The sequence below is a fragment of the Tiliqua scincoides genome, chromosome 8 (assembly GCF_035046505.1).
Source record: "Tiliqua scincoides isolate rTilSci1 chromosome 8, rTilSci1.hap2, whole genome shotgun sequence".
NCBI classification, from domain to species: domain Eukaryota; kingdom Metazoa; phylum Chordata; class Lepidosauria; order Squamata; family Scincidae; genus Tiliqua; species Tiliqua scincoides.
This window is the reverse complement of record NC_089828.1, coordinates 31,787,225-31,927,236: the sequence shown is the minus strand read 5'-3', so window position 1 is coordinate 31,927,236 and position 140,012 is coordinate 31,787,225. Positions and strand designations below refer to the sequence as shown.

At 45.1% G+C, this 140,012-nt stretch overlaps 6 protein-coding genes across 11 annotated transcripts in view; 3 read left to right on the top strand and 3 right to left on the bottom strand.

The window, feature by feature from the left end:
- Positions 1-6,159: 6,159 nt before the first annotated feature.
- ARMC6 (armadillo repeat containing 6) lies at positions 6,160-24,932 on the bottom strand. 2 transcript variants are annotated; one of them, XM_066636550.1, is made up of 8 exons: positions 24,760-24,932; positions 18,880-19,030; positions 17,266-17,348; positions 13,168-13,738; positions 12,422-12,567; positions 11,394-11,525; positions 9,882-10,019; positions 6,160-9,677 (listed from the first exon to the last, which is right to left on the bottom strand). In XM_066636550.1, the coding sequence occupies exons 2-8, from the start codon at positions 18,998-19,000 to the stop codon at positions 9,465-9,467; spliced, it is 1,404 nt and encodes a 467-aa protein (XP_066492647.1). In that variant the 5' UTR covers positions 19,001-19,030; positions 24,760-24,932; the 3' UTR covers positions 6,160-9,464. The 2 variants fall into 2 exon arrangements, with proteins under 2 accessions (XP_066492647.1, XP_066492648.1); XM_066636551.1 differs by having other exon boundaries at positions 24,765-24,932.
- Positions 24,933-25,013: 81 nt separating this feature from the next.
- On the top strand, positions 25,014-46,496 carry SUGP2 (SURP and G-patch domain containing 2). 4 transcript variants are annotated; one of them, XM_066635738.1, is made up of 12 exons: positions 25,014-25,067; positions 25,453-25,553; positions 27,979-28,106; positions 31,577-33,052; positions 34,817-34,934; positions 36,283-36,683; positions 38,231-38,342; positions 38,611-39,077; positions 39,455-39,519; positions 40,236-40,372; positions 43,567-43,687; positions 46,211-46,496. In XM_066635738.1, exons 3-11 carry the CDS (start codon positions 27,986-27,988, stop codon positions 43,685-43,687), a joined length of 3,018 nt encoding a protein of 1,005 aa, XP_066491835.1. In that variant the 5' UTR covers positions 25,014-25,067; positions 25,453-25,553; positions 27,979-27,985; the 3' UTR covers positions 46,211-46,496. The 4 variants fall into 4 exon arrangements, with proteins under 4 accessions (XP_066491835.1, XP_066491834.1, XP_066491832.1 ...); XM_066635737.1 differs by lacking the exon at positions 25,014-25,067 and adding an exon at positions 25,104-25,184; XM_066635735.1 differs by lacking the exon at positions 25,014-25,067 and adding an exon at positions 25,184-25,267.
- A 10,054-nt stretch (positions 46,497-56,550) lies between these two features.
- Positions 56,551-77,409, top strand: LOC136658721 (semaphorin-4D-like). Its single transcript, XM_066635551.1, has 8 exons — positions 56,551-56,589; positions 58,462-58,561; positions 60,955-61,065; positions 64,295-64,440; positions 65,179-65,354; positions 66,768-66,924; positions 67,454-67,676; positions 76,625-77,409. Exons 1-8 carry the CDS (start codon positions 56,551-56,553, stop codon positions 77,407-77,409), a joined length of 1,737 nt encoding a protein of 578 aa, XP_066491648.1.
- Positions 77,410-82,012: 4,603 nt separating this feature from the next.
- On the top strand, positions 82,013-113,283 carry HOMER3 (homer scaffold protein 3). 2 transcript variants are annotated; one of them, XM_066635219.1, is made up of 10 exons: positions 82,025-82,110; positions 82,479-82,656; positions 95,257-95,413; positions 95,642-95,773; positions 96,535-96,642; positions 99,731-99,852; positions 101,441-101,597; positions 105,456-105,563; positions 109,018-109,098; positions 110,493-113,283. In XM_066635219.1, exons 2-10 carry the CDS (start codon positions 82,652-82,654, stop codon positions 110,679-110,681), a joined length of 1,059 nt encoding a protein of 352 aa, XP_066491316.1. In that variant the 5' UTR covers positions 82,025-82,110; positions 82,479-82,651; the 3' UTR covers positions 110,682-113,283. The 2 variants fall into 2 exon arrangements, with proteins under 2 accessions (XP_066491314.1, XP_066491316.1); XM_066635217.1 differs by lacking the exon at positions 82,479-82,656 and having other exon boundaries at positions 82,013-82,110.
- An 18,126-nt stretch (positions 113,284-131,409) lies between these two features.
- UPF1 (UPF1 RNA helicase and ATPase) overlaps positions 131,410-140,012 on the bottom strand; it is a 106,968-nt gene continuing 98,365 nt past the window's right edge. The window contains exon 24 of the mRNA XM_066634752.1: positions 131,410-131,419. The gene's annotated coding sequence lies outside the window, so the exon portion shown is untranslated. The remainder of the gene's footprint in view (positions 131,420-140,012) is intronic.
- Positions 131,426-140,012, bottom strand: part of DDX49 (DEAD-box helicase 49) — a 13,427-nt gene continuing 4,840 nt past the window's right edge. The window contains exons 6-13 of the mRNA XM_066634754.1: positions 138,671-138,811; positions 138,454-138,529; positions 137,590-137,666; positions 135,593-135,690; positions 134,451-134,525; positions 133,345-133,433; positions 133,032-133,103; positions 131,426-131,713 (exon numbers count right to left, since the gene is read on the bottom strand). Coding sequence (XP_066490851.1) covers positions 131,540-131,713; positions 133,032-133,103; positions 133,345-133,433; positions 134,451-134,525; positions 135,593-135,690; positions 137,590-137,666; positions 138,454-138,529; positions 138,671-138,811 — 802 coding nt within the window. The 3' untranslated portion in view covers positions 131,426-131,539. The remainder of the gene's footprint in view (positions 131,714-133,031; positions 133,104-133,344; positions 133,434-134,450; positions 134,526-135,592; positions 135,691-137,589; positions 137,667-138,453; positions 138,530-138,670; positions 138,812-140,012) is intronic.

Sequence of the window (140,012 nt, the reverse complement as noted above, 5' to 3'; positions counted from 1 at the left end):
GTGTATTACTTCAAATGGTAAATCTTCAGTGTCTTCACATTTGGGAACTAGCTTCAGCTAGTGAAAGGACCATTGTGTCCTGGACAAATGAACTAGACATTGCATCCCTTCTTTTGGTATCTTGGACATTTGTGTCCCAATATATGCATATTGATACTAAATGTACTTTTTATTTTTCAAGTGCAATGGTAGAGTTAAGGCTGGAATAAGAGGCTTAGCATAACAACTAGAGTCTTGTACCACCTTGCACCATGGGGTTTGTTGCCCAGTTATGGTTTGTTGTCAAGTTATAGCTGGATTCAAAAACAAAAACAAGCAGGTATAAATTTTCAGGAACAGAGTTACCTGGGATCTTTCATCTGCAAGTATTTGCTCTGCCAACTAGTTTATGGCCCCCCTAGGTGAGATCCAACCAGCACAGCCAGTATCTTGTACAAAATGATTGTGGAATGTCTCCCAGAATCCTCTGCAATATTTTGGGACTATGCTAAGGAGAACGTTCCGAACAAACCTGTTCTTATGGTTGCTTTGGTTTGATTTTCTTGGCTTTTTGTTTTGTTTTTCTCTCTTGTTTTCTTTGACATGTGTGCTTTTTATACCAGCAATTGGTTTTAGAAGATGACAGTCACCAAGATGGAGCAGTTGATCGCAGCAAAAAAGAAGAGACCAAACAGGCACAAAGTGGCTCCCAGAAGGAGGAGGATGAAGCAAACCAGCACCATCAGAAACCACAGCACAGGAACTTACTTGATTTTGGATGGGTAGGTGACAGCATTTCACATGGCTTAGTTTCAGCATAGTGGCTGTGTTGTGTGAGCTCAGCCCATGCTCTGAGACCCTATTACCTGGCTATTCAGAGGTACTTCCTCTGAATATGGAGGTTCCATTTAATTATAGTTAATAATAGCTCTCCCTCCTCCATGACCATATCTTCTAGAATGCCCACAAGCAGAGCATGAAGACAATAGCACTTCCCCATTGTTTTTTCCTCATTGCTACTTGGGAGGTACACTGCCTCTGAACATGGAAGTTCCATTTAGATATCTTGGCTAATAGTCATTCTATTTCTTCCCATGCATTATACTACTCCTCTTTTATAGTCATTTAAAGCAGTGGCCATCACCACATCTTGTGATGTGTAGTTCCACAAGTCAGTTATGCACCATGTGAAGAAGTAAACAGTGACAACCTCAAATTCATGCCACTTTTTGAATTCTCTACATGCTTTGTCCCACAGCTACAGAAGAAGGAAGAGGAGGAGGAAGCACACCAAGATGACCTGGTCAGCATGACAGAAGATGCTAGCGGCCAAGAAGTGGTCACCAAGAATTCAGTTTGTGATTCTCAAGAGGGCATTTGGCCTCCACCTGGGGACAATACTGAAGAACATCTGGAGCCCAGAGTGAATGAGGTATTCAGGGAAGCCAGAAAAAGGACAGAGGCAGTGTTTGGTTTGGAGCGCATAAATACTCTGCCGCACAGGGCAGGATTTTGTCTGTGATGGCACTGGAGCTGTGAAACTCCCTTTCTAGGGAAGTTCACCTCATTCCTCATTGGCTTCTAGCAGACCAAACAGCTCACTTCTAGTGGACTTCTAGATAGGCCTGATGACCATATTTTTCTCATTTCTGCTGCTCTGATGATTGGCATAGACTCTAGTTAGTTGTTTTTAAACTCTTCTGTGTTTCTATATGATATATTGTTTGAAATATGCTTGGTGAGCTTTCATGGAGAGTTTTAAGTGAAAGTCAGGTTATGCAAACTTCAATACATATCTAGCTTTGTCTCTGTGGAACTATTGTACTAAGATATATTTTAATAAATGCTTCTCATGGTGATCTGATTGGATCCAATAGGTCACAAAAAAATTCACTGCTCCACAGGGAAGAAAAGCTCTGAGCCACTCGCTACAATAACCAAGCACGTTGGGGCATGAATTGCACATAATGGGCAGCCACCTAGAATGCTGGGATACAAATATATTGACTCACAAATGATGATGATGATGATAACAACAGTATCTATATACCGCTTTTCAACTAAAGTTCACAAAGCGGTTTACAGAGAAAAAAATCAAAAAACAAATAACGATAGTAGCACTAGTGGCCCAGTAGCATATAAGTCAGCATATCAATGATCTCTCAGTGTGACCTACCACACAAGGCCATTGTGAGGATAAAACAAGGGTGAAGGTTGTGGGTTTTAATGTTACCCTTCCTTCCCCCCCCCCCAGCACACAATATTATTACACTTTTTTATTTGAATCCTGCCCTTCTGAGGAACTCAGAGCAGTGTAGATGGTCTCTTCTGCACTTTTGCCTGACAACAGGCATGCGAGGTTAGTTAAGGCTGAGAGTGACTAACCCAAAGTCATGCTGTGATCTTCATGGCTGAGCAGAAATTGAGCTCAGGGTTCCCCCAGGTTAGACTGCAATCCTATTAGTGCTTACCTGAGAGTAAGTCCCATTTAATTCAGTGGGACTCACTTCTTAGTAGACGTACATAAGATTGTGCTGTTAACCTGACACTGCTACAGCACACTGGCTGTCTCTGATGGCTTACTCTACCATATTGTTGTAAGGGCTCCTGAGCGAACAGATGCAAATCCTCAGTTCTTAGTTGCTGTACCTGTTTAGGCAGTCTGATTTTTAAAACACAAACTCTTTCTGCAGGTAGCTTTGATAGATAGCTTTGAATCTGATGGAAAATTCATGCTAAGTGCCAGCACTTCTGGGGTTGAGGACCTGAACAGCAGCCCTGTGGACCACGAGGGCTACCAACTGTGTGATGAGGAAGACCAGCTGAAAGATTCAAGTGCATCCACAGGTTATTTTCCCTGTTACCGAACATACGTGGAGTTTCCCCGATACCAGCCTCCGAGCGGAGAAGATTCTCCCCCAGAGAAATCGGAGAGGCAACTGGGAAACTGCCGGGATGCTGGTGTCCAGTGTGATGGCTGTGCTGAGGAGGGCATGATTGGCAATGAGAAGAGAGGAGCAGAAGCGAACAATAACTCAAAAGAAGCTAAGCCATTGGTAGCCCCCCATGACGTGACCCGGGCACTGTCGGGTGGGGGGGCCAAACGAGTATCCAGTGGGAGAAAGTTGGAAGGATTGGGAGGAAAACATACAAGGCATCTGGGAGACAGTGGTCAAGAGGCTGGTAACAACAGGAAGGACCATGAAGGGGAGGCCATAAAGCCCTGCAACCCAGGCAGCTCTCCCACCAGAACATGCACTAAGATTGGCATTGCCAAAGACCCACAAGGATCAGGGCCTCGAACCAACCAGCTGCCCGTAGGCTCTGGGGCCAGGAAGTCCTTGCAGAAGAGGAAACACAGAACTAGCCGGCCAGATGAGAAAGAACTGGCCCGCTTGGCAGAGCTCAAACCCCTGCTGCATGACCAGCGGTCATTGCCCCCTGGCCCAGAAGAGACCACCGCAATTCTGAATGTGTGTTATGGTACAGAAGATGCAGGAGAAAACAGTGAGGTAGGTGGGTAGATCACCTGCTTTGCATTTGAAGGGCCCACCCTAGCAGCTGGTAGCAAGTGCAGAATAGATGACCCAAGGAGGCATGGAATGAGCTGGGAGTGGGATGAGCGTGCAGTGGGATCCAAAACTATGCTGTGGCCTTGACTTGATTGTCGCCCCAACCTGCGGAAGAGAAAATGTGGAGAAGGGGAGAGTGGCAGGCACCAACATCTCTGCCTAAGAGGATACCCCCAGTTAATTGACAAGCATTTTTTAATACTAGTTTAAAAACTACATATGGCTACCACTGTCTTACCAGAGGCATTCCCTTCCATGAGTTAGAAAAGGGAAATGCCCTCCTATCAGTGAGTGCAGCCCAATGCTTCATCTCAAAAGAGGCATTCTATCATGTCTGAGACAGAAGGTTAGAAAGACCATACCAGGACCATTCCCTCCTACATGAAAAGGAAGAATCCTTCTTTCAAAGAGGCATTCCCTCCCATGTGTGAGAGAAGGGGAAATACCCCTTCTCGTATGACTGTTATGACACATGTATGCATCACTTAAAAATGAAACCCTTTTAACTTATGAAGTTGGTTTTTGAGAACTGCTGTTACATAGTGGCTGAGAATCAGAACTGTGAATCAGGAATTCTCTGGTTTCAATCTTACCTTTGCCATTAACTCAATAGGTGACTTTAGGCAAGCCAGCCCCATCTCAGCCTGACCTCCTCAGCTGTGATATGGGGATAATACTACTTCCTTCATTGTATTACATGAATACATGTAAAGGATTCTGCCCTTAGAAAATTCTGTACAAATGTTAAAAGTATTTTTCCCCTCTTGTGCAAATTTGTGCAGACTAAAACACCTCCAATTAATCAATTAATATTTTCCCCCCTTTTTTAATATCACGACCATTGCAAAGTATATATAAAATTGGGCTATCAGCCCATCCTGGACTCTGAGCCTTGGTCACACAAGTTCTGTGGAACTGGCTTTCAGTGATAGCTGCTATGTAGAAAGTCTACCCATTGTAACCATTAGTAATCTAAGACCCAAAAGAAAGAGAGCAGGCAGCCTGTTGGAACAGAAGACAGTTTTGGTTTGTTTTATCTTACAGTCACTAAACCCCTCAAGTTGAGAAAAATGACAATCCAAACAGATCTGGAAAGTCTGTCCCATTCTTGATTCCTTGCAGGTCCGACTGGTGAAGGCAAGAGTGAAGAACACCCCCCGGAGGAACTTGTCTGCCCACAGTTGCCCCTCAACCACAGAGACCTCCACCACTCCAGAGCCCCGCCCCATCACATCCCGTCTCAGCCTGCATTCTATCGTTTCCTGGGTGCGGAAGATATTCGGGAAGCCGCCGTCAAGCCAACCCCAACCCAGCACCAGCCGAGGGATAGAAACAAGCAGGCGGGCAGTTGCCAGTCGGCTACGACAGTGGCTCACGCAGCACAGCAGTCGCATTCACCCACATCCGCCTTGAGGGGTCATGGTGTATTTTTCAGAAATTGATTGTTTCCATTAAAACGTCCGCTTTCCTCGTTGACCAAAAAGAACTGTGATCTAAGGTTTGTACCAAGATTCCAAAATGAGGTGCTATAAGACAAGTGAAATCTCAGACTTAGGAAGTCTGTGCACAGCCCTATCCATTTCACTTTTAGACGTTTGCTGTACGTCACAGTCCTGCAATCCAATTAGAATTCCTAAAGTTACTGCCCAATATTTATTTACTAAATTTCTACCCCACTTTATCGCCCCAAAGGGCATTCCAAGTGACTATAAAGTTATATGCCCAAATTGGAACAGGCATAGTTTGCTGCAGTATCCAGCCTTATCTTCCCTCCCTTATCAATGTACATGTGTGCATTAACACTATGAAAAATGTCTTGAGGCAACAGGACATACGTATTACTTGGATTCTTTTCGTGTAGTGTTTTATCAATGCACTGGAAATACCTTGGCAAAATGACGCAAAAAGAACCTTGACGCAGTCATGTACAATTGCATCACAATGTCTTTTTTGCAATCCTTTATCAATGCATAATAAGACACAAAAACTAATTGCATGCCCTTCTGTACCACAGTTGGAAGTTAAAAAAATGAAGTTATGGGGGAAATTCCTAATGCACTGGGTCCAGTTGGGAAACAAGACCAGGTAATTCACTACTCTAAAATCGTGGGAGTAAATTCCAAAGAGAATTTCAGAAGTCTCCTTAATTCTATACATGTGAGCACGCATTGAGATCCACTAAAGAAAAGGGGAAACCAAAATCAGCCAGCAGTTGGGCCAATTCCACCACCACCCTGCAAGAGTTTCACCATTCTATGAATCATCCACAAAGATCAGAGGAAGTAAAAAAAGATCAGAGGAAGTAAAAAAAAACCATTGGCAGTTGGTCTCAGTTGGTAGACTCTACCTCTTCTTGGTTAAGGAGGCCCTCATTGCTTCACCAAAGCTAGAGAAGGATTTGGGTTTTTCAGTGACCTGGGCTGAGAGGTGGTAAGAAGATAAACCAGTTTATCACACACACCAGTTTTCCAAAGGAAGCATCTAGCCAGTATCTTGACTTCTATCAGGTGTGGGTGGTGGTAGACACCAGTCAAGTACCCATTCCAGATGGGCATTATCCCAGGGACACTTGAATCTAAAACAATGAGTGGACTAGTGAACAAGCAACTTTGTATAATTATTTATTTAAACATTTCTATCCCACCTTTCTTCCATGATGGTACTCAAAATAGTGTATGTAAGAGTCCCAGGTTGACTGAAGACCCAGACTTGCTTAGCTTCAGCAAGATGCATACAGCCCTTACCTTAGGGCAGCAGTTCCTAATTGTGCACAGCGATGCCCCTGAATGCTGTAGCAAACTCACAGGGGTGCTGCAGGCCTTGTCCAGATGTGTGCTATGTTCCAGCAATGGAACTGTAGGAGCACTGCAAAAGAATTATTGTGATGCTAAGGGCACCATGACCAGGGTAAGCATGGCAACTGCTACCTTAGGGCACCAGACAGGGGTCTACCCAGAAATACCAGAGAGTGACTGTGAAACAATCTATAAGCAAAGCACGTGCTCAGTCATTGGGATACTGTTCCTTCCATACACTTCTGGTTTGACATGAGTCGAGGTGCTTCTACCAGGTCAGGGAATTTGCTGAAGCAGAGCAATTTTACTCTGAGTGTTTGGAATCTGAAAGTAGGTCAATTAAACAACATATGGGGAAGCTAAGACCCAGGATATGCTAAGCCAGCTTTTGTTCATATGGTATAAGGAGAAGGGTACAGCAGCATCTGTAATGGGCAAAGCACAGTGGAATCTGTAGCCAGTGAGAACTATGGGCAAGATTAACTCAGAAGTCCAGCATTTACACAAGTCCAGCAGCACCAGCCAGTTGACTATGGTTAAGGCTGCATTTACCTTTTCTGAAAGACATTTAGAATTACTTGACTAAACAATCTAAATTCTTAACTAAATTCTATAGGGAAATTATAGACGGGTCAGCCTAACATCTATACCGGGTAAGATGGTGGAATGTCTCATCAAAGATAGAATCTCAAAACACATAGACGAACAGGCCTTGCTGAGGGAGAATCAGCATGGCTTCTGTAAGAGTAAGTCTTGTCTCACGAACCATATAAAATTCTTTGAAAAGGTCAACAGGCATTTGGATGTGGGAGAACCCGTGGACATTATATATCTGGACTTTCAGAAGGCTTTCAACACGGTCCCTCACCACAGGCTACTAAAAAAACTCCACAGTCAGGGAATTAGAGGGCAGGTCCTCTCCTGGATTGAGACTTGGTTGAAGACCAGGAAACAGAGAGTGGGTGTCAATGGGCAATTTTCACAATGGAGAGAGGTGAAAAACGGTGTGACCCAAGGATCTGTCCTGGGTCCAGTGCTTTTCAACCTCTTCATAAATGACCTGGAGACAGGGGTGAGCAGTGAGGTGGCAAAGTTTGGAGACAACACCAAACTTTTCCGAGCAGTGAAGACCAGAAGTGATTGTGAGGAGCTCCAGAAGGATCCCTCCAAACTGGCAGAATAGGCAGCAAAATGGCAGATGCATTTCAATGTAAGTAAGTGTAAAGTCATGCACATTGGGGCAAAAAATCAAAACTTCACATATAGGCTGATGGGTTCTGAGCTGTCTGTGACAGATCAGGAGAGAGATCTTGGGGTGGTGGTGGACAGCTCGATGAAAGTGTCAACCCAATGTGCGGCAGCAGTAAAGAAGGCCAATTCTATACTTGGGATCATTAGAAAAGGTATTGAGAAAAACGGCTAATATTTTAATGCCGTTGTACAAATCGATGGTAAGGCCACACCTGGAGTACTGTGTCCAATTCTGGTCACCACATCTCAAAAAGGACATAATGGAAATGGAAAAGGTGCAAAAGAGAGCGACTAAGATGATTACGGGGCTGGGGCACCTTCCTTAGAAGGAAAGGCTACGGCATTTGGGCCTCTTCAGCCTAGAAAAGAGATGCCTGAGGGGGGACATGATTGAGACATAAAAAATTATGCATTGGAAGGATAAAGTGGATAGAGAGATGCTCTTTACACTCTCACATAACACCAGAACCAGGGGACATCCACTACAATTGAGTGTTGGGAGGGTTAAGACAGACAAAAGAAAATATTTCTTTACTCAACATGTGGTCAGTCTGTGGAACTCCTTGCCGCAGGATGTGGTAACGGCATCTGGCCTGGACGCCTTTAAAAGGGGATTGGACAAGTTGCAGGAGGAAAAATCTATTATGGGTTACAAGCCATGATGTGTATGTGCAACCTCCTGATTTTAGAAATGGGTAAGTCAGAATGCCAGATCAAGGGAGGGCACCAGGATGCAAGTCTCTTGTTATCTGGTGTGCTCCCTGGGGCATTTGGTGGGCCGATGTGAGATAGATGGGCCTATGGCCTGATCCAGTGGGGCTGTTCTTAGGTTGAATCCTGCAACTTCTATAAATTATGCTAATTTATATACATAATCCCTCTTATTCTGCAAAACTTATTCTGTCCATTAAGAGTGGGGCAGAGGAGTCAAGGGACTGAAATTCTAGCTCCCACACTTGAGAAGTTTGCTTCCTCTCTAGTTTCTGAACTTCCAGCAAGCTTCTCTTGGCAAACGTTAAGGACTAGAACCTTGCTTTTTTAAAATATAAAAGATGAAAGCCAAGGTTTTCCAGGTGGGTGAACTTTGCCAGTTTTCTGGGTTCCTGGAAAACTATCTACATCCCTACTTGACTCAAGTCTTAAATCAAGCTTAGACACCAGCCCAGGTGCAACTGCTGCAAACGGAACTAAAAATATATTCTGGAAAACAAAAGATACTGAGACACACACATATTTTGTTTTTACACAACCATGATGACACAAGAAATCAGGAGGGGAGAGTCAAGGGAGAGAAGTGGGGATAAGGTAGCACGTTCAGAGAGCAAATTTGGGGTAGCATTTACAGTAGAAGTTACAGTATGGAGAGAGCAAGCAAAACCAGTTACCATGGTAACACAGGCCTAGTGGCATCACAGAGCTTGCTACACAGCAGAAAAAAGCAGGCACCAGCTTGCAGCCATGAAGTGAAACACGGGGTACTCCAACCAATCCCCTCCCTTTTCCGCTGTAGTACTGGAGTAATTATTTAAAAACATAGCTCTGCGGAATTAGCAACAACGTAAGTGGCAGGTTCTTTCCACTTCAGGTTGGAAGGGCGACATGATGGCTTGAGATATTGCAGGTCCTCCAGAAGCGAGTACGGCCTACAAATGGAAGGGAAGAGGGAGGCCAGAAGCAGCATATGGGAGACCACTGAAGCTGTCATCACTTTAGCAATTCACTCATTTTTCCACAATTTGGAGGAGCATGTGTGGCACTCTCTCACTCTTCAACAGCTCGGCCCTGGTTTATTTTGATCTGCATTTCCTCCATGCCAACTCCCCCCCCCCCCGCCAAGAACTCTGCTCATGTTGTCAGCTCTGGAGTTTCAATGGGCTAGGCCTCCCTTCTGGCCTGTCCAGAGTTCCCGCAACTCTACCTTGCAGCCCAGATCCCTCAAGGCTGCTTTAGCAACATCATCGCAGTCTCGATGAGCAGCCCGGGCTTCCACTATCAAGTTCTCGGCACCCATCTCCAAGATGGGCTGGGAGAAGTCGCGGGTGCGGGCAACAAGGTTCCGGATGAGCATGCAAGCTTGTTTCTGAGCGCGGGGGGGGGGGGGGAGAGAAAGAAGATAATTGGTTAGAAAACAAATATATACAAAAATCAGACCTAACCATCAAAACAAGCTACCTGAGCCTTCCCTAAAAAATAAATAACAGCAGCTATTAGGCCTCTGGCAATCTATCCAGAAGACTCTCTTACCCATAAATGGGTTGGGGGGAACCCAGGGGGTTCCTAATACCTGTACAGTCGCTTCCCTAGGGTGTGTCTTCATAGCCTGTAGCGCTGCCAAGGCCCCACCACCTTCCATGATGACTCTGCAGTTTTCTGGTTTGCGCAAAGCCAGCATACACAATGCCGCACAACTCTGCTCGCACACCTGGCAGCAGGGAGGGAAAGCAGTTAGCAAACCTCAGCCCCAACAACTATTTCACACCCAGAGAAGACTGCTTTTCTAAAATTTCAGGCATTCAGATGAGTGGCTATTGGACCCCTGTGCTCTTACCCAGCTGAAATCCAAAAATTTCAACTGGATCAGACCCAAAGGTTTATCCATTTTTTTCCCCTGAACAAGGCAACAATTCAGACTACAGGCACATAATGCTATGGGGAAAAAATCAGGTAGTCAAATCATTCAATATTTGAGTTCAGTTACCATTCAGACACTTTCAACCAATTTAGCTAAATTTCATGCATAACATCATCAAACTCACTTGCCTGCAACGTAAACTCTGCTAAAGTGAACACAGTGATAAAATACATCTCCAGTTAAGTAGCTTTGTTTTAACTGTTTTTTAATTTTTAAAAGATTTTTACGATCGAAACAGATAAAAGAACAGAAAAATAAAACAACCATACCATTGCAAGCCAAGTGCTTGATTTCCTGAAGCTTTTTTTTTTTAACTGGTTACCACTTTTCGTATTGACAGGGCTTGTCCTGACTCAAGGCAAGCAAAAGATTTTAGATTCTGATTCTCCTTCAGTTCATTGAAAACATGGGGGTCTGTACTCAGGTTTCAGCTTGATTTCTTGGAAAATACAAAACTTAATGCTTCCTGCTTTAGCCCAAAGGTTACAGAAGTGTGTGGTGCTATCACTATAGTCTAGAAAAGGAGAGTTACTTTCCTCTAGCTCAACTCAACTAGAGCTGGTGGAACACATTACAGACTGACAACCAGCATACTCTGAACCTCCCGGCGGGTAGGAGGGAAGAGAAAAAAAACACTGCATGGACATCAATAGAGAAAATGTTTTAGACAGGCGTGGTCTACTGAGACCAGCAGTTTTGAAACTCTTGTGTAGAGTTTGAGCTGCTCTAAAGGTTTGCGGGAGCAATCAGAAAGATGGTACTGCCAGTGGGGACTTAGGGGCTTGGTTTTTACTTACCCTGTCTGCTGTGCTATCTGGAGGTGCGAGGAGCCTCACAAAGCCCTGAGCAAGGCTCCCCGCACCTCAGAACATTGAAGAAATGCAATCGCAAAGAAGTGGGCTGCAATAGCATTTCTTCAACATTCTGAGGTCCAGGGAGCCCTGCAGAGGGCTCCACAGGGTTCACCACACTCCCTGGATGCCACAGCAAACAGGATAAGTAAAACCCTGGGTCCCTGCTGGCAGCGCCATCATTCTGATCCCTGCCGCTGCCCCTTAAAGGGGCAAAGGCAGAACTTCTCAGGCTGGGGTGTCACGATGCCCCTGTTTAAGAACCTCTGACCTAGACCAAAAGACCACCACCACCATCCCCACTCTCACTTACTTGAGGACTGCCAAGATGGCGGCTCATAGCCAATACAATCAGATCAGTTCCTCCAACATTGACAATGGCATCCTTCACATCATCATTGCCTGCAACAGCCCGAATGGCATTTAGAACCTGCTTCACCAGCTCCTACAATTGACAAAGAGAAACCATCAGACAGACACAGGATATCAGACAAAGAACATGCATGGCAACATTTCATTAGTTTTAAAGAAGTTAGAGAATTTTGAAAGATATGTTGAGAGAGAACTTTTTTCTTCCATTCAGTTATAGGCAGAGATGGTAAGTTGCCTTCTACGGATTCAGATTCTTGGTCTGTCTTGTTCAGTACATCAGGGATTCCCAACCTTGTGGAGTCTGTGGACACCACAGAGTTTTGAGAAGGGGTGGCAGGCACCCCCATAAAATGGGGGGGGGGGAGGCCAGCTAAAGAAGAGATCTCACACATGTACATACCCATTCACATGCATGCATCTTCCACCCACTCACCCTCCTCCCATCCTGCTATCCTCTGTGGCCTGTACTGCTGCTGCTGCTTCCTCCCCCATCACCATCTGCCTGCCTCCACTACCATCTCATCACCTGCTTGTGAGAGGGAGGTGCTCTGTTTTCCATTCTCTGCAGCTCTCTCTGCTTCCTCTGTTAGAATACAAAACTGTGGAACTTGGCTTTTACGGCAGAGGATAGGTGATGGCCATGGATGCAGCAGATGGGTGTCATCAGAAACCTCCAAAAGTGCAAATACACCTACAAGGAACCATATGAGGAACCCTGATATACACCCATTGCAGCAGTTCTCCAGGGTTCCAAGGCAAGAGACTTTCCCAGCCCTGCCAGGAGATGCTGGGGACTGAAACTGAGAAGTTCTGCATGCAGGGTAGGTGCTAGTACCTTTCCATCACAGCTACTTTTAAAATATATTATTCTGCTTTAATTTTCCTTCCTTGCCACCTGCTGCAGAGAAAAGCATTAACATACTTTAAATAAGTCAATAAAATCACATGGGGTGCAAAATAGTGATATACCTGGTGGTCAATGCAATCGGCTAACAAAGCCACCATGAAATTCAAGCCTCCAAGGTTCACAATGTCCTGGCAGAACTCATTTCGGACAGCCAGGCGTGCCAGAGTGGCGCAGATTTCACTCAGAACACTGCAGTCATCTGTGAAGGCTGAGGCAGGAGAGAAGCCACCAGAGTAAGAAACCATCGCCAACAAATCACAGGGCAGCACATACAGTGCAAATTTGAGGGACAGTAGGAAAAAGTACAGGATGTTGTATTGGCTGCAGAATCCTAATCCCTGAGAATATCAGCCTTCATTAAGAATAAAATAAGGTAGCAACCTTTAATCAACAGGATTAGTTGCTTTAAAAATAGCTTTAAAAGCATCCCTGATTAATTAGGTGACTCCTTAAATAATGAATTTTTAAAACATTTTCTCCTAAAAGCTGCTGATCTTCGAAAAGCCATTCTTCCTTCACACAGGAGGGAAGCTTCTTCTAAGCTGGAACCTGAAACACACACTTATACCATCTAAAACCAGATAAAATATGCTTTTTCCTTCGAATCATTTCAGTTATATGCAAAATATGCACATTTAGTCTATTAAAAAATCACTTGATTAAGTTCCTCCACCCAACTGAGCAACAATCCTAATTTAATAATTCTGATTAATCAATATTTAATATTAAGCAGCCAAGTCTAATGCCCAGCTTGTAAGAAACTTTTGTGGCTTCTCTGGCCATCTCTTGGGAGGGAAAGCAATTCTACCTTTGGCAGCCTCTATCAGGATCTTCAATCCATCATGTTCCACCACAATCATCTTGGCATGATCATGAGCATGACCAAAGGGCACCCGGATGTCATCATCAAATGTCATGATGCGGAGCCCAGAGCAGGCCTCCCGGACCACATCAGCACGGTCACCATGCTGAACTATGGCCCCAGCCAGTATTGGAAGGATGCCGCCTTTGACAAGGTCCTGCCGGTTCTGCTCGTGCTTCATGCAAGCATGCCGCACACAGTGGATCCCCGCAAGAGTCAGGTCAGCGTCGTCTCGGCTCTCCCGCAGTACCCGCAGCAGCAGCTCCTGTCCAGAGTTATCAAGAAGATCGGGCTGGCCATCTATGAGTGCAGACAGGGCATTCAGGGCTTTCAAAAGTGAACAGTTGTCCTCCGATGCCAGCCGGCAAGCAGCCAACACTGCCGGGTACGCGCCTTTTTGCCCCGCTAGGTAACGGATTGCCAGCTCCTGCTTGCACTGGTCGGCAAAACTCACTAGAAGTTCATCCACCTCGCACAAATCAGAGTCAACAACAGCTTTCTGGAGCAAGTCCAATGTCTATGGAAGGAAAAAGCACGGGGATGAGCCAATTTTCCCTGTTCCACTCCTCTAATTTACTGCATCATAATCTGAATTCCACTCCTCCAGTTTAACTAGGATAATTTCCAACATTAATTCTGCAATTAGAGCATGCAGTTTACTGCAGCTTTCAGTTCTCTGGCATTTTCCCCCCATTTAGAGGACCAATGTACACATGTGCATTGATAAAGTACTGCCAAAAAAGCTGTCTTTATGCAATGGCTATGCATGTGGTTACACCACAATATTCTAGTGTGATGTTTTTCTGATGTTCATATCTACTCTTGTGCATCAGTACAATTCTATATAAGAAAGGATCTTGACACAGGCATACATACAACTGCATCCCAACAACTTTGTAGCAGTTTTTTTTCCATTAACACCTCTATGTGCCTCAGTAATGAGGAGGGGGGAAACAAATGTACAGAAGGAATTGAACTCTAGCGACAAATTGCACACACACAGTGTTCTGTATTAAATTCAAGAACAATGTGGAGGGGAGAGTTGAAGGAATTCCTAATGCACTGATTCTACTTGGGGGGGGGGCAAGCACAGGAAATTAAAATTCCAAAGTGCAGGGAGAAACTGTGGTTCCAAAGCTATGATTTGAATGATGCAGTGAATTCATGGATGCTAAGCAGGACTGGATCTAGACAGTGCCAAGACACGACTACCTGGGAACCTCATGCATATCATCTTGAGTTCCATCAAGAAAGAATGGCAGGATACAAGGGAAACTTGAGACATTTTACTTCTCCAATAACACTAGAGGGAACAAACAAAAAACGGTGCAGCGTAACATATCCAAATTTATCAGAGTGCTGTGCAGGAAGGAGCAAAGTAAGTAAGTGGTCACATTTCTGTTCATTCGTTTCAGGTTTTTTTGTGGGGAGACAGGAGCACCAGGTCAGGGGGCAGCATCAGGAGGTGGTTCTGGTTGGGCTGTCCCTGCTTATCTTCAATAGTGGCCAATTAGATATCTTTGTTTGGCATTTCTGCAAGAAACCATATTCAGGGCAAAGCATGCCCTCCAGCACTAAGAAGTATTTTCTAAATTTTGCATAATGCAATGCAATTTCAAAATCTCAGCCAAGGCAAATGATTGACAAAGGAAGGAACCTGAACTACAATCTAATCTCTGTGAAAGTTAACTCAAACCTCAATGTTCAGAGGAAGCTATGGGGCCCAAACTGGGGAATGTTGGTAGTTACACCTGAATCTAAACCTGAATGGTGTGTTTTCCAGTCATATCTCTGAGGTCATTTGTTAAAGATAGAAGTAGGGTTTAGGCTCTGGTGAACTATGAAGCATAAGAACATAAGAACAGCCCCACTGGATCAGACCATAGGCCCATCTAGTCCACCTTCCTGTATCTCACAGCGGCCCACTAAATGTCCCAGGGAGCACACCAGATAACAAGAGACCTCATCCTGGTGCCCTCCCTTCCATTGGCATTCTGAAATAGCTCATTTCTAAAATCAGGAGGTTTCACATACACATCATGGCTTGTAACCCATAATGGATTTTTCCTCCTGAAACTTGTCCAATCCCCTTTTAAAGGCATCTAGGCCAGGTGCCATCACCACATCCTGCGGCAAGGAGTTCCACAGACTGACCACACGCTGAGTAAAGAAATATTTTCTTTCATCTGTTCTTACTCTCCCAACACTCAATTTTAGTGGATGTCCCCTGGTTCTGGTGTTATGTGAGAGTGTAAAGAGCATCTCTCTATCCACTCTGTCCATCCCCTGCATAATTTTTTATGTCTCAATCATGTCCCCCCTCAGGCATCTCTTTTCTAGGCTGAAGAGGCCCAAACGCCGTAGCCTTTCCTCATAAGGAAGGTGCCCCAACCCAGTAGTCATCTTAGTCGCTCTCTTTTGCACCTTTTCCATTTCCACTATGTCCTTTCTGAGATGTGGCAACCAGAACTGGACACAGTACTCCAGGTGTGGCCTTACTATCTATTTGTATAATGGCATTATAATATTAGCTGTTTTGTTCTCAATACCTTTTCTAATGATCCCAAGCATAAAATTGGCCTTCTTTACTGCCGCTGCACATTGGTCAACACTTTCATCGAGCTGTCCACCACCACCCCAAGATCTCTCTCCTGATCTGTCACAGACAGTTCAGAACCCATCAGCATATATGTGAAGTTTTGATTTTTTGCCCCAACATGCATGACATTAGCATGCGAGCTATAGCAGGTGAGCTATATGGAATCTCCATGGGAATCTTCAATTGGAATTTGCATAGAATCTCTGCATCCTAAATGCTGGGGACATATAACATGGGAAGAACGTTTACTTCATATATTATTGCTTGCGAGCAGCTCAGAAGGATCCGACTGACCTCTGCTGGAAAAAGAATGCTGGGTTAGATGGACTGTTGGTCAAATGAAGATAAGGCCATGTTTTTATATTCTTAGATGTGTTTACTAACATGTATTAGTCAAGATAATGGAGCCTCTATACAGCATGCTAAAGACAAAGTGTATGATTATTGCTTTTGGGCCATGTTAAGGGTTTTCTCAAGATATCTGTTTGGCCACTGTTAAAAACAGACAGGGACAGCCCAACCAAATCCACCTCCTGATGCTGCCCCAACCCACCACTCTCATTTCCCCACAAAAAATCCAGAAACTAATGAACAAAAATACAGCCATGTACCTCGCTCCTTCCTGCGCAATCCTCTTTGACAGAACAGGAAGTGCAAGTCATGCTGGAAACTCCCAGCATGCCCCACACTTCTTGATTTATTTAAGGGGACTGCAAGGAAGGAGAGAGGTAAGCATCTTCTTCTTTATCTCCTTGCCCTACCCCTTCTTCACACAGCCCGTTTAGGTTTAGAGGAATCACGTGAGGAAGGAGCAAGGCAAGTGAAGCATATCGCTGCTGCCCATACAGCTCAGTTGGGTGCAGCCAGCAGTGATCAGATTCCCTACCCACTCACTTGTCCCTTCCTCATGTGGCCCCATTAACATTTTAGTAAGTAGATCAGCACAGCTCTATCTGTGGTGGGCTGCAGGTGGCAGACTCAGTTCTGCCACCTGAATCTGCCACCTGAATCTGCCACCCCCCTGCCTCCCACTGTTCAACATGATCCACATCATTCGTGTCATGGATGGGCTAGTCCTGGAAATAGGATGCTGGACTAGGTAGACCTTTGGTCTGATCCAGCAGGGCTCTTATGTTCTTACAATCATCGATCTGATCCAGTGAGCCAGTTATGTTACTTCTATCCGTAGCTCATATCTATGGAGTAACTCACAGCTATCACACAATGGAACCTCTATAGTCAGAGGCTATCACTAAGTCACAATTGTTAGGGGTGAGCTACACTACAATGGAGAGCTGTTGATTTGTTGCCCTGCTTGTGGGCTTCCTGGAGGTATCTGCGTCACTGCTATAGATGCTAGACTAGATAACCTTTGTACAAACTCAGCAAACTCAAATCTTATTTATTAAATCCATTCCTATATAGCAATAGGCGCTTTCCCTTACCTGTAATATAGCATGGTTCAGCTCATGACCATTTTCAGATGCAAGATTAGGTGCCATCTTAACTATGTTGCTGAGATCTACACCTGGAGAGAGAGTCAATAAGGATCTTCTTAGGTTTTTTTGTGTGTGTGTGTGTGTGTGAGAAAAATAAAAACATTGTCTACCACTGGCTTTCAGCTGTGAAGGCTGTACAGAGCAACCATGTTCAGAGGCAGTCTACCAGTGAATACCAGATGCTGGGAACAGGACGAGCACATGCGCACCAGATTCAGTAACTCCATGAAAACTCTTCTCCCTGTACTCCATCCCCTAAATCAGGTCTGTGCCTTGGGGACAGCAACTGTGGCAGCCACCCTGGGCCCCACACTTGAAGGGGTCCCACAGAGTCTTGTCTCCCCGTGGCACTGCCACAAGCAAATGCTGTGGCAGGAACCATTTCAGAAGCAGCACTACTCAGAAGTACAGGGAAAGGCTGGGGTTGGTCTGCACCCACTTCTGCAGCAAAGTACTGGGGGATGAGGGCCAAATCCTATCCAACTTTCCAGTCCTGATATAGCTGTGCCAATGGGGTGTGTGCTGCATCCTCTGGTAGGGGGGTAGTTATGGAGGTCTCCACAAGATAAGGGAATGTTTGTTCCCTTGCCTCAGGGCTGCATTGTAGCTGCACTGGCACTGGAAAGTTGGACAGGATTGGGCCCTGAGTAAGAGAGAAGGAGGGACAACCCTATGCATGTCTTCTCAGAAGTAGAATGGAACTTATTTCAATGGGACTTACTCCCAGGTAAGTGTGCATAGGATTGAGCCTTTAGGCAAGAAAGGTAGCAGATGGAGTTTTGCCCTATGTTAGGAATAAAGATCTCGTAATCTGCCACTACTTATGCTCTTTGCATATCAGTACACATCAAGCCACAGCCTGAAGTCCTGTTACATGCAACCTCCTCTGATACTGTATTTACCAAAAGAGAGAAATCTCCTAAGAAAATAAGCACAGAGTAGTGCATTGGCGTGTGCACAAAGTATTTCAATTTCCTGGCTGTTGCATGGATGAAAATTGCTGCTTTAAAACAGTACTTTACATATATCATAAGATACGGAAGCTTCAGGAAACTTCCCAAAAGGCTTCTCCCCCTCCCCCATTTTTCCCTGCTTTGTTTCCTAGTTGGTGTTTTGTTCCTTCTTTTTTCTTCCTTACCCCTTTCTTTCCTTGAGGTGTGTGCTACAAACCCTTCATAGAGGCAATACGTGGTCTATATATATTTTTAAAAGAATGAGGAATCCTCCCTTTTTTGGGAGTAAGTCAAGTTTAATTTATAGTGCTTTAATTGGTATTTTATACAATTTGTAGTATTTTGTTTTATTAGCTAGTTACTTGAATTTATAAAATTTCAGTAAATTTTGCCATAATTTTGCCAAAATGTGTCATAAATTTATTACTAGGGAATGAGCTCAAATTTATTGTTATTTTGAATTTTGGTATACAGTATATCTTAATTTAAGCACTTATCTTTTATACCTTATTTTACACACACACACACACACTTTAAAAAACACAGAGCACCATTCTACACATATTCTCTGTATGGTTACAATCTTTGTTCAGCAAACAAGTCTTACCTTGAGACTCAAATTGCTGGATGGCTTCATTAAGTGACTCCTCCGGATCCATCTCAAATTCACTGATATTCTCCCGCACCACTTCATCGAATGTCTCCTGTGTAATCCGTTTGGCTGCCATTTTGGTCCAATGTCCAACTGGCTTCTCAGCCTGTAAACAGGAAAGTGGTTTATGTACACGTGTTCTTTTTAAATGCAGGCAATCATAATGCAGGCAAATATAATTGCTTATGACATAGTAGAGAGAGATGGAAGTTATCTTCTGTCTCCTATAAAACCAGAATTCAGAGGTCACCCAATGACATTGATGGGCAGTCTGTTCAGGATACGTAAAAGAAAGGACTTCATGACCAGTTGTAAAGACCAGTGTTTCTCAACCTGGTGTACAGGTACCACCAGTGGTACTTGAGGTGCTATCTGGTGGTACTCATGGGACCCCTGGACACCTGCTGCCTGGCAGCAAGACCAGGAACATGACACAAACAGTGGTAGGGGGCTCCAAATCATGTTTTTCCACACTAGAAAAAGCCCTCCCGTCCACCCTGAGCCTCTTACTGGTGTTTGTCACATCGCATCCGGCCTCCCAACCCAGAAATATCTGGCAATGGTGTTATCGCCAGTTACTTCCTGTGGTACTTTGAATAGGTGGACCATGTGAAATGGTACAGCGAAGGACAAACATTGAGAAACACTGGCATAGACAAATTCATAGAAACTCTATTGGTTTGTGGGGGAAGGGGCCTTCAAGTCCCTCTTGTGATTTTCCAGAGGCATCTAGCTGGCCACTGGTTCTCTAGTAAGACTTTTTTGGAGCATTTTTCTAGAAAGTTTTTGGCACAACACCTTAGAGCCCAATCCTATGCATGTCTACTCAGAAGAACGTCCCATTATAGTCAATGAGGCTTACTCCCAGGAAAGTGTGGATAGGACTGTAGCCTCAGTCCCTATGCTTAAGAACATGAAACTAAAAGAATCACATGTCAATGTGATTTTCTCCATTAACCATTTCCATCTTGTGTCAATTTCTAGATTGTAAGTCTCTTGGGAAAAAAACCTTTTTTTAAAAAAAAATTGGTATGTACAGTGTCAAGTACATTGACAACACTATATAAATACAACAAATATACATTGTGGGGCAATGGGATGATTGACTAGAGGGAACTTTGGTCTGATACAGGCAGGCAGTTCTTGTGTAGGGTATTTGGAACTTCCAGGTTCAGAAGCAGTGTGCCTCTGAATACCAAGTACTGTTACTGGGGACAAACAACAGAAGAAGCCCATTGTCTTCATGCTCTCTTTACAAGCTTCCAGCTGGGGCTGTGGAACTCCTTGCCACAGGATGTGGTGCTGGCGTCTAGCCTAGACGCCTTTAAAAGGGAATTGGACAAGTTTCTGGAGGAAAAATCCATTATGGGGTACAAGCCATGATGTGTATGCGCAACCTCCTGATTTTAGAAATGGGTTATGTCAGAATGCCAGATGCAGGGAGGGCACCAGGATGAGGTCTCTTGTTATCTGGTGTGCTCCCTGGGGCATTTGGTGGGCCGCTGTGAGATACAGGAAGCTGGACTAGATGGGCCTATGGCCTGATCCAGTGGGGCTGTTCTTATGTTCTTATGGGGCATATGGTCAGACACTGTTGGAAAGGGGATGCTGGCCTAGATGGGGTAGACTAGGCTCTGGCCCCACCCCATTACCTGAGCTGCATGGTGGTTACTCGGGTGGTCACTGACTGTGGAAATAAGTCCATTTATATCAGCTTCATGTGCTCTGAATATTTTATGTCTTCTCATAAGAACAGCCCCACTGGATCAGGCCATAGGCCCATCTAGTCCAGCTTCCTGTATCTCACAGCGGCCCACTAAATGTCCCAGGGAGCACACCAGATAACAAGAGACCTCATCCTGGTGCCCTCCCTTCCATTGGCATTCTGACATAGCCCATTTCTAAAATCAGAAGGTTGCACATACACATCATGGCTTGTAACCCATAATGGATTTTTCCACCAGAAACTTGTCCAATCCCCTTTTAAAGGCATCTAGGCCAGGTGCCATCACCACATCCTGCAGCAAGGAGTTCCACAGACCAACCACACACACTGAGTAAAGAAATATTTTCTTTTGTCTGTCCTAACCCTCCCAACACTCAATTGTATTGGATGTCCCCTGGTTCTAGTGTTATGTGAGAATGTAAAGAGCATCTCTCTATCCACTCTGTCCATCCCCTGCATGATTTTGTATGTCTCAATCATGTCCCTCCTCAGGCATCTCTTTTCTAGGCTGAAGAGGCCCAAACGCCGTAGCCTTTCCTCATAAGGAAGGTACCCCAGCCCAGTAATAATCTTAGTCGCTCTCTTTTGCACCTTTTCCATTTCCACTATGTCCTTTTTGAGATGTGGCTGCAGAAAAGTTCAGCTCTCTGTTTCTGCAGACATGATCAATGCTGAGCCACATTCAGAGGAGACATTTCTGGGACACTGTCCTCCTACAACAGCAACCTCTCTGAGTGTATCCTGCCAAAACCTCCTTTGGTGTAGCTCAGCACATTCCCATCCCCCCAGGAGCTGAGCTTATGCAAGTGAAAACCCAGGCTGTTTTGGTGCACCGGCCTTGAAAATAATAATGCAGGAAGGTGAACCTATTATATATACACAATCTGCTGCATTCAGCTCTCAGACTATTTGTCCATCAAGCGAACTATTGTCTCCTCTAGAATGGCAGCTGCTATCGAGGGTCTCAGGAACAGAGATGCAGCTACTGTTGAAATCTCTCCTACCCTACTATCAAGATCCTTTTAAACTGCAGATGGCAGAGATTAAACCTTCCACATGCCTAGCACTTCCTTTAAAGCTGAGCTACAGGACCCTGGAGAGCTGCTAGAAATAGAAGATGTACAGGATGTAAAACAGCATCCAACTCAGAATAAGGCACTGAAACACCCAGAATTTTAGCCACTTTATGAAGCTTAAAAACAAAGGCATTCCATTTCTGCAAATCTGTATACTAACTCTGTTCTTGTTAGTGCAGGACAGACTGATTTGAATCACTGCCCCCCTCCAAAAAAAAAAAAAAAGGCTTAATGCACAGATTTAAAATAAAGTTTCCTGTTTACCAATGTATTTATTTCCAGAACAAGCATGCATGCTTATTGGATGTTCCAATGATGAAAATAAACCAGTTTACAACTCAATGGAGTATTTATGCTTCCCAGAGGCATAATCCAAAACCTTCTGGTGCAACATATATGCCTTTTGCACTATAGATTTCAACTCATTTGGAGGCAGGAGACTAAACAGAAATCCATAATTTTACAAATTGGATTTCTCCATTTACAAAGTCCCTCAGTAAGAGCACATTCATGGAAAGACTAACAATACAGTTATCTGGGAGTTAAGGCTGCAATCCTATCCACAGTTTCCTGGGAATAAACCCTACTGAATGCAGTGCAACATACTTCTGAGTAGACAGGCATAGGACTGTAAAGGTTCCCTACTTCAAGGGGTTCTGCTTTTGAGTAGACACTCTTACAAATGGTACCCAGAACTTTCCAGAAGCAAGGAACAGTTTGGGCAGTTACCAAGCGGAACTATGCTTCTCTGCAATATGGAAAGTCTACATCCATGCTTTTCACTGACAAATCTGAATGTGTATACTTTGCACAAAAAGAATTGAATGTATGACTTGTATCTCTCAAATGTATAATACTTGACTTCAAAAGTCACATATTTTTGCCCTTTGCATTTTGCCCAATTCCTTTTTTTTCTGCAGAAAGGCAGACTTTAACTCGAACATAACTGACAGAGGTTCATGAACTGAATTTCAAGAGCCTTTTATGTGCATTGTTGTGTTCTTATTTGTATTAAATTTATAGTTTGTTTAAGCCAAGCTCCTTTTAAGGAATGTTTAACTGTAAATCCAGTTTAAATTGATTAAGATAACTGATTTTTGCTCACCTCAATATTTTACAAGTTTCATAAGCAAGGTATGCAGGTCTTTACTTACAGGGACATTACAAAACCAAAATTACATATTCTAAATGGAAGGCTTTACATTTCACATCAAAATCAAACCCCTTCCCTTAGGGTTCAAGTCAGAAGTGAGGGAAATGAAGACTTTCAAGGTCAGAGAGAGATTTGAACCCCAGTACCTCTTATTAAGAAATGAAACATGGCCTCTCTCCCTTCTCTTTATATACTGATCCCTCTATAGATACATAGTTTTTATAAAATTGGAGAGATTGCCCCAAAATTAGGATAGGAGACTGGGGGTAAAATGAAAGTGATATTCTCAAAGAGACAGCACTCAGTTTCAAGGTCAGGGCTCTATCTTTGCAGTGAGATGATGGGGAAGGGGCAACACGCAAAGCACTATCAGTTTAGGAGAATAGCTTGGTGCATGCAAAAAGAAAATCCTCCCTTCTCCTCCCCCCCCCCAACACAGTATAAAATCCATGGCATGGCTTCTAACACTATGGAGGAGGGAGAAGAAACATACATGGCAACAGTAGAGACTATGAGAATGAAGATAAGAAGAGCCCTGCTGGATCAGGCCAATAGCCCTTCTAGCCTAACTTTCTGCATCTCACAGTGGCCCACAGAGATGCCTCAGGGAGCACACAACAAGAGACCTGCATCCTGGCATCCTCCCTTGCACCTGGCATGTCATAACAGCCCCGCTGGATCAGGCCAAAGTCCCATCTAGGCCAGCCTCCCGTATCTCAGTGGCCCACCAGATGCCTCAGGGAGTACACAAGACAACAAGAGAGCTGCATCCTGTTGCCCTCCCTCGCAGCTGGCATTCTGAGGTACCCTACTTCTAAAACCAGGAGATTGCACATACCCATCATGGCTTGTCATTTTCCTCCAGAAATTTGTCCAATTCCCTTTTAAGGGCATCCAGGCCAGATGCCATCACTGCATCCTGTGGCAAGGAGTTCCACAGACTAATCATATTCAGGATAAAGTATATTGGCAACCTTCAGTCTCGAAAGACTATGGTATCGCGCTCTGAAAGGTGGTTCTGGCACAGCGTCTAGTGTGGCTGAAAAGGCCAATCCGGGAGTGACAATCCCTTCCACACCGGGAGCAAGTGCAGTCTGTCCCTGGTCTGTCTCCCTGGCTATGGGCCTTCCTTCTTTGCCTCTTAGCCTAAGACTGTTGGCAAAGTGTCTCTTCAAACTGGGAAAGGCCATGCTGCACAGCCTGCCTCCAAGCGGGCCGCTCAGAGGCCAGGGTTTCCCACTTGTTGAGGATAAAGTACTGTTTTCTTTTTGTCTGCCCTAACTCTCCCAACACTTAGAGGATGTCCCCTGGTTCTGGTGCTGAGTGAGAGGGAAAAGAACATCCCTCTATCCATCCCCTACATAATTTGGGCAAACGAATGCATACATTCGAATGGGCAAATGAGTGCATATGAGCACATCCAGAGTGCATCATGTTATCTTCTTGGCCTCACTGTGCAGTGCCTAACACCAGGCTTCTGCCCCACTGCTACAGAAGAAAAAAAGCAACTCCAGGAACAAGAGAGCCTCTGGACCAAGCTATGCTTATTTGCCTATCTCTTTCCATCACTGACTTCTTTCCTTAAGTCAGGGAAGAGGAAAAACTGAAAAAGCAATACCTGGTGCAAGAGGTATTACCTGAGCATGTGCAAAATGCATTATCCTACTTTCCCAATCACAGGTTAGGGAGGGTCAGCTTAGCTAAGGTAAGGGGGGGAAGAGAAACATACAGACCAGCAGAAAAAAAGAGGGCCTCTGAGAACGTGCAGAGCACAGCCTCTGTCCTTCCCTGTCTTCATCACGGGCATCCACCTCTCTAAGGCTTCCACTACCTCTAAGATAGTCTGAGGCTACCATAAAAGCCTCCACCCCTTTGCACACCTTACGTGGTATATCCCTCGATGCCTGCCGTAGCCGCCCCTTCAACGCTGACTGCGAAACACCGCTCACCACCAAACTATCCACTGCTCAGGCGGGACCCGGAAAGGATCCTCATCAAAACAGCTGCTTCCGTGAGGGTAATTTTGGACCACTGAGGCCGCCATAACCCTCCGGGTGACGTCATTCGCGGCGCAGCCATCACCAATCGCAACACCGCTCGCGCCAGCCACAACAGAGGGTGAAGCGCGCGTGCGCCTAACGGCACTCCGCGGGGCATGCTGTGCTACGGCGCATGCGTCGATCGAGAGGTGAGGAACCGGTTGAGACCAGACTCCCCCTTGCGCTGTGCGACTCCCCCGTGTACTGCATGCGCAAGTGCTGAAGGGCGGGAGGCTTTCTTCTTAGGACCCGCAGGCGCTGGGGAGGTAGATGTTCAGGCGCATGCGCAAAGGGGGGGATTTTTGGTAAATGGAGGAGCTTTGTTATTACACAGAGGCTGCCCGGTTTGGTAGGTACTCAGCGTGGAGGAGAGGGCTTTGTTGTTACTCATAGTGCTCAATGCTGCTGAAAGTGAGGGGTCCTGCATGGGGGGGGGATCATTCCTGGGAAGAGAGGCAGGGTTGCCAGATGACCATGAAACCCCCCATGGCCTGCTCCTCTGCCTTTTAACAGCCCCCCCTTTTTAACCTACAGGAGTCAGAAAGTGAACCTCTTCAAGGTGTGGAGAGTAAGCAGCGGCTTACCTGTTCCTGTCTGTGTACGAAGCTGAGGATAAAGGAGCAAAAAAGAAACTGGTAAGTTGGCAACTCGGGGAGGACATGGGCTAACCCAGCGTTTTTCAGTGTTTGACCCCCACTGTACCACTTAGCATGATCCGCCAGTTTGAAGTACTACCAGAGGTAACTGGTGATGATATCATCACCAGTTACATTTGGGTTGGGAGGCCAGTTGCGACACAACCGATACCAGTAAGAGGCTGGGGGGGGGGAATGGGAGGGCTTTTTCAAGCATGCGAAAAGCATGCTTTGAAGCTCTGCCTGCTAAGCCAAGCCTCATACTGCTGTTTGTTGTGTCACGTCACTGGTCTTGCTGCAAGGAGGCAGGAGTCCTTGGATCCCACAAATACCACCAGACACCACCTCAAGTACCACCAGTGGTACCCGCTCCACTCATTGAGAAACACTGATCTAGTTCTTTTTTTTTTTCTCTCCTGGAAAAGAGATCACTGGGCAGATGGTCTAGGAAAGTCATTTTCAACCCTGTGTTGTGGGCACATTGGTGTGCCACGAGTGGTCCATGGGTGTACCACAGGAATTTGGGGGAAGGTCATTTATTAGTAGGGCCAATGGGGGATGTGAGCCTCCCACTGGCAGCATGGTGTGGTTTGTCAATTGTCAAAAACCCGATGGTGTGCCTTGACGATTTTAGTGCCTTGTCAACGTGCCGTGAGATGAAAAAGGTTGACAGTCACTGGTTTCGAAGACTTGACTGGCAGGGGGTCTCTCTAGTAGCTTTGGGGGGGAGGGGGTTCCAACTTGTTTAAGAAACCATTAGTAATGACACAGAGGGGTTGTATTCAGACTTTGCATGCAAACAGTAGCATATCTAGAGGGGGTGCAGAACACTAAGCCTTTCAGGGAGCTTCCCCTTGGAGGGTAAGGGCCCCCGCTCCCCCTCTTCACCACAGAAAGAAAAGTCCTACCCCTATTACCTGGGATTTGTATCCAAAGAGCATAGCCTGCAAGGCTGATTGTAAAGTCCTGATAAACTCAAATGGGCAGAGGCAGTACTTAAAGTATCCTGTTTCCCCAACCATGGAGGACATGAAACTTGACATTCCAACCAGAAGAAACCCTTATCACTGAAGGCAGTTTCTAGGTAGTCTCCCATCTAGCTTGCAGAGCCAGCAGGACTGTCACGTATATCAGAGGTCAAAAGTCAATTAAGAGAAGGGCTTTCTCCTATTCTGTCAGGGAGGCCTCAAGTCAATTTTTGGCTTCTTGAAGAGGAACCTCCCTGCAGGGTGCAAGAAGCCCCTCCCCTTCAGAGCCATGTTGGGCGGAGGGAGCAAAACAGAGGTGTACACAGGGAAGGGCTGCTTGCACTCTGCAGGAAAGCTCCCTGAAAGACAATTCTTTGCACGCACACCCCTCTAGCTACACTGCTGTTTGCATGCAAAGGTCCTAGATTCAATCTCTGGCAGCATCTCCAGATAGAGCTGGGACAGACCTCTCTCCCTGAAACTTCAGAAAGACTTTTCCAGTTAGTATAGGCCAGTGGTTCCCAAACTTTTTTGAATGGCAGCTTCCTTGACCTACTGGGCCATTAGCCACAACTCCCCATTAGAGCTACATTGTATAGGGTGGAGGGTTTTTTGTGAAGATTCTGCAGTTCCCCTGGCTGGTTTTTGCAGCTCCCCAAGGAGCCACAGCTCACAGTTTGGGAACTACTGTGTAGGCAATATGGAGCTAGCTGGATTGGTGGTCTGACAAGTTTATGTGGCATAAATCTTCAAGAAGCCATAAATGAACTTGAGGCTCACAGAACAGGAGAAAGCCTATCTCTGAGGCTACAATCCTATGCACATTTACATGGGAGTAAATCCCATTGAACATAGTGGGACTTACTTCTGATAAAACATGAACAGATTGCACTGTCAGTTGACTTTTGGCCTTTGGTATATGTGACAGTCCTACTAGTTTTGAAAGCTAGATGGGAGAGCACTTAGGAACTGCTTTCAGTAATAAGGGTCTCTTCTGGCTTCTGGGTAGACATGTCAAATTTCAAGTCCTCCATGGCTGGGGGATGGGCTACTTTAAGTACTGCCTCTGCCCATTAATGTTATCAGGACTTTACAGTCAGCCTTGCAAGCTATGCTCTTTGGATACACATTCCAGGTAATTGGGCTCTGACTTTTTTCTGTGGTGGCTGTACACATATGGAACTCCCTGCCCAGAGGTGCTTGGCAGATGCCCCTAGCTGCTTTCAGGCAAGCAACCAATATATTTTTTATTTCTCAAGGTTCTTTAACTGAACTGATTTTTAATCTGTTTTTCTGTACCTTTAATGTGCGATACCATAGTCTTTTGAGACTGAAGGTTGCCAACTGTATGTGTTTAACTACTGCGTGTTCTGCCTTGTAAGATTTTGGTCTAAGAGGTGGAACTGAAATCTTTTCAATTTGTCCCACTCTTGAGCTGCCTTCCTTTCCTGTTCCAGAGTCAAAATGGCCTCCCGTCGGAGGATCCTGCAGGAGTCTTTTGATGCCCTCATGGAAGCCAAAGCAAAACGTTATCGTAATCTGGACCAAAGTGACCCCATTGATGAGGCACTCCATCAACTTAGAGGTAGTGTTGTTCTAGCCAAACTTTCTTTTTCTGTAGACTCAGCTTCTTAAAGGAGAATCCTTTTCAGTTTTGTTAAGTGATAAATCTTGATGCTTCTGTATAACATGAATAGCTATTAGAGCAGTAGCCCACTTTTGAGAATGACAATCTGTCAGGACCCACCAGAAGTGATGTCATTAATCTGGAAGTGATATCATGGCCAGAAGTGACATCATAAATTTAGACTTCAAACCTAAGCCATGATCAGTCATAGGTCCCATTACGTAGTGTGCTTGTTTTGTTATTTTGCATAGCTTGAAATTGAAACATTCCAGCTTGTAAATCAAAGCAGAATGCAGACAATTATCCTTCTCCAACCACACAGCACTCTCCCTCCTTTCCAACATCCTGTCTTCCCACCTATTCAGGGCAAAGCACCATGCCTTTCTCCCACTGGGAGCCTGCCCTGCCCAGCAGCTCTGTACCCTGTATTTTCAGCTCTGTATTTTCAGTGGCAGCTGAGCTAAGTGCTATACAATCCACCTGAAATTGGCTCGCAACCCACATAGTGAGTTCCGAACCACAGTTTGAGAAATGCTGTTTTAGAGTATTCAAAAACCTTTTCATATCCTTTTTTTTTTTTAATGGAATACTTAAAAGACTTGGCACTATTATCCTCATGTTCGGAGTGAGGAAGACTGAAGCTGGAGAGAGAGAGTGCATGTAGCGTATCTAAGACCACCTAAGGAGTTCATCACAAAGATGATGAATGTCCCAGTTTATTTATTTTAAAACATTTTAACTCTGCTTTTTCTACCAGTATTATCCCAGACAGCTTACTTGTAGAAAACATAAAGCAAGATATCAGAAAAATGAAACAACCAATCCTCAAATGAAAGACATAGCAGCAATTAGAACATAAGAACAGCCCTGCTAGATCAGGCCATAGACCCATCTAGTCTAGCTTCCTGAATCTCACAGTTGTCCACCAAATGTTGCAGGGAGTACACAACACGAGACCTGCATCCTGGTGTCCTCCCCTGCATCTGGCATTCTGACATAGCCCATTTCTAAAATCAGGAGGCTTCATGATCCAAGAGCAGCTGCCAGCAATGATTCTGTGCTGTCACTGCAGCCAGTGCCAAAGCAGGCTCTGGCATTTTGGTGCCACCTTCCCTGAGGGTGATACCCAGTGCAGGCTGCACCCCCCTAGTGACGCTCCTGGGCCTGTAGCTCCTCAAAGGCTTATTTCTCTAGTATCAAACTGTGATGCATCACCAAATCAGGATCTGGGGATGAGTTGTATAAAGCAGGGATATGTTGAGGTTACTGCGCCCGAGTTACCAACCTGACTCTTGAGTCATAATGGCCATTTGTCGCAACTCAACCTGAGCTGCTGCTTATAGTCATTTTTAATTGAGTTGTGTTACGATAAATGAGTTGAAGCATAAGTCGGGTGTGACTCCACAGACAAAACAGGTGCTGGGGTGTGTGTGTGTGTGTATTTCGGAGTTCTCATTTAACACTCCTCTGATGTTCCCATCCCATCTGCAGTCAGTGATTTGTTAAAGTCCTTCACTTCAACCACTATTTTGCATTTTCATTTTATTTACGTAAACTAGAGATTCTCAAACTGGGGCGTTGTGACACCCCAGCCTGAGGACCTCTGCCTGTATCCCTTTAAGGGGCAGGGGGGAAGGCAGCAATGTGATCCCCAGGGTCATGCCGCTTTCGTGGGCCAGGGGCTTTCTTGTACTCGTAGAAGGCAGCAGCAGGCAACTGGGGGTGTGGGGAGCCCCACGGAAGCCTCTGCAGGGCTCCGCAAGCTGCTGCGACTGTCAAAAGAATGATCATGACCCACTTCTGGTTTATGTCCCAGGTGCCTGCTGCTGCCTTCTGTAAGGTCAAGAAAGCCCCTGCCCCCCAAAAGTGGTGTGATCCTGGGGATTGTGTTGCTGAATTCCCCCCTCCCCTTTGGTGTATTGCCCCTCCCCTGCCAAGGCTGGGGAGTTTGAAAACCCTAATGTAAACAAAACCTGTGCTGTTATTCAAGTGAGTGTAGCAGTGCAGAAAAATGATTGGTTGCATACGAACCCCAGCAACGACCCCCACCCATTCACATCACAACTCCCAGTTCCGCCTTCAAAAGGAACAAGCAGTATGCCACACACCAACAGGGGGGCATCCAAGCTTGGTAAGGTGGGAGGGGTCAGACAGCGGAGGGGACAGAAGCGGCACGTGGGAGGGTCTTCTCTGGTTTGCCTGCCTCCTCCCTGAACTTGTATCCAGCCATTTGTTCCTATCACAAGAACCCCCTCCCTCATCCATTGGGCACCTCCTTTTCCCCTCCCTCATTCTGAAGAAAAATCATTCATCCAATTGTCTGTTCCTAGATCACCAAGAGAGTCTCCACCCCCATGTCCTGGCTGCCCCACCTTCTTCTGGTTTCCCCAGCTCCATGCAGCAGCCCCCCAAATCTTAAGCCTTCCTCCATCCCCCCAGCCCCCACTTCCTGGAACCAACCTATTCTCTTCCCACTGTGTCTGCTGCTGCCGCCATCCTCCTGAATACTGGCTTCTGGATCCCCCACAAGGTCTTTGGCACAACACAGAAGTGGCAAAAAAAGGAAGCAGGCACGCGCACACACACAAAGCTAGTTGTTACTCGAATCAGTTCAAGTCATGACTCATTTATGAGTCACTGACCAAGAGTTGGGTCTGAGGCAGTGACGCCCAATGACTCGAGATGACACAAGTCGTGAAAAATTAGAATTTTCATAACTCGAGTGCCCACCCCTGGTATAAAGGGCTTACCTAAAAGGGATGTGGGAGAGCTGGTATAGCTCAGTGGTTATGAGACTAAGGGCTCAATTGTATCCGACTTTCCAGCACTGATACAGCTGTGCCAATGGGGCATATGGTGCAGGGTCAGTCACATAGGCCTTCTCAAGGTAAGGGAATGTTTGTTGCCTTACCTCAGGGCTGCATTGCTGTTGTACCAGTGCTGGAAAGTTGGCTAGGATTGGGCCCTAACACTGCAATCCTATGTGTGTGTATTCAGAAGTAAGCTCCTTTTGAGTTTAGTGGAACCTACTCCTTTGTGAGCTTGTGTAGGATTGCAGGCTGAGCTATGAATATGAAAGTCTCTGGTTCATATCTCACCTCTGCTGTGAACTTAGAAGGTGGCTGTAGGCAAATCCCGCCCGTTTACCCCCAGTTTTCCCCATCTGCACTCACGAGGATGATAGTGCCCACAACTTGCACTGCTGTTTTAAGGATTGCAAGAAGACCATACATCTGAAGTATTTTGAATGCTCAGAGGTGCTGTACACACACTATGTGATACTGGTGTTTTTATTATGATAAAAACTTATTTGAATGTCAGACTGTGGGACCTATGACCTAATTCTATCTGTCAAGATACTTGTCAAAAAAAATTTAAAATTGGATACTTCAGTGGCCAATGCCTGTCCTGTCCATTTTTCTCCTCAGTTAATGCACGTCCAGCTGCACAAGTCCAATATAATGATGATAATTTTCATGACGATGGGAAGTTCCGACGGAGGGACTGGAGAGTAGACCCCAAGGATGACTATTCATTGCCTTCATATAGATCCAGCAGCCCAACTGAAGGGGATGATGATTACTACACCAAAAACTATACCCGGGCATCATCACGGAACCGAGACTATGGCCCTCCACCAGCACATGAACGAGACTATGGCCATTCATCATCTGTGGAACGAGATTATAGTGGCCCATCTTCCAGAGAGGGGGAGTATGGCCACCCAGCCTCTCGGGATCGCGACTACAACTACATTCCTTCTCGAGAACCTTCTAGAATCCATGACACCGACTACAGTTCTTCAGAGATGTTAAGTGACTTCAGATCACCAGGGCTCTTAGAAGAGGATTATGGCTGCAAACGCAGTGAGGATTATGATTTGGAATATAGCCTGAAGACGGGAAGAGAGTTCAGCCCTCCTGTATATGTTGGGAGAGGAAGGAGCCCCCGGGGAAAGGGTGGAATGGCATATAGGGGAATGGTGAAAAAGGGAGTGGCTGGTCCAATTAAGAAATGGAACACAAAGCGGTTTTCTCCACCAGATAATGCAGCTTCCCATCAACCCAATTTCAGCAGAGACCAACCCTGGCCCCCCAAAGAGGTCCCCTGGAACTTGCGGGAGCAAGACTTGGAGCATATCGACCCATCTGACATCTTTTCTACCTTTGGGGCTGAAATCATCAAGTGGGCTGGGTTCCACGAAGCCAAGAGAGATCCAGAATATTTGGAGCTCTACCGGGTGCTCTTCATGCTGGAGACAGAGACATGTGCAAAAATGCTGGCATCCTTCAAGTGCTCATTGAAACCTGAGCACCAAGAGTTCTGCTTTTCCATCATCAAGCCATTGCGACACACTGCGCTCAAGGCACCCAAGGTGGACAACATGTTCTTGAATCTGCTGTTGGAAAAAGGGGTGGTGGCAACCAAGAACTGCTTCTTTGAGGTTATCAAAGCTTTCGATCAGTCCATGATGCGGCTCCAGGGCCGCCTCCTGAAGAGCACCACACCACTCTTGATGGCCTGCAATGGCTATGAGCTCAGCTCCAAGGCCAACAGTTTCAGTGACCCCGCACAGATGGCTGCTGCCTTTGAGAGCACCATTTCTCTCTGCCGCAAATCCTTGGTCCTTCTGGGGCAGACCTTTGCCATGGCGTCGGCTTTAAGGCAGGAGAAAATCCTGGAAGCTGTTGGCCTCGAAAAGTTGGCGCCCCCGCCTACCTTGTTCCCCAACCTGGACACCTGCACCCTGTTTGGAAGAGAGTACATTGAGAACTTGCAGAGTTGGCTTGAAAAGAGTGGCTGCCAGATGAAGCTGAAGGGAGCAGCACCGGCGCCAGCCCCAGCAGCACCTGTTGAGCCTGAGAGCCAACAGAAGGTTCCAGAAACCAGGCCCAAGATTAAGAGTAAGAAGGTTCTTTACACACACGCCCCCTACCCAAATCCAACAAAGCAGAGTTCTTTAAATTTAGCTTGTAGTTAACTAAGGATAAAGCTTAGTCAGTTAAATTGAGTCAGATATGAGTTTTGGTTGATTGGTTTTATCAATTTGACATGAGTTGGTATGGGAGGGCAACAGTGGTTTAAAAAAAAAGTGCTTTATTTTAAATGATGTGTGTGTCCCCCATTAAGTTTCTTCTAAGATGGTGCTTGCGTTCCTCTTCCTCTCATGCAGGGAAGTGCCTCTTCTAAAACCATGCTTGCTATCATCGGTTTTCATAAGTATTCAGAAAAATTTTCAACCTATTTTAAAGTCTCTGCTGACCAACTAATTAAGGGCACTTCTCAGGTTGTCAATTCATTTTGATAGATTCTAAATTGATTCTATTTACTTATTAAATTTTACTATCCCTCCTTTCCTCCAAGGAACTTGGGGTGGTATAGGTGGTTCTCCCCTTCCCCTTTTCATCCTCACAACCACTTGTGATGAGGTGGGTTAGGCCAAGAGATAGTGGCCTGAGAAGTTTAGTAGCTCAATGGGAATTTGAACACAGATATAGCTAGTCAAACACTCTAATGATCACTACGCCATACTGACTCTAATGTAGTATTGCAGCTTTGCTTAAACTTTTTTTTTTTAATTAAGTTTTAATGCCACTACAGGTCTTGATTCTAATATGGTTTCATTTTTCCCACCTTCCTAAATCTGTAATCTTGCATCCCGATAGTTAACAAGGTAAATTACATGGACAATCACTTACTGGGGTGTAGGGATAAATCGAATATATCTACAAGGAAGAGAAAGCTAGTCTGATAGAAATTGGAGTGAAGGAAGGAAAGAGGGGTTGGGAGAAGGGGAAGAGCAGTAGGTATGATGGGAATGGAATCCGGCCATATGGGAAGTGGAATCCGGCCACTAGATGTCAGGGGAAAAAGACCTCCAATTATTTCCAGAAAACGAATTCCAAATGCAGGTTTGTGATGTCATTTCCTGTTCATCCTGTACTCCTCTTTCCATAGCAGCATAGGAAGTGACCTTCTGCTGAGCCGGACCACAGCTTCTCTAGCTCAGTGCCTCTCCTGGTTTTGGATAGAGAAGGCTGTTCTCCATCCTTTCTAAGGGTTGGTCCTGAGACCATCTGCATATCAAGAAGGTGCTTTATCACAGAGCTGTGATGGTACCATGTCAGTTAAATTGGACTGTCCAGGGTGCATACAGAGCAAACAGTGAACACCTTCAGATGGCTACGCAAGGGTCACTTTGGTTTTGACAGTTGGTTCTTTGGGGAGGGACCATAGTTCAGCAGCAGCACATGTGCTTTGTGTGCCAAAGATCCCATGTTGACAATCTATCAGCATCTCCAGGTGGGATGAGAGGGGGTTGGGGAAAGCACCTCCTTTGTTTGAGACCCTGGAGAACTGCTGCCACTCAAGAGTAGACAGTGGTGCTCTGCATCTGGCAGCTTAATACGATTACTGGTTCATAATTCTGGGGGCCAGCTGACTAGCATGAGCCACCCTGGTAGATCCCAAAATGGAAATGAAGGTTGCAGGATGCAAGTATTTAAATAAAAGGCCTAAGAACACATTGCTGGTGCGAGAACATTTGCTTAGCTGGTTGAAGGTGAGTTTGGAGTTCTGTTTGCAGGAGCTAATTGTGGGAAAATGGTTTTGGCAGAGTTCAGTGGATGTTCTCATTGCTGTCATGTGCTGCTGTATCATTTGTGCAGTTCTCCAGCGAGCAGATCGAAAAGCCTTGGAGGTGATTGAAAGGTTGGTGACCAGCATGGTTTCTGGCACGCTGACAGCAAGACAGAAAAACAAGATGAAGAATAACCCACAATTTTGGTAAATATTTCATTGGACTGTTGCATTGGGGATTGTGCTTGCCTGTTGAGGAGCTTGGGATGCATGTATGGGAGCTTGCCCTGCTAGTTGGGCATGCTGTCTTCAAACAGTGGCCAATCACATGTTTCTGAGGTGTCCAGGAATGGAACATGTGAGCAAATTTCCCTTTCCTGCCATTGCTTCACAGCAACTGGTCAATACTGTCTCTTGAATAGTTGTGACTAGAAGCAACTGATAGGCTTCTCTGCCGTGAATTTGTCAAGGCATCTGCACTGTTTGTTCAGTTGCAGAAGTGCAGGACCTCCACCTTCAATTTAAAGGGACTGCATGGATAAAAGAGCTTCTTCATTCATGCGGTCCCTGTAAATCAAACCGGAAGCCCTGCACTTCCGTGTTTGAGGAAACCACTTGAGGAGCAAGGTAAGGAGGTGGGTGATCCACCTTCTATTGGTTTCTAGCAAACAGAAAGTGGATCAGTGCATATTGTATCCATAGCATACTCGGAGTGAAAGGCACCCTGAGTCCACCCTCTTCTTTTAATCTGTCACTGATACAATCCACTTCACCTCTCCTAGTGGATGAACCATCACTGTATGGCATCTGGGTTAGCGGCCATCACTGCATCTTATGACAGTAAATTCCATACACTTTATGTGAAGTAGGATTGCCTGCCAACCAATTTCATTGGGTGAACCTGGATTCTACCCCTAGTTGTTTTTTTCTAAATTCAAAAACCTCAAACGTGTTAGCCTTTTCTTGTCAGGAAGGTGCTCCAGACCTGTTTATCGGATACCTTGCTGCTCGTGCCCATTTCTATCTTAGGTTTGTGGCCAAAGTGAGCAGCTGAGGTACGCTAATGGCAGAAGGTTCCAAAGCCCCCTTTGTAACAGCACTCATGTTGCTTGCAGCAGGAGAGAAAAAACTGAAACTCCTTTGCTTGGTGCCTGAAACCCCCAAGACTTAGCTGGGAGTGAATCAGTGGATGCAACTAAAGGCCTCTGAAATCCTTTTCCTTCCAGCATGGTCTTCAGCAGAGGCTATGACAGCTGTTTGTTCAGGAGCTCTTGCCACTCATAACAGGCAAGAGGTCAGAGCTAGAGTCCCTGGCCAGTTTCTTGACTCATGTGGGAATTCTTAAAATTATTTGGGTTTATAGGCCTTGGTCGAATAAAACCATTATTACCTAATGTTTTTGCCTACTGCTATGGTAGACATTTTCAAAGGCTACCCCTCACAGTGTTAGTGTTCCTGTGGGAATGTAAGTGGGTAGCATCAAAGTTGTAGCCCTGCCAGCAAGGATTCATTAAGTGGCTGATCCTTTTCTGAACCAAAAAAAAAAACAAAACAGGTTTTTGGATGAAAAGGAAAGCCTAGAGTACAAATATTACAAACTGAAGCTGGCTGAGGCGGAGAGGTCGATAGAGAAGGAAGAAAGCAAGGAGAAGAAAACCCTTGAGCAGCGGGCATCGGAGGCCGTCAGGGCACTGATGTATGCAAGGAAAGTTGCAAGCATCAAGAAAAGGCTCTTTCAGAGGAGGAGGCCTGGAATCCTGCAACGGGGAGCAAGAGCCAGGAAAGTGAAGAAGTGTACAGTTGGAACCCAGACACTCCTCTCGGCTAGAATGATGCTGAAGCCAGATGGCCAAGGTACCACCATGTCGTCAGACAAAGCTGGGCCCGCAGGAGAGGCGTTCTCTCTCTTGGAACTTCCTGAGAGCTCCCAGTCCTTGACATGCAAAGTACCTGAAGGTAAGTTAAGCTAAATTGAGAAGATCATTGGTTGCCTGTCACATGAGCAGACTGTAAACTTTTTGGTGGGTTGAAAAGCTGCTTCTGATTAACTGAGGCAACAGGGTTTTCTTTTTAATGTTTGTATGACCAAAAAAAGGAGCCCTGCTGAATCAAATGGACACTCCATCTTGTTCAGCATCCTCATTGTGATCAGCCTAATGCTTGTGGGAGCCCCATAGGCTGGACACAAAGGCAGTGATTCTCCCCTCTTCTGCCCCAGCATCAGGTATTCAGGGATGCACTACCTTGGTACCTGGAGACTATTTAACTCTCATGATGCAAGTTGCTGATAGACCTCTTCTCCTCTATGCATTTGTCTCATCCCCTTTTAAAGCCACGCCAGGCAGAGGCTGACATTGCATTTTGTGGTGGAGAATTCCATAATCCAATTGTGTGTTGCGTGAAGAATGTCTTCCCTTTGTCTAACCTGAACCATACTGCTCATCAACTTCTTTGAATGACCCCTGAGTTCTGGCATTACGAGAAACACTTTTCTACCCCTTTTTTCCACACCCAAAATAATTTATTAAACTTTGATCACGTCCCAGCCCTTTCTCTTTTGATGTCTCTTCCAAACTAAAAGTACAAGATATTACAAGAACAGTGGGAACTTATTGGCATACCCTCCTATGCGTATAGCAATGTTGAATAAGTAGGTGTGGACCAGGTTGGAAGTATCTCAATGGAAGAGTACCTGCTTTGCCTGCCAAATGTTATAAATTCAACCTTCAGCATCTCCAGTTAAAAGAATCTCAGGTTTCAGAGGTTGAAAATGGGCTTTCTCTTCCTGAGACCTTGGAAAACAACTTCCAGTCAGTGTAGACCAGTGTTTCCCAAGGTTTGTCCTCTACCGTATCATTTCATATGGTCCACCTATTTGAAGTACCACCAGAAATAACTGGCAGTGACATCATCACCAGATACTCTTGAGTTGGGAGGCCAAATGTGTCATAACAAATACCAGTCAGAGGCTCAGGGTGGACAGGAGGTCTTTTTCAGCGTGGAAAGCATGCTTTGGAACACTGCCCACCAAGCCAAGCCTCCTACCACTGTTTGTACCCGTACCACTGGCGGTACCATTGCACTATTTGAGAAACACTGGTGTGGGCATTACTGGACTAGATGGGCCAAGGATCTGACTCAGTTGATGGCAGCTTCACATCACTGTTGCTCGTCCTTCATATTCAAAAAATACAATGCGGATCACACACAGTATATAGTTATCGTTCTTCCACACACCCTGAAAAGTAAGCCAGGTTTGTTATCCCCATATTGCAGATACAAAAGACTGAGGCTACAAGAATTGTGTCTCATCCATGCTGCTGAGTGAGTCCATGACAGAAGAATAAAATTCAAATGAAGGGGGTCTTTGTGATACTTAGTTTAGTCTCTTCGCTGCTGTGTCATGGTTGCCTTTAAAATCTGCCTCCTTGTTGTAAATGCACTGCTTCCTTGTAGCAGTAACCAACAGTAACTCCCTGTCTTGACTGTTTTATGCCTTCCAGTGGACTCCAAAGCTATGGAGACAGCCGAGAAGTTGGCTACATTTGTCGCTCAGTTTGGCCCAGAAATTGAGCAGTTTAGTATTGATAACAGTGCGGACAACCCAGATCTTTGGTGAGACATCTCCTCTGTTGTCTGTCGTAGATTGTAGGCCCCTTGGGGAAGGGGCTTGTGACCTTCTCCACTTGGACATATAGCTCTATATAAATAATAATTTGATAATATTGAACACGTCAGTTGATCAGATCATTTGGGGGGGGCATTCAAATGCCTAATCCTGCCCCTCTCTTTAATAGTGTTTCCCCCTTTGTTTTTAACAATGCTGGACTGGAACGCAACAGTGCCAACGTTATTCACCTTCCCACTGATATCCTCCTCTCAGGTTCCTCCAGGATCAAGAGAGCTCAGCGTTCAAGTATTACCGCAAGAAAGTTTATGAGCTGTGCCCCTCTATCAACTTCAGTGTTGTGCAGGAAACCAAGAATGTTGGCGGAAACCCTGAATCTGTAGAAGGTGACAAAGCCAGTCTGAAGGAGGAGGAAGAGGAGGACAAAGAGGAAGAGGCGAATCTAGAAGAAGAGACCATCCAAACCAGAACAGAATCAGAGAGAAGAGCAGAAGAGAAGGGGAGAGTTCCAGGTTATGAGACAGAAGAGACTCTTTCTGAAGAGGTCCCTATTACAATGGATGACTTGAGCATGGCTGAGGATACTGCTCTGGACTCATCTACTCAGGCATTGGGGCCTGCCCAAGACACCCCCTGTTGGCGCAAGAGGATAGCCAGCAAGTCCTTGAAAGTGGGGCTGATCCCGTCCAAGAGGGTTTGCCTCATACAACCAGAACCAGAAGGTGAGCTAGGCAACCACATAGCCCACTGACAAATCCCTGCAGTGCCACCTTCCATGCTAGGGGGCTTTAACACCAAGCCTGACCTTGTAAGTGGGAAACATCTCTCTGCACTCTGGGGCTGAGGCAAAACAGCAGGAGAAGGCTTTGTGGCAGGATCAATTGCGTTGCTAATTTCTATTGATTTGTGTTTGTAGTTATTGCTGAGAGGTGAGTTGCGGGTGGCTTCACACCCTGCTTGTAAACTTCCTGGAAGCATCTGACCAACAACCATTGGAACTGGAATGCCGGACTGCATGATTGTTTGTGGTCTGACCCAGCAGGAGAATTCTTAAGTTTTGTTTGCATGTGGGTTAACTAGATTTTGGCTTTCCTTGCAGTCCACGAGCCAGTCCGAATCTCTTACGACCGACCACGTGGCTGTCCACCATATAAAAAGAAAAAGGTAAAATTGTCTTTCTTAAAAATTAATAAATAAAAGGTTGTTTTGCAAATATTTCATTAACGCTGTTTATCCTCCATGAAGCTGAGAGTGGTGTATGGGAAAGAGAGTAGAGAAAATTATCCAATTTTATCTGCTTAATAACCCTTAGCAAAATGCAGAGCCAATAACAAATCTCAGGAGGTAAAAAAGGAAAAAGGCTTCCAACTTGCCCTCCTTAGTGGTTCTCCCAGCTGGTGTCACCTGCATTCCCCATAACCTAAAGCTGTTTCCAATAACCATACCTAACCTAAAACTAATTAACCTAACCTAAACCTTAACCTAAAACTATTTCCAAAACAATATACTTGATGTATCAACTTTATTTACTTTTCATATTTTTACACCATTCTTCCTCCAAAGAGCTCAGGGCAGTGTACACAACAACCCTGTGAGGTAGGTGAGGCTGAGAGAAAGTGACTGGCCCAAGGTTACCCAGGAAGCTTCATGGCTGAGGGAGGATTTGAAGTTGGATCTTCCAGGTCTAAGTCTACCTTCCAAAGCACTACACCACCCTGGCTCTCACCAAAAAATATACACTCAAACAATAACAAACTTAAAATTTACTGGGGACACCACTGTTGCTTTAAAAAAGTTAACTGATTTTAAACATTGCAACTCTAATCTCTTTGTTCTATTCTCTCCCCCCCCCCCCCATCATTCTGCTTTCCAATTTGCAGAAAACAAAGGACTTAGAATTTTCTCACAAGAGACTGACGGACAAAAACATCGGTTTCCAGATGCTCCAGAAATTGGGCTGGAAGGAGGGACGCGGCCTTGGGTCACTGGGAAAAGGCATCAAAGAGCCTGTCAAAGTGTATGTAGCCAGGGTGAATGTCACATGTATGTGGTAAGAGTAACAATTAGAAAGCCCAGTGGTTAGTGATGGGTATCCTTACCATGAAAGACAAGGTTGTTTTGAAGTTGTTGCACCAGTCATTCGTGGAACTTGTCTTGTGGTAATTTCCGTCCACTTAGACAAATTTAAAAGACAGTTGGACACATTTGTGACAGAGGACTGGTGTTGGTCAGATTTCTTGAATATACAGTCCATGAATGTACACTTCAATGCAGAGCTTGTTTCTTTTTGTGCAGCAGTTAGATTGGTAAGTATGCACAGTGGTTAGATTGGTGAGTATCCACAGCCTTTGGTGGTAGCCTTCCAGAACAAACATATATGATTCCCTCTGTACCTCCCCAATAATTCCAACTAGTCAGATTAATTTCCTTTCCTTTCAAGGATCAGTTGTGGTACTCTGGCTGAATTCTGTTTTTGTCTTCTCTCTCCAATTTTTATTTGCATCCCAGTCCATTTTGTTCACTGTTGGCATTGGGGCATTTTTTGAATCTCTCATTCTCCTCTGTGTCAACCGTTGTTCACATGTGTATATTTCTTCCTCTCTCCTCGATGGACAGAAAGCAAATATCTCTCTCCATCATCTTCCTGTCCTCCTTGTCAAAATACGTAATAAGCCCAAAGCTAAGTGTGAGCATTTGCTTTGCTTGCAGAAGGTCATCTGGCACCTTTAGGCATTGTAGTCCCCAATTACTCCATGAACTGTTCACTTTCTTTCCTCTTTTTGTACGATCCCCTCCAGTTGCCGGTAGTTAACGAAAAGCACTGCTAATCGGTTCCTGGCCAAATATTGCAGACATTCATGATGCTTGTTCAGTCCTACAGATCTTTTAGATTCAGAATGAAGCAGGTTGAAGGAGGACACTTTTTACATTAAATGGTACTTCACAGAAATGGTCTGACACTAGACATACCATCTTGCAACAGTAATTGGCGGGTGGCTGTACTCAGTGATGGAGCTGGTGTTTTGCATACCAAAAGTTCCAGGTTCAATCCCCAGTGTGGGGAATCCAGGTGGAGCTATAAGAATACCTTTGTCTGAAACCCAGGAAACCTGCTAGTCTGCATAGACAATGCTGCATTAGATGAGCTAATGATCTGACTCTATAAGTTCATCAGTAGATCATTCTAAGCATTTGGTGCTTGTTCACAAGAGGTGAGATTTAAGAGATGCAAGAGAGAGATCTGTCTGGGGACATAGAGTACCAAACCATTAACTTCAACTGCATGTTTTGCAACCCGGCAAGAAAACAGAGGAAGGTGTCTCAGATTCCATGGCACATTGCCTCTCCCTTCATAGTCCATTCTTCAAAGAATGAATGTTTTCAATGTAATGTTCTTAACTTATCTGAGTGGCCAAGTGGGTAGATCATTAGACTAGGTTCAAATTGCTGCTCAGCAGTGAATGAATGAATGAATGAATGAACCTTTATTAGGCATAGAATAGAGAAATCATAAAAGCAAACATAATTAGTCCTAATCCCGTTTATCAAAAACAGAGTTAAGATACTAAATTACTAATAAAACATTTACAGTTCAACATAAAATATCAACATTTTTGACAAATTACATTAAGAAGGCTTAGAAATCACCAAAAGTAAAAATTTAGAAACTCCCTCTAGCACATCTGGTGAGCAGTCATTTAGGAGACACTTCAGTTTTGCCTCATCCGAAAGCCCATTCATTTTGCCGAGAAGTGGAGTCATGTAAGTGTGGCGGGATCTAGTGTGCCGAGGACAATAAAAAAGAATGTGTATGATTGATCCAACATTTCCCAAGCTACAAGGGCAGAGGCGTTCTTTATATGGTATTTGCCTATATCTGCCTTCTGTGACCTTGGATGGAAACACATTGAATCTTGCCAAGGAGATTGCACGACGTTCAGAAGGGATGATCAGAATACTCAGATAAGGAGCCATTTGCCCATACTTTAGCAGGATAGAGAAATTAAGAGGGGAGCAAATTCTAGAAGCAAGTTCAAAGAGATTTTGTGCCTCAGTGTCTAGCATTCTTTGCTTTACCCTTTGATAAACTCCAGGGAATGGATAGAAACTTAAAAAATCCAATGAAAAACCAATTGATTTGATTTTTGATTTAATTTGGCTATACCATTTAGAAGAACCAGACTCAGATAGCATTCTGGATAGGAGACTGCCTGGTTTCACGTTGTAATTGGAGCCAATAGCGTATGGTTAAAACCATGCTCTTGATACTAAGAGCGATTGTCCGGTCTCCAAACATAATGCAGAGTATGGTACAGATTTAGGTAAACCCAGGATAGCCCTCAAAAATTTAGCTTGGATACTCTCAAGGGTGTGATTTATAGCACTAATCCAGATAGGGCACCCGTACAAGAGCTGTGCCAATACCTTGGCATTAAATACCTTGATAGCAGCTGGTATATAATGATTGCCCTGACTAAAAAAGAATCAATGGGTGCTCTGCAAAGTGACACGGGCCAAGTTGGTAACCAATTTTTGATGAGTACCCCAGCAAAGATTGTAGTGGAAGTGGATTCCAAGATATTTAAAGCTTTTGACCTGTTCCAGTTTCTCCCCTCCAATAGACCAAGTGCCTGGGCTCCATGATTTTGAAAAAACCATAACTTTGGTTTTCTGAGAGTTCAATTCGAGTTTGTTACATTTCAGATAGTCAGAAGTTTTATTTAAAAGTCGCTTAAGTCCAATAGGTGTACAGGATACTAGCACTGCATCATCTGCAGCTCAGCAGTGAAGCTAGATGAGGGTGACCTTCAGCCAGCCACTGCCTCTCGCTTAAGCCTACTTCACAGGGGTTGTGAGGATAAAGGAGAAAACCCTTTGATATGCCCCTCAGTTCTCTGGAGGCAGGCAGGTTAAGAAACAAATTTTGAATTAAAACTCTGCATACCACAGATCCAGAGAATTGTCCACTGTGTCAAATCATGTCACAATCCCGTATATCACACATTTTGTTGTTCCTATTGCTTGTCTGAAATTACTAGGTACCCTCTTTGGGTTGGACTGAGCAAAGGGCGTGTGGAAAAACTAACTCAAACTTGATTATCTCAAATGTGATAGGGACTGATGTGATAGGGATCTGGTCTCATCCTGTACTTTGTCGTGATAGCTGGAGATTTAAAAAAGATGCTAAATCTCTATGCTTTGCCTCCTTAGGGGCTCCACCTCTGCTGGGGAGGGCTTGGGTGTTAAAGGGGAAAAGAATAAAGAAGATACGTTTGATGTTTTCCGTGAGAGAATGATCCAGATGTACAATCTGAAGAAAGTCTGTAAATAGGTAGGTGTATGAATGAGCTGGTTTCCTTTTCTTATAAATCCCTGAAACTGTTAAAAAAAAATAATAATGTAGAAATTGTTGAATTTTTTTAAAACAAAAACAAAAACTGAAGCTTCATGTTTTGTCCAGGTAGTTGTTTGTTTTGTATGCTTAGGGGTAATCTGGATTTTAAACACTTTTGTGTTCTTGAAAATTCAGGACATTTTTGAACCAAAGAATAATTATGTTTGCTGGGATGCCTAACAGGTCTTTGTTATGGTATCCTCTCAGAAACCACTTTTGGAACTTTTTTTTTAATGGTGTGGGGAGCATTCCAGCAGCATACTTGGGAGTTAGTGACTGGATATTTTAGGATAAAGTTGGCCATTCTTCAAATGAAGAAACAACTTTCCATTAAAGGCCAACTTTCTCTCTTGTCAAGGATCTGTAGAATCTCTCTTCTGGACAGGACAAAAATGACAGCCCCTCCTCCCATTGTGGAAACTTGATTGTCTGCCATCTTCCTCAAGACTCAGAAATCCAGCTCGGCATCCTTTAAACTTTCTTGTGAATTACTGCACTTGCTAAGACTGCTGCTATAGAGCAAAACACAGCAAGCTCTGATAACGTAATCCATTCATTGAATGCAAGGTTGATTAAAGCAACATATAAGAACCTGAACCTTAACGCGTAGGGCAAATATATGAATCTCACGATTATTCTGGAACTTTCATTTGTCTACAACCAGTACTGTATCGCTGATGGGTTTTCTCCAAGTGTACACTATTTAGTTTAGTATGGATTTCTGCTGTTCGTCTACCAGCCTTTGTTGCCACATACCTCGACGTTTTGCAGAAAGCTAAGCTTTGTGACCTGGAAGCAACTCATCCAATTTGCATTTCTGTTTTTGTATGCCGCAGGGCATCTGAAAAGAAACCATAACAGTTGGTTGAAGGCAGCAGTTTGCCCTTTTGCAAGATGGCTTCTTTTTCCGTCCACTAAAATTGGCCACTGCTTTAGTGTAATTAGCACAAAGACTTCCACTGCTAAGGACAGCAACTTAGAGTGTTGAAGAAAGCTGCAGTTAAGAACTGACCAACTGCCAACATCCTGATTGCATTAAAAGCTCTTGAACAATAATGGAGTTCAAAATTCCTTACTGGGCAGTATGATCTGGCATTCTCGAATAACAGATCTGACCACCAGATTTGTTCCCTTTTTTTGTTCTTTTGTACCTATCTGCAAAAAACCTCTTGTTGGTTGGATGGAAGTGTCTTTTGTATTCCTACAGTCATGAATGTGAGTCTTCTAGAGCCACATGTGAGTGGGTTTTGTAATGTGCATGATTTTTTTTTTCTGCATTTTGTGAAATAACTGTGAAATCCTGTGCAAATGTGGTTCAGGGCCTTTCTGGCTGACTGCTCAGAACAATCTTTCAGTTTTGGGGAAAGACCATGGCATGGAAGAAGCTCGCTCAAGGTTCATGCTGTTGAATGACCAGGACCATTTTCCCCATCTTTCAGCCAAGAAGTTCAAGTGCAGTGATATGAATTGTCTGCTTCGTCATTGCTTCAGTCAAGATATGATGCTCCAGGGATTATGAATAGCCCTACAAAATTCCCATCCCTTGGCACTCTGGCGCTAACTGGCAAGCAAAGGCTGCCTTGACGTCACCCGCTGCTCTGTCACTTTTCTCGACGTTCAGCTCTTTATCTCCAGGCGTTTTGATTCTCAAAATTGTTTCCCTTCCCTACGCATGTTTGGGTGCTGTGTTATAAAAAATAAAACATAAACCAGAGGTCTGTCCAAACTTGAGTGTTGTCCAGTAACTTGATTTGGTGTTCTGTGACACTCAAAGTTGATTTATCACGCTGATAAATGGATTTAACAGCCTTGGTGAAGCGTATCCCATTTTAAATCCCTGGTTTGGTGCCAAATCTCATCTTGTTTTGCACTGCTAGGAGCATGTTTTCTCGCTCAACTTCAGAACTTGCAAAGATCAAGATGTATATCCAGACACATTCTCTTTATGTTGAAGTCCACTTTCCCAGTGGATCCTGGCAGCTGTTGTGGCTTGAAGTGAAGATGCTTCTGTTTGGGGTACATTGACTTAAAGATGCCAGGGAAATGGCTGGATTTTTTCTAACCCAATTTTGGTGGGTTGGAATGTCTGGTCTGAGCTTGCTTCCAAGCTGCTCAAGTGTAAAATGAACTCTGAAAATTTTAGAAACAAAATGCTGGTTCTTGGCCAGGAGAAGCCTTCAGCCTTCTGCACTTCCAGATAAACCTATCTTCCTTGTGCGGATGATTTGGTTTGGGGCAAACTAACAGAGGAACACTGGTGGCTTTTAAATTCCCAGTGTCACTTTTGAGTCTGTCCCACTTGGTTTTTTACCAAGCTTCTTTTCAAGTGTGTATGCATTAGAATAACCTGCTTTTAGCAGGCAACTTCTGACTTAAGAACACCTAATTTCATTTGCAAAAATGATTTGAAAACGTGCCACTAGCTAGTCTTGTCAGCTCACTCATTTTTTCTCATTTTAGTTTTCCAGGCTTTATCTCGAAGACCACATGCATCTGAGACCGTTTTTCACTCCTGTCAGTAGGGTGGTCTATCTCTCCCCCTCCCCAGTCTTTTTCCTCTGTCTTTTTGGTTTGGAATGTTGACCCTTTAATACTTCTTGAGCAGAATTTTCTCCCCCACTTTCTGTGGCATTTCACAGTATTGAACACGTAATGAGTAGAAGTTTGTTAGCTGATTATTGATTTGACGTTAATGACATGTAATGTCTTTTAAAAACCCGCAATAAACGTAGATGGAAAAATCCAACAGTTGACGGCTCTGGTTCAGTTCTTGAGTTTCGCTTCTGTTGTCTTTATTTGAATTTACACCCAGCTTTGCAGCCTAGATTTGGTTCCCAAAATAACTTACAGATATACAAGTTGCAATCCAATCTACTTTCACTTGGGATTAAGCTTTGTTGACTATAATGGAACTTAATTCTGAGTGGACATGCATAGGATTGGGCTCAAAAGGTATAAATGGAGATATGTATAATAGAGTACGATGAATGTTCTAGGTTTTTTTCCCCTTTGTTGTCTATATTTCTGTAGTTTTGGACTCTCTTAACTCTCCAGAAGCTCCTGTGCAAGTTCAGCAGCCTAAAAATCTGGTGGGGCATCATTTTAGAGGCCACCTTCATCTGTGCAAGACTCCATTTCTAGAGGGAGAGCACATGCGTTTGTGGATTGGGCTTCTCTTCCTGTCTGGAATGGCTACCCTCCCTCCAGGATTGGCATGTGCTTAGTGAGGCACTAGACAAAGAAGTGGGATGGAACAATAAGGTGGACTCCACTTCTCCATGATGTCATCAAAGCAAAGTTATATATTTCCCACCCTACAGGAAGCTGTTGTTCTTTGCCAGTCACCTGAGTGACTGATTTTTGGGGGGTTCAGAGAAGAGCAACCACTTGCTCACCTGCGAGTGCCAGGACTAGAGATTCCTTGAGCAGTGTAAGTAGCTTAAATTAGGGACCGTGTAGATTTAGATTACTTTATTGTCATTGTGCTTAATGCACAACGAAATTTGATGCACCATCGAGATACGAACATAAAACAACTATACAACAATCACGCATATCAGTCACACTCTGCACGCTCACCTACACATTCAATACAACATGCATCATATAATATAAAAACAATATTGCAACATTATTGTAGCTAGATTGCATTAAGGAATGTATTTTTGCTTTGCCTGCTAAATAATCCCAGCCAGGGGGGGAGTTCGTGTGTAGGGAGGGGGGTGTTGACTGAGAGTTTTGAGTAGCATCCCAGCTCCAGCTGCTGGGTGTTACTGGTTATTGCACCCATTTGGTGAAAACTCTTTTTTTTGTGCTTTCCAACCAAGCTCAGGCATTTTCCATCCAGCTTATACTTTTACTACTCCCTTTTTCCCCATTTTGTTTAATGCCTTTTTCATTTAGAATGTTCTAGGTTAATAGACTAATTACATATTGACCATTGGTGTGCCTAGTCCATGTTCATGGGTAATTCAGTGGATTGTCATGTTTCTTTGCTCTGCAGATGCTACTGTGGGTTTGAGTGCTAACAACACTTGGAATTTATTACTCTCCTGGGAGGAGGATTTTTCCTAGACAGTTCACTATATCTAGTCTGTGTAGCCTGCAATGGTCATAGCAGATACTACCATGATTTTTTCCACATTCAGCTGCTGGTCTCGTAAAGGAAAAGTAGGAAGAGGTGAATACATGTTAACTACGTACTTGGTGCTGCTTCCCTTCATCAGCCAGCCTTCCCTGGAGTCCCTTTCCCCAACACTGAGTTTTGTGTGGTTCCAGGCCTTGGAAGAAGTTCTTTGTAGCCTGGGATGCTTACAGCAGAAACAAACAACCATATGTTTGCATTGGGCAAGTGTGCTGTTGATTGGGGTTGCATGCAAGGGGCTAACTGTTTTCCTACTGAAATCCACCTCCCAAAACAGCTGATTGTCCCGGGGGAAACATTAAACAAAATGAGGAGGCATACCTCATTCAGTAACTCAAGCAGATAACAAAGGGGGGGGGGTTCTCCTAAGGATCTGTAATATTGTCATCAATGTGCATGACATTTCACAAAGCATGAGAGAATAGGTCTCTGCCCCAAGGAACATAAGAACAGCCCCACTGGATCAGGCCATAGGCCCATCTAGTCCAGCTTCCTGTATCTCACAGCGGCCCACCAAATGCCCCAGGGAGCACACCAGATAACAAGAGACCTCATCCTGGTGCCCTCCCTTGCATCTGGCCTTCTGACATAGCCCATTTCTAAAATCAGGAGGTTGCGCATACATCATGGCTTGTAACCCGTAATGGATTTTTCCTCCAGAAACTTGTCCAATCCCCTTTTAAAGGCATCCAGGCCAGATGATGTCACCACATCCTGTGGTAAGGAGTACCACAGACCAACCACACGCGGAATAAATATTTTCTCTTGTCTGTTCTAACTCTCCCAACACTCAATTTTAGTGGATGTCCCCATTTGAGAAAGGAGCTAGAGAAATTTGAGAAAGGAGCTAGAGGTCTAGTATTTGACATGGAGGGGGCAACAAGGGAAGGGCAGATGGGAAGAATATCCAATTAATTCAGGACCTAATTATAGTGGGATATGAGAACAAAGGGATGGCATCCAGGTTTCAGGGGAAAAGTGGGTCTTGGGGGATTTGGAGGAAGAGAATTGTGGTCTGTGTTAGAGGGAACCACCCAAAATGGGGAGGTGGCAAGGGGGAAAAGGAAGGGTCATTTTAAGACAGTAGGAGATCTCTGAGTAGAAGGGCTAGGTATAAAGGGGAAAAGGCATATGAGGGTGCAAGAGACCTTCAGGCAGCTGAGGGCAGTAGACCTAGAGGTGTGAAACTTGCTGGTGAGATTGTACCTTTATAACTTCGGGGCAAGTGTGTGTTTGATACAGGAGTAGATAGGATCTTACTTTTAATGCTGGGGGGGAAGCTAATGTATGTCTGGGCCTGCAGTTTTTATTCAGGAAAAGCAATTTGAAAAACATTAACTTCATAGAAGAAATGATGATGCTCTTATGTTAGAACTGCCTTTGATGTTTATTAAAAAGTGGAAAAAAGGGAGAAGAATATAATAGAAATATTGGGAGGGGGGATTGGCTAACTGTGGAACACCATAAATTGGTATGTGTGCTGTTGGAAATGGGCTACTGGATGATCACTTGGTCTGACCCAACACAACCCTTCTTGCATCTGAAGAGTGTGATGTCCAAAGAGAAATTACACAGGATGAAATATTTATCTTCACAAATCATTAAGGAACTTTTGGTAAGTGAAAGCACATGCAACTAAACACACAAACTTCTGTGCATCATTCCAATTGAAGCAAGGCATAGAGAGGCTAGATTAGACCCACAGAAGAGCAATGAAAATGATTTCGTGAACTGCAATACTAGTCAAAAGGAAGGACAGCAAAAGCACTGTTAACACTCCCCTCCTAAAGAAACAAAGGAGGGCCCTTGTGTTGTTGGACAGCTGTTTGGGTGGCAGTGATCTCTCAGGTAAGCTACACCTGTTGAATCTCTGCTCAAGTTGCCATTTTAAAAGATGAACACAGGAATTAGGTGAGCCAATTCAAGTGAAGAAAAGGTAACTTACAAAATCACAGCACAGTGACAGGTGACTATATTTCCAAAGGCAAAATTGTGGCAGCGACGGCACACAGTAATTCGAAAGTGTAGCGGGGAGGGGGATGCACTATTATTTCAACATGCATGGTTGCCATAGGAAAAGAACAGGAGATAACCTGTTGTTTTCAAGCATGAAAAAGCACACAATAAAAGGGCTGAAGAATGTTGTTACCATTACGGTATATTAAAATAAATACCCCTGCTTAGAGTGTATAAAGACAGGGAAAACTTGAAAGGTTGTCCTGAACAGCATTGTTATCTGTCATTTTTGTGCATTAATGAAATGTCCTCATGGAGGGAAGGTGCTGGGAAGCATAATCAGGTCTAAGAGAATCCAGTCCCAGGACCCAAAAATTAAAAACAGAAGGGAATTGTTCAGAACTGTTTCTAGACTGAAGAGTCCCAAACGCTGAGGAAAGGCTACAGCATTTGGGGCTCTTCAGTCAAGAAAAAAAGGGGGGGGGACATTTTGAGATGTACAAAATTATGCAGGGGATGAATAGAGCACATAGAGGGATGTTCTTTTCCCTCTCACACAACACCAGAACCAGGAGACATCCACTAAAATTGAGTGTTGGGAGAGTTGGAAGAAGATATTTCTTTACCTAGTGTGTAATTAATCTGTGGAACTCCTTGCCACAGGGTGTGGTGACAGAGATAGTGGATAGAGGGATGCTCTTTTCCCTGTCACACAACACCAGAACCAGGGGACATCGGTATGAGTATTGGGAGAGTTAGAACAGACAAATGAAAACATTTCTTTACCCAGCCAGTGTGTAATTAATCTGTGGAACTCCTTGCCACAGGAGGTGGTGATTGCATAGGGCCTGGATGCCTTTAAGAGAGAGTTGGTCAAATTTCTGGAGGAAAAGTCCATCACAGGTTACAAGCCATGATGGGTATGTGCAACCCCCTGGTTTTAAAAGTAGGGTGTCTCAGAATGCCAGTGCAAGGGAAGGCACCAGGATGCAGGTCACTTGTTGTCTTGGGTGCTCCCTGCAGCACCTGGTGGTGCCACATGAAGCTGGACTAGATGGGCCACTGGCCTAATCCACCGGGGCTCTTATGTTCTCAGCCAGACAAGGTCAGCCTCTGGTAGAGCCACGTGTTGGTTTCAGACTGAAGGGTGGAGGTGGGCGGGGCTATAGGCGGGAGGGTCACGTGGGCGTGCTTAATGCCCCACCCCCACCCAACTGCCTCTTTCCTGATAATGTTTGGGGAAGTGGGTGTGGCTCTGTAGGCTGCCTGAATTGAGGGAGGGGGCAAGAAGAGGAAAGATGGGGGTGGGCTGGCGGGAATGAGGAGGAGGAGGAGGCTGTGGGGCTATATAAGAAATAGGGTTTGCTGGGGAGGGGTCTGAGGGGAAGAGGTTGCTTGACCTGGAAAATGGGGAGGGGGTATTGGGGGAAGACTGAGGGGGCTGGGATGAACTGAGAAGGGGGAATATGGATGGCTGAAGAGGTTCTGAGAGAGCTCTAGGTAATGGGAAATCAGTGGGGCTCCTGAGATGAACAGGGGGGTCTAGACCTGGAAAATGGGGTAGGGGGTGCTTGCAGGGGTGTATCCTGAGGGAGCTTGTGGGAGAATGAGGGAGTAATGGGGGTTATGGTGGGAAGGCTGAAGGGGAGCAGTGATTAGTGGGGGGGGGAGGTTCCTGAGTGTCCTAGTGTGAATTGTGTTCACAGGAAATGGAAAGTGAGGTGTGGCAAGAAGCTGTTCTGACCAGGTGGTGGGTGGGGAGGCAGGTAAGGCAGAGCCTCCCCACTGGAGTCCTTTGAAAAGCATCACCGCAGTGTGAGGCACCCAAGCACCCACAACCCATGCACAGAGTTCTGCGCATGGGTTGTGGGTACCTGGGTGCTGTACACAGTGGCGACGCTTTTTGAAGGACTCCAGCGGGGAGGCTCTGCCTCACCTGCCTCCCCACCCACCACATGTCCCTGATTCTGAGGGATATAAGTGGGGGGCAGTAGCAGGGAGAATTATGAATCTGGGGAATTGTAAAGAAAAATGGGAGTAGTGGAGTTTTTTTAAGGTAGTATTGGGGAGCTAGTCATAGGTCTTTAGGGAGTATGGGGGGCTTGATGTGGAAAATGGCAAGGGTATCCTGAAAGGAATCATGGGGAAGGTGATGGGAGAGCTGTGAAAACAGTAATGGGAAGAAGTAGGGAGGACATGGTGGGCAGTAGCAGGGAATTGAATGGGATTATGGGGGATTCCTAAAGGGATTAATGAATAATGGATTAAGGGGGCCATGAAGGGAAAATGGGGAGTGGGGTGTATGTGTGTTCTGGGAGGAATGGTTGGTGTTGGGATGTTCATGGGAATAGCCCAGAGTTTTTAAAAATCCAGATTGGATCCCACCAACCTGACTGTAAATTGTTCTGGTCATCCCCAATTCTATGCTTTGACCTCCTAGTTAATTCTTTTAATTAAAATATCATGAAGCTGGTTAGCAACACCATCTCTACATCTCAGATCTTTAAATTCCACAGGTTGGAAGCGTTAAGGTACTTTGGTTGAAATGAAGGGCATCATTGCATCCTTCTGCCTTTTGATGGTTTGTGGAATAATGCAGCAGTCTGACACGGGCGGCCTCCTGGACTGCATGCCCAGAAAAACTGTGCCATATCAATGTAAGCTACCCTGCTACAACTGTTAAAGTGTATACTCCATATTCAGAAACAGTCTATCTGAAAAACAAATGCTAGAGACAAACAACAGGGAAGGCCATTGTCTCTGTCCACTGTTGGAAATGGGATATTGATCTAGATGAACACACCTTGGTCTGACCCAGCAAAGCAATTTCTCATAAAATATTCTTAGAGGGGACTATCAGCACTTGTTACACATTATAGTTAAATGTACAGAGAAGTCTACCTCTGAATAACCAGATACTAAGAATTTACAACTTCGAATGGGCATCATCTTATTGCCCTACTGTTGGATTTCTTACAGACATTTGGCTGGTTAATTTTTAAAATTGTTAGATGGAGCTGTGATTTTAACCATCAAAGCATTTCTTATATTGACAGAGACTTCATTAGGTGCTGCTCATCCATTTCCAGTTTTTTTTTCACAACCGTGAGGACTAGAAACTCAGTACATACAAAGGGTAGCTTGCAGGGTTAGTCTGCCTCAGGTGCATGCCAAGGGTGCCTTTTTTTTGAAAAAGTGTCTTTTTTGTATATGTGGGTAAGGCAACTTAACGAACAACAAAAATAGACAAATTTTACAATAATGAAAGCATAACCACAGCAATCAAACAAACCAGAAAAGAAAGCCAACAGAATTGGTATAAGCTCCAGCAAAAATAATCCTGCCCCAAAGCCTTACAAAAGAGTCACATGAGCCTTCAGGATAGAGGTATCATACTATATATAAGGTACCATGTAAAAGGTAAAGGTTCCCCCTGGTGTTAAGCCTAGTTGTGTCTGACTCGGGGCAGTGCTCATCTCCGTTTCTAAGCCGAAGAGCCAGTGTTTGTAGACAATTTCTGTCATATTGTGGCTGGTATGACTAGACACCTAAGCACACAGAACTCCGTTACCTTCCCACCTAGGTGGTACCTGTTTACTCACATTTACATGCCTTTAAACTGCTAGGTTGGCAGAAGCTGGGAAAAGCAATGGGAGCTCACCCGGTCACGCGAATTTGAACTGCCAGCCTTGCGTCAACAGGCTCAATTTGAACTGCCAACCTTGTGTCAACAGGCTCATTGGCTCAACAGTTTAACCCACCGCATCCCTTAAAGTACCATGTACACAGATATAAATCAACTAATAATAAGTTTATTAGTAGACTTACATAACCTTACTAGACTTGCTTACTTCTGAAGTGTCTAGCACCCATATAAAGTGGGGGCTAGACAGGCAACTGAAGAAGAGAAGTTTCAGAACATTTATTCATAAAATGTATAAATATTTTATCATATTATATACTACTCTTAAGACAGATTCCTTTTAAAAAGTGCCCATGATAGTAAAAAAAATCTAAAAGTATATAAAGGATTGTAAGAGAAACTATTTATAAACAAAAATGGAAATAAAAGTGGTGTTCCTATTCATACTTATGTTTAAGTTTTATTGAACTCAATGGAAAGTGCTTCTGAATAAAAATGCATAGACCTCTCTTTTCATTCTGAAACCTAATAAAGTGCTTCTACCAAATCATAGTTCTAAAGCAATCTTTAATTGGCTTTTTTTTTCTCTAAGCTGGAAATATCAACATTTTTTGGAAGCCAAGACTCTCCAATTTTTCCTCCCTTTTGATAAATGAAGAAACAAACATTTTGTATGCTGGAGCCAAAGATTATATTCTTGCTTTAGACTTGAATAATATCTCTAAAGAAATAACCAGGGTAAGTAACAACAGGGAGTTCTGTGGTACCTGTTAAAAAACTAAGGGGGCAATCCTAGCTCACCCTTGGGAGGGTCGCAAACATGCCATAAAGCACATTAGCCCGTGGAAGCTGAATCCAGCGTCTGCGCCAACTCTGGCAGGGAGCCTTCTGTCAGCCGAGTTCAGCCAACGCAAGGCTCTGGAATGGGCAGGGAGGAGGCAGGAGGGAGACATTTTGTGGTGGGGGGAGGGCGGGCGGAGAGCAGTCCCAGGAGCAGGTGGGCTGGGAGCAGGAGGCAGGGCTGGGACCCCCACAAATATGCCAGTTCCTAGTCCCTATTCCAAAGCAGTACGGAGTGACTACAAGCTGCTCCGCTCTCCTCGGACTTATGCCACCTCCAGAGGTGTCACAAGTCTGAGGAGACCCACTGGGGCTGCAGTGGCTTACCCGGGGTAAGGGGAAGAGTTTCCCCTTGTCTCCAGCTGAGCCACTTTGTGCCCCTATCTTGCGCTGATTACAGCGCAGGCCTCCTGGCCTGCCTGTTCCAGTACAAGATAGGATTGCACTGTAACAGATCTATTTATTTTGTATTGTTTTAACAATATATCATATAACTTATGGCAGTTTTACAGAGCTATCTTGCTCTACCTTTTTCAATGCAAAGTTAATTTTGCTGACTTGTGAGTATATTATTTTTCTTCCATTCTTTTCCGATGTTTTGTTCTTATTTTATATATATTTTATGGTTTATCAAGAGTTCTGTTTTTAGAATGGGAAGGCGAGATAGACTTTTTAATTAATAATTAATGGAGTTTTTTTTGTAGAGGTGGACTACAGTATTTTAGATTGTGAGCCCTTTTGGGACAGGGAGCCATTAGATATTTGATTTTCTCTGTAAACCGCTTTGTGAACTTTTGTTGAAAAGCGGTATATAAATACTGTTGTTGTTGTATTTAGAATCAGTAAATGGCATGGGAAAGGAATAAAACCTCTCCCCACTTCCTCTAGCTTCAGAAGGTGGTAGGACATGCATAAGAATCTATCCTGCTGACTTCAAAAGAGGGGCAATATTGAAGGTGGAGTAATCCTCTGAGCATCCTGGTCAAACCCATTCAGGTGGTGGAGGCTTAACCAGAGGTCACCTCCAAGACAGCCCCTCCGCAGGATTCAGCACGCGCTCTGGTGGTGTGACTGCATTGGGGGTGGGTGAAACGATTGGGCTGTTTCTTTGTTACAGTTCTTTTATTCAAAGGCCATGGAGTAGTCAGCAATGTGCAGGTTCCTTCTGCAAGTGCTGGAACAAAATGTACGTTGATTCAAATTGGCCAGCTCTTTTTATGGCGGTTTATGGGATCAAGATTCTACTGTTCCAACTGCCTGCTTAAAGACAGGAAACTTCAACACAGTCTGAGCCTCCTGGACCTCTTGGCCATGGTCAGTTGGATGGACATGAGTGATGGACAGGCATGAGCTATCTCAGTGGGTTACTGACGTCTTCTTCCAGCCCCTTAGTTTTACTAGGAGTAGGTATCAGCTATATTGGTGCTTCCAATACACATCCAGCTATGCTTTTCTTATGAACATGACAGTTACAGGTGTGAAAATAGTGAAGATATACTAACAGACCTGTCCAAGCCAGCACCATATTACACAAACACATGAGGACTTTTTGTAAGGGTGAAGGGTCACATTCACCATAGGTCTTGATTCTCCATAGTATTATTTGATTGTTCATTCAGTTCTTTTGGTTTCCAGGAGTCATGGTTTGCTTCAGAAGATGGGCAGTTAGAATGTCTTCGCAGAGGAAAGAGTAAAGTATGACATATACTTTAGTCGTTAATTACATTGCTTCCAGGCAAACCTCTACAGTAGGCTTAAAGTGGTTTAAGAATCGGTACATCTTCTCCAGAGAACCTTATCAACTGCGCTTCTGTGACAGGGCTCAGAATCTGCCACACAGAATTCTCACCATGCTACCATTCCTTTGGGAGAAGCCATCTCAGTGGGTCTGCCAATCCTGCAAAAGTCTTGAGTGACTTAAATAGCCAGCAATAGATCTAGTCCAGCACTTCTCAACATTTATCCCCTGCTGTACCACTTCACATGAAGTGGTTCCACCTATTGGAAGTACCTCCAGAAAACTGGTGATGATGTCATCACTAGTTACTTTTGGATTGAGAGGCCAGATGCAACGTGACAAACACCAGTTAGAGGCTCAGGGTGGACAGGAGGGATATTAGAGTGCATAGAAAGCATGCATTGAAGCTGTATCTATCAAGCCAAGGCCCTTACCAGTGTTTGTCACATCACATCGCTTGACTCACTGCTGGGCAGCAGATGTCCAGTAGTCCCAAGTACCACCAGACACCACCTCAGGTACCACTGGTGGTATCCATACCACTGGTTGAGAAACACTGGTCTAATCCTATTCAGGGTTAGAACCCCCATCCTGGCATTTTATAGGGCCAAGCCTTCTTCAACCACAGAACTGCATTGTCCACTGAAAAATTTCTCTGTTCCTCCACAGCTTTGCTCAGTCCCCAACTTGTGTGGGGCCCTTGGCTTGCCCTCTTAAACCTTGTACCCAACTGTAACCAAGTACATGTAACAGTGTTTCCCCAGATCTCCCCCACTCTTGTTTTTCCTTCCTTCTGTTATTTCCAAGCTGTCTATAATAGATTGTAAGCTCCTTAAGGATAGAGACCTTGAGGATAGAGATGTACACCGAAGGCACAGTAGAAATAAAGAATAGTAATAAAATAGCTACTTGACTTTTTAAAATATATTTATGTGCATGCATTTTTCAGGCTGAATGCCAGAATTACATACTCCTCCTTCATAAGATAAATGCAACCAGCTTATACGTTTGTGGAACAAATGCATTTCATCCAGCCTGCCGTTATGTGGTATGTACATGCATATTATATAAATGTATAATACATATTAGTTATTAAACAGATTTACACCCTGCCTTTCCTCCTCAAAGAGGTGTCCACAGTGGCTTACAAAAGATATGTAAAAATAGTCTCAACAAAATGAAATGTTAATGCAGCATTCAGACAGGAATACCATCCTGTGAACACAAGAATCAGAGCAGTAAGCTACCAAGAACCTTATAGCACCTTAAAGGTTAATACATTTATTTCAGCGTCAACTGCCATAGACTGCAGTCCACTTCCTCACAGACATGCATATTTCTTAGTCTTTAAGGTGCGAAAAGACACTGTGCTGGTTTTGTTGCAACAGACTACAAAACCAGGCTAACCCTCCAAACAGGCTAACCCTCCAAAAGAAAATTAAGTCCTAAACAAAAATTTGAATTTCTGCAACTTCTTTATAATACTTCCCACTCATCTAACCACACAATGGTGAGGCTGAGCGCTAATGCAAGTGGAACTCACTGAGGGTCCAATCCTATTTAATTTTCCAGTGCTGGTGCAGCCATGCCAATGGGGCATACACTGCATCCTGTGCTGGGAAAGCATTCACAAAAGCCTCCTCAAGGTATGAAAACATTTGTTCCATTACCTTGGGGCTACACTACAGCTGGAAAATTGGATGGTGCTGGAAAATTGGATGGGATTGGGCCCTTAATTTCTCTTTGTAGTGTGGACAGGACTGGGGACTATCATTTCAATAGGCTTTTGCATGCTTGTGTTGAGAGTTCTGTCTCTTTCATCCCCTCTGTCGGTTTCTGGCTTTATTTATAACATCACTCACAGGACTGTCTTATCCATCCTTTTCTTTATGCTTGCTTAGTTCATGGTTCTCAGCTTGTGGCTTTACCATTTGCTGGGAAAAGCAAGTCCAACCTGTTTTCACCTCGTTTTTGTTTTATTATTTATTCACAACATTTGTAATCTGCCTTTGAGAACTTTCTTCTCTGCCTTTTAAGAACATAAGCAATAGGTAAAATTGTATTTTAAAATATTGTGAATCTCTTTGAATTGGAAGTGGTTGAAAAACAGAATATCACTGCCATGCATAAATAAATGTGAATTCTTTGTCAGAATTATGTAAAATTTGAAGGAGCGCCTGTAATGACCTAGTTTGGGGGTGACCAGCCTTTCAACTTAGGCTTCTAGATCTTTAACAATTGTGTGGAAGTGGGATATTTCAACAAGTACAGCTTGTCATCTCGCAGCCCTAACGTTGAAAGGTTAGCCACCCTTTTAGAGGCCATTCCCTCAGTTAAAGGTCATGGCTATGATTTCAACTGAAATATTGGATTTTTAATGTTTCAAATAGATCATTGGCAGTACGCATTTAAAACTACATGGAAAAGCTGTGGAAAGCAGAGGCAAATGCCCATTTGATCCGGCAATGAGATATGCCTCCTTAATGGTTGGTAAGTGTTTTTCATCTCCTCTTAGCATGAGTTGATATCTTCCTCATTAGTCATGGCTGCCATGTGCTAATTACTCAAATTAGGTGTCTGTGTATATTTTGGAGCAGATGCGTCTTCTGAGGACAGAACTAAAGACGGGCCTGAAAAGGCTATTGGAAGTTCTAATCTTTTTAACAGCCATCCTGACTCTGCACCAGTTCTCTCTTATGGGAAAACTGAGATAGACTTTTCAGAAGGCCTGCGTATTAACTGCATTTTATGTTTTTCAGCATTATCTGCCTTGAATGGCAGTTTCCTGCCTTCCTGAATGCTTAAGTTTTCAGATTGGGAGCAGTGTATGTTTAGTCCATTTACAGATTAACCTGTCTAGATTTGACATGTTAAAAAGAAATAAAAGACAACTCCTTCTTTGTGCTAAGCATCCTTGTAGAATGTTCTCTGCTACTGTTTGGCAACAACAGACATGCCCTTTTAAATCTGTTTTTGCTTTTGAGAGCTTGTTTATTAAACTCAGGATTCTGAAGTTTTCCTCAAGTGTGTGTTGACTTGTGTCTCTTCCCATTTCCTTAACTGTTTTTTAATACAGACTTATTCTTGTGTTTTTTTTCTTCTTCTAAAGACTAAAGTGTGTTCTTTAGAAAAAAAACACATTCTAACAAACAAAATACTGCTGTTAACTGTAATAATGTGTGTTTTCATAGGGGATGCCTATTTTTAAGCTGTGTGCCATGAGGTTTAAAAACATGTTTATCTTTCTAAATAAAAGTTAACCTTTCCTGGATACTATACGCTGCACCTAATGCCAAGAACCTGCATGGTGTACTGGCCTGGTCAGCAATTATTTATTATTTATATAAATACATAAACTAATTTTTCAGTTGGGGGGAGCATTATGAGGTAGCAACTCTTCACTTAATGTGACCTGTCCACTAGGAAATTCTTTTACCAGAGATATCGCTTCTCCATGCCTCTGCCTCTAGCTTGACAATTGAAAATGAACAGTATAACGCAGTAGTGCTGTTACTTAAACCTATAGTGTAGCCACATCTGAAAACTAGCCTAATTCTAAACCATGGTTTGTTGGACTGTAAACATGAGCTAAAGGAGTACTCGTCCTCTCCCCTTCTTCTCAACTTGCTCACAAAGGAACCTTCATTTCTTGAAACACAGCTCTGGTGTTATCTGAACCAGTTATCTGGTTATTTGACTTGCATTCACAATCCAACTAACCACTGTTTATTGAATCATCTAATCTGGGCTACTACATGCAACTCTGCTTGTCCTATATCAAAAAGAATATCATGGAAAATGTACAGAAACGGTCAGCCAAATTGTTGAAGGGATTGGAGCACCTTCTGCCTGTGAGGAAAGACTGAAGCATATTGGGGTTTTGTGTTTGAAAAAAGATGGGGAGCGGGGTCACAAAATTTTGTTAATAAAACAATTAATGGTTTATTTTCTCCCTCTCAATACTGTAACTCAGATCAACCAATAAAACGCATGGCAGTAAATTTAGGACAGGCAAACGAAATAGTTCACATAATGCACAATTAATTTATGAAATTTGCTCTCGCAAGATGGTATAATGGGCACAGGCTTATTGCTTTAACAGAGGATTAGAGACATTTGTGGAGGAGAAATCTGTTTCTGGCTATTAATCATGAAGGCTAGATGGGCCCTTAAATTCAGAAGCAGTATACTTCTGAAGACCAGTTGCTGCTGGATAAACAGCAGGAGAGACCTGCTGCCTTCAAGTCTCCTTTCTTTGCTATCATATGAATACAAGAAAATGATTGCTGGCTGCTACCATTGGCCTGGCATAAAGATAAAAAAGGGAACCTCCATGTTCTGAGGCAGTATATCTGTCAATATCTGTTCAGGGGGAGCAAAGGGGGGGCTGTTGTCTTCATGTCCCGTGTATGGGATGCTTGGGAGGTATCTATATGGCTACTGTTGGGAGAAGGATGCTGGACTAGACACACTTTTTGTCTGACCCACCACGGCTGCTCTTATATTTTTTGGGGAGAGACTACATTTTGATTCTAAGGACCTCAAGATGCTGATCAGTACTTTAGGTGAAAGTACTTCAACTTCCACCATGTTTAGGTGGAAAATGATTTTAGTCTTAACAACTGCAATTCAGAATGGCCAGCCTGAACATTCTGACTGCACTCTCTGCTCTGACGTAGCAATCTTTTGCATGGTTCTCCCTGACAGAGAGGAAGTTGAGATGATCTTTCATTGTGCCAGCAGCAGTGGCTGAAATATGTGCATACATGTGTGTGGACATGTCTCTATATATAGCCCTGCACCTACTGTGCACACACAATACATTTAACATGTGGGGGGGAAGGAGGAGAAAAAAATATGTCTCTCTTAACTTTCCTCCTCAGATGGTGCACTTTATTCAGCCACTTCAAATAACTTCCTGGGCACAGAGCCAATTATACTCCGGAGTCTGAGGAATCCTTTAAGAACAGAGTTTAAAGCATCTTGGCTCAATGGTAAGGCACTGTTGTATATAATCTTTACCCCTCTGCCAGATACAGGTCTCCAATTAACAGAGCTGGAGGTGCAGTAGTTCTTTCTCAAGGCCTCCTTCCTGTGATAGTTGCTGCCAGCATCACACCTTGTCACATACAGAAACCTTCGGATGCAATTAAATCCTCCGTCTTTAGAAAATGCACAGCATTGATGTGGCGTCTGTGAGAAAGTGACACAGTGTAAGAAGGCTGGAGCAAAATGCTGCATGCGAAGGCTTTCTTGACAGTGGCTTAATAAGCAAGCAGACGTTCAGGAAAATGTGGAACATATTCTTGAAAATGGAAACTTCTTTTTTTAAGTTTGGGAGTTTGATTGTGGAGGGAGAGAGGCATGCAAAGCAGTGTTTTAAGATATCTCAGTCCTTGCATAAAAGGGCCGTGCAAGAACCATGCTCACATTCAAATCAGAGTTTGGGGTCAAATTGCTGCCTCTCTGTTGCAACAACTTTTCTTGATCTCCGGTGCTCCTATACTCAGCTGCTGCTCATCAACAGTGAGTTTGGCATGAGCTTGCTTTGCACCTGCCTCTCGTCTATCTGATGACTGTTCATTGCTCTGGACTTGAACTTTGGCTTTTGGCCTGGACTACATACTCCTCTCTGGCCTTTCCAACAGACCACTTACAGGCCTGACCCAACAGAGTTCCAGCTCCATCCCCTGGGTAATCTGATCCCATCTAAGCTGACAACTTCCCCTTTGCCCGCAGAAGCTAGACTGCAGAAGCATTCCATAAGAACATAAGAACAGCCCCACTGGATCAGGCCATAGGCCCATCTAGTCCAGCTTCCTGTATCTCACAGTGGCCCACCAAATGCCCCAGGGAGCACACCAGATAACAAGAGACCTCATCCTGGTGCCCTCCCTTGCATCTGGCATTCTGACATAACCCATTTCTAAAATCAGGAGGTTGCGCATACACATCATGGCTTGTACCCCATAATGGATTTTTCCTCCAGAAACTTGTCCAATCCCCTTTTAAAGGCATCTAGGCTAGACGCAGCGCCACATCCTGTGGCAAGGAGTTCCACAGACCGACCACACGCTGAGTAAAGAAATATTTTCTTTTGTCTGTCCTAACCTGCCCAACACTCAATTTTAGTGGATGTCCCCTGGTTCTGGTATTATGTGAGAGTGTAAAGAGCATCTCCCTATCCACTCTGTCCATCCCCTGCATAATTTTGTATGTCTCAATCATGTCCCCCCTTAGGTGTCTCTTTTCTAGGCTGGAGAGGCCCAAACGCCATAGCCTTTCCTCATAAGGAAGGTGCCCCAGCCCCGTAATCATCTTAGTCGCTCTCTTTTGCACCTTTTCCATTTCCACTATGTCTTTTTTGAGATGCGGCGACCAGAACTGGACACAATACTCCAGGTGTGGCCTTACCATAGATTTGTACAACGGCATTATAATACTAGCCGTTTTGTTCTCAATACCCTTCCTAATGATCCCAAGCATAGAATTGGCCTTCTTCACTGCCGCCACACATTGGGTCGACACTTTCATCGACCTGTCCACCACCACCCCAAGATCTCTCTCCTGATCTGTCACAGACAGCTCAGAACCCATCAGCCTATATGTGAAGTTTTGATTTTTTGCCCCAATGTGCATGACTTTACACTTACTGACATTGAAGCGCATCTGCCATTTTGCTGAGTATTTGGAATACCATGCAGAGTATTCCATGAAAAACTTATCATTCCATGCCATCACAGCCAATCAGCATAATAGGCTTTACCATCACAAGTCCAGGCACTGCAGTATGGATGTCCTTTCTTTCTTGCAACAAGTGGCATCTTTGGGTTTTTTAATTTCAATGGATCCTCCCCAAGGGCTCTTTCTCTGGCATCTTGCAATTTGTAAACATATTTCATTTGATTAATCACTTCAAAAATCAGATAATTAATCCATAAATAAAGTTCTTTAATCAGTTGACAGGCTTATTTTCACCAATTTGCATGCCAGCAGGAAGGCTTTATTCTTTCGGCTTCATAAAAACAAAAACGGGTTGCAAAAGAATGTAATTAGTTTCTATAACAGGCCTATATTTAAAGGAGGGAGTTGTGATCGAGCCTGAGTGATAACAAATTATCCTTCCCACAAAGGATTAATCTAGGTTTCTGTGTATTACTGACAGTCTGATGTTAATCTGTGCTGATTTTTGCTATGGCCCCAAAAGCAAAGCTATATTGAGAATTGATGTTTGTTTAGGGTTTTTTTTTCCAAAGGGAGAAGAAGGAAAGGAAGGGGAAAAACAATCAGCCTTTTACAAAGGGCTTAAAATATCAGAGTGAAGGAATTCATGTCCCCATTTTCATCCAGGCAATCAAACTTTTTGCACTCCTTGAAAATTAATTTCAGATAACCTTTACACAGTCATGGCTACAATTCAGGTTTTTTTTCTTCTTTTTTTGATATTACAGTATACCAGTTTCAATGTCATGGCTTCCAACATAGAATCCTAAGAATTGCAGTTTGGTGAGAGGGTATGGAGCCTCCTGTGTTAGAGATCTCACTCCCTTTATAGAACTACAATTCCTTGCAGTGACTGAATGACTATTAAACTGGTTTAAGTCTATGGTTGTTAGAGGTTGCTTCTAACATTCTCAGCTGCATTTCTCCCTGAGTTTTGAAATTTGCATTACCTACCCTTGTTTTCAACATGGAACTGATGCATACAGAATCAATTCATTTTATGTTTTCTAATGTTGTTCAAAATACTGCCTCTGTACAGTTTGCATGGTGTCAGAATTTGTTTCCTTTCCCTTGCCTTTGCTAATGCACACACGTGTGTTGATAAAGCACTGCAAAAAAGAAATGTTACTGTGATTAGACATGCATTGGTATAAAGATACATTTTGTGTGATGCTTTCCCAGTGTGCAGGAGCTCATGTGTGTTGCTGTAAACTGCAGCACAAAAAGAGTGTTGGTCCAGTCACCTGCACAATCTCATCTTGATTAGGTGCACAGGTACATCAGTACCTTAGAGGAGAAAGGAGATGCAACAAAATGGAAAGGACTTAAAGCTGTATTAGATCTTGCATCCTCCAATTTCAGAATTAATTTTTAGAAATTTTCCTAATTAAACCTAAATTAAGGAGAAGCTAAATGTATCACAGTGCAAAATCTTGAAACGCTAAAGGAATGGAAGTAAGGATACTCGGTGACTTTGCTGTCTTGCTTGGCCTGTTCCAGAACCCACCTTTGTTCATATGGATCTCATGCAGGAGAATGGAACAAGCTCCAGCTCGGAGAGAATTTACATATTCTTCACAGAAACTGCTGTTGAATTTGAGTTCTATGATAAACTTCTCATCTCACGAATTGCTCAGATCTGCAAAGTGTGTATTTTGGACGCCTGATCAGTTTACATAGGTGGCTGGATGAATCAGACCCGTTTTAAAATGACTTAAGATCTAATATCTGAAAGAGACACACAGCATTTGTTCCTTCCCAAGTCTTGACCCTTGGTTTGTTCCAGAAGATGTTGGAGCATCAACATCAGAGGGTCAATGCCCCAATTTAAAGCTAGCACAGAAGGACCATCAGCCATTCTCCTCCTGGGTCCACCTTCCTGTTGAGTCCACCTGGGTCCACTCTTCCTACTGGAAGAGACTGGAACCTGAACTGGATCACCAGTTTCTATGAGCCAAAAGAGACTGCTGTATTTTTCCACAAATCCATACAGTAATTGTACCATTTTAACTGTAAGCTGCTTTAGGAACATGTTTGGGTTACAAAGTGATATATAAATATAATAAATACATGAGTAATGAATACATTCAAAACTTAGTCCATTCCCCATTGAAACAAAGCTCAAACTCTTATAAATGAAATACAATTTGAGGACAAGTTGATTCACCTCCAACCCTCTACTTAAATTTCCCTCCCTCTCATCTCCCAGCCTCAAATTAAAACTTGTAAGTTCCTTGAGGCAGGGACCTGTTCTCTTGTACCTTGTAAAGTACCATTCATATAAATGACGCTATTATGTATAAGAACAATCTCCTCCCATCTTCTGGCTCTAGCATCACCCTCTCTTTGAAGACCTCCTTGACAACTATTTTTCTTCCTCACAGGGTGATCTTGGTGGAAAGCGCATCTTGAAAAAAAGATGGACTTCATTTTTAAAGTCCACCCTTGTCTGCTCTGCTCCTGAGTCAGATTTCCAGTTCAACGTTATTCAGGACGCCTTTGTGCTCAAAGCTGCCAACTGGCGAGAAAACATCTTTTATGGGATTTTTACTCAGCAGTGGTAAAATATCTTTTCATTGCAAATTCATTGCAATGATCTGCAAAGGCACCGGTGCAAAAGGGAACATGAAAACTAGCAGTGCGGTTGCATCTTTTACTCCTGCCTCTGTCTCCCATGTCATCCTCTGTTGTTTGCTCTATGGCAAATTTTAGATTGCAAGGCCCTTCAGGCAGGGGCCTGTCCTTTTTCTACTGAATCTCCTCCCATATTCTTTCCCCTGTTTACTTCTGCCTCCATTTCCCTCCTGTTCCTTGTTTTCTCCTATCTGTTGAATTCTAGATTGTAAGTTCCTCAGCGCAGTGACCTGCCCTATTATCTTTAGTAAAGCACCATGCATAGTGATGGGGTTATATTCCTTTGGCTCCCTCTCACAACGTTCCAGAAGCAGGCAGTGGTGATTCTATTGAATTGAGAAAAATTGACCTGTGTGTGTTCCATGTTTCTGTTTTGATAGAATTTTAATCTGTGGTAGACTATTTTGTATGCTGCTTTGGGAGTGATTCAAGAAGTTTTATAATTAAATATTTTACAAGAGATTGATATCTTCAAAATGGCCCTATTCCCCCCCTTTTTTAGTTTTCATCCTTATCAATAAATACATCTTCAGGTCACTTCAGGGTACATTTACAGACCTAGTATCACTTAGGGTGGAAGTTTTCCTTTTGAATCTTCTCTTTCCTCTCAACCCTGCCTGTTTTTCAGCTTTCCTTTTAAGAAGGAATTCTGCAATTAAAAAGAGTGACAAAAATTGAGTGTCTCAAGATCACAATTACCACCTGAGACATATCAAAGGTATATGTCTCAAGTGGTAACTGTGATCTTGAGACACTCAATTTTTGCCACTTTTAATTGCAGAACTCCTTTTAAAAGGAAAGCTGAAAAACAGGCAGGGTTTCAAAAGTATAATACAGTACTATATCTGTGATCCACGTTTCTCTTTCTCTTGTTGATGAAATTTGGATATTTCTGTCTGCATAGAACCATGTGTCCCAAGCTGAGTGCCAGAGCCACTGGGAGAACCATTTGAGCACTGTAAAAAAATTAAACTCTTCTATAATTCCAAAGTGTTCCCCATAAAAGGAGCTCTCTACTAGATCTATTATCTCTCCATTCTGGTCTGCTTCTCCTGGGGGTGGATAATTCTACTACATCTCTGCAATGAATGTGATAGCATCTTTCAATCACATCCATGACAGGACAAAAAGGCAGCAAAAAGGCTACCTTTCCTTAGTGGAGGCTGCCCATTGCAACTCTGCATTCCATCAGCATGGGTATTTTTGCTGTATCTCCTCCAGCTGGGGTTTGATCCTTCAGTTTCTCCTGAAGCAGAGACTCTAGCAGAGTTTTCCACTCTCAGAGGAGGCTGGTCCATTGCAAAACTAATCTGCCTTTTTTCTTCATTTTTCATCTAAGGGGACGGTTGGACATATCAGCTGTTTGCGTATTCCGGATGGAAGTTGTTCAGGATGTCTTCTCCAAAGGAAACTTCAAAGGCCCTTTTGCTGGGGAGAATTCGCACATGAAATGGGTGGTGCACCAGGGAGATATCCCCAGTCCTCGTCCTGGTGCCGTAAGGCTTTTCTCTAGCCAACCCCCGCCCCATGAACAACCATGCCTTTGAAGGGGTGGTGTGTGTCCCTGTCTTTATAGATGTGGCTGTCTTATTCTGCCTTAAGAAAAGAGCCTCAATGACTGCCAAATTACATGTTACATTAAACAGGTTAAATTGCCCAGCCATTTTATTTAAACAAAGATAAAGCTTAAATGAAATCTATGAGGGTCTGATCTGAACTGCAGTGTGCGGAGTTATTTAATACTTTCCTCTCATACCCACAATCTCAAAGAAAACCTCCTCCCTGATGCTATTTGCATTAGGAGTGAAGCTGCCATTTGTAGCACTGGCAGCTTCCTTCCTGAGGCAAATGGCAATTTCAGAGGACAGATTTTAATCAGGTCTGTAGTGCAAGGCGAATGGGTTAAATACTGTGATTCTGGAGTCTCCATCCTGATTGGTTGTCTGCTTCCCTCCTTGGCATGTGTTAATTCTTCAGATGTCTGAAGAAATATCATAACTGCTCATGTTGTGCCTTGTTTTCTAGTGCATTGATGTTTCTGACAGACGTCAGGGTTACAGCTCCTCGTTTGACTTGCCAGACAAGGTCCTCCAGTTTGCCCGAGACCACCCTTTGATGGATGGTACCGTGAATCCTATCAGCCACCACCCGGTGCTATTGAAAAGAGGTCCAAAATACACACGGCTAGTGGTACATCAAATCAGTGGCTTAGATAATGCAACATATGACATACTTTTCCTAGGAACAGGTAAGCTGGTTTCTATGCCCAAAATATATGGACCTTGTATGACTTGGTGGGGAGTCAAGCTTAATTTTCCTGGCCCTAGACTGACAGTCTCACCACCAGGGATGTGCTGGAGTTGCAGTGGTGAGTCTCAAGTTGAGTCTGGAAGCTCTGCCCCCCTTGACTCAAATAGTCCACCAGTTGTAATGGGCAACCATTGCGACTCATCCAGAGCCATTTTTCAAGTCATTTTGTCTTGTCCAAGTGTTTTTGGGAAATGAAGGGGTGGGAATAAAAGCAGGCAATCACACACAAAAGCAAGTCTTGAGTCTTTTCATTTTTAGGGTGAAACTCTTGACTCCCTAGTCAGTGCCCAAGTTTTTGACACGCATGACTTGAGTCTGTACAAGTCACGAAAAACACGTGTTTTTGCAACTCAAGACTGAGTCATCAGAGTCCCTGCTCACCGCTGCATCATATTGGCGCACTATGCACACATTATTTCCAGAGAATTAAGTAAATGACAGCTTAACTTCCTAGAATGTACTTGCCAAATGTAGAGGTGATAAAGGGGTTGAGGGAGCAGTAAACAAATTAGAAGTTTGCTCTCTGACCTGTTCTGCTTCATAATCCAAGTATACTCCTAGAGTGGATTGCTCTGCAGTGTTTCAACCTGGTGTGAGTGGACTTGTTTGTTTATTTTAAATATTTAACTGAGAAGACAGCGGGTCGGTTTAAACTCTTTTTATGTGAATGGCAAGGAATGCAATGCGGCATAACAAAGAGACGGAATCTAGATGACCTCAGTATAGTGTTGACTCCCGTCTACCAGCACAAAGGCTAATTATCTTGATTCAAGAGTTATGATCAGATGGTGTGAACAATTTCTTAAATTTAATTGGAGTTGGTATGCATCTCACTTTTTAGAAAAAAAATTATTATTTTAAAGTTTATTGATGCTTACGCTAATAACTGAAGCACCAGATCCTTTCCCATCTGTTTGATAAGATCAATTAACATTAATCACAGAGATATAATTGGGGTCTCCAATGTTAACTAAATAAAGCACTTGTTTCATGAGCCTAAACCTGCGGTTTTCAAACTTGCAGTTTGAATCCCACAGTAAGTCTTTGTGGGGGCGGGGGGGAGGCAGTGGCGCGAACCTCAGGATCGCACCATTCAGGGGTGCATTTGCCCAAGCCTCCTGCAGCCCCCCGGGGGTGTGGGGAGCCCTGCGCGACCTTCGGGGGTGTGGGGAGCCCTGCATGATCGCCCCACTCTCACTTTCCCTGACCCAGGGAGCCCCGCAGGGATGGCTGCTGCAGGGACTGGAGGGTGCACCCCAGTCCCTGCAGCCCGGTCAAAAGGGAACGTGGGGCGATCGCGCACTGCTTCTGGTTTAGCGGAGTGGGGTGCAATTGCTCTGCTGTCACCTTCCCTGACCTGGGGAGCCCGGCCAAAGGTTGTGCAGGGCTCTCCGCACCGCCGGGGGGCTGCAGGGGGCTTGGGCAAGTGCACCTGCAGCCCCCCTGAACAGCGCGATCCTGGGGATCGCGCCACTGCCTCCTCCCTGCCTCCTGGCTGCCCCCGCCCCTTAAGGGGAAAGGGACCAGGACCCTCAGGCTGGGGCGTCACAATACCCCAGTTTGAATACCACTGGCCTAAGCAATTTAATGTTTAATCTTTCTCCATCCTGGGATTGTTTTGACCACAGTACCTTCTGGCAGTATTTCATCGCTCTATCCATTCGCTTCAATTAGGGTTTAAACGTGTGTTTCATTTTATGCAGAGAATGGCTATTTGCATAAAGCTCTCAATTGCTGGGGGGAGATGTTTATTGTGGAAGAGATACAGCTGTTTCCATCTCCAGAGCCAGTAAAGATACTCAGGCTGTCTCCCCAAAAGGTAAAATATCTTTGAAGCACAACACTCTCTTTCATTTTGTCATCAGACTTATGTATCTATTCTAGTGTTTCTCAAACTGTGGGTTGGGACCCACCAGGTGGGTTGCGAGCCAATTTCATGTGGGTCTGCATTCATTTCAATATTTTATTTTTAATATTTTAGACTTGATGCCACAATGGTATGTGACTGCATTTGGGGAACTGTGACAGACCTGTACTTTTAACAACTTATGTATATTCTTTTAACAATGATAATAAATAGGACTTACTCCTCTGTAAGTATGGGTAGGATTGCAGCCTGGGATGGCCAAAATTTTTTCCTGCTTGATGATGTCACTTCCAGTCATGACATCACTTCCGGTGGGTCCCAATAGAGTCTCCTTCTAAAAAGCAGGTCCTGGTGCTAAATGTATGAGAACCACTGATCTATTCTATCTAATCCATACATTTCTTGTTTTGGTTATTGTGAACACACCTATTTATAGAATTACTCTATGGAAGAAAGAACTTAACAGTACTGTGTTTCCAGGGCCATTTGTATGCGGCGTCTCCCTCCCTGCTGGTGCATCTCCCTGTTGCAACCTGTAGACATTATAAACACTGCTTTGATTGTGTCTTGGCAAGGGATCCGTACTGTGCATGGTCCCCATCTCTTCACAGTTGCATCTTGGTAGCTAATCAACCAGGAGCTTCATGGTGAGTAATGCAGTCTCACTCTGAGACATGTGATAAAGAGTAGCATTTATGCTGTGCTTTAGAACATAAAAAGTGTTTCATGTACATTATCTTAGAAATCTTTAAAACAATCCTTTAAGGTAAGTCAGTATTACTCTTCCCATGTTCCAGATGGGAGCCTGAGTCTGAGGCAGAGCAGTTTACCTGGAGCCAGCTGATGTCAGTCTTTAGAAAGCATCTACTTTCAGTTGTCTGGTGCCGAAACATGATCTAAACTGGCAAGGTTGAAGCCTGAGAAGCAAGCCATAGTTGAAGAGGCCAGAGACACAGGCATTGCCATGACCATCAGTTTTCAGGGTTGAGAAGGAAACTCACCAGTATCACCAGAGGTCCTGTAGGTTGCTAATGGACTTCTTTTTGCTTAATCCCAAAGCTCCCTAAAACAATGTAATGTGATGTGTTGCATTACTCTGATAGTCAGTTCTGGGTTTAAAAAAAAAGTAACTACACATCAATGGTTCCAGTAAATTTCAGCCCCCAAAACTTCCCCAGCCCCACCTCGCATTTTGTTACCTATAAACTAAGCACTGAAACTGAGGGTGCTGTTTTGGTCCAACTGTAGTTTAAACACTCTGATTCTCCACCATCACCTCAGATTAAATCCTCAAACTGGGAGGCATTCCCAGCCCTGTTTGGTTGAACTCTTTCTAACGGAGGTTCCAGGGACTGAACCACAGACCTTATGCCTACACAGCAGGTGTGGTGCCCACTGAGCTACAGCTCTCTCCTCAGCTTAAGCAAATGCTAACACCAAAGCTTGGACTCCCCGTCTCAGTCAGCTGTATGTCAGCAAGCACCACTCTGTAAGCACCACTCTTCAGTTTGCACATTATTCTCAGCCTCTCTTCTCAGGAGTCCTCATCTGCCCCAAGCTCTCATTCATTGTTCTGTACAGTACAAGGCTAGGAACAACTATGCTTTTAGAGATACTTTTGTACAACTGTCAGTGTTTTTTAATGCCTCCATGAAGTATTTATTCTAATCCATCTCTCCCTACTTCTCCAGGGATCTGATTCAGAACATCAAGAGTGGTGATGCTTCTGGATGTCCTGAAGTCGGTAAGGACATGTTTTGCCTTTCCAAAGAGATATAGTAAACAATCGCTGCATCCAATTGAATATCTAAACTGAATTACTTTAAAAACAATGAGCCTGTCAAATCATCTTTGAGAACTGTGGTCCTGCCTCCTTCGTATTTAGAATCAAAATGTGAAACTGTATGGCCTTGGCAAAAGTTGGGCCAGGTTATATCAGTCAGATTTTGGAACTGGGGTGGAGGCTGGCTGCCAGTTCAGAAGACGCCCAAGCAGATCTATAGTCAGAACCAGGAAGGGGTCACGCAATAGAGGTCAGAGGAGAAAGAGGCAATTATGTTGTCAAAATGAGGCAGAGGTCAAGATTTAAGAAACAGGGAAAGGGAACAGACACTTAGCAAGTGTCCTGACACTGAAGAAAAGTTGCTTGTCTTTGGTAGGCTGTGAGGTTAGGACTTTATAGGGCCTAATCAACAAGGATGAGCCCCTGGAGAAACTTGACCTCTGAGAGCCCCAGTTTGGGACCATCCCTTTAATGCCTCCCACTGTTCTCAGAAAATAAATTCTTCACCAAGGTGACTCAAGAAAAGTGAAATTGGGTGACTTCTATAAATTATGCAAATTAAGCAGAATTTGCAAGAATGTGTAGAATTTGTTCGGCTCTTTATTATTAATTTATTACATGGGGTGGGGGCAAGAAGTGCTGGAGGTTGCTCCCCAAATACTGAGAATCATGCTTAAACTTTGAGACTTCATCAGGCTTTGCCCCACATATTTTCAAAGGCTGTCTGTGGCCAGCCGTAGGAGCTAAAAATTTGCTTTTAAATGGCAGCTGAGGGTGAAGACAGATGTAACATTTTTAGAGCAGTTGTGTCAATTTGGACAGAACTTGTTACAATTTATCCAAATACATACCTCTTCCTCTCCCAGTCAATCTCTGAGAGGAAATTAATTCTGCAATATTACAGAGATCCTCCTAATACCCAAATTCCCACAACAGTTATTCACTTTAACAGTTTTTTTTTTTGTTTTAATTAGATAAGGTGTTAAATGAGTAAGCGCACAAACATTTTAAAATAATATGGAAAGGTGAACAGCCTACCTGAAACCTAATGGGAAACCTGATGGCCAAGCCAGTATTCAACTGACTGGCTAGCATGTCTGTTGATCCAGTTGCAAAATTAGTCTCTACTCACAACTGAGGGGTGCACTGTGAGTGCCCTTCACAGGGCAGGCCTGGAAGCAAAATTTGTATCTATATGTCTAACAGAGAAGGCCATGTTGAAGGAAAAAAAAATGAATCAAGGCAGTAGACTGGCTGGTGGAGCTGGGCTTGGGATTTCAGGGGACACCAGGACAGGAAAGTCATAGGCTTCTGTCAGTCACTGGGCTGGCAAGAGAAGACAGATGAAAAACAACTTCTCAACCAAGGCAGGAACTGTGGTTTTTAATTTCTTTTTGTTTAACTTTTATTAGAAAAAAATAATAGTTCTCAGACAAAGACAGAAAAGTTATCCTCCCCGATAGATTGCCAAGTCTTTAAAGGGACAGGAACCAGTAGTGTGTGAGCAAAGGAATGCCTCTGACCTTGATCCTGAACCCACTGTTGCTGCTTCTAGCTGTGAATGCCTGCCAGAGCTTAACTGTGAGATACCATTTGCAGCCTCCCCCCTCCCCAGCTTTGGCCTCTAGTGGCACAACACTGTGGAATCCTGCACTCAGTGCTTTGCTTGATGATAGCAATGCCACAGGCAGGCGAGTAAAAGCAATAGACTTCCTCTCCAAAGATAGTGGTGCTTTCTCCATGGTAACTGCAGCATCACTGTTCTCTTCCCCTCCCCCAACTCCACTCAGACACAACTGGCTCTGCAGATGTTGTTCAGTTGCACCCAAACTCTTTCACATAAAGGTTGCAAGTGCATTTTTGCCTCCTGTTTAGCAGATGCCATGCCATCTGATCCCTGCAAGGCTGTGATTCTCTAGTTAAGGCTAAGTCTTTGTTATCAGAAGCAGCCATTGGTCTCAACCTCAGAAATCTGTTTCAAACACAAAAATGCACCAGTAGACCCTGTAGTGCCACCACCTGTTTGACTGATTATTTTTATAGCCTACTGAAAGAGATTCCTGGAGTCAGTGTGTGAAAGCTTTGGTGTTCGTTTTCTCCTTTTATCACTGTTTCTTCAGAAGTAATACTATTTTAATACAAAAAGGCAATTTTTGAAAAGTGTAAAACCTCTCCAGAGGGGATAAAAGGCAAAGGCCATTGTGTTCATTTTTCCTTTCAGAACCATTATCTCCCTCTTTAATATTTAACCTTGGGTTGAACCTGGGGAATTCTCACACATGTGGGAGCCAATGTCAGTGGGGTTGTGGCAGCTTGTTGTGAAATCTCTGTTGCTGCCAAGCACAGTATATAAAATTGCAAGTATTAAGCAGCAGAAAATATATGAAAAACATTTAAGTAGTCCCAAACCACCATGCAACAGAGTTGAAGCAGAAAAAAAATACAAGAGGAGGTAGAGAGGAACAGACAGTCAATGTTCAAGTTTCTTTCTTTCTTTCTTTCTTTCTTTCTTTCTTTCTTTCTTTCTTTCTTTCTTTCTTTCTTTCTTTCTTTCTTTCTTTCTTTCTTTCTTTCTTTCTTTCAGAGTGGTTTACACAAATGGTAAGCAGATAATCTGAATGTTAGTTGTTCATTCATTGGTCTCATGTGGTCCATATGTATGTGATAATCAAAAGGGTATTCATTATTTATATCCGGACCAGTTGGAACCCTCCAGGTAGCTAACAACCATCAAAATCAGGTTGCAAGTCAAGCAGTATAACAGCTAACTCTGCACACAGCAGCAATACTAAGAGCCCAGTCCTGTGGTTTGAGACTGCAGTCTCAAACATGCCGCAAGGCACGTTTGCAGGGCTCACTGTCGGGCCCCCGCTGGTGCTAGCCCAGCACCGGCCAGTGCTGGGCTAGCGCTGGGCGGTGGCCCAGGTTCCACGGCCCAGCAGTCTCCTGGACCGCCAGGCTGCGGAACGGGAGGCAGAGGCGTGGATGGGGGTGTGGGAGAGGCATTCTGGGGAGGGGTGAGCCCGGCAGGGGCAGGGAGGAGGCTTGCCAAGGGGCGGGTGGGAGGAGGATTCGCAGAGCTGAGCTCTGCAGGATCCAGGACGCTCATGGAGGGCTGCACACCCTACACAAGCGCCTTTTCCTTACCGTCAGCAGTAAAGTGAGTAGCCCTTCAGGATTGGGCTGTAAATTGGCAGCCAAAACCAAGTCCATTGAAGAGAGCCCATTGATTAAATGTTCTGCACCATGATAAAATGTACATCTAAATATGAAATGTACATCTGAATGTATGCCTTAATTTGACGCCTACTATGACTAAGGGCGGTTAGCCAAGTGTCAAGGAGTTTTGCAGCTGAGAAGCTACCAGTGAGAAGGTCTCGATCTGAAACCTCACCATTTGCACCCCAGATGGTGATGGGACAAGGAGCACAGCCTCTTCTGAAAATCATAGTATGTGGGTGCAGTGATGCAGGTCTACCTATGATTATATGTATCCTATGTAGAAATTTCATCATGGGTAAAGTGGCCTTGAACTGATATCTTGGGTTCTCATTTCATTACAACATACTGTGGACATGTTGTGAGAATCCAGTTTTTTCATTAAAAATAATGTTTCTAGCCCTCAAGCTTTTGCAAGCAGCACCCTAGAAATGTGGGCTGTGTTTTGTGAAGGTTGAGTAGCCATGTGGTGACTGGCCACTTGCATAAGTGGGCAAGTGAATGATCGGCAGACCATTTCAGGCATGGTACCCACTGAGAGTGGAATAAATAAAAAGTTGGCCTGAATGGCAGGATCCCTAGGGGGTGCTGGGGGTGCAGATTGCACTGAGTGACACTCTCGGGAAGTGTGTGTGTGTGTGACTCCACTGCTGGCCAAAATTGTGAAAATCTTGGTATTTTTGAATGCCATCATGTTATATATCATTTGATGCATAATTTAATGCAGAATGCAATGGAACAAAACACATTGAAATATCTGTATTCTTTCAAACATTATGGCCATTTAACCAGAAAAGGAAAATACAACTACCTTTTGTAACAAAAAGTGGATTTCCTTAAGTCAAAACCAACCAATGAGACTGATTGCTCTGAGAGTCAATGAGGTTTTATGACATAGCAGAGAACCAATAAGGTGTTAGTAAGAGTTAGCTCTCATTTCTATGTATCAGAGCTAATACCAGAACTCTTATTCAGTTGTGTGAGTGTCATCAAGTTGGCCACTGGTTTTTTGTTGGTTACTGATTTGTTGGGTGACCTGCACTGTTATATGTTTAAATTAATAAGTTACAGGGGGTTACACCAACCCTAATGATGCCACTGCATTTAGGCTGTGCTTATGATACTGTAATTTATTCTGTATGGTCTGGTACCGGGTGAGGTCATCATGGGGGTAATGCAAAACCTAGTGATGCCTCTAGCAGGATGTGTGTTAAGTCTTGACAAGAGTAAGTCTTCAGGTGATGGGTTCTGGGACTGAGGAAGAGCTGACTGGCTGTCCAGGCAGGCTAGTTCCAGCGCAGTACAAGGATCAAAGGTGAGAGAGGTGTGTAGTCAGTCCTGCAGTGGTCAAGATTCAAGATGGAAGATGGGAATGAGAGTAGGGGCTCAGACCATCACACTAGAGGCAACTTGCTAGCTTTGAGGTTAAGACTTTATATAGGGTCGGCGGGGCTGGGGTGGGCGCTTGAGGTAGTGCAAGAGATCATTCTGGCAGGCTTCCAGTGGAAACGGATCATTAGTGGCACAGAGGATAAGGTCACAGAGCCCAATTGCTCAGAGGCCTACTTTGAGATGCATATCTTCAATTTCAGGGGGTGATGGAGCAAATAGGCCTTATGGGATGCTTTAGAAAGGGCTTCTGAATGCAAGAAATTGCAGGATTTGGCAAAAAGAGGAATTTTCTTTCTAACAGGAACTAACACAATCAGACATTGTTGAGGAGACTCCAAGAGAATGTCAGTGAGACTATGCTGGATCCAAGGAGTAGTACACTGTGAGGGCATGAAGAAAGAGTGGTTCATGGGAAGACCAGGGGGTCTGGTAGGAAGGAGCAAGGAGACAAAAAAGGAGATACAACCCAAGGGCAGAGAGAACATAAACAACAACAAGGACTAGAAGCTTGAAGTTGGTGCTGAAAGTGACAGGGAGCTAGTGCAGAGGCTTAAGGAGATGGTTATCATTGGGAGGAAGAGGGAGCCTAGGAGAGTCTAACCATCCTGACCTCTTTGCTTTTCAGACAAGAAGATCCAAAGGTACCCTGTTGCCCTTGGTAGCAGCCTGCGTCTCAATTGCACTCCCATGTCCAACCTAGCCAGCTCCATGTGGGTGTTTAATGGGAGCTGGCTGCAGATCAAAGAGGCCAAACATCTGTTCCTCAGTGGGGCACTGATCATCTTTAATATGACAGTTGATGACACTGGCTTCTATGAGTGCAAGTCTGTTGAAAAAGCCAGTGGAAAAGAATTCCATGTGACTATGGCCACCTATCTCCTTTACCCCCAACAAGGAAAAGATTCCCTTGCCCTTCAGCACAGCCTGTTGAACCGAATGCGTGCTGATTCAGCAACTCCAACAAGCTGGTCTTTGATACCTCCTCAGGTAGAGGATCCAGTGAGACAAGAGCTGCCCAGCAAGATCCAAGGCCCATTGTTGACTTCAATGCTTTTGGGATTTGCATTTGCCTTCCTTTTCCTTGCCTTGCTGGTCTGGGACATTTATAGGGGCCACCTCACTGTGCCCTGCAAAAGCAGAGGCAGGAGGGCAGAAATGGCAGAGGCCTCAGGATCATCTAGACCAGAGCTGGTTTTGGCACAACTGGCCACAAATCAGAAGAGCTCGACCACTCAGACCATCATCTCCATCACCAGTGAATCAGCCCTACTCATGACCCTTCCTGGAGAGGGGGGCAGTGGGAAAGTGAAACATGGCCCTAACCTCACTAAGGGGCCAATGGTCTGTGGCTCTCCAAGCTTCCTGGGCATGGACAAAACTCAATTCCCCAGTGAGGACTGTGAAACATGAATGCACCAGTGTGTGTGTGGGGGGGGGGGCATAAGTGCTGCCTAAATTACACAAATCTGATATTATATATGCAAAATGCTTTGTTGTTATTAAAGAAGTTGTTAAAACACTATATTCCCTTTCCCCCTTCCAGGGTTTTAAATAAACTTGTTTAAAGAATTGTGGCTCCCCATTCTCACTCATTGGTGTATCTGGGTGTGTCAGAGGGGCAGATGCCCCAGGTGACACCCTGCAGGGGGTGACACCATGACCCTTCCCCCGCCCCCCCCACTGACATTCTTTTCTTTTGGAGGGGGCTGTTTTCAAGGCCTTAGAAGGCTAAAAGCCGGAGAGGCTGCCCATGGCCTCCCAGCCCCCAGAAGGCTTTCTGAGGCCTTTAAAATGCCCCAAAATGGCACTTCTGGTTTTCTGTGATAACTGGAAATGATCTTTTTGGGAGGGGCTGGCATTTTGCAGTCCTGGCCCCAGGTGGCCCCAGGGCCAGATTTGCAATTGGTCTCACTACTTTAAGTTGCTCATCACAGTACTGTGTGTATTCCGTACATTCTCAGGATGGCTGCTTTAGTTTTCTCAAATTCCTTCCAATGATTGGAGTGCACAGCTGTTTTAAGATGGGGAATGTAGTGTGAATTCTAGAGAGCTATTTCAGTTATACATCCAAGGAGCCCTTGTTTTTTGGGGAAAGGGGCTGTAGCATTGCATATTTAATTTATTCATATATTGATTTTTGTTTACAGTAGGGCTGCAATTTTTGATAATTCAGGTTTTTAATCAACTAAAAATAGCCTTGGTTTTCCAGACATATATGTAAGCTAATTCTTTTTAATTTTAAGTACTTCATGCCTGCCATCTTCGGTTTTTATATCTCGAAGAGGCATTCTTTACAGTTCCCAAATTAGCATGTTTCTGTAAGGCCCCATGTTTGAGAGTTAGAATCACACCGACTCATGGAATTCCTTGCCACTGGAACAGTGTTTCTCAGACTCCAATATTGGAAGCAGTACTGTCTTTCTGAATTAGAAGAGGAAACCACCCAAGGTTTCCTTTGAGAGTGTGTGAAAGTAAGAATGATGCAACCATAGCGAAGACTACCCTCCTTGAGTTACCAATTTGGGCATGCCTCTGGACTAGAAGGAGGAACTGAAGTAGAAAAGCAAAAACTACCCTCCTTTTGTGCTGTATTTCTACAAGGGACTCAGCTATCAAACCAAGCTTGATGCAAAAACGTGGTGAAATCGTCTACCTTCCCAGCAAAAGGAGATTAAAAGAAGACAAAGCCAGACTAGTGGCTCCAGTAGAGAGACAATAGCTAACCCCCTCAGAGATCAAATATGTCAGCAGTGTGTCTGCACTGAAAGTGATTGGACAATTCAACCACTGCTAATACAGATAGAAAGACCTACATCTCCTGTGGAGGCTATCTCGAAGGAAGGAAGGTCAGAGCAGCAACTCATCCAGAGAGCTAACTCATCCTACTTTGAGCTAACAGTTGCCTTTAATGTATTTCTTATGGCACATTAGCAGTTATGGATGCATCAGTGGCTAAAACTATGTGAGTTTTAAACAGAAATGAGACAAATACCCCAAAATAGGCCATTGCAGGTACCCCCTGTCATATTCTAGATTCACAGTCGTCCTTTTGCTCCACTTTCACTGTCCTTCACCACCTCCAGTAACAAAAGAGGCTAAACCTGAATCACACTAGAGACACCTTGAAAAGTAGGGCAGGCAGTCTCCACGACCTGCAAGTGGTGGGCTATCTAGAATCTCCTGCTCCTTTTAGAAACTAATTATTTGTCACACGGCAGATTAGCTTAATTGGGTTGGCAGGAACCGGCAGGGGAGTCAGCCATGGTGGGCTTTGCTCCAGGGTGCTGGCCTTCCTTCTTCTGGCAATGTTTCAGAAACTCAGCCTCCCCCCAACTTGCAAGGAGAAATTACAGGGCTGTGATTTGGGGGCATGAATTGCTCAGCTGTTAACAGGTTTCCACACAAGGATCTCACCACAGCTTGTGACACAGAATTCTGAGAAATGCTTGCCTGAATGGGAGGCTGGGCCCAGAGCTTGCTGTAATTCACATCCCCAGAGGGCAGGAGGGCCTATGGAAATGGAACTGGCTCAGTAGACACCTGTTTGAAACTACTCTATATCCTTGCCCTTAAATGAGAACAGATGCCCTCTAAAAAGAGGGTGGTAGGGACAACTTCTTAGATAAGCAAATGAAAAGACTGTCTATAAAAAGAGTTCTATCAGTTCAGACTTGTTGTTGGCAACCTTCAGTCTCGAAAGACTATGGTATCGCGGTCTGAATGATGGTTCTGGAACAGCGTCTAGTTGGCTGAAAAGGCTGATTCGGGAGTGACAATCCCTTCCACACTGGGAGCAAGTGCAGTCTGCTCCTGGTCTGTCTCCCTGACTATGGGCCTTCCTTCTTTGCCTCTTTGCCTCAGTCTGTTGGCCAAGTGTCTCTTCAAACTGGAAAAGGCCATGCTGCACAGCCTGCCTCCAAGTGGGCCGCTCAGAGGCCAGGGTTTCCCACCTGTTGAGGTTCATTCCTAAGGCCTTCAGATCCCTCTTGCAGATGTCCTTGTATTGCAGCTGTGGTCTACCTGTAGGGCGCTTTCCCTGCACAAGTTCTCCATAGAGGAGATCCTTTGGGATCCAGCCATCATCCATTCTCACGACATGACCGAGCCAACGCAGGTGTCTCTGTTTCAGCAGTGCATACATGCTAGGGATTCCAGCACGTTCCAGGACTGTGTTGTTTGGAACTTTGTCCTGCCAGGTGATGCCGAGGATGCATCGGAGGCAAGTGGAAAGCTCTCAGTTTCCTCTCCTGTTGTGAGCGAAGAGTCCATGACTCACTGCAGTACAGAAGTGTACTCAGGACACAAGCTCTGTAGACCTGGATCTTGGTATGTTCCGTCAGCTTCTTGTTGGACCAGACTCTCTTTGTGAGTCTGGAAAACGTGGTAGCTGCTTTACCGATGCGTTTGTTTAGCTCGGTATCGAGAGAAAGAGTGTTGGAGATCGTTGAGCCAAGGTACACAAAGTCATGGACAACCTCCAGTTCATGTGCAGACTGCGCATGCGCAGTTGGTTCAGACTAAGTCTGTCTTAATTATAGCAAAAAGGATCCTCCAGAGGCAGTCTACTTGCAAATACCGGTGGCTGGGGGCAGATAGCCTGGGAGGGCTGTAGCCTTGATTTGTGGATGTGCTGGAGGCATTTGGTTGGCCACTGTTGGGAACAGAATACTGGACTAAACAGATCTTTGGTCTGGTCAAGTGCTGCTGGTCATGCTAATAGTCACTATCACTGCTGCTGCTGCCCACTCTCAAAAAAATGAGACTAACACGAAATATTATTATAATATCCAAAACAAGTGAATTCTGACCAAGCCCAATTGAAATCAATGGAGACAAATTAATCACGACTGAATTCAGACCTATGCATTTCAATGGGGCATAGTCCAGATTTGCTTTCTTTGGATACACCCTGAAGTGCTAAACTAGATGGATGTTTGGTCTACTCCAGCAGCATTCATCAAATTTTCTTAAATGGCCTTTTTAATATCCACACCCAAAACCTATATGGTCTAGAACAGTGGTTCCCAACCTGGGGTATAGGTACCCCAGGAGTACTTGCCAGGACCTTTAGGAGTACTTGAAAAATAATTTAATAATGGCAGGAAAAGGCAGGTCTGTATTAGAATGCCTTGCAGGGCTGGCATTTGAATGCCTTGCAGGGCTACAGTTTATGGAAATAGGCTGCCAAGGGGTATGCAAGTGAAAAAATGTTAGGAACCTCTGATCTAGAACACCCTTTCAGTTTGGAATGGGGCTCTCTGTCTTCAGTAAGAGCCTTCCAAGAGAAGTCACAGTCCAGCCTCTTCCTAAGGCTGCAAGCCTATCCACACTATAAGCCCCACTGACTCTAATGGGACTTACTTCTGAGTACACAAGCATAGGAGTGGGCTCTAAGTCTACTCAGAGATCTACTCCATCCAGCTCTTCCTAAAGCGGCAATCCTATCCACACTAACCTGGGAGTGAATAGCAGGAGTGGATTGCATCTTTTAGATTGTGAGCCCTTTTGGGACAGGAAGCCTTTAGTTATTTGATTTTCTCTGTAAATTGCTTTGTGAACTTTCAGTTGAAAAGTGGTATATAAATACTGTTGTTGATGATGATGATTTTGATTATGATTATGATAAAAGCCCCATTGACTCTAATGGGACTTCAGAATAGACAAGTATAGGAGTGGGCTCCAAGAGTAGAGTGGGCTCTGAGCCTACTCAGAAGGAAGCCCCATTAGAGTCAGTGGGGCTTACTCCCAGGTAAGTGTGGCTAGGATTGCAGCCCAAGGGCACTATCCTAACCAGGTTTACTCAGAAGTAAATCCTATTTTGTTCAATGGGGCTTACTCTCAGGAAAGTGGTTAGGATTACAGCTCGAGGAAACGCCACTGAACTTCAGTCCTGGGCAGCAGCAGCAGGAGGGCTCTGGCGTGGCTGCGGAAATCTGCTGGGCTCCGAGATGTCCAGCAGGTGGCACCAGCGAGCCGGCCGCGGAGACCCCCATTGGAAATAAAAGTCAGAAGAAATGTGAGCGAGATGGAGCAGAGTTGGCCGGGGAAGGAAGAGAGATTTCTTTCCGAAAGAAAAGGAGAACAAAGGACGCCCCAGAGGACGCCCACTGGGTGAGTGGCTGTGCTGGGATCCTGGCTGATGCTGGAAGGCTCTTGAAGCTGTACAGGGAGAGGGGGGGCTTGCCTGGAAAAGGCGGGTGGGGGGAGGGAAGGAGGGATAGTATGTAGCAAAAAACCAGCTGACACCCTCCTTCTGTTTCCGCCCTAACACGCAAGGGAAGGGAGACTCCTCTTAGCAGGAGACAGAAAGTTCTTGTCTTGGGGATCTCAAGGCCATCTGGGAATGGGGCAGCCCTCTTTGGGAGGGTGGGGGGCAGCTGGCTGACCCTGCAACCTTCCCTTCCCCCCCCCACCCTTGAGAATGTGTGTAGATCCTTGTAGCCTCTCTCTTTCTTTGCTCTTTCCCATCTTGCAAGCAGGCACTTCCCCACCCCACCCCCACCCCCAATTGCAAACTAGCGGATTTCCAAAGTGAAATTCCAGAGGAAAATTGAGGAGTAGCCGGATCCGGAAAAAGAAAGAAAAGAAAAGAAAAGAAAAGAAAGACAACGTGGGAAAAGATCAGAGGAAGGGCCCAGCCTCCCTGGAGAAGATGGGGTGAGAGACCCTTTTGACTTGATGGTGCATGGGGAAGAACCCTGTTTTGTAGTTATTGGAGGAGTGGGTTTAAACAAAAAAAAAAGACAGATCCAATTGGCACAAATGGACTGGACAGATTTATGTCACCACGCCTGAGAAATCATGGACATGATCGAAACAGGCCCTAAAGTTTAGAACTCTCTGGAGAACATTTTTTTTTTCTCCTTGCAAATCTCCCAAACACAGTTTGAACTTGGGCTGAAGATAGGGATAGGGGCTGAAGATTCTGGGGGTGCTGATTACAATCCAGCCTTAAGGGAATTTCAAATCCTCTTCACTGTCTGTCTTCTCTCCCCTTCCTGGTATGTTAAGGTGACTGACTTCCTTGCTTTAAAAGCTTCACTGCAGTGACCTTTAAATGGATGCTGTCATGGGCACCATCCTCCAACCTCTCCCCGCTCCCCATTTTCATCTCAGTGTGCAAATAGTTTGATTTTGGAAACAGCTGGCTAGTGAACGTGGAAATGACTGCCCATTTGTCACTTCCTTGGTGTACTGGTGGCATTTGGATCTGGTTGGAAACTAGTTTCCTGAAAGGACCACTTTGCAGAAAAGGGGTGAAGCATGATGGACCAAATCAGTCTCTCTCCATCTCTTCCTCTCAGGTCCCCAAGGTGGGCTGACAAGCAAGTCCCATTGCTAGAGCCACCTGTCTGTCCACTTTGTCTTGCCATTGGATGGGAAGTCAGTCAGCTCAGCATTGGCCCTAGAATATCTAGCTGCTGATCTCTCTCTCTCTCTCTCTCTCTCTCTCTCTCTCTCATATAATACTAGAACTAGAATATAGTCAATAAACTCATGCAGGCTGAAAGAGAGAGAGAGCTGGTATCCCAACAAAACTGATGGACAATGAGTTAAAATACTGGCACTATTTTGTGTGTGTGTGTGTAAATTAACTGTTCATTACGGAAGAAAATTTAGGAAAATATTAAGAAAAAAAAGTGGGGTGAGGAACAGGTTGGAGGTCTATGAAATGATGCATGGATGCAGACTCCCCCCTCCTCTCATAATACCAGGGCACAGGAGTCACCTGATGAAACTGGCAGGCAGTAGATACAAGAGGCCTTCTTCACACAATGCCAAACGTACAGAATTCGCTGCTGCAAGTCACAGAGTTGGCAGCTGCTTTCAGATACTTTAAAGGGGGATTAGACCAGTTTGTGGAGGAAGAAGAGGGCTTTCAACAGCTATCAGCTCTGCAAATGGAACCTCCATGTACAGAGGCAGTCTACCTCTGAGCACCAGTAATTGAGGCTAAGCAACTGGCAAGACCTATTTCCTTCAGTCCCTGTTGGTGGGCTTCCTGAAGGCATGCATGCTCCATTATCTTTCACCTAAAGAGGCTAGTATGGCAGTCTTAGGCTCTGAACCTCTCAGGAATGAATTAAGTTTCTCTGTAGAGGCAAGATTGATGCTTGTGGTGCAGACCTCACCATTGTCCCCATAACTTTCCTTCAACATAGTGTGGAATGTTCTTTCTCTCTTTCTTCCTGGCCCAACCACGTGGCATCCAATAGGGGCAGTTTCTCCACTTGTTAGGAATTTTTGCCCATTGCTGGGACCACGTGAGTGGGGGGGGGGGGAGAGAGAGAGAGAGAGAGAGAAGGAAACTCTCACCTTGGAGCATTCAGCCCAGCTGACTCAGCATGCTTGTGGGCCGACCTCCAGCACTTAGCCACGTTTCTCAAGCTTGCACACGCTGCCTCTAGCTGGGAAGGCAGTCACAAGAGGAAGGCAGATGTTTGAGAGTTTAAAACAAGGAAGTGAGATTTTATACTCCCCCTCAGAGAGTTGATCAAGGGCCAGGTCCCAGAGATAATTGAAAGCTGAACCCCTACAACAGCTAAAATTGACAGTCTGTCTCCAACGGAAGTGTACAGCAGGCAAGAAAGAGACTTTGGCAGCCTGTATTGATTAGCAGAGAACAATTCTCTGAATGGATTTCAGCCATCAGAGCTGAATGAAACTGCTGTATATGGCCAGTGGGTGAAGGAGGGTTCAGGTCTGGTTGGACCCTTAGATCTGATCCAGCAAGTTTCTTTTTCTATTCTTACAATAGCTAATTGGAACCTACATGTTCAGAGGCTGTCTACCTCTGAATACATGATGCTGGAGGATATTCAGTAAAGGAGGACCCTTCAGCCTGTTCCAGCAGAGTTGTCCTAGCCTTCTTGTGTCCACTAATTGAAACTTACATACATTCAGATAGCATCAGGCAATCTGTCTCTGAATGCTATTTGCTAGGAGGGGCAACAGAGGAGGGCTGTTTTCACATCCTGCTTGTGGATTTCCCAGAGGCTTTGGCATCTGGCCCTGTGGGAAATAAGATGCCAGACATAACGGAACCTTTGATCTGCTGCAGCAAAACTTTTCTTATGTTCCTCGATAAGATTATCTACACTTGACAGCCATCACAGGGTAAGTAGAACCTCCATGCACAGCAACAGTCTACCTCTGAATAACTAAACATCTAGAGCGGTGGTTTTCAACCACTGTGCCATGACATATTAGTGTGTTGTGAATGGTCTGCAGGTGTGCTGCAGTTATTTAGGGATCATCATTTATTAGTAGGGCCATGAGGGGGTGTGAACCCCGCACTGGCAGTGCAGTGTGCCTTATCAATTGTCAAAAACCTGATGGTGTGCTTTGACACTTTTAGCACCTTGTCAGTATGCTGTGAGATAAAAAAGGTTGAGAATTACTGGTCTCCAGCAAAGTCCTAAAGTCCTACTTGGATTTGGGTACCACAGGAGAGTGTTTGTGGAGCTGGGGCTGGGGGGGTGGGGGCCCAATGGTGCCATGGTGCTCGTAGTACCATAGGAATCCAGGGGCTTTCTCCCTTACCTGGGGGGTCCTACTGCCCTTGGGGAGGATCTAGAGGGCCCGCAGCCCCCGCTTTGGGCCTCCCTGAAGCTGAAAATCACTCCGTTTGGAGATTGAAACACACTTTCAGTTTTTGCGTGAAACTGGGCCTCCCGGACCCTCCCCAAGGCCTGTAGGACTCCCCAAGTAAGGCAGAAAGCCCCTGGTTTCCTGTGGTGCTACAAAGCTGCAACAGAGGAGGGGGAATGGCCCAGTTTTGCTTCCCAATGGTGGGTCGCAACCCACCACTTTGGGAACCACAGATCTAAAGCATACAACAGGGGAGTGTCTGTCACTTTCAAACCCTGCATGTCTGCCTCTTGGAGTGTTCATTTGCTATTAGAAATAGGATGCTGAACTAGATGGTGCTTTAGTCTGATCGAGCAAGTCTCCTCATTAGTTTTTTAAAAGGTTTCAGAGTGGATGTTAAAAATCCTGTTGCCTGGAACGTCCTTTCCATTTAAACACAACTCTCTGTCCTGAGGAGGAGTATTCCCAGGAGTCCTCTTCCAGCCATTGCATAACTCCATTTGTGAAAACTCTCTTTAACTTGAGTCTTGGACACCGCCTGGACTATTACTGTAGGGCTCTGAGGCTTCATAATAGGAAACTGACAGCCCAATCTTGAGCATGTTTCCTCAGAAGCAAGCACCACTATATTTAGTTAAGTTTACTCCCAGGTAAGGTTGCAAGGACTGGCAGTCTTGTTTTTAAATTGTTGCTGTTACTATTATTATATTTAAACTGGAGGCCAGCCCAAAACCTCCTGACACCTGAGACGGTGTGCCATATTCCCTGGTTATGTGCCAGCCCCTGCTCCTCCAACCCTCTAGCCCTCCTCTCTGCCACATTTCTATTTTGTTCCCCCTTCCTTTTCCAGGAAGTAGGAGAGGCAGCAGTAGAGGTGAATGAGCTGGTGTTGGTGTCCAGCTCCTGCTGGCCTGCTGTCTGAAGCAGCCACCTCAGTCAGCCTCACAGATGGGCCAGCTTTGCTGCAACCGATTTCTCCTTCATAAAAGCATTCAAAGGTTCTGCACTGCAAAAACCAGAAGTGCAATCTGATCCCCTGATTTTCCGCTTCAGGGAGGCCCATGGAGGGGGCTGTGGGCCTCCCAGGCCCTCCCCAAGAGCAGTAACACCCCCCAGGTAAGGGGGAAAGCCCCTGGGTTCCCATGGCACCGCAATCACTGTGGTGCCATCAGGACATCTATTACTGGGTCACTGCCCTTAAGGGGGAATGGCTCAGTTTTGGTTCCCATTGGTGGGTTCCCAATGGTGGGTCCCACCACTTTGGGAACCACTGCTCTAGAAAGTTCCCAATCAAGACATGAAGATCATGGTGCTCTGTTGTTTGTTCCAGTTATTCTCAGGTAGACTGCCTTTATGCATGGAGTATTGAGCAGTTATGGCTTTTTGGTCTAGCAGCATTAGCTAAGAACAAAAGAAATTGCCATGCTGGATCAGGGCAAGGATCCTCTTAGTCCTGCATCCTGCTTCCCGCTATGGCAGACCAGATGCCCTCCAGGAAACTCACAATTAGGGAATGCTGGGAACACCTGTTGCTTTTCCCCAGCAGTTGGAATAGAAATTGCCCCTGAAAATAGAAGTTTCATTTAAGTGTTCTTAATAGCTGCTGGCAGATTCATCTTCCATGAGACTAGCTCTGCCAAAATGGATAAAAGGACATGGATGAGAGAGTTTCCAGGAAACATCCAGTTTCCAAAAGTGGCCATCCAGGTGCTTCCAGGATGCCCATAAGCAGGGCAAGATTGCTTCTAACAATCTTGTGCTATTGAATTCCCCGGTTCTCTTATTTATTGTGTGGCATTAATGCTGATCAACATTTATTTATTTTTAAAACATTGCAAGTACACCCCATGCACTCATGACATGACCAGAGAGATCATTCCCCCCCCCCAATTTGAATATGGAGGTTCTGTTTTTAGCTACCAGGGCTAAGAATAGCAGTGGGTAGATCTTTTGTCTGTGAATTTGTCCAATCCTTTTAAATAGCCATCTAAGCTGGCAGCTGTTGCCACATCTTGTGGCAGGGAATTCTTGGGCTTTTTTCTAACTGCATTCCAGGGAACCTCAAAGAGAAGAATAGTCACAGCAGAGAAGCATCTCTGAAATATAACTTTCCACAGCCACTAATCATCCTCTGCAGTGTGCAGCTGCAAAGGTGTATATTGGGTGTGTGTTGGGGCATGCTCAGAGCTGGAGTGCAGCTGAATAGGCTAGCTCTTGTCCTGCATGCCCCAGAATCCTGTACAATACTCAGGAGCTCCTCTGCAATTGATGCAATATCGAAAGGCATTCCCAAAACAGGATCTTTGAAAACCTCTGGGTGGAAAGTCTTTCACACAACACATTTATGGAACTGACTGTCACTAGATGTGATGACAGCCAGTAATTTAGAGGACTTTAAAAGGGTATTTGGCAAATTACTGGAGGAGGAGCTCTATCAACATTTGTTAACCATGATAGCTGAATGGAGTCTCCATGTGCCAGGACAATCTAGTTCAAAATACCACTTGCAGGGGGACAAACAGCAGGGAAGGATGCCTCCTTGTTCTTGCCTCCCTCTTCTACTTCCTGTAAACACCTGGCTGGTCACTGTTGGAAAGAGGATACTAGACTAGCAAGGCTGTTTTATGGAGGAGATGGATATCAACCGCTGTTCCATGCTTGCTAAATGGAACTTCCATGTACAGGGCAGTTTGCCTCTGAAAAACCAGGTGGTGGGAGATAAACTGGAAGGAAGGGCTGTTGCCTTCATGAGCTGTTTGTGAACTTCACAGAATCACCTGGCTAGCCGGCTGCCAGAAACAAGATTCTGGACTAGATTGAGTCTTTGCTGGGCTAAGTGGAGCTTCAGATCCAACAGGGCCTTTTGTAGATTCTTATTTGGTCACGTCTATGCACAGCTCTGCCTGTAGCTGCCGTTGAACTTCCCCAATGCTGAGCTGCTTCTGGTAACATCTGCTGCTGAGCAGTGCTGGAAACAAGATACTGGGTTCATTCAACCAGCGGACCTGAACTGGTCTACAGTAGCACATGCCGATCTCTATAGATAGCCATCCTATGCTCTGCTGCGGAATGTCAACCTGGTTGGCAAGTGTTAAGCCTTCCGCCAGCCTGCAAGCGGGTGGCAGCTGTGGCATCTGAGAGGAGAGGCCTTTTGCCAAGGTCTGGATGAAATTTTGCTCTTCGCTCACTCAGCAGAGGAGGAGGAGGGGCAAAGCAGGCATGGAGGACAGGAGACGCAACTCAATGAACTGCACACACAGCCCACAGGACCTGAAAGAGAAGCAAAATAGAAAAAGAAGGGAAAGCTGTCCAAAGGATATTTTCCTGGAGGAACATTTGGCAGTGGCTGGAGAAGAGGAAGACATGGAAAGGAAGACAAACATAGGGATAAACTGAAGACAAATGCTAGATTGAGTAAAACTACCAGTTCTAATCCAGCATGTTCTCTCTCTCTCTCTCTCTCTCTCTCTCTCTCTCTCTCTCTCAATTTGCATCCCCCACCCCACCCCAAAGCAACCCATTGGATGCAGGAGATGGTCAACAGTGACCAATCAGAATCTTATTTTTCTCTACACCCCATTTAGATGCAGCAGGGAGGTAGATTTCAGGTGAGGAGGAGGGAGGACAGGGACTATATTTTAATAACTGATGACTCTGTGGCCAAGCAACAGATTCCTATAGGGTGACATGTGAAAGCTGGAGGTGGGGGATTAGAAATGAGTAGCAGGAATTCCCTCAGCAATCCTTTCCTGGCTTTGGCAGATCAGATCAAATGAAATAGTCCAACAACTTTCCTGCCTTCCCAAGAGGGAAGGGTTGTAGTTTTAAAAGAAAGGAGAAGAGTGTACTTCATAGAACACATGTTTAACTTATGGAACTCAATGGAAATACCATATCTTGTGACACTAACTTAGATAGGTTTAAAAATGGAATTTATTGAGGAGGTCTAGTAACAGCTCTTGGACATTCTACCTAATCAGAGCCTCCCTCTATCTCTGAGAACTAGTTGACAAGGACAAATGGCTTATTTCTGTTCCCTAAACCAATGTCTAGTTGTTTCTCACTTCCATAAGTGAGAAATATATAGTTTGACCCTTAGAAGTGGACAAATACAGATAAATGCTGTATTTGTCCATTTCTAAGGGCCAAACTATATATTGTGATGAATGTATAGCATGGCCTTATGACTTTTTTTTTTTTTTTTGTAAATAGGGTTGGGGAGTTTAAAATGGGGTGAAACCACATCAAGGAGATAGGGGTGCTTTAGCATTTTTGTCCTCCCTGCAGTCCTGATCCTGATTACACCCCCCCCACACACACACACACTATTTTTATCGGGGGCAGGGGGGACGTCCATTGGTTTCAGTGGAAGTTTTTTTTCTATTTAATATATCACATGAGATGGGGCAAAATCAGAATCAGAACTTTGCAGGCAGGGGCAAAGTGCTGAAGCCCCCCCTGCCTCCACCATAGTTTTGCTGTGTTTTGCCCATGCCCCCAGCATGCTGTTTACAAAGCAGAAAGCAAAGGGCCATGTTGCATGTTCAACATAACTTGTAGTAGTTTGTCCCTTAATGTTCTGGTTGCTGGACATACAAATGGATCTTAGTGAGGACGGGGTGGTTGCTGGTGTTGTAAAGGCAGAAGGAGAATGAAGGGAGAAGCAACACTTAACGCATCAAGCTACATCTTAGGATTTGTCATGGCTGCAGTTAAGCAAGCATGGGTTCTGAGGACCAATTTGAAGGCAAAGGGAGACAGAATGTAAGGTGAGCCTTGCTTGATCAGACCAACGCCTATCTAGTCCAATATTCAGTTTTCCATACTGGACAGCTGGATGCCTCTAGGAATCCCACAACTGGGGCTTGAAGACAATGGCCTTCTCTAGCAACTGGCATTTAGGATACGTTGGCTTCTGTACATGGATATTCCCTACTCACATCACAGTGAATAACCATTGATGATTGGCAATATGAAAGTAGAAAGCACTTGGATCTCTCTGTGGCCTGGCTCTACCTCTGTGTTACTTTCCTGTTCCCTTTTATGCACGACTTGCTTCTATTTTAAAAAGAGTTGCCAGCAAAGCTGGAGGAATCAAGGACAGGGAAACTTGGCCTGTGGAGTTGCCGTGCAGCACCACTCAGTACAAACGCTGCTTCTGTCCACGTGGCCGCTCCACATCCCTCTCGCGCACAAAGCACTCCAGCGAAATTGGGCATTGTCAGCGTCTACTGATGTGTGTGCCTCAATGAAGCGCGTGTGTTAAATCGGAGAGAGCGGCGAAAAGGAAGGAGAGAACATTGACCTGACCCGCGAGCATTTGGAGGCTATTTTTAAATGGCTCAGAAGTTTGCCATGGCCAAGGAGGACCGATAGCACTGGAGGGTGAACAGACTTCCCCATGCAGGAGCAAGAACTATCTCGTTCCTATTTCCCCCTGTGAATTTTTCATTAGGTCATTTCCTTCCTTCCCTTTTCATTCTTTAAACCACTCATTCAGTTTCTCATTTGCTATGTTTCACTGTTCCAGACTCTGTGTTTTCTCTAAGCAATCAAGACCAAGGAATCCTGTAAATTCTGCCTTTGGGGAAGGGGGAGAGCTCAGTGGTAGAGATCTGCTTTGCATGCAGAAAGATCTACTTTCAATCCTTGACAGTATCTCCAGGAAAGGCTGGGAAAAGATCTCTGCCTGAAACCTTGCAGAGATGCTGCCAAGACCATACTGATCTCAAAGAACCAATGGTCTGACTCTGCATAAGGAAGCCTCATATGCTCTTCAGGAGCAACTGTAGCTCAGTGGCAGAACGCATGCTTTACATGCAGCAGTTCTGAGTTCAATCTCGGGCATTTCCAATTAAAAGTTCTCAGGCATCTAAGTACTGGGAAAGAACTCATTCTGCTGGAATCAGTGTTGGAAATTGTCCTTATTGTATCTGCTTATTTCCACTGGACAGGAAGGTTCTATTTGCATATCCTAGCTAACTGCTGCTGATAGTTTTCTCCATGACCAGGGCCTAGGAGAGGGGGGTAAAGGGGGTGATTTGTACCCAGGCCCAGGGTCAGAAAGGGGACCCAGGAGCCAATGGAGGGAGCCCAGAAATTTCCTGGGAACTTTCATTTTCCAGTCTCACCCAGACCCACTGCCCATGTGGTGGCAACTACTGCCATAAGCCATACACACCAGGCCCAGGAATGCACACATTCCTTAACAATGTGCAACCTGGGAGGAAAGAGACTCTCTTTGGTTTGTGGAGTCACTTGCCATGAAGGAATGTAGAGGAGCTAAGGGATACAGCTGCAGGACTACAGCTGCTGCAGAAGTCAGTTTTGGTGTACACGGTCCATTCTAGTATGATGGCACTAATCTCCTGCAATGATTTTCTATATTTGAAAGATTTTAGAGAGGAGTGTATTTGGTTTTCTGTATCTAACTGCCAGCACCGAGCAGGCACATAGACCTGAACTCTGCATTGGGAAGGTTGGTAGACCTAGGCTGCAATCCTAACCACATTTTCCAGAGAGTAAGCCGCACTGAACAAAATACGACTTACTTCGGAGTAGACCTGGTGAGGATTGTGCCCCTAGGCTCCAAAGACTATTCTGGCTATTGCCACTTTCCTCCTTCCTGTTTTGCCCCCATTCTGCCCACCCCCATTGACACCCCCCCACACACACTCTGTTTCACCTTCTCCATCTTTGGGAAGGGGCCCAAAAGAAACTTTGTATCCCCTGATTAAAATTCCTCTCAGAGGCCGTGTCCATGACAACATAGGAAGAGCCCTGCCAATTCAGTCTAAATATTCGTCTGGGTCAAGCATCCTGATTCCAGCCAGATGTTACTTCCGTATTCCAAAGCAGTCTGGCATTCTTTTCCAGCTTTGGGAACAAAAAAGAAGGGAAGGCCCCTTCCTTCACACCCCGCCTGTGCATTTTTCAAGGACTGTCTGAACTGCTCCTAACTGGAGACGGGGTGCTGGACTAGACGGACCATTGACAGGATCTAAGAAAGCTGTTCCCAAATCCTTTTACAAATGTTTTCCCTTTCAAGTCAAAAGGGCGGTTTTCTTGGGTGCTTCCCCCACGGCGGAGTCTCTCATCATTCTGTTTGTCTTTTTCCATTCTTGCTCCTGTTATGCTTTTGTCTTTGTTGGGTCACTTCCTTCCTTTTCTTCCTCCATTTTGTGTTGTGCTACACTCCCAACATCCAGCTTTGCTCCACTGCTCTCATGTTGAGCACACAAAGGCAAACCAGGCTTGTATACCTTGGAGAGCCTTGAGAAGGGAATTCTGTCCTTGTTTATCTGCTGACACGTGCGGGAGACACACACACACACACCCCTCCCCAAGCCTCCCAGTCCTTTCTCTTTCTTTGCTCTGCATCATGCAGAGCGCCGGGAGAGAAGGAGAGAGGGTTGTGCTGGTGACTGGTGGTGTGACAGAGACTCTTAAGCTCTCTTCAAGCAAAGCATGAAGTTAGTAATCCGATTGCCTCTGGGCAACCACAGGGCATCAGAGTGTAAGCTTGGCATACAACATTGTCTGGGGCCTAGTGCAGGAGGAGTTTAGGCCTGGCAGCTTCTCTTGAGTTACCCATATGTTTTCTGGGCTGATTCCTTAGCACAGGCTGGAGGGAGAACCAAACAGGGTCTCCAGTTTTTACCCCTGCTCTCCTAATACTCAAACTGGGGTCAACCAATGAAATGAATCGGCAGGAGATTCAGGACCAGACAAGAGAAACGGACTTCTTCACACAAAGCAAATTTACAGTGTAATCCTGTGCGTGTCTACTCAGAAGTAATCCTGTTGTGTTCCATGGGGCTTTCTCCCAAGAAAGTAGGTATAGGATTGCAGTCTTCTTTAATGGAACTTACTTCTCAGATTGTGCTGTTAGCCTGTGGCAGCAGTTCTCAACCTTTTCAGTCTTTGGAGCCCTTCATGTTCCTAAATGGAGGCTTGGGGGGTGGGGGAGAGTGTCCGCCAGTGCATGCGCACAGTCTCCAAGAGCCCCAGAGCACTGGTACATCTGCAGAGTGGTTCAGTAGTGAGCAAATAGTGGCCGCTTATGGTGTGGAGCTCCTGAAGGGGTCTCAAGGAGCCCCAGGGCTCCTGGGAGCACACTTTGAGAAACACTGGCCTATGGAATTTGCTGCTATACGATGTGGTGGCCACTGGGAATGAGTTTACAAGGGAATCAGACATGTTTGTGAAACAGAGGGAGGTGTCTCAATAGCTGGATGTGCTTTCCTGCCTTAAGCTGCAGGTCCAGGATCAATGAGAGGCGTCAAGCCTTTCTTTTGGCCTTATTAGGCCTTTGAACAACCTGATTAGCTTGTTTACATCTCCTGTCTTGAAATCAAGACTTCAGTACCCCATACTGGGGGAAAAAAAAGTGTGGACTCCACTGAGCCCTGGTATCAGAACTCACAGCATGTTGTGGATGCTCTTCTTATTTTGCACCCCAGCCCACATTGCGCCCATATTGCGCCATCTGAAGCAAATCAACATGCTTTAAAAATAAACCCAACTGAGTGTTAATTAGCCTTGGCAACCTGGCATCAGGGACTTGTCTAGATTTTGTATGTGTGGTGCATTCTCCTCCAGGACCAAAAATCATTACAGATTAAAATGTTTGGCTGGACCCAAGTGTTGTGCCTTTACTGCCTATCTGCCTGCCTGCTTCTCTCTCTCTCTTTGTTCTGTCCTGTTCTGCAATTTGCTTGTCATTTAACAAATATTTTCCTTTGCTAGGAAATGAATCATCCTCCAGACCTTGGCGCAAGCCAGACTGTTGCCCCACGAAAGTACTAACCAGATGGTCGATGTCTGATTAACTCCCCCCTTGTCACCTAACTGCCTGCCTCAATCCATATTAACCAATGTCAACAATTAGGTAAACTCTTTTTCTTTTAACTACCCCCTAAGTGTGTGTGTGTGTGTGTGTGTGTTAAAATTCAAGGAATGCACTAAAGTCAATTTATTAGTTGGTCCTAATAAAAGCATTACCTGTTTAGAGCATGAGACCTTGTCATCCTTCTTTAGACTGGGGCCTCATGCTCTGGGACAGAAAAAGAGTCATCTCTAAGTCAAATATTATCCCGGGTGGGTTTCATTTGCTTTAGTCTTGGGGAAACCACAAAAAACTGACATGTAATTATTTTAAAGACTTTGAATGTTTGGATGCTGTGGGCCTCCAAATGTGGCTGCTGGAAAATGAGGATGGAAATAATCCTGATCCATGTGCTGTTTCAGAGTGCGATGCAAGATCTTCCTCTTTCCTCCAGCTCAGCCATCCCCGTGGCCTTCCCTTTCCGCTGCTGTTCTCTGCCTCTCCCCTTTGCCCTCCCACCTTCCCATTCATACTGCCCCTCTTGCTGCCTGCCCCTAGGTAGCTGTCCTCTTGCTGCCTGCCCCTCTTGCTGCCTGCCCCTCTTGGTGCCTGCCCCTTCCAGGGTTTGATGTCGGTCTTCAGAAGACTGCTGAAAGCAATGCCAGAGAGATGAACAGGGCCTGCCCAGCTAAATGAGGTTACATCATGTTGGAGAAAAAACATCTCCAGGGATAGAGTCAGTCAGACTTGACCATTCTAGCTCTATTTGATGGGTTTCCCCCCAGCCAGAATCTGTTCTCTTCAGCTATGACCATCATCTGCCCCCCTTCCCACTGCAGGGAACAGCCGATCTTCAGCACCAGGGCCCATATCTTCCAGATCGATCCAGCCACCAAGAGGAACTGGATCCCTGCTAGCAAGCACGCATTGACGGTCTCCTACTTCTATGATGCCACCCGCAATGTCTACCGTATTATCAGCGTGGGAGGTACCAAGGTTAGAGACTGTTCTTGTTCATTTTTTTAAAGGCATGGGAACCAGTAACTTAATCTCTGAGAGGTGTTTTCCTTTCAGTTGGTATCTTCTAAAAGCCACCAGATTCTGTCACAGGCAAGGATGAAGTGGGGAGGGAAGGAACCATGTACACTGCACCAGACTTCTTGGAAAAGAGCAAGGTGAACCATGTCACTAATGAAATACGTTTCTGTCTCCCGTCCCCCTCAGGCCATCATCAACAGCACCATCACCCCCAACATGACCTTCACAAAGACTTCGCAGAAGTTCGGCCAGTGGGCCGACAGCAGAGCCAACACTGTGTATGGGCTGGGCTTTGCCTCTGAACAGCATCTCTCTCAGGTAACAGTTGGCGGGAGTTTGCTGGCATGGAGCAGGAAAGAGTGGCTCACCAAGCTTGACAAAAGGAGGACTTGTGTGGGGTGGCCCCTCTGTTATCTGTCCCCTGCACATGATATTCAGACAGTACTCATACCAGGAGTTCCATTTAGTAATCGTAAGAATTGCCCTGACTTGAAGTGTCATCACATGAAGGCAATAGCCCTCTCGCCTGACGTGTGTCAGTATCTAATGTTCAGAGGTAGATTGCCTGTGCCATTTGGCTGCAGTGCCCATGAGAGGGGGATGCATAGGGTACGTTGTACCTGGGTCCAGAGTCAAAAAGGGGACCCAGGAGACAAAAGAGGAGAGCTGGAAATTTCCTGGGATCTCAGAAAATGTTTGCATTTATTGTGTGAAGACTAGCAATCACACTGTGTGTAAGCCTATAGTTTTATATATCGTAATTCGTAGTAATTATGATCCAGTTATCATACGAAATTATGATCCGGTGGAGATGGGAAGCTTTGTATTCTCTGATAAAATTCCTCTCAGTGGTCTTGCTTGGTTGTAATTCAGAACTTTGAAAGCGCCCTGCTGGATCAGGCCCCATTGGTTGTCCCCAGCATTTTGTATTTGGAGGTAGACTGCCTCTGAAGCTGGAGGTTCCATTTTGGTGTCATAAGAATTGTCTGGGCTTGATTTGTGTCTTTGTGATTCCCGTCTGGAAAATTCAGATGGCAGATAACGCATTCCGTCTTGTTCCCTCTGCGCTGTGGCAACAGTTTGCAGAGAAATTTCAAGAGGTGAAGGAGGCTGCCCGCCTGGCAAGGGAGAAATCTCAGGATAAGACAGAGCTGACCAGTCCTGCACTAAGTTTGACTTCCCCCCAGGTAAGCACATCAGGAGGACTTTGGTGACTAGTATAGTAGCTAGATTCTGTATCTTTCCAGCAAGCCTGGAGGCAAGAATAACAATAGGAGATCTGAGGCAAGATACATTGAATGGGCAGGGAAGTATTCCAGCCAAGGGGACAGATTAGACAGAGCCCAAGGGGCTGGGCAGGTGAGAGTGTTGTGCCAGCAACAGCTGGTTAGCAAATGAGTGGATTCATAGCTGGCCATGTTCCCCTATCCCTTCCTGGATATCAGCAGATCTCTGATCCCAAATGCAGATCAATTCTTTCTCCCTGATATTGAGTAGGACTTGGAGATGGATCATGTCCTGCTACCTCTTCAGTCCAGGGTTCAAACTTGGGCTCATTCCTTTTCAGCTCTTGAGGTTCCAGGATGATGAAGAATCTAGACCTGGGGAATAGTCGGTTTGGTGGACTTTGGAGCCCCATCTGGGGCTTCATGCCCCATCTGGGAACAACTTTCAGGGTATACTGACATCTTCAGCCCACTGTGGGCTCTTCCTCTCTCAAGGAGGAACCTCACCTGGCTCCAGGTACCAGTACAGTCCTTTTCTGACATCAGGTCCCAGATGCACAGTGTGTAAGAGGGAATGAGTGCAGGAGTTTTGGAACCCCCATTGTTCTGTCCTCCAATCACGTTAGCACAGGAGCGACTCAAGGGCAGACCAACATTTCAAAACCACACCCTCGTCATGATTTTTCTAGACCGGGGTGTCCAAAGTTTTTGGCAGGAGGGCCACATTAGCTCTCTGACACTGTGTCGGGGGCCAGGGAAAAAAAGTATTAATTTACATTTAAAATTTGAATAAATTTACATAAATGAATATATTAAACATGAACTTATATGAACGAATGAAGGTCTCTTGATACTTCAAGGCCTATAAAAGGCCTTGCACAAAGCAAGGCTGGCCTTTCCTTTGCTGCCGCTGCTGCATCACAGACATGAAACAGCAAGCAGTGGAGGGAGCCCTCATCCCACAGCTCACATGAGAAGTCAGTCGCCCTCACGCTGAGATCAGTTGCGTCAGGCCAGAGTGGGCTCCAACAAATCTCAGGAGGGCCAGAGGCTCATTGGAGACCGGGGGCTCCCTGAGGGCCGCGTTGAGAGGCCTTGAGGGCCGCAAGTGGCCCCAGGGCCAGGGTTTGGTCACCCCTGTTCTAGACTGATAACATGCACCTAGTCTATGCCAAACTGGGAGTGTGAAGTTCAACGCCAAACCTGGTAGATACCCCTCACTTCATGAGGGGCACCTGCAAGGTTAGAAGAGAGTGACAGGACCATTAGGACCAGGACAACTGTGTCCAGGTGAAATGCATCTCGGTATAGGACATTTGCATCTCTTTTTGCATCCCGGATGTTTGTGTCCCAACATATGTAAATTTATATTAGATGTACTTTTTGATTTATTTTTTTTAACGCAAAGGTGTGTTTGGGGATAGGTCTGGGATAAGAATCTTTGGTTATATAACATGGGTTTGTTGCCCAGTTATAGTGGGATGCAAATGACTGGGATTTTTGAAAAAGCGCAAATGTCCAGAAACACAAATGACCAAAATACATTTCACCAGGACACAATTGTCTAGGGCGCCAATACCTGAGCACCAGTGTTTTAACAAACGCTTGTAGTTTAGCACAAGGAGTTGTGCAGAGGGAGTCGAGAAAGCCACAGGCCGCTTCATAAAAGCACTCCTCCCATCACAAATCACCCCAGGGGTCTCAGTGTTGATGCTGGCCCATGTTTGGGCAACCTGAATGGCAAGAGCAGCAGTCTGCCATCTTACCCAGTCATGTCATTAGGGTTCTATTCACGTGAATGTCGTCTATGCCCTGGACTATACTGGACACGATTTCTCAGTGTCCTAGGTCCAGATTCCTGGTCTAGATTCCAATGCCAGCTGCCCAGCTGGCTGATGGGGTAGGGAGAGACTATGGGATGGGGGGCGGAACTGCACACAGATGGCAAAGTTCTCTGTCACCTTCTGTGTGCAGCCTCAGGATAGTTCTGTTAATCTGATCTCCTGAGCAACAAGGATGGATGGATCTGGGGGATGGAGGACTCCATGTTCCTGGGGCTATGCACAGATGGATCAGCAGCATCTGAAGAGGAGGGAGTGCAAACAGTTTGTTGGCCCAGAGGAGGAAGAATGGGGGGGGGGGGGCTTGATAACATGGTAGAAAGTGGTGATGGGGGGGTTGTTATCATCATCATAATGATTCCAAAAGGGATTTTAACTTTCTAAGGACTGTACAGCTGTTATAATGAAATCATTTCAATAGCATGTTGAATGCCTGGTGGAAAAGAGCTCCAGAGGATCAGGGTCAAAACAAACAAAGATGAGCGATTGGAGTGGTGGGGGAGGGGGGAGGGAGAGATTCTAGGTTTGCAGAGCAAATAACAGACCTGGATTTCTGGTGCATACCCTCATTCATCCTGACCTTGAAAAATGTTGGTTGATTTTAACCTTCTTGTTTTATCCACTTTGTGGGTGTTTCTGTAAAGGGGAGGGGGGGGTTGTTTTTCCTTCAAAATTAAAGGCAGGAAGTGGTACTTTGCAGATAAGCACAGAGCAAAGCCCCTTTCCCCCATGGGATTGTTTTGATTGCATCGTGCTGTGAATGGCTTTGGAATCTCTACCAGGTATAAAATCATGTATAAGTTTGGCAATCTCATTTTTTATTTGTTATCCCTGTGTTAAAAAAAAAACTCACACATATATTCCCTGCCTCTTTTACAAAGGAACTCAAAGCAGCTCATGGCTCAAAGAAATTTAAAAACAACAACCAAAAATAAATGCAGGCATTCCCTTTGCTTTGTCCTATCCATGTGGCAGGACAGCCATCGCTTGCCAGGTGGACAAGATGGTGGCCTATAGAAGGCTCCATTTGGAAACTTCCAGTGTTGCACTGGGATTGACATTTTGTGGGTGTTTCTGCAAAGTAGCAGAGGCAAGATTTTTCTTGAGGCAGGAAGTGGCGCTTTGCAAATTGGCCTGGAGCAGAGCTCCCTCTAGCATGTGACCACAAGTTTCTACCCTTGCCTGAACTCTCCTCTCCCACCTCCCAGATCCTCCCCAGTCCCGTCATCAGTTCCAACGGTCCTGGAGATGACAAACTGTTCCGGAGTCAGAGTGCCGACATGGAGATGACCACAGAAAGGGAAAGGATAAAGAAGATGCTTTCAGAAGGGTGAGGACCTGAAGGGGGCAGTAGCTCAAGCCTGTTAGGGCAGAAGTGCTGCTAAATGTGGAGTCCCCAAATCGGTCCACAGTGGAGATTATTGGCTGGGGGATGGCAAAGCAATGCACAATGGAACGACATCAGTGCACCAGCCACTTGTTCACACGTGCCAGACAAGTCCAAAGTTTTTTCCTGAAATAAAATGTCTACACCCACCCATCCAACCCATGTCAGAATAAAAACATGGGAAACAATGAAGAGGGTGACTGAGAGACAGTTGTCTCAGTTTCATTTTTTAACACCTATCATCATTCTTTTTCCTAATCTTTCCAACTGTACACTATGTGCACACTATTTCCTCTGTACCCCCTTTGTTCCTCAGAAACTTAGCTCCACTCTGCATTCCTGAATTTCCATTTAACTAGGAGAATTTCTAAAATTAATGGGCCAATCCTGTTGAATCCCTACCCTGGCAGATCATGTGTTCCGCTGATACATGCTGTCACAAAAGCACCATAAAGTACTTTGTGACAGTGCTGCCAGCAGGCATGCAGCAGGAAGGCTGGAGCCTTCCCACTGGCCGGTACAGGAACACCCACTGGACCAGGTAAGTCCAGCACAAGGGGAGGGTTGGAGAGGGCTGGGAGGGGGTGGGAGGTGATGGGGTGGGATGGGGTGTGCAGATTGGACTTGGGGCGGGATTGGTGGTGTTGGCACATGCTGTATCCTAACCCCATTCCTGGGCCTGATCCACCTGCACAGATCCAACTTGGACTTGCGACAGCAATATTGCTGGCACAGGTCCTAGTTGACCGATTGCAGCTGCTGAGGCTTACCCAGGGCAAGGGAACAAATGTTCCCTTTATCCAAAGAGCCAAAATTCCAGCGACCAAAATTCCCCTGTGGGATACAACGTAGCTCTCGCCAGCGCCACTGCATCACCATGCGTGAATTTAGTTAGGATAGGGCTGTCTGTGTGGAATTGGAGCATGTGCAGTTTGCCATAACTTTCCAATTCTTTCGTCCATGTATGTCTCCCCACCCCCTTTCTTGCCAAAGTACATGTACCCACTTTAGATTGGGAGCACTTTTGGGACGGGACTATCTTCTTATTCCTTTTGCTACATAAACCACTTTGAGAACATTTTTGTTGAAAAGAGATGCATCAATAATAATGTCAATTATTCTAAGCCAGTATCCGTCAACACATCATGTGGCAGCAAACACCATTTATAAATTCTGCATTGTCTGAAGAAGGACTTAAACTGGCTGCCAAGAATCACTTGTGCTGGCTGATGTTATGAAAGATTGTGAAGAGCTTTCTCCACATTCATGACTAAATCATTTCTTTTCATTTCTGTGGCATTTGGTCATGGCCAACCGTAGCTTGATCAGGGCTGGCACCTCTGAGAAAGTGCCAGGTTTGGTGTCATTGTGTCCTTGGTTCATTTAAAACAACGCACTCACAAAAAAGACTTTGGTTCTTTGCCAAGGAAGAAAGCCACTTTGCACATGCTTGGAGGCACTCTGTCAAGGATACCAAGAACTGCAACGTTACTCCTAACCCGATTTTTCTCCTCCCCACTCTCCACCACAGGTCAGTGTGTGAAGTCCAGTGGGAGGCAGAGTTTTTCACTCTGCAAGACAACAATAACAAGCTGGTGGCAGCCCTCCAAGAAGCCAACACCAACGTAGAGCAGTGGAAGAAGCAGCTGGCGGCTTATCAGGAGGAGACGGAGACACTGAGGATACGAGTGAGTGGGGCAGGGCCTTGGTGGAAAGAGAGGCCTGCCTTTGGCTACCTGCGGGCTGTGCTGAAATAGCTGCCTCCACAATCGCATACTTTCACCGAGGACCTAATAGCAGAGGCTGCACAGTAGACCGACCTCCAACAGTCTACACTTGTGTGGTGTCCAGGGTTTGTTTATTCATTCACTTATTTCTTCACATTTTTATACCACTCTTCCTCCAAAGAGCTCAGGGTGGCCTACACAGCTGCTCTCTTCCTTTTGTCCTCACAACAACCCTGTGAGGTAGGTGAGGCTGAGAGAAAGTGACTGGCCCAAGGTCACCCAGGAAGCTTCATGGCTGAGGGGCGATTTGAACCTGGATCTTCCAGGTCTAATGCTACCTCCCAAACCACTACACCACCCTGGCTCTCTGGGTGTGTCTCTGCCAGGCTGTATCTCCACCCAGGACGTGCTACAGGACGTGGCATTCAGCTTTCCAATTATCTCAGCTTTTATTTAAAAATAATAAGTTGTGTAGCCTCCATCTAAGAAATATCTTTCTTAGAACCGACCTGGGTTCATAATGACCTCCACAGGCTAAGCTGTACTTCTGCATCAGGAATGATGTCCTGAGCCCAACCCCTGCTGACTTGGCTAAGGGGCACCTTTTGAAGTGATACATCTCTTCTATTTAGAAGGGGGAACGCTGCGGTCCTTATTCATCCCAGTAGCGCATCTTTTCCAGTCTACTTATGAACACTCTGGGACAGGGGAATCATTTTAACATTTCTGCTTTGTGAATCTTTGTTGTTGTTTGAAAGCATTACATAAATATTAGAATTAGAATTCTGAAATCCCACCTGAAGCAGAGGGTTGGCCACCCCATGCAGAAGCTGACTGGGAATATGCCATGCACAGAGGCAGCAGGTATTCTCCTACAAGGTCAGGCAGTTCTGATTTTCTTCTGCATGAGGAGCTATTGCTCCAGTCAGACCTGATGCAGACACACTGCAGGGTAATCCACCCCCAGCAGAGATTGATTGGGAGAGGACCAGTGACCAGCCCATCATGCAGAGACACTGTGGGCAGCCTCCTCTGTGGGCAGGTAATCACAGAAGTATTGATTGATTGTATTGGTGTATGAATTATTTCCTTGTTCATTGATGGTTTTCTCCGCTTGGTAATGACCAGACACTCTAGCAGGCAGGAGAGAATCTCTCTCTCTCCGTCTCTCTCTCTCAATTCTGTTTCCAGCAATCGCCTTGCATGTTCCATCCGTCTTGCCCTTGGCTCCGCCAGGCAACCACTCAGCATGGCGAAAGATGCTCCCAGGCTGCTAAATTTAGCTCGCGCCCAAGGTCATCAGGTTAGACAGGGGCTGGCTGGGCAGAGAGACAAATGGCCCCTTGTCAGGCTTCAGTAATGAGGCCTCTTCACTGTCGGGCATTCTGGAGACAAAGGAGAAGTCTCTGCTCAATCCCGGCCAATGCATTGCTCCAGGAGAAAGGAGTAAACAGAAATGCTCTTTCTTAAAAAAGCTACTACGGGAGACTCCTCACCCTGGATCAGAGAGCACATGGCATGATTCCTGGGGGCAGGGCGAACTGGCAACACACACACAATATTTTCAAGCCTCCAAGTCTTTATTAGCCACCGTGAAGCATGAGTGACCAATGACAGAAATACAGTTCAAAACCTGTTCGTATGTATGCCTGCATGAGGAGCTATACAGTACACAGTGTATGTTTGTGTGTGTGTGTACATATGCATGTTGATTAGATCAGTTGAAGCTGAAATTATACAGGTGGTTGTATGTGGAGGTTCCTACCTACCAGACTGGAGGATAAGTGTAGCAGTTGTCTGCCTCTGAATATGGAGGTTCCATCTCTAACTAGCTTGGGTGGGAGCCACTAACAGACCTAGCACAAGAAGAGCTCTGCTGCATCAGAACAGATGTCCATCTGGCTTAGCTTCCTGTTTCCAACATTGACCAGCCAGATGTCTCTGGGGTATTCAGAAGCAGAGCGTGAAGGCCTCCCCTGCTGCGTCTCCTCTGCATTTAGTAATCTGAGGTAAACTGCTTCTGAGCTTGGAGGTTCTCTTTTTTAATTATCACAGCAAATAGCCATCTAAACTTGATGTACTTGCCTAATCCACACGTGCAAGTCATCACCTGGGTGTGGTGTATCATGCTTGTGTTACCTTTCTGGATCAAGCAATGGTGCATGTAGTCCAGTATCCTGTTTCGTGCAGGATGCTCTAATGGGAAGCCCATGAGCAGAATAAGAATGTGGTAGTTTTCCTCCAATGCTTTTCTCTGGCATCTGATATTCAGAGGTACACTGCTTCTAATGTGGAATTTTCACTAAGTAATCACTGCTGTTGCTAGAACAGCATGAATTTCCTCAATGAATTTCCCTAATCCTCTTTAAAATCTAACCCAACATCCTGTTTCCAACTACATGCCTGAGTGGGAAGCCCCAAAGCAGGGCACAAATGCAACAATCCTTTATCCCCAGCATCTGGTACTCACAGGTATGGTCCCCCTGTACATAGAGGTCCTATTTCAAGCTGTTGTGACTAACAAGAACATTAAAGGAGCCTTGCTGGCTGAGATGAAAGATCCATCTAGTCCAGTAATAGTTGTTCTGGCTCAGGTAAACTGCTTCTGAATGTGAAGGTTCCATTCCTCATGGTGTGATCCAGTTCTTGCTCCCTTAGACTTCTTCTCTGTATAGTGATAGATGTTACAACCTTTCTTTGAAAAAAAAAAAAAACCAAAACAAAAGCATTTTGATTTTGAATTTAGCTTAAGATGACCTTCTTGCATCCTATTGCCTGCCCCCCCCACAACTGTGTCTTTTCAACATCTTTAAGGGGCTCAACCTTAAAGCCTGCATAGCTTCTCATTCACACACCTCTCACACACATGCGCACACACACACACACACAATTTATTCAGTATTTATATACCGCCTTTCTCATAGACTTATCATGGACTCAAGGCAGTTTATGTAGGCAGGCTTTTACAAGCATTATGTGAGAGAAACTCATAGAATCTTCCATTTCTCCAGATGTTTCCTTTCATGGCACAATTGTTGCCCTGGCAGTGCACCTCTTGTGCTTTCCAAGCTTCCACAGGCAGCTGCGAAACAGATTGGTTCACTGGAAGTCATCCATTTCTTGTCAGTCTTCGTTCTTTCATCTCTAGCAAATCCCTTCTGGTCACCCATCCAAGGCAAGACCTGAGCTGATCCTGCTTAGATTTTTAGGCAAGGTGGCAGCTCTACAACCAAACCACACCTCCTGCCGTATCTGCTTGCACACCCATAGGCCTATCCTGTCTGAAGCTCTTCCCAAGCAACTACAGCGGGCTTGAAGAATGAACTCCTGAAAACAAATCTTTCCTTCCAATCAATGATTGATGTTATCTCCCCGGTTCAGTTCTGTACACAGCGCAGCATATGGAACTGGAGCGTGCCCAGGTAGCTCTCAGGTGATTGGATTTCCAGTGGTATAAGCCTATGGGGCTCTTGCTTCACCTCCTTGGAGGGAAGAGATGGTGCTGGTGCTGTAGCTGAGAAACCCCCCCCCCCCCAATCCTCTTTGCTGGACTCAGTCATGCACCAGCATCAGTCAACCCAGTTTTGCAAGAAAGAGTGAGAAGAAAGAGGAGATGGGATCGTGTACGGTCATAAAGAGTACTGGATGCACTAGAGCAGGGTCAGGTTGATAACTGCTGCTTTTTATATTTAATGATTTTACACCCTTAACTTTCAGTTTCTTGTAAACTGCTGGGAAATATTGTCCATTATAGTCTGTTCTTTGCTCATTCAAAGCAGCGCTGTCCTCTCTGCCATGTCCCACCCTGTTCTCCTACAGGTAGCAGAACTGGAAGCCCAGAGAGGCCATGTTTCCTCAAGCGAGGGCAAGGAAGAGGCTAATCCAGCCTTGGAAGAGTTGGAGCAGCTGGTGAAAGCCAAAGATGAGGTAAGCAACAGGGCCCTAGCAAAGAGACAGTAAAGCATTGTGTATCTGAAAGTTCCCCATTCGGGTTTTGCTTCTGTGATGAACTCCTCTGATGGTTTTCCACAAGCCACTCTCAGCTTCAGCCTCTCAAATTATCTGCACAATGGAGATAATAATTTTGACCCTCCCTTACAGAGTTATTGGCCACCGAGCTGAGCCGCTTACTACTGCTTGCTGTGTTGCGTTGTTGGTCTCGCTGCTAGCTGGCGAGAGTTGGGAGTCCTGTTGTCCCACCAGACATCACCTTAAGTACCACCAGTAGTACAAGTGTCACTAGTTAAGAAACACTTTTCTAGAGGAGGGGTAGCCAAATTTGCTTAACATAAGAGCCATTTATGATAAACTTCAGATGTTTGAGACCTGCAAGACATGAACAAATATTCAGGGATGTGCCAGAGTCACTTCCCTGAGTCTCCATCCCCGCTTGACTTGAGTTGCCTATGAGTCATAGCAGGTGGCCATTGTGACTTGTCCAGAGCTGTTTTTCAAGTCATTTAGACTTGAGTCTGAGTCTTTTCAAGAAACTAGTCACATCGCAGAAGTGACGAGCAAAAAGCAAGCACACACAAAACTGAACTGCAAGCACTCATAAAAGCTAATCTTGACTCAAATCTATTCTTGACACACGTGACTTGAGTTGCCACAGGTTGCAAAAAACACACATTTTGGCAGCTTGAGTCTGAGTCATCCAAGTTGCAGTCCATTCCTGCAAATATTATACAGGCGTGCGCCACTTAACAACGGACCACATATATGATGTTGGTCAAAGCACAGCAGAGAGGATCTTAATGAGGCAGTCAGGTCTTCCATAGCCTGCAGCAGAGCGTCTGTTTACACAACAAAGGAGCTCTTAATGCAAAGAAGATAAAATCTATCTCCAGTAGCCTGTGCAACCAGCTAGTGTCTGGCAGGGAGTGTCTGTTTACGCAACAAAGGCATTAGTTTGGCTGGAATGTTCGCTTAATGACCTAATTGCATAACAACGAGGACTGGAGAACATATCCCTGTGGTTGTGGCGCACACCTGTACACACATTTTTATTGTTACATGCACATTTTATTACAAAAATTTTATATAAATATTAAGAAATACATATGTGTAATACCTGAATAAATAGTATGTTGTTTTAAAATTGTTTTGTATTGGTTTCAAAAATTGCAAAGTAAAATGGTAAAAACAGCTATTCTTAATGGTATTTATTTGTCTTAATAAATGTCTGGTCAAAACATGAAGGAAATTTTATGTACCTTTCACATTGTGATGCAAAAAGGAGTTCAGCCAACAAATTTCAGCAAACCACACATTATATGCTCTAGTGCAGGGGTGCCCAAACCCCGGCCCTGGGGCCACTTGCGGCCCTCGAGGCCTCTCAATGCGGCCCTTAGGGAGCCCCCAGTCTCCAATGAGCCTCTGGCCCTCTGGAGATTTGTTGGAGCCCACACTGGCCTGACACAGCTTGAGGGTGACTGTTTGACCTCTCGCATGAGCTGTGGGATGAGGGCTCCCTCCACTGCTTGCTGTTTCACTCTGTGATGCAGTAGCAGCAGCAAAGGAAAGGCCAGCCTTGCTTTGTGCAAGGCCTTTTATAGGCCTTGAGCTATTGCAAGACCTTCATTTGTTCATATAAGTTCATCTTTAATATATTCATTTATGTAAACTTATGTAAATTTATTCAAATTTTAAATGTAAATTAATTCTCTTTTCCCTCGGGCCCCCGACACAGTGTCAGAGAGACAATGTGGCCCTCCTGCCAAAAACTTTGGACATCCCTGCTCTAGAGATACTCAGAAGCGAAGTGGGGCCTGGGGTAGACTTGGTCTTTCCCAGAAGCCATCCATCCCAGTGAGGTACCAGAAGATGTAGCCTGTGCAAAATACTGTTCCCACTTCCCAGATTGCAATATCAATGTGGTTGTTTGCAGGTCTTGAGTTTACTACAGCAACATATCAAAGAACCAAAGGGATGAGACTGGGAACCTTCTCGCCAGACTGTATCCCAAAACTGCCTGCTCTCACACCTTAGTCTTCAGATTTGCTATCATGTCTTACCCCCCCAGTCTTTTTCCTGCCACCTCACCCCTTCACCCATCAGCAGCTGCCACAGAGCCTCCCCTCCTTGCACACAGGCACCAATTAAATTAACAATTTAAAACAGAGGTTTAATTACAAGGCAGGAGCTTTCTCATCTGCATCTCCTTTCCAAGAATGCTTGACAAGCCAAAATTCGAGACTGGGTGTTCTTTGCTGCCTAACTTTCCCTCCCTCCCTCCCTCAAAAGTTAATTGTAATGTTGATTTGCATTCATCTGAATCTTTACAATGTTCTCAAAGCATTTTTAGGCACATTCTCTGTTATCCTTACAACAGCAACTCTTGTAATGTAGGATATTATCATTATTATTATCTCCATATTGAAGATGCAGGTGGCTTCTTCTTCCAAGTTTATGGCAGAGGTAAAACTTGAACTCTGTACTTCCTGATTTGTTGCTTAGTCTCTGAAATAGTACTTGACATTTAGATCCCAGTGAAATGTGTCCAAAGCGCTTTGTGTGCATTATTTCAGTAATTGTTATGACAACTTTATAAGGTAGCTTAATCTTATACCTATTTTACAGATGAAGAAGATTGAGGATGAGCAGGAGTTTGTGCTTAATATCCAATTAAGCTCCTAGTTTATCTCTCAGCCACTGTCCAGTTTGAGCTGTGACTAACAGCCTGTTGGTTGTTTATGCTGGTGGAATGTGCATTCCAGTGGCATAAACAGCTTTGTTGCTGTTGCAAAGGTGACATTGTCAGTGAGCATAGCCTGGCCACCACCGCAAGTGGCAAGTGGCTTCACGAAGACAGACGCTGGATGCCACTGGAGCAGGCAGGGCAGTTCAGGCATCAGGAGGAGGTGGGGAGGGCTGGAAATGAGCAGGAGTGGGAGGAGGAGATGGAGTAGATCAGGCCCTGGAAGGGTGTGGGTCTGGCGGCAGTGGCACCCACCAAATCCTCATCCCTTTCCCAGGCCTGATCTGCCTTCATGGGTCAATGTGGGCAAGCTACTTGGGCCAGCTATAGAGCAGGCCCAAGTTGACTCATGGCAGCTGCTGGGGCTTATCCAGGGGCAAGGAAACAAATGTTACTTTGCACCAAGGAGGCCTCAACATGCCAAAACACCCCCTTGGGATATTAAGGAAGCCGCATTGGCACCGCTGCACAGGGAGTTAGTTAGGATTGGGCTGCAAAAAACCTAATTGACAAGGTAGGAGACGAAGGTCAGGAAAAAAAATTAATCTCGGAAATGCGAACAAAAATCTTTTGAAAGACAGAGCTGAGGTTCTATTGGCTCTTGGCCTTGGAACAAAATGAAAGGTAGTTTGGAGCGTCTGCTCAATTGCTGGGTCGTGTGTCGGTGTTTCCCTCCTGCTGCAGGAGCTTCAGCAATTGAAGAACCAGAAAGGGAGACCCTGGGAAACGGATGCGGAGAGTGAGGAGACCCTTCAGAAGATGCAGGTAATGGAGGCTGTGGAGGAGAGGAAAGGTTTGGGGGACAGCTAGAGACCAAGTGAAGTGCAATTGAATCAGAAGAACCAAGAGTTCCTGTTTCCTGTCATGGCCATCATCTTGCCTCCCTTGATGCCCAAGAAGGAACTGCCCATCCTCGGACAGGGCCATCGTTCAGTGGCGAAGTTTGTGCTTTGCCTGCAAAGGATCCCAGATTCAAACCCCAGCAGCACCTCTAGGTAGGACTGGGAAAGACCCCTCTCTGAAATCCTGGAGTGCTGCTTCCAGGCAGTGTCAACGAAATCGAGCAAGATGGACCAATGACTTGCCTTTGTAGAAGGCAGGTTCCTGTGTTCCTCCTCACCCCCACCCTACAGCCTGCCTAGTGACCTTGCAAGACTGCTCCAAGGTGAGATGGCCTGTCCAGTTAAAAACACCAAATGGTCCATTATGTAGTTGATTGTTCTTTCTTTACCATTGAATCACCTCGGTTGGTCTCCTAATCCTGTGAAGAATTATTCTTTGCCTCCCCACCAAGGCATCTAGACTTGTTTGTGATCTCTAATGCTGAAGGTAAGTCTAGAAAGCTGCTTTATGCTGACCCAAGCCATTGGTCCATCTAGGCCATTGCTGTTCTCACCAGCAGCAGCTGTCTAGACTCTTTCCCTTTTAACTGGAGATGCCGGGGTCGTCTTCTGCATGCAAAGCGTGTGCTGCACAATTGAGCTAGCTCTCTCACTGCTTGTGATCCTTTTTCCTGGGGCTGCCAGGCACTGAACCTGAGGCTTTCTGCAGGCAAAGCTATGGGCCCACCCCATATGTATGTGCCTGTTTGGGGAAAAATTGCCATCTCAACCAGCCTCAATTCACACCCTAAACCGGTGGTTTTCGATGTTTTTTGCCTCTCACGGCACACTGACCTCTATGGTGATTGCCTCTTGTGATGTCACTTCCAGCTTCTGGGAGACTCTTCTGGGTTCTGCGGCTCTGTTTCTATGGCAATTGCCTGTAGTAACTAATTGTCTGTCCCTCATTCTCCATCAGCAGAGCTGGCAGAGGATGGACAATTTGTTACTACAGACAGTTGCCCTAGAAACAAAGCTGCAGCACCCAGAAGAGTTTTTCAGCAACTTTCAACTGCTGTGTTCCAAACTCCCACGGCACACCAAACTCCCACAGACCTTTTGCAGCACACCAATGTGCCGCTGCAAACCAGTTGAAAATCACTGTCCTAAACCAAAGCATTCTATGTGCTGTGAGATGTGGGTGCAGCATTGGTTTAAAGAGCCCAGTCCCTACTATATGGAGTCTTTGCCTTGGGTTGTGCCTGTCCACCAGGTTTCTGTGCAGCCTTGGCCCACTTTTGGAACTCTCCTGACTACTCCCTCATTTTGTCTTCCCAGGAACTGGAGAGACGGAACACCGAATTGGAGAGGCGCCTGCGTCTGGCTGAGCAGACACTGTCGGAGACACTTTCCGAGAGGGAGAAGATGTTCCATGAGGTGACCAAGGTGGCAGAAATCATGGACATGAAGATCTTTGAGCTGAGTGAGCTCCGGCAGGACTTGGCCAAGCTGGTGGAGAGCAACTGAACCCAGCAGAGACTGAGGAGACGGTGGAATGGGGCTCACGTCCCTCCTCATACATCAGCCTGGTGGAAGGTAGACAAGTGATATCTGTGTGAGGTGGCTGGCTGGTGGTCTCACCCCTTTGTCCTCTGTGAACAGACCTCGAAGGGGCAACAATAGAGGATCAGTCAGGACCCCTCCTTCCAACCGGTTTCCTTCCAGATGCTTCCATTTCTACAAACAATGTTTTCTAACCCAAGGCAGTACCATGGGGTTTTTTTCCACTCTGATAGTTTTTGATAGAGAACTCTTCCCCTCACCCATCCTTACCGGAACCAGCGGCTGAGTCAAAATTCCTCCGTCTTTCCTGTAACCCTCTCACTGTGTCTTTGTAATGAGATTGCTTTTTATAGATTACCGGAGACTTCCAAACAGAAGTCAGACACCCAGGGGGAACCTTGATTCGCTTTCAGGAAGAAAATGGGGCTCACTGTTGGTTTCCCCCCGCCTTCATTGTATGTTTTTCAAAGCAAGCAATGACTTTCTCTTAGTGGGTTAGGCAAATGTGTGACTGTGGTATTCAGCTCTAAAGAGCAGGCAGGGCAAGGGGGGAGAGGATGGGGGAGGAGGGTGTTAATGTCAGGGGAAAAGGATATCTCCAGGGGGGTGGGGAGGGAGAAAGCTGAACCAGCTGCCAATTTGACAGCTTGCCAAGTTGCAGTTAATTGACACTAAATGGAGAAATTTTACCCTCTCCTGGTTTTATGAGGAAATGCCACTTGCTCACAAGGGTAAGAAACAGTCTTAGAAGGGAGTGGGGAGCTGGTGGGAGAGCACGTTCCAGAATGCTTTGTTCTGGCTTGATCCCTCACCCTCCCAGAAAACTTCCGTAGGAGTAGTCGCATTAGTCTATTGCAGCAAAAATGACAAAGTATCTTGTAACACCTTAAAGATGACTAACCCATTTATTTCAGCATAAGCTGTATCTGATGAAGTGGACTGTGATCCACAAAAGCTTATGTAGAAATCAATAGGTCTTTAAGGTGTTCCAAGAGCCTCCTAGAAAAGAGACCCTGGTCACTTCCATATTAGGATGATTTGCATCTGGTTGTTCACTGTGGGGAAAAAGGATGCTGATCTAGAAGGTCCTTTCGCCTGATCCAGCAAGGCTGTTCTTACTTCATTTTCTACAATTAGCTGGAAGGGTCATTGAAATGGTGCTTTTGCAGGGCACATTGCTGTAGTGCTCCTTCACTCAAAAGGACAAAAACGGGGGGGGGGGAGGGAATCAATGGAAACCAGCAACTAAAGCTACTTTGTTGTGCGGAGCATAAGCTAACTAAAGGGCAACTCAACACTAATCATCTGTGCTGAACAGAAAGCAATAAAACAAACTAGACCTGCAAAGAGAAAGCTTTAGATTAAAGGTACAATAGTCCCTGAAAAGCCTCAACAGTGCTTTGATGTTGCAGTCTTTTTTATTGCTTAATGAATGGTCACAAATTGGGTCTATGGAAAAAGAAAAAAAAAACCACAGGAGGGACAGCACAGAAAACACCAAGCTACACCAGTTTGAAACAGTGTCATTGATTGGATGCTCCATGAAAAGGGGTGTGAATGAAGGAAAGCAGTTCTATAAAGGCTAGTGTGGAAGCCACTCTGTTGATCTTGCTTTGATGCTGACAAATGGTGCAAGAGCACCTTGAGAGCCTTCTTTGTCTTACATGTGACAGTGAGGGCCAAGCTGGAATAGGGCATTTTGCCTTCCCTATGCCTATCTCCTTCCTTCAGTTCTTGGGCCCCCTGGTCATCCAAAACAAAATCACATGGTGGTTGAACCCATCCTACTGCCAATATCCAAAAATGAAAGGCTGGATTAGCTGGTGACAGATCTCTGTGTGAATGTAGAATCTGGTATCCAGTGCACACTTCGACATCTTGAAGTTTTAATCTCAATTTTCATTTTCTTTAAACCCAAGTTTCTAGACCTTATGACTATGGACAAGTTTAAAACCCAAAGAAAAACCCTGCTACACTAGACCAAGCTGGGTCCATCTAGTCTGGCATCCTTTTCCCCAGAGTGGCCAAACAGCTGCTTTCAAGATGCTAACAGGCAGGGTATGATGTCATGGCCCTGTTGTTCGCCCTAGCTTCAATAATGAGTTATGCTGCCCCTAATAATGTGACTCATCATTCCTAATGTATATTGACAAGTATCTTTTCTGATGAATCATCTCTAATTCTTTTGTTGTTGTTTTTTTAATCATCTGAACTAGCGATCATCATTACTCTAGGATGAGGTGCAAAATCCAAGAGGTTTTTGCACTGCGTGAAGAAGGAAGTGTGAACATTTGTGGGTAACACCTAAAGAAATCTCCAAAGCCAGGGGCAGGGCTCTGCAGGGCATTATGTAGACCAGGGTCTGGGGCTACTGTGCCCCTTGTGTTCCTTCCCCATTATCTGCAAAAGTAGATTGCACAGTGGATAACACTGGTGCAGAATTCAGAATGTTATATTTACTGCAGAATGTATTCAGTTGAACCTGTGGATTGTGGAGTGTATCAAAAGGTCCTAGTGAATGTTGGGGTGTGGGGTTTAATAAGACAAAACAATGGCAGAACCAAAATCTCAGGTTTTCTTCTTTTTTTTTCTTTCAATCCAAAATGTGTATTCAGAAGGAGGGCTTCGTGGCGTCTTTATTAGAGCTCCTAGACCTGTTTAGAGATGACCTCTCAAACACATGCACTCACATCTTAGCCCAAAGTGGGTGGCTGACCCCTGGTGGCACCAATTTTATGGCTCACCTTTAGATTGTTGGTACATCCAATCTGCAGATCTATCCAGGCGCTTGTACAATTTCCTTTTATGCTGGTGCGACCCAAATTGACAGCCATGATTGCAGAATGTGTGAACAGCACACAGTGGAGAAAAACATAGAGGAGGGTCTCTCACTCCTACTTCTCTGAACCTGAAGGAGTCCCATCACCTGTCTCCATCCCCCCACCCCCCATGCTTGAGAGAAAAGGGATAATTGAACACAAAGAGGGGAAATTTCTCACACTATATTGTGGTCAGTCCCAAGGCCATGATGACCCTGCAGGTACTTCCAGTCCAGTCTTGGCCTAGAACAGCCAGCCTGTCTCCAGCAAAGGGTGCATATGCTCTTCTTCCTCTCAAAATCCATTGCACTGAGTCTCAATGGGGCAAAGGTGGAGGTGTGGGGCTTGTTGGCATTGTTCCTGTTTCTTGCCAGACCCTGCTGACTGCAGCAAGAAGGGTGGGGCAGGAGGCTGAGTGGCAGGATCTGCTGAGAGAGAGAGAGAGAGAGAGTTGTTCAATTATTGATGGCAAAATCCAGCAGCCGAACCAGCAGGCAAGAAAATAACTGCAGGAGATCAACAGATCAGAGTGGCCCTGAGAGGTGCCGGCCCTGCATTCTTATCTGTCTTGGAGACTGGAGGGACGTTGTCTTAGAGGGTGGGAGGGTGTGATATCTTAGGAATGTGCCTTTCCAGGGTAGCAGAAATGTATTGTAGGCAAGTTGTTCACAGATTGTCAAAGGGGTGAGCAAATGCAGTCTGCCCAATTGACGATGGCAGTCAGTTTGAGAGAAGGCACATGGACGGATCACTGCTTGGCCTGACGGGCCCTGGATAGGAGCACAACCTGTCAGAGGAATCTCTAAAGCCCCCACCCTCATGCTGATAAGGAAGTAGGCAAAATGGGACCCTCCCACATGGAAGATGAAGGTTTCTGGGCACTTGCAGAACTCCAGGCATTCAGAGGGGGTTAAACAAAAGTCAAAGCAGCCCCCCAAACCCCAAAATGTTTGCTTCCAGAGTAGTCTTAAGGGTTAGAGAGAAAGTAGATCCCTAGAGAGGAATAACTTTCTACTGGGTGGGAAAGCCAGTAGTGGGAAAGCAATCCTAACTAGTGCTAGCACTGGTGGAATGTCCATTCTGCTATCGCTGGCTGCTGCAGGCGGCCACAAAGCAGCCATAAAGTATTTGGCAGCAGCACTAGCAGCTGGCCTGCCAGCAAGAAAGCTGGAGCCTTCCCGCACGTGCCAGTGGATGTTGGGAGGCTCACCAGAGCAGGTAAGCCCAGTGCAGGAAGTGGAAAGATGGGGAGGGATAGAAAGGGGAGTGAATCACCCTTTCACAGGGAGCAGGGTGAACGAATCAAGTCCGAGTGGGAGGGGGCAGATTTGGTGATGGTGGTGGCCTGATCTGCCTGCCCGGTGCAATGCAGACTTGTGCCAGCGATATTGCTGGCACAGGTCTGAGCTACCCCATAGTGGCTGCTGAGGCTTCTCATGGGCGAGCGGACAAATGTCCTGCAGCCACCAAATATCCCCTGTGGCATGCAGAAGAAGCCTTGCTGGCACTGCTGCATTGCCACGTGGGGACTTAGGTAGGACAGGGCTCTCCGTGTCAACTTTTCAGGAGGAAAATTTGAACTGCACTTTATGGCTGATGTTATGAAAAATAGGAAAGGGGAACAGTTTGGAGACAGACCAATGGGAGAGACATGGGATGAAGCCATGAAACAGAGAGAGAGACAGAGAAATGGCATGGCTGTTCAATACTGGAGACTCCAACCCAATGGTGTGATTGGAGGATATAGAGTCAGATTGGACCTTGGAGGTCATCTAGTCCAAACCCCTGCGTAGGGCAGGCAATTGCCATAGTAACCCTGACTGGGGGAAGAATACCAGGCAAATCTCTAACAAAAACCCTTGACTTCCGACGGGCGGACTTCCCTCAAATGAGGAGGCTGGTTAGAAGGAGGTTGAAAGGGAGGGTAAAAAGAGTCCAATCTCTCCAGAGTGCATGGAGGCTGCTTAAAACAACAGTAATAGAGGCCCAGCAGAGGTGTATACCGCAAAGAAAGAAGGGTTCCACTAAATCCAGGAGGGTGCCCGCATGGCTAACCAGCCAAGTTAGAGAGGCTGTGAAGGGCAAGGAAGCTTCCTTCCGTAAATGGAAGTCTTGCCCTAATGAGGAGAATAAAAAGGAACATAAACTGTGGCAAAAGAAATGTAAGAAGGTGATATGGGAGGCCAAGCGAGACTATGAGGAACGCATGGCCAGCAACATTAAGGGGAATAATAAAAGCTTCTTCAAATATGTTAGAAGCAGGAAACCCGCCAGAGAAGCGGTTGGCCCTCTGGATGGTGAGGGAGGGAAAGGGGAGATAAAAGGAGACTTAGAGATGGCAGAGAAATTAAATGAGTTCTTTGCATCTGTCTTCACGGCAGAAGACCTCGGGCAGATACCGCTGCCCGAACGGCCCCTCCTAACCAAGGAGTTAAGTCAGATAGAGGTTAAAAGAGAAGATGTTTCAGACCTCATTGATAAATTAAAGATCAATAAGTCACCGGGCCCTGATGGCATCCACCCAAGGGTTATTAAGGAATTGAAGAATGAAGTTGCAGATCTCTTGACTAAGGTATGCAACTTGTCCCTCAAAACGGCCACGGTGCCAGAAGATTGGAGGATAGCAAATGTCACGCCTATTTTTAAAAAGGGAAAGAGGGGGGACCCAGGAAACTATAGGCCGGTCAGCCTAACATCCATACCAGGTAAGATGGTGGAATGCCTCATCAAAGATAGGATCTCAAAACACATAGACGAACAGGCCTTGCTGAGGGAGAGTCAGCATGGCTTCTGTAAGGGTAAGTCTTGCCTCACAAACCTTATAGAATTCTTTGAAAAGGTCAACAGGCATGTGGATGTGGGAGAACCCGTGGACATTATATATCTGGACTTTCAGAAGGCGTTTGACACGGTCCCTCACCAAAGGCTACTGAAAAAACTCCACAGTCAGGGAATTAGAGGACAGGTCCTCTCGTGGATTGAGAACTGGTTGGAGGCCAGGAAGCAGAGAGTGGGTGTCAATGGGCAATTTTCACAATGGAGAGAGGTGAAAAGCGGTGTGCCCCAAGGATCTGTCATGGGACCGGTGCTTTTCAACCTCTTCATAAATGACCTGGAGACAGGGTTGAGCAGTGAAGTGGCTAAGTTTGCAGACGACACCAAACTTTTCCGAGTGGTAAAGACCAGAAGTGATTGTGAGGTGCTCCAGAAGGATCTCTCCAGACTGGCAGAATGGGCAGCAAAATGGCAGATGCGCTTCAATGTCAGTAAGTGTAAAGTCATGCACATTGGGGCAAAAAATCAAAACTTTAGATATAGGCTGATGGGTTCTGAGCTGTCTGTGACAGATCAGGAGAGAGATCTTGGGGTGGTGGTGGACAAGTCGATGAAAGTGTCGACCCAATGTGCGGCGGCAGTGAAGAAGGCCAATTCTATGCTTGGGATCATTAGGAAGGGTATTGAGAACAAAACAGCTAGTATTATAATGCCGTTGTACAAATCGATGGTAAGGCCACACCTGGAGTATTGTGTCCAGTTCTGGTCGCAGCATCTCAAAAAAGACATAGTGGAAATGGAAAAGGTGCAAAAGAGAGCGACTAAGATGATTCCTGGGCTGGGGCACCTTCCTTATGAGGAAAGGCTACGGCGTTTGGGCCTCTTCAGCCTAGAAAAGAGACGCTTGAGGGGGGACATGATTGAGACGTACAAAATTATGCAGGGGATAGACAGAGTGGATAGGGAGATGCTCTTTACACTCTCACATAATACCAGAACCAGGGGACATCCACTAAAATTGAGTGTTGGGCGGGTTAGGACAGACAAAAGAAAATATTTCTTTACTCAGCGCGTGGTCGGTCTGTGGAACTCCTTGCCACAGGATGTGGTGCTGGCGTCTAGCCTAGATGCCTTTAAAAGGGGATTGGACGAATTTCTGGAGGAAAAATCCATTATGGGGTACAAGCCATGATGTGTATGCGCAACCTCCTGATTTTAGGAATGGGTTAAGTCAGAATGTCAGATGTAGGGGAGGGCACCAGGATGAGGTCTCTTGTTATCTGGTGTGCTCCCTGGGGCATTTGGTGGGCCGCTGTGAGATACAGGAAGCTGGACTAGATGGGCCTATGGCCTGATCCAGTGGGGCTGTTCTTATGTTCTTATGACTGGTGGCTGTCCAGCCTCTGCCTGAAAACCTCCAATGAAGACAAGCCCACAACCTCACAAGGCAGAATGTTCCAGTGCTGGGCAGCTTCTGCTTGACAGTCCTGCAGTTCCATGAACGTGGCACCCCTTAGCCTCCCCCAGGCTAAACACTCCAAGTTCATAGGACTCGGTTTCCAGACACCTTGACCATCTTATACGCCCTTCTCTAAACCAGGGCTTGCCCAGCCACGAAAGGGCCTGAAGCGGCTTGCATCAATTGTGGATGGGGGACAAGAGGGTAGCAGATGTGGGGTGCCACATGAATCTACTGCCCTCATTTATTAACAGCTCTGACACACACAGCCCACTACCTGATACCTCTCTCCAGGTTGATGTGGCATGTGCTAGGAACAGCTGTCCAACCAACTTTGAATCCACCTAACAGTTGTACCAGCGAACCCCACATGTTGTCATTTTATCCACAAGGATATGATCAAGAGCGTGTGTAGACCTCACTGGAGTAGTGGAACTTACTCACAGGAAGATGTGCATGGTCCCACACTTTGTTGTGGAGGCCCTCTTGTAATAATTATGTAAGACTTCAGTCTGTTGAAAGCACTTCACATAATCTAAGTCCTCTCAGTCTGATTATCCTCATTTTGCAGATGGGGAAGACTGAGGCAGAGGGAAAGAGTGGCTTTGCCTGAGGCCACCCAGAGAGTTCATGGGAGAGAAAGATATCAAGCAGGGTCTCTTCAGCTCCCTCCATTTAGCCACTCATAGCTTTCCTTTGCCATGCAAATGTCCCCAACTTCTTTCTGGTTTAAATAAGTGAAAATCTAAAATAAGTTCCAGAAATGAAACTTGTGCAGTTTGCTACCACTTTCAGTTCCTTCCATTCATTTGCATCTTTTTTTCTCTTCTGCTGTAATAATGTTTACATAGACCACTGCAAAAGAGCAATATTATTGTGTATGTGATTGTGTCAAGATTAATTTTCCTGTAGTGTTTTAGTGAGGCACACATGTACTCCTGTACAGAGCTAAAACACCACACAAAAGGAATCTTGATACAACTTGAAATCTTTGTGGGATTTCAAGTAACACACATGTGTAAATTGCTAATGTAGAAGAAGGTAAAGAGAACTGGAAGCCCTCCTCACCCAGCACTCTGTATTAGATGTGGACATTTTAAAATGGAACAGTGGAGGCTTCTTAACACATTAGAGCCATTTCAGAAACAAGACCAGGTAATGTAGAACTCTAAAATCCAGAGAGAATGTTGGATGAGGAGCCATTTGGAAGCACCCCTAAAAGTATCCGACCACTTTCATCCATGGCTCCTCCACACACAAGCCTCCCTAGCTGGATTAAGGTATCCAGTATAGGGGTGCCCCCCCCAAAATAGTAGAAGAAAAGGGCGCTAAAAGAACACACTCGCCAGAGGACAGAAGGAGATCCTCATTTGCAGAGCAGTTAAGAGCATTTAAGCCAATTCAGCAGCTGTCAGGGTGGTTGAGCCAGAATCAAAGCACCACTTGCCAACAGCCTGATTTGGAGGGGGGGGGGTTAACCTTTGCTGGCATTCGTTCATCGTTCTTCCCTGCCAGTTGTCACAGCGCCCAGAAAGAAGGTGTAGCAAGCAGGGCTGATAATTGAAATAAAAGGCTCTGCTTGCCCCATGAAGTGGTTCCAAAAGGATGATGGACCACATGCCTGCTTTCAGGAAGAATTCAGCCTCCATGTGCAACTGGAAATCCATCTTGTTTGGAATCCTGACGGGGAGCCAGAAGTGAGGGGGTGTAGGAAGGGGGGGAGGCCTCTGGTGAGTTCAATCCTTTGATGCTCCTGTGGACAGTGGGGAAAGATCAGTGGCGCAGATGTGATGAGCAGCTGACAGGAGGCAGGTCGATGCGCACTCAGGGACACTGATTAAAACAGAACTATTGTCACTGTCAAGCTGTGATTAAGCAACGAGCTGTCTACCATGGCCATGCTCAGTTTCCTCCATCCCATTGTGGTAGTCACACATTCCTAGTTGTCAGCTCTACCCCTCACCTGCCAATTCCTCCACACTGAGAGGTAGCTAATGTGCTTTAAAGGGAATTATTGCGCATAGGAGTGTGAAGGCTGACCTACCTCTGCTAACTACTTCCAAGCTGACTTACATCAGTTCTGGGTTGTTGCTGTTGTTTTTCATTTTAGAATATTGTGTCTGCCACTTGCAAGCTTTATTAAAGCTGTACACAATCAAAGAAATGTATGTTGATTAAGGAGAATATGATTTTTCAGTCAATTACAGCACAAGCCTAGATGTGTTTACTCAGAAGTCCGACTTTGTTTAATAGGTCTTAGTAAGACTGTCTTACTCCCAGGTAAGTATGTATAGGGTTTCAGCCTTGATTAATGTATATTTACATGTAAAACAATAGTTCCAAAGGAAGCACGCATGCATGTGCACACGCGCGCGCACACACACACACACACACACACACACACACACACAGGGATAAACTGTTTAGGAGGCGTGAAGACCCAGAAGCCACTAGACATAAAGACCAAGAAGGAACTTTGTTCACTTTCCTAGAGAATTCCCACCAGAGAAATCAGAAGTCATAATCGCAAGGCTTGTTTGACAAGAATAAAATGCAGGTGCAGCTCCAAGAAAATTTCCTGCAACTGTACTGCAGGAGGTGGGGCTGTAGTGGTCATGTGACCCTTCCCTGAGCTATAAATTGAGTGTTGGAGGCTGTTGGATTAAGCCATTTCTGTCCAATGTTGCATATATGCAACAGGGACCAAATGCGTACACCTCTGGGCTGAGCAAAAGTGGGTTAATATCAGTCTGAACTTGCTAGTAAGTTTGGCTGCTGGATGATGTATTTTTAGCCTTTTTAAAGCTCCCTCTGGCTCCTCACACCCTGACTGCAACCAAATAGTTCAGTGTGATGGAGGCCTCCTAGGTTTCTTAAAGGCAAAAAGTGCCGTGTTTCAACCCTGTAGGAAGTCAGCTCTCTACTCCATTAATACTTCTGTCTACTCAGCTGTAGATTTTTGGAAATGGTACTTGACAGTGAGCAGACCTTGCTTTGCATTGTACCTTCTGAGGTTGAACACCACCACCACCACACCCCTACTGTAGAATTCAGATTCTGGTGCTATGAATCTTTTGTCATCTGATGGAACAGGTCTAATCTTACACAAGCTGTAGTGATAGCCACTGGCTTTCCAAGGGGATTAGCCAAATTCATATTCACAGTTGGTGCTGATTTAATAGAATCTCCAAGTTAGGCACAGAGTATCACTAATTGCCAGTATGGGACCAGCAACAAGGGAGTAGCAGAACCACCTGGTTTGTGGGCTTTCTGAAGGCAGGGCAACTGGTTAGCTGCTACTGAAAATGGGATGCTGGATTTAATGGACCTTTGGGTCTGATCCGGGGTTCTGCTGCCTTTCTGTCACTAGGAAAGTTACAGGAGTGCAAAAGCTGGGTGTATAAAGTCCATTACAAGATTTTGCTCCTTTTTGCAAGCAAAAAGATATGATTTGTTCTTTAAAACTTCTCAGCTGGCTGCTTGCTGTACAGCACTTCAGATCTGTTGCCTCTGACTGTAGAGGGTTCATTTAGCCATCATGGCTATCAGCCATTGATCAACTTCTCCTCCCTGAACGTGTCTAATCCTCTTGTTTTAAACTAGTGGCTGCGACCACATCTAGTGACAGTCTGTTCCCTAAGTGAATTATACCTTGTGAGCAGAAGTAGGGTTCTGTTCTTTCTTTATTGCTGATCTCCAGCCTGGTAATAGCAGAACTGTTTCCTTGCCAGCAAGTAACGCCAAAGCAAGAGATGAGAGAAGCATTATTCTCTTCCCCCCCCCCCATTAATTAAGATCCATTGGAGCCTGGGGAAAGTGATGACCTGGCAGTAATACCACTTCTGCAGGCTGCCCCTGCTCCCAGTGGAGATGCAGAGTTTCGCTTCTGCTGCAGGATGTTAGCCATTCTCTGTTTCTTCCGGTTATCCATCCATCGTTGCTTGTTTTCCCCAAGCAGTGAGAAGCTCCAGGAGTGATGCTACTGGGTTAGGCAACTTTGGGGTGAGAAAATGCTGAGGGATTCTTTCCCACATTTGCTTAATTTACAAATATGTAAACAGAACAGAGGCAAAAAGATCCGGGCCAGCCAAAGAGCTCCCTGTACCGCAGTGTTTCTCAAACTGTGGGTTGGGACCCACTAGGTGGGTCACAAGCCAATTTCGGGTGGGTCCCCATTCATTCAATATTTTATTTTTAATATATTAGAACTTGATGCTACCATGGTATGTGACTGCATTTTGGGAAATGTTACAAACCTGTACTTTTAACAAGCTACTGTGTATATTCTTTCAACAATGATAGTAAATGGGACTTACTCCTGGGTAAGTGTGGGTAGGATTGCAGCCTAGGGTGGTTAAAAATTTCCCTGCTTGATGATATCACTCCTGGTGGGTCCAGACAGATTCTCCTTCTAAAAAGTGGGTCCCAGTGCTAAATGTGTGAGAACCACTGCCTTAGCAGAATACCAAATGCTGCCGTCCTATATCTGGTTATGCAGTAGCCCTGTATCCCATTCCCTGGATTAGAAAAGGAAGAGGGGCTGAAGAGGAAGTGTGGAGGAGAGAAGAATAGTGAGCTACAGAGTTGAGAAGCGACCACTACTCCTCCACATGTCATCTCCAATTATGCCCTACTCTTCCAACCCAGGAAGTGTGTGTGTGGGGGGTGGGGGAGAGAAGTGGAGGTGAGTGGACAGATGGATAAGCTCCCCTTGCCAGTCTGCTGCCTGAAGTGACTGCCTCAGTCAGCCTTGTGGACTGGCCAGTTTGTAAAATGTCAGAAAATTCCCACTAGCGAGCAACTTATTGAGCCCATCCATACAAGACTGGATCTTCGGTTTCAGATAACTCCACCTAGAAACTCCTGCATCTCTCTCTGCCTCCTTCCCACAGCTGAAAGGGAGTCAATTTCTCCCAGCAAGGATGGGTACTGTATTCCAATAGCTGCAGATACCCTGCATGAATGCACTTATTTATGAAGATCTCCTGAAAACAAAGTAGATCCTACATGTTCTGAAATCTACCCACCCCTGCTTCAAAGGAACCTGTGTCAAAGGTTGAAGATAGGCTCCTATTTGTCGTAGTGGTTCAGAAGTTAGACTTGGAAGATCCACGTTCAAATCCCCAACCAGCTGTGGAGCTTCCTGAGTGACCTTGGGCCAGTTGCTATCTCTCAGCCTTACCTACCTCACATGGTATGTATGTATGTATGTATGTATGTATGTATGTATGTATGTATGTATGTATGTATAAATAAATAAATAAATAAATAAATAAATAAATAAATAAATAACATAAATGCACATGAAGAAGACCAAGAGAGTGGCTTGCCCAAGGTCACCTAGAAAGTCAATGGCAGAGGTGAGATGCAAACCAGAGAAATCTAGATTTGTAACTTGGACTCTTAACCACTCTGAGATTATGGACTGTAGTACTGCAGTCCAAACTGCAGCTTCCATCTGGACAAGGGCCCCAATAGAGAATAGGGCCCCTGTAGAGAATTACCGGAACTTCCTCACTTGCAAGGCCTTGGAGCTATTTTATCCATACCCAGTTTCAAAATACAAATTAGTCCTTGAGAGACTAAAAATTAACTTCCTGTTATTCCCATTTCACAGAAAGGCCTGAACTGAAAGGGGGCTCAATTATCTGGGGCTGGCCCTTCCCTGGTACTATTTCCATGTTCCCTTGCCCTGTTCTCAAATGAGGCTTCAGCAATTATAATGGCCAAAGCACACAGGTGCTGCTGCCACCTACTGGCTGTCAGTTGACTGCATAAGAACACTAAGAAGGAAGCAGTGGAGGGCAAAGTGGGCACAGAGCCTACTGGTTAGCAACACTCTTTTCTCCCTTGAATTCATGTTGTGGTCTAGACACTGCAGCTCAGGGTGATCGTTTCCTGATGTCCCAAATGAAATCTTGCCCAAACAAGGGGAAGGGAGACACTGAAATGACATACCCAATAGCCCAACCACATGAGGGGTTCTGAGTTAACATGGGACTGAGTTTCCCACACCCAAGCATGACCTGATGCTTTGGGCCTGATCCTGTTGCTTCTACGTATGCCATTTGCTTGTCCAACTTCACCACCAAAAATCTCCTGTTCCCCTCCAAGGTGATTGTATGTTTTCTCCCCCGCTGCGCTGCCCTTTGTGCCTGGAACTTTTACCCCAATGCCTAGGTGCTGCCACCTCTCTTGTTTCATTTACCCCCCCCCCCCATCTTAAAACACAGCTTTTCCATTCAGCTTTGGTCCAGCTATCTAGTCCCCAAGCAATACTGCAGCCAAGCCTAAATACTGAACTTATACCTCACTCTTCCCCTGCTTCCATTGTCTTTTGTGGCCTCCCTTGCATCATTTCTAGATTAGAACATAGGAAGCGGCTGCCTAGAGGTTCCTGTAGTTCAGTATTATGTGCACATTGACTGGCAGTGTCCTTCCAGAGTTTTGGGCAGGACCACTGTCTGGAGATGGTGCTAGGAAGTAAACCTTTTGGTCCAGGAGGCTGGAGTAGGTGGGACCTTCTGTATACAAAGCAGATACTTGACCATTGAGCTGTGGCCCCTTCCAATTGTGATTGCAAACCCCTCAGGGCAGAGATCTGCCCCCTTTTACTTTTAGAAGTGCCATGGACCCAGATTCATAAGCATCAGCATTCTGCCCCCAATTCTGTGGTCTCATGAGATAGCAGCACACCCTAGACCAGCCATTTTCAACCACTGTGCCATTGCACACTGGTGTGCCGCACGAGTTTGGGGAAGGGTCGTATATTAGTAGGGCCATTGGGGGATGTGGGGCAAGAAACGTAGTGTGCCTTACCAATTATCAAAAAACTGATGATGTGCCTTGACAATTTTAGTAACTTGTAATGTGCTGCGAGACAAAAAAGGTTGAAAATCACTACCCTAGATTAAGACATGGGGGGGGGGGGAGTGACATTTTCTGCTTTATTTTTTGTTTTTCAGGGCAGACCAAGAGGAAAACTATATCTTCCTAGAACAGTGATTTTCAATCACTGTGCCGGGGCACACTAGTGTGCCATGAATAGTCTGCAGGTGTGCCATGGGAGTTTGGGGAAGAGTCATATATTAGTAAGGCCATTGGGAGATGTGAGCCACTGGCTAGAAATGTGGTGTGCCTTACCAATTGTCAAAAACCTGATGGTGTGCCTTGACAATTTCATTGCTTTCTCAGTGTGCTGTAAGATGGAAAAGGCTGAAAATCACCATCCTAGAACACGGCGCTAACTTGTAGAACTTGCTGCCACAGGATGTGGTGATGGCCAACTAGCTCTGATGGCCAAGGACACAAATTCATGCAGGAGGAGGGAGAGAGGTCTGGCAAGGGCTAGGAGCTATGTTGGCGGCTATGTGGAACCTCCATGTTCCAAGGCAATCTACCTCTTGGTAATAAGCATACTGGGAAGAGTGTTTTGGGGCGCAAGCCTAACCAACTTTCCAGCACTGACCTAGCTGTGCCAATGTGGCGTGCATTGCTTTCTGCAGTGGGGAGGCAGTCAAGGAGGCCTCCTCAAAGTAAGGGCATGTTTGTTACCTTACCTCGGGCTGCACTGTGGCTAGGTCAGTGCTGGAAAGTTCCTTAGAGTCGGGCCCTTTGTCTTTTATGCCCTGCTTGTGCCTCCTAGTGATTGGCTGCTTTTGATCCAGGATGCTGGGGTAGAGGGTGAGCCTCTGCTCTCCTTCAGCAGGGCTCTTAGGGTGATTAACAGCCAGGGCCTATGCATGTCTACTCAAAAGTAAGTCCCATTATAGTCAGTGGAGCTTATTCCCAGGTAAGTGCAGATAGGATTGCAGCCTCAGAGCCCACTCCTGAGCATGTCAACTCAGAATCAAGTCCCACTTGAGTCCAATGGGACTTTCTCCCAGGTCGGTGTGGATAAGATTGCAGACTTAGCTATTTGGGAGAGGAGATGGGCACAGGCCTGCAGAAATTTTTCACTGTGCAATGGCAAGAAGGAAGTTGGGGAGTGAGAAGGGGGGGCTCCTGCCAGAACTGCAGAGGGGCTGCTTCAGTAGGAGCTGGGAAGTTGGTGCGTCTCAGCACGCGGGGGGGGGGGGGAGGCTTGGAGGCGGAGCAGGCTGAACTCCTGGAGCAGCGCAGCCTGCCTGCCTCCCTCCACCACCTCCTTGTCTGGCTCCGCGAGACTCCCGCTCTGCGGCAAAACGGGGCCTGCGCAAAGCCGGAGTGGGGGGGGGGGGGGCGCGCGCGCGCGGGCTTCAGACGATGCCCTGGGAACGGTGTCCATGGCAACCACAACCAGGGAAGCCCTCCAAGAGTCTCCGCTGGGGAGACAGATCTGAGCGGCGCTTGCATGCCAGACACGTGGGGAGGAGGAGAGCGCTTGCTGGGAGGAAGGCAGGGAAGGTCATTCGCTTTGATTTGGCAGTCGTGGGCATTGTTAACCAGGGTTTGAGCTGATGCATGGAGGAAAAGCAATGGAGACGCAATGGACACTGATTTTTTGGTACACACACACCCAGTGGGGTAGCCAGAGGGGGGGCAAGGCACTAAGTTTTGCAGGGAGCCTCACCGCAGTGTGCAGGGGCTCCCTCCCCTTCAAAGCCATTCCAGGCGCAGTGAGGCTCCCTGCAAAACTTAGTGCCTTGCCCCCCTCTGGCTACACCACCGCACACACCCCTCTCTCTAGTTCTCTTTCTTTCAAGCCCAATTCAGGTCACTGATGCTACCACTCCAGGATGCAACACCCCCCCCCCCCCCAATGATCAAAGAGTGTGTCCCATGGCTTGTTCAGAACTGTCAGTCAAAAACCAAGACAAATGCAGAAATGTGGTGGGGGTTGAGATTTCCCTCTTTGCCTCTCCCCGAAATCTTCCAGCGCAAGGGGGGTGGTAAGTTTGAAGCTGCTTCAAAAGACACTCCTGTGCTCAGTTTCTTCTTTCTTCTCTCCACTGACAGGTGCGCTGCCAAAGCGCCTCTTTGCCTGCCTGTTCAGGGAGCCACAGATCAGACAGCGGGGCTCATCTGCAGAGCTGCCTCCTCCTTTAGCAAGAGGAGCCTCTGACAAGCCCAGGCTGGATCTAAGGCCGCCTCAGGAGGCATGGAGAGAAGAGATGGGGTTAAAAATCCCAGGAGTGCAGCTGAATCTGCACAGCAGCCAACAGGGAAGCAGGTTTGGCATCCTTGAGACCACAAGCAGCTGGGATGTTTGTGCTTTTAAAATCCAGCCACATTCTGAGCTACAAAAACACACTGGCCTTGATTTTTCAAGACCAGCTTTTTCATAACCTTCTCTTGGGCTACCTAATAAAGTGTTGTGCTTCTGTTCATCCAAAGGCCAGCAAGAGGCGAGGGTGGATGCTGAAATGCACTTCCCCCACCACCTTCAAAGCACCCACTTGGAATTTATTCTACCACCCTGTCATTTCAAAGGTTGCAGCAGTCATGACCTGTAATTCTTTCGGCTCACAACCATGGGGTCTAGAAACTTAAAAAAAAAATTAACAAAAGCCAAATCCAAAACAGAACTGTAATTATAACTTCACTTGTCCTAAGCTTCTGCTATCAGAAATATGCTTTTTTTCCTTCAGTGTGAAAATTGGTGACATGATTCAATTCTATATCCAAAGCTGGTGTGCAAGTATGAAGCATCATGGGCCAACAGAGGAGTGTCCACATGTGTCTGAGTTATTGCTCTGGGCATTTGGCTTTGGAGGTGTTCTGCCAGATTCCCAGTCCAAGCTCCGCCTGGAGAATTATGTCCACTTTTAGCTAATCAGCTCCCCTTCTTTCCTCAAAAATGACCCTGCTTCTGCCCTGCAGTACTGCTGGACCCCACCACTAGGGTAACGCCCCTGTTTAACCTACAGAGGTCCTCCTTCCTGCCAGCAGCCGCTCACCCCTACAGCTCGCCCCTTAGTCCCTCAGCAGGTCTTGGGCACAGCAGTCAAACACCAGTCTTAGTGTCTCCAGTAGTTTCTGCTCCAGCAGCTTCCAAAGTCCATTCACACATCAGTTCATTAGCCATCAATTCCTCAGTCGCCTGTCCTTCCTCAAGCTTTCCTCCTCCTGCTACCCACACCAAACTCTCCCTTCATCAGGTGCTTTTATGCCTGAGGGGCCTCTTGCCTTCAAGTGGCTGCAGCTGTGCAGCACACTCTGCTGGATGCCCAGGCCTTACCCTTAAAGGGGCCACTACTGATACCACATCTACTGCCTTGCCAGATCTTCCCATACAGAGGGCTGGTAATTTTGCTGAAGGGATTGAAATTGCACTCAACATGATGTAAATATTCACCCCCAAAACAGAGGCTGTTTGGGAGGATAGTATGCCAGAGCAGCAACTCATACAGCTATTACACCAGGGCAGCATCCCCTCCTACACTTCGAATTTCCATTCTGCCAAATAATACAGTCCAATCCTTCCTGCTCACTGCTTGAGAATATACCACTCACTGGCCTATAATGCATACAGGCTGTGCAATCAAGCTTTCCTTGGTGTAAATTTAAAACAAAAATTAAACCACTACTGTACATAGACAAACAAGGTCTTAGGGTCCACAGGTTTCCCATAACACTAACAAAGTTTTCTGCAACTCCATGTTTCCATTTCTAGTGAGAAAAGAGCATTGAAGGCAATCATATTTTGCCTCTTTCCAAAACAAAATATCTTTTTAAAAATATTACCACCAGTAGTTCTAAGAGTCAGTAGTAAATCTTACATCTAAACCCTTTACATAAGAACAGCCCCACTGGATCAGGCCATAGGCCCATCTAGTCCAGCTTCCTGTATCTCACAGCGGCCAGCCCACCAAATGCCCCAGGGAGCACACCAGATAACAAGAGACCTGTATCCTGGTGCCCTCCCTTGGATTGGCATTCTGACATAGCCCATTTCTCAAATCAGGAGGTTGCACATACACACCATGGCTTGTAACCCATAATGGATTTTTCCTCCAGAAACTTGTCCAATCCCCTTTTAAAGGCGTCCAGGCCAGACGCCATCACCACATCCTGTGGCAAGGAGTTCCACAGACCAACCACATGCTGAGTAAAGAAATATTTTCTTTTGTCTGTTCTAACTCTCCCAACACTCAATTTCAGTGGCTGTCCCCTGGTTCTGGTGTTATGTGAGAGTGTAAAGAGCATCTCTCTATCCACTCTTTCCTTCCCATGCATAATTTTGTATGTCTCAATCATGTCCCCCCTCAGGCGCCTCTTTTCTAGGCTGAAGAGGCCCAAACGCCATAGCCTTTCCTCATAAGGAAGGTGCCGCAGCCCAGTAATCATTTTAGTCGCTCTCTTTTGCCCCTTTTCCATTTCCACTATGTCTTTATAAATTGGAATGTTTAAACATTTTTGTTTCATTCTGAAACTCTCGTGACCCAGCACAACTGTTTTTCCATCATAGCAGAGTGCATGCTGGTGTGGAAAAATATGTACAGGTTGAGTTTCATTATTCATTCAGGGTTCCGTTCCCAGAACTCATGTGGATGGCAAAAATTGCATTAACGCAAATCCATTTTAAAAAATGATGTCCTTTAGCTAAGTGATTTTAAAAACAGCTTTGCTGAACTTTATGATGTAAGAAAGCAACATTAAGCAGACAATCCTTCAATCAGTCTCTCTCCAGACACTTAGAAAGGCTTCACTCCAAACCAGCCCCTCCCTTCATCCAGAGTAAAGAGATTATCTTTCTTTCACTGTGCTCAGGGGGAAGGGAGGGGTCTTTTGCCTTTGAATGAGTGCCTGGAGAGAGAATGATTGATTCTGCCAGCTGCCCTCTCACATTAAGGAGGCTATTGTTAAAGGACTGTTTTCCTTTAATTTAAAGGGCCCTTCTCATTAAAATCCATTGATTTTTTCACAGGTGAAAAATACCTGTAATCATTTGCATGACTAGAACAGTAAAAAGCAGTTTTTTAAACTGTGATTTTAAAGGGATGCATTTTTCCCCTGCTCCAGGGATTAGCACACTCCTTCTCATTTGCAGTGGCCATTCCCATTGAGTGAAATCCATATACAACAAGATTGGACCTGTATACACTTTGTGGCTTCTGGGGGCCTGTTTATCCCTACTGGGTCTAGAGATTTTGAAAGAAACCTCCAACCTCACACGCGTGTAGGTGGTCAGACTTAAGGCGCCTTACAATCAAGGATTTCTAAATGGACCTCTGTTCTCTACTTACAGAAAGATCGCTTCAGAATATGTCCTTGAAGGAATCTTAGAAACCAGCTAGCCCATAATAATACAAATGGAGTTTTAGCTGGGGGGGAGGGGGAAACACAAATTCACCTTAATATTTTATATGCATTACGTTTTTTGTATAAACCCATCAGATTTTAAAGACTAGCTGCTTTGCTATTTCCTTCTGTTTCAGATCTGTTTATTTCCTGCTGCTTCTGCCTAGCAAAAAGAAAGAACAAAAATTGCAGTTTTTGGAAGAAACTATCAGGGTAGTTATTCAGGTATTCAGAGTGCGATACTATAGTCTTTCGAGACTGAAGGTTGCCAACAACAATCAGGGTAGTAGTGGAAACATCATCTGAATTTCTCAAGCTTACAGAACAGTGTCTTTTTAAAAAAGTAACAGTGGAGTCATTTGGAGCCCACCCTGTGTTTTTAGATGCTGTAAACTTTAAACCTGATAACCTAGGCGCAACTATGCTGTTTTACTGAAAAAGGAACATTCTCTACACAGCATTAATTTTAAACTTGAAATGGTCTCATGCTCAATTCAACCCCTCCCCCAGCTGATATTATATTTTTATGGCTCTCAGAATACAGTAAATCTTTATCAACCAAGGGTTCAATATACAATCACATAAGGTGGGGCCCCCAAACAGGATGACCTCTGAAACTGATGTAGCCCCTGTAATCACACAGATCAGAGTTTATTCAGGGCACGTGACTTTTCCATAGGAAACAGGCCAGCTGAAATAACACAAAGTAATCGTTTTGAGACAAGATTATATTCTCAAGTGGTCCCAAAGCCTTTATGGGGTGGGGGGGGGGGGGAAGATGCACAGACTGTATCAGACTGTCTGATCTGATACTGTATCAGACTGAAACTGATACAGTTTCAGTATCAGACTGTATCAGTCTGTATACAGACTGCATCAGATCAGACAGTCTGATACAGTCTGTGCATCTTCCCTGACTGTATCAGTAGCAGACTGATTACTGCTTACAGTCTTACTGATTACTGATTACTGCTTACTGATGACTGATGACTGATTACAGTCAGTAGCAGACTGCTACTGACTGTAGCAGACTGTATCAGTCTGTATACTGATACAGTATATCAGTATACTGTATCAGACTATATCAGACTGAAACTGATACAGTTTCAGACTGTATCTGAAACATACAGTCAGATGTATCAGATCTGTATCAGACTGAAACTGAGATACTTAAGGGTAATGGAGAGGATGTCTCAGCAGAGTATCTCCAGCTCCAGATCTGCTAGGCAGCAGCTTTAAGTTTTCCCTTTCTGGATTTGTTTTCTTTTTCCTTGGAAACCATGAATTCCACACAGGCCTCACTCCCTGGCAGGCTGCAAGCAGACAGGTGCATCTAGAAAACATCCCAGCCAAGAGAACATGTGTGTTTCTGGACCATCACTGTAGCCAGGCTGCAGGGGATGGGAGTAAGGAGACAACCTCCTTCACCCCTGCTACCACTTTCCCCACACCCAAAATGTATCAGATTAGTCCAAGGCTGGTACAACAAAACCACAGACCCCTGTGCCCATCAGGACTCTCAGTGCTGAGGTTGTAGCAGGGGAGAATCAGTCCTCTGTGGGTGCCTGCTTCTGTTTCCGCCACACCTTCTTCTTCAGCTTCCGTTGCAATTGCAGCTGCTTCTTCTCCTGCAACGTCAGCTGGACCCGGTTTCGAAATTCACTGTTCTTCTTTTTGATCTTGGCCAGTTCAGCCTTTCGCTGCTCTTCCAGATCTGGGTCCTGCCAGAGGGTGAGAAAAATGATGGGATACCAAGGAGTAGTAGTAGCTCTTTTTGCTGGACACATGCAAAGTGCTCTATCTGAACTAGCAAAACTCCCCCACCTCCAATGCCTTGGCCTCGACACATGACTCCATTTAGATTTATGTCCATCCTGTGCCAATAATTTCTCACTTGCCCCCAGAACTATTCATCCCCCTCTCTTTGCAGTGTTGGATCTGCATGATACATAGGCCAGCAATAACCACAGTTCCCTCATAAACCAGAAATTTATGTATGGTGTGTAGAAAGCAGAGAGAGAAAAGGTTTACTCCCTCAGTCATAAAACTAGAACTTAAAGGTCATCCAATGAGACTGATGGCAGGAGATCCAGGACAGATCAAAGAACATCCTCTCCTCATATAACAGAGAACCATATTTAGGGAATTCACGCTCACAACATGTGGTGACAGCATGTGGCCTCTAGCATAGGAGGGACAGAACAAATTCATGGAGGAGGCCCATCAACAGCTCTTAGCCATGAAACATAGGTAGAACATCCATTTCCAGAAGCACTCTATGTCAGAACAGTAGCTGCTGACTGGACAAACACTGACAAAGGGCTGCTGCTTTGCACCATGCTGGGGTAGAGCTTTCAAAAGCATTCAGTTGCCCATTGCTGGAAACAACATGCTAGAGCGGATTGACTTTTAGTTGGAATCAGCTGGACCACTTGTAGGCTTGTGGATTTATAACCCATGAAGAAAAGGGACCCGGGTTTGTTGGAATAGTAGTTAGTGACTGTGCAGCGCAACACACACAAACTTGAAATATGAAACTAGGTCCAGTGTGTATACTTTTAAAAGAGTGGCAGGAAGGGGGAAAAACAAAACTGCCATGGGGGAGTTGGGGACTTTAGGACTTCAGCTCACTGCAGTTCCATTCCCAGTTGTGCCCCCCCCCTTGGTGTGCTATTTTAAAGAGAGCACAAACTTCAACTGAAAGCCTATGCAAAGTTTTTTTTTTCCCCTCTTTAAAATAGCAGGGGTGGGGGCAGTGTGTGAATGAGACCAAAACCACAACAGGAGCAAAGCCTTCAAGTCCCAAACTCACCTGCCATAGTTCTCTTATGTCATGATTGAGCCATGAGCTGGAAAGCACCCACACTAGGCCTTGTTATGGTTCCAGAGAAGGAGAGTTCTCCAGGTTGGATTTTTGAGCCAGTGCTAAGCCTGCACAGAACCTGAGCTCTCACTCAGGTTCTGATCATAGTTTATAACATACTTTTGAAGGCTTGAGGGTTTGATGCTTCCAAGGGAGAGGAGAGGGGATGGGTGTACCTTTCCTTCTAGGATCATCTGCTTCCGTTTGTTTATTTCCTTCTTCTCATCAAAATCAGTGGCCTCCAATCTCTGAGAAGAAAAATCAACACACTGTTACACTCTTTATTCTCCCATTTCTGGCCCACCCTAGTCTTCTAAGAGGTAGATTACAAATGATCAACGGAGATAGAGGGCAGAGACAGGAGCTGGACTCGGGAAGATCTAGGTTCGAATGTCTGTTTCACCACAATGTTCAGTGCTCTAGTTGTTCCTGGCTCAAGGAGATGCTGCCCTTAGCACTCCACTTCTCCCTGCTGCAACCCTGACTTACAATCTCGCATTCGCGTCGCACCACATTCACTTGGGTGAGGATATTCAGCACAGCTTGCTCCTCCACAGAGAACTCCTGAAGTTTCATCTCTAAAGAGTTAGACACACAAGATAGACACTTGACTAGGAGCTTCATTTTACTGCATCCAAAAGACCTCTTACTTATTCTACTTTGAAGAAAGCCAAATTCTATGTTGTCTATTGGGAGTGGATTAGACAGCAAGTAAATAGAGCTTCAATTTGTCCATGAAGAATTCATGTTTCTGGCTGCAACCCTATGTCCCCCACCCCCAACAAATTCAAGTCCAAATCTTGCTCTTAATCAAAAATCAACTGTCTGTCTTATGTGAGATTTAGCTTGAATGTAGCGTGAACAGAATCTCTACTTATGGGATAAACCTCCACCCTCAATTTAGACATCCTGTAGGTATACAAATGTCCCATTTTGTAATAATTATGCATCTCAAGTTACGTGTGGGGTAGGACAGTATATTTCTAGGGTATACTATGAAGGGTATACTGTACCCTTCAAAGTATACTTTCTAGGGTATACTGTATTTGACGTACAGATAACTACGCATTCAATTTTTTCTGGTGGTCTGGGTGTCTTGAACAAACATACACGTTTTAAGTCCAGGTAATTGGGGGGGGGGGAGAATTCATAAACATTTCAACATCCTTCAAACAAGCAACTGAGTTAGCAAGGTAACTCAGTTATAAGGCAAGATGCCTTATAACAAAAAGGCATCAGATGAATGCGGGTGCAGTTGGGTTTCAAAAGGGATGCCTCAAAAGCGGGGTTCTGAAACACTTGTGCTAAAGTGTGATGAATGCCCTTTTCCCCCCTGATTTTCTCTGTCTTTGGGTACTTAACCCCCCAGAAGCTCCTGTGCAAGTTAAGCAAAAAGCTCGTGAGGCATCATTTTGGAGGCAGCCTTCATCTAGGCAAGACTCCGTTTTTAGAGGGAGAGCACATGTGTTTGTGGATTGGGCTTCTCGTCCTGTCTGGAATGAATACTTCCCCCCATTGGCACAGGGGAATTAAATCTGCAATTCTGATATTTCGAGGTTCCCCTCCCACAGCAAGCTCCCCCTTTCCAAACTTACTGATCTGCTCCTCAATTGCATGGACCAGATGGATGTCATACTGTGTGACCAGTGTGATGGCGATCCCATTTCGACCTGGCAAAGAGAGTTAGGAGAAACAATGACACAAGATGAAGGATACAGCCGTTTTTTGTTTTTTTGTTCTCTCACAATGCTACAGTGCAGAGACGCCTTAAGGGGACAATAACCAAAATATTGCTTTGTATTATGAACTTAGGAGATCCATTGTGATAGGATATGGCAGCTGCCACTGGCTTAGATGAACTTAAGGTAGAATCAGGGGCTAAGCAGAGCGTCCGCATAGATGGTAAAAGATGGGGGGAGGAAGACCACCCCCTCCAAATAAATAGCTTGTCCTCCCACTTAAGCCCATTCCTGAACATCTGAGATTACTTGGAGGAAAGATACTTCATATATATTCAACAGTGTCTTTATCATCCTAAATCAGGGGTGTCCAAAGTTTTTGGCTGAAGGGCCACATCATCTCTCTGACACTGTGTTGGGGGCCGGGGGGGAGGGAATTAATTTACATTTAAAATTTGAATAAATTTGCATAAGTTTACATAAATGAATATATTAAAGATGAACATATATGAATGAATGAAGGTCTTGCAATAGCTCAAGGCCTATAAAAGGTCTTGCACAAAGCAAGGCTAGCCTTTGCTGCCACTGCTGCATCACAGATATGAAACGGCAAGCAGTGGAGGGAACCCTTATCCCACAGCACATGCGAGAGGTCAAACAGTCACCCTCATGCTGAGAGCAGTTGCGTTGGGCCAGTGCAGTCTCCAGCAAATCAGCCAGAGGCTCAGTGGAGACTGGGGGCTCCCTAAGGGCTGCACTGAGAAGCCTCAAAGGCCACATGTGGCCCCAGGGCCGGGGTTTGGGCACCCCTGTCCTAAATCTAGAATAGATCTATTAAGAGCAGTCTTGCATGGGCTCACTTTTATTTAGGTTTGAACAGGAACATTATTTGAAATATCCTATTTTTCCCCATGGGCTTCCTTCTTCTCCCCTCCTGCAAGCAAGATGAGATCAAAAGATTCAGTTTCAAACTGATCATGGCTCCCCACTATGACCAGACTCAGGGGTTTGTTAACCCAGGATCAAATGGTTGATTAAGAATTCCTCCATCCCCTTACCTGCACGGGCAGTCCGGCCCACCCGGTGGATGTAGATTTTCGGAAGGCCTGGTGTGTTGTGATTGATGACCACTTGCACAGTTGGGATGTCAAGCCCTCTAAAGTCAAGAGTAGGAACATTAATAGACTGTATGCAAAAAAAAAAAGTTCATTAATGATTTACTTAGCAAAATAAATGAAAAAATTGTTCCTTGTCCCAGCAGGCTCATAATTGTAAAAAGAGATGCAAAAAAGACATCAGCAAACAGTAACTGGAAGGGGTGCTGTGCTGAGATGAATAGGGACAAATGCTCTCCCCCTGCTAAATACAAGAGCACCAGCCCTTAAAAGTGCCTGTTAGCCCACTCAGCTGGAAGAGCAGTGGCTCTGAATGCATTTATTTTGTTAGCCATCTTGGGGGTCATTTCAACAAGGAAAGGTGGGCTATGAATCCTTTAAATAAAAATAAGAAACGAGGAGAGCAATAGATACAGAACTCTTTTAACCATTATCCCTCCTGCAAAGATAAGTATGGTTTCAGATTGTTTCTTAAAAATGAAGTCCCCCTAATCAGACATATCCCAGAAATATGAGTTGAGACATATCCCAGAAATAATAATTCAAATAAGAGATTTAATTTGGTTGGATACAGAAGTTAAAGAGTTAAAAGGACCAATAGAAAATCTATTTTTGAAGGTGGATATCAAGAAGGGTATTAAAAAGTTGAAAAATTCCTTTTTGGAAAATATGATGCAAATCTGGAAGCAATATAGGAAAACTTCAGAAATATCCCCATTAACCCAAGTTACAGAATTAGAACAATTTCTAGATAATCTTAAAGAGTTAAGAGGAATTTTGAAAGAAAAAAAATTAGATTGAAGGATTATGAAATTGAATACCTGTGGAAAAATGAGAAAAGTTGCAAACAGAAAGGATTTCCTGGTTTCACATTTTGCAGTTGGAAAGTTGGATTAAAGAAATAGAGAAAGAAGTTGGAAATGGTAGAAAGTTGACTAAATTTGAAGAAATAATTGACCAGGAAGAGGTAAAAAAACAGAATTTAAGGATATGGTTAGTAAAATATAGAAGATTCTAACAGAAAAGAAGGAACAATATCAAAGTCGTAGTCTGGCAAAAGGATTTAGAAGAGGAAATAAATATTGAAGAATGGAAAAATATATGGAATAAAAGAACTGCAAAAATGATGTCTATTAGAATAAAAGAAAATTATTTTAAAGTAATTTGGAGATGGTATGTAACTCCTCTTAAATTTAATGAAACCAGTTATTCCAGCTCAAGTTATTCCAGCTCAATGCTGGAGATGGAAGCAAGATGTAAGTACTTATCGGCATATGTGGTGGGGATGTAAAGAGGTGAAGAAAATATGGATAGAAGTGTTTAAGGAAATTAGTGAAGTTAATGGACAGGAGGTGAAAGCAAATACTAGAATTGCATTATTAAAGTGTCCTGGAGAAACATGTTTGAGTTGGGGGGGGGGGGGAAGAATTGGTAATAATTATGGTGGCAGTAACAAGAATGATGATAACAAAAAATTGGAAAGTCATGTTTAAGTTTAGGTGGGAAGATTGCTTTGGGGAAATATGGGAAATAGCAGCTAATGATAAATTAACAAATGAGATAAAACTGAAGAAAGGGATTTTGAAAATAAATTTTAAGGATATTTGGGATGCATTTGTTAGATAGGTTTTTGAAAAAGGAAAAGGGAAATATCAAAAAATGGATTCATTATTTATTTGGAGGGAAAGGGGATACATGAATTTGGATGAATGATAGGAGTAAAATAAAGAAATGGATATATGAAGTTAATTATTACTGAGTGATATTCCGAATGGTGGGGGGAGCACAGTTGTTAATATTTGTGTGTGTTGTAGTTTTGTTTTGTTTTTTTTAAAAAATAAATTTAAAAAATGAATCCTGTCCTGGTTTCATGAAACTTTTTAGTGTTCTAAAAACAGGGAGCAGAAAGGAAACCTGAGTAAAAGAAAGTCATTACCCACCTGGCAGCCACGTCAGTGGCTATGAGGATCTTAAAGACGCTGGATTTGAACTTTGCCAGAGCTGCAAAGCGCTGTTTCTGGAGAGAGACAGATAAAGAAGGAAAGAGCCTGGGATTAGAGGCCCCTTTGTCCAGGTGCACTGGGGGGCAAGCAAATTACTGGTACAGTTAAATTACGTTCACACACACAGGCTCTCTCTTGGTTATCCCTGCCCTTTCCCTCTATACTGCTGTATGGCACTAGCCTTGCACAAGGCTCTCATGAAAGAAGAGAGTAGAAGAGAACAAGCCCTGCCCCAAAGGGCTTATAGTCTATAACATGACATAGGAGATGCAACAGAGGAAGAGAAAAGAAGGCAGGGATAACCAAGGGAAGAAAATACAATTATTTCAGTTGTTAAAGCAAGGTACAGAAATTGGGCTTGTACCAAAAGCACTGACAGAAAAGGTGGGCTTTCAAAAGGTAGGAGGTATCACACCTCTGTTCCAGGAGAGGGTTCCAGACATAGGAAGCATCAAGGGAGAAAAGAGAGAGTTGGTTAAAAGAGCAGGAGATCAGTGAGGCTCCTGAAGGCAGTTCTTAGCTTAAAAAGGAGCAAATGTCAGCAACAAATCAGTATAATAGTTTAATGCAGCAGGAGGCACATGAGGTTCTGGAAGGGAGAATGAGGCAGAGGGTAAAGCTGCACTATACAACATAGCTTGATCTTCACTAATCAGGTTGTCAGGAAGAACAAAAGGAGTCTGCATTCTCTGCAGCAATCATAGTGCCAGACTATTGTTAAGAACAGGCCCTTAATGCAGGAAGGACAACACTACATCCTTTTGCCAGGCCTTTGCAAGACTACAGCTGCCTATCTCTCACCTGCTTCATCATGGAGTGTAGAGCCACTGAGGGGAAGCTGAACTTCTTCAGCATCATGTTCAGGATCTGGCATTGCCTTTGAAACAGAGGGAAATATGGAAGATTAGCAAGATCTAAGTGTTGGCTTGGGGAGGTTGCTCAGAAACGTCCTTGCTCTGCCTTCTGTGACCCTTCAAAGCTGATGAAAAGAATAGCAGGAGGCAGAAGCTAGACTCACTTGCAAGTGTTGGTGAAGATGATAATGGACCAATCTTCATGTTCATCCTGGAATGTCTGGATAAGGTGGACCAAGTATGCATCCTTTACTTTCTCAGGCACCAGCAGGTATCGCTGGTCAAGCTGCTCCACTGTCCGCACTCTAAGGGAGAAAACCCAAACAGGATGTAAGAAAGAAACAGAAGCAGCTAATAGTTATGCTGAGTAGCAACACTTAAGTGAGTTACAAGAGTACAGCAGAAGGGAATTCCAAGACATTTCAGAATGTCTTCAAATGAGAGGTGGGTGGGTGGGGTGTCATTCTTGGCCCTTCAGCTGGAGCCCTTGTTTATAAGTATTTCTATGCTGCTTTTCTCCTCCACCAGAAGAGATTCAACGCAGGTTATGATTTCAATAAAATCACAATAAGCACAAACAGTAATAACTAAAAAACTGAAACTAGCAATAAAACTCAAAGCAAACCAGCAAAGGACAATCAGGACAAACAGAGGACAACCATACTCAATTACTGATAAAACAAGAATGCCTTTATTTTCCTGCAAAAACCAGCCAAAGTGGAATTCCAGCCAGGAATCCCACAAGGCAGGTGCCTCAATACTGAAAGCCCTCTCAAGCCTTACTACCAAACGTGCTCCTGCAAATGAGGGCACATGTAGGAGAGCCTCTCCAGCTGACTTCAGGGGATGAGTAAATTCAGAGAGGAGCCCCCTAGCTGACCTTGGAGTAAATGCCAGATAGGGAATTACTTTGCTTTTAAGTTTTCCTCAAATTGTCTGCTTGTATGTTGAACTATAAGATCCACAACTGGACCTTGCCAATGACAAAGTCATTTTCCAAGCCTGCCTGTGGTACTCTTTCCTCCTTGCACTATCCAATGCTCCCCCATCCCACACACTGGTATTTTTAATAAAGTTTTTTACGTTTTAACTTGTTGCCTGCCAGTGGTGGTTTGAACTCAAGCATAACCTTGACTTAGTGCTCCTAGAACTTGAGTTACACACTGGTGTAACCCAGAACAGTCTGGAGGTCATGCGATCCTTCTTGTGGACATAACAGCCTGGTTGAGGTCTAGACTTTGTTGGGAACTGTGTTAGGACCTGCAGTGTCAGAACAGCTTCTGTTGGCAGGAACACAAACTTGTGACCAACTCTCCAATATTGAGCCACATCAGTGTAAAGGCTGCCAGTTTGAATACCTGCTAAAGTTGGATTAACAATCTTTCAATCTGGCAGGTACCAACTAGGACTGTTGCTGTCCCTGGCATTTTCGGGTTTCAGAATTGCAGAAGCACAGCAACACTGTCATAGAAGTTCTTAGCTTTCCTCTGTGACCTATAGCTGTGT

What these genes read in the sequence shown, in the direction of transcription:
- HOMER3 (XM_066635217.1), top strand. Translation starts at nt 82,025, where the DNA reads ATGGAGCAGAGTTGGCCGGGGAAGGAAGAGAGATTTCTTTCCGAAAGA. An exon ending in TAAGTTTGACTTCCCCCCAG is followed by an intron (nt 96,643 to 99,730) that starts GTAAGCACATCA and finishes CCCACCTCCCAG; the next exon opens with ATCCTCCCCAGTCCCGTCAT. An exon ending in AAGAAGATGCTTTCAGAAGG is followed by an intron (nt 99,853 to 101,440) that starts GTGAGGACCTGA and finishes TCTCCACCACAG; the next exon opens with GTCAGTGTGTGAAGTCCAGT.
- ARMC6 (XM_066636550.1), bottom strand. Translation starts at nt 19,000, where the DNA reads ATGGCAGCCAAACGGATTACACAGGAGACATTCGATGAAGTGGTGCGG. An exon ending in CCAGCAATTTGAGTCTCAAG is followed by an intron (nt 17,349 to 18,879) that starts GTAAGACTTGTT and finishes CTCTCTCTCCAG; the next exon opens with GTGTAGATCTCAGCAACATA. An exon ending in TGAACCATGCTATATTACAG is followed by an intron (nt 13,739 to 17,265) that starts GTAAGGGAAAGC and finishes TTCCTTCCATAG; the next exon opens with ACATTGGACTTGCTCCAGAA.
- SUGP2 (XM_066635738.1), top strand. Translation starts at nt 27,986, where the DNA reads ATGGCCTCCCGTCGGAGGATCCTGCAGGAGTCTTTTGATGCCCTCATG. An exon ending in GACATGCAAAGTACCTGAAG is followed by an intron (nt 36,684 to 38,230) that starts GTAAGTTAAGCT and finishes TATGCCTTCCAG; the next exon opens with TGGACTCCAAAGCTATGGAG. An exon ending in CATACAACCAGAACCAGAAG is followed by an intron (nt 39,078 to 39,454) that starts GTGAGCTAGGCA and finishes CTTTCCTTGCAG; the next exon opens with TCCACGAGCCAGTCCGAATC.
- LOC136658721 (XM_066635551.1), top strand. Translation starts at nt 56,551, where the DNA reads ATGTCCAGTAGTCCCAAGTACCACCAGACACCACCTCAG. An exon ending in ACCACCAGACACCACCTCAG is followed by an intron (nt 56,590 to 58,461) that starts GTACCACTGGTG and finishes TGTTTCAAATAG; the next exon opens with ATCATTGGCAGTACGCATTT. An exon ending in GAATTGCTCAGATCTGCAAA is followed by an intron (nt 64,441 to 65,178) that starts GTGTGTATTTTG and finishes TCTTCCTCACAG; the next exon opens with GGTGATCTTGGTGGAAAGCG.